General features: G+C 38.4%; 1 protein-coding gene across 2 annotated transcripts; it reads right to left on the reverse strand.

Moving 5' to 3' along the window:
- Nucleotides 1–25,097: 25,097 nt before the first annotated feature.
- Nucleotides 25,098–119,304, reverse strand: LOC139478817 (neural cell adhesion molecule 2-like). 2 transcript variants are annotated; one of them, XM_071261486.1, is made up of 7 exons: nucleotides 115,744–119,304; nucleotides 44,756–44,883; nucleotides 34,480–34,693; nucleotides 30,327–30,350; nucleotides 29,593–29,883; nucleotides 28,266–28,289; nucleotides 25,098–27,648 (listed from the first exon to the last, which is right to left on the reverse strand). In XM_071261486.1, the coding sequence occupies exons 1-7, from the start codon at nucleotides 115,802–115,804 to the stop codon at nucleotides 27,542–27,544; spliced, it is 849 nt and encodes a 282-aa protein (XP_071117587.1). In that variant the 5' UTR covers nucleotides 115,805–119,304; the 3' UTR covers nucleotides 25,098–27,541. The 2 variants fall into 2 exon arrangements, with proteins under 2 accessions (XP_071117587.1, XP_071117581.1); XM_071261480.1 differs by having other exon boundaries at nucleotides 29,593–29,898.
- Nucleotides 119,305–144,179: the final 24,875 nt, after the last annotated feature.

Below are 144,179 nucleotides of genomic sequence, written 5' to 3' on the forward strand. Positions count from 1 at the left end.
AGAATTCAGTCTTTCAATTTGGACTCGGCCACATTTGTTTTTCCGTATGTATACGTTTAGAATCAGTTCGGCAATCGACACCCTTAGATTTTCTGTCATCGGGTAATATAATCCTCTACCATGGGTGACAGCAGCTACAAAAGAGTGCAAGACAGTGTCCATCACTTCAACTTTTGTCTTTACCGACAATAAAACAAGTCAACACCTCTTTTGAATGCTATTATTCAAACGCATGCTGTGTGCTGTGTTATACATGATTGTGCTGTTCATAGATTGAATTATCTGATAATATTAATTTTCAGTTATCGTCACAGGTTTGTGAATAAATGATCACAGACATCCTGAGTACATAAAAGCGTAGCATCACAACTAAACACAAAGCTATCAGTGACGTCGTAAGTGATCACAAAATACACAGTCATGCTATGAGGTCATGTTAACATACGAGACATATTTTCCAAACAAAGCTAGTGTTTAGTAAGTCCTCTAAACCAAGGTAAATGTTTGAGTTCGGCAAACAATTGTATGAACAATATCGAAGTGATCAGTCGATTTAAATCAAGCAAACATGCTATTAATATTGATATTATTCATTGCATGTACTTTCTTGTAATTCATGTTTAATCATTTCTTATAAAGGTCCGGATTATCAGTATCAGTGATAACACTGTAATAATGTTCAACTTCGGTCAAGTGCCACTCGGGGTTCGAAAAGCATGATATACATTTACATTGATTTACTAATAAGGTATTGTATCTGAAATCCATTCCAAATACTGGACTTAACTAACTGAACGAATAAGTCCCGAAAAATAGTAGTATACCCATTCAACCAACTATGTATTCACAGCAGCAGAATGACTGTAACCATATCAAATTGTACGTTTTCTTCTTAAGACTCGAATTTAAAAAAGATATGAAACATTTTATTTCTGTTTAGAACATTTACATCTGTCTGGAAAAAGCATTCAATTGTCAATAATGTTCGATGCCTTTGAAAAGCATATTCTTTACGGGAACTACAATAAACGTCTAAAAATATATTGTCTCATTACCTTCTAAAAGTATCCATACATATTATGAAAATTAGTCTTGAGAATATTCAGAACATTCAATCTGAATAAAAGGGACAAAATGCTTCCATAACCATAAGAAATCTCTACCAAAATCTGTGATATTACCGGGTGTTCGGGTACAAGTGAGCGTATCCTGCCCCACCATTAATTCTTTTACGGAGTACAAAGAACACATTGAAGGATAATGTTGATCTTGATTGTGGCTACAACAGTCAGTTCAATTTACCAATTGCCGTCTCGGGTTTTCCTGCTTGAAGCTGTTATCAGCATTCAAAGCCGAATATTTATTTTGCTTCATTAAAGAAACGTTGTTTCCTTGCAGACTTGCAACAAATCAGAATAATTATGCATTTGTGTATGTCAATTCCTGAGGCACCGAATATACACTAACAGCGAGGATCTTGGATTACAAAACTACTCCTGAAAAGATATCTGTGTCTGACGGTGCATGCGTGGCAACCATTACGGCTCCCCGTGAAAGCTGTGAAAATCGTATATTTTAATTGAAAAACACTGATGATGTTAGTGATGTTAATGCATGTTCCAGTACTTGGCAAAACGATCAACTATGAAAGATTTGAAAGACTTATGCACTGATATGTCAAGTCAATATTGCTGCCCCTGAGCGACTTACAAAGAAAATGTTACGCACTTTCACTCAATGTAATGTGTACTGTCTATATTGTATATTGATATAACGATTACGACGTGATGGAAAAATGCTAAGTTCATCATGTTCCGGAAAGAATGACAGAACGAGACATTGATGACCTTGGCGTCATAAGGTAAGCATACTTTAGGATGAAGGAAATAAAAAAAATAACATACAACATTGCCTTAGCGTTGTAGAGATGGTCGCAGACGGTGCCAATGCCACTTCACTGTACTGATAAGGTTTAAGTTCAGTGGTGAGTTAATTTGCTAGAAAAACGAAATGGTAACAATTGCCATGCATACATCCCACTAAAATCCCACACTAACGCATGGCCATGCTTAAGTGTACGTTGATGTTCTGTCTAGTTTGCAGCGACACACGTTCATGCATCGGCAATTTGCCTTTCAGCGTGAAACAATAATATGGTCTGTTTCCTTTAGCCTTTTTTTATTATGCACGTGTTGTTCTGGTTGCTGCTTGTTCACGGTGATATCCTGTCTGAAATCTTGACACTTTTATACTTCTAAAAATTCCATTTCTCTTCATTCATTTTCTTAATTTATGATGCTTCTTCTCTTTCTCAAATGAAACAATATATCGGTTAACGTACAAATGCAAAGCTTCGCAATCGATTTGATAAACCTTAGTCCCAAATCACCTTAATTCAAAGTATTGAGAAGACGTTTAAGGTTGGATATTTTTGTTTCAATGTATGCATTCTTTCACAAGAACTTTGAAACAGGGTACCACTTGAAACCTGTCAAAATACATATTTGTATCGGTTCTGTCAGATCATGTCAATCACGATAGCTTGAAGAACTCCACACAGTTATCTAATTCCCACTAACCTTCAAATCACGGAACTAGTCTTTGTCTACTAAACAATCTATTTCTTGGTATTACACTACCACTTGAATCTATAAGAATCTCTCCACCTAATTGTGTTTACATAGATCAGTAAGCCAAACCAGCTTGCCCCAATACAAATCCCTTCTGCTGAAACAGACACGCATCCACGCAGCTCCAGTCACACAGTGATATCGGTTATCGAGAGGAACTCCAGCACAGATGTTCTTTCAACTATTTAGTTTGTTGAAAGACATACGAATGGTTGAATTAAGACCTCATGTCTCTTCCAAAGTTTCTCCAGTATCAATCGACACGTCGTTACTTGTTTTTCAGATTGATGTTTTCTCTTTCATCCAGTGAGTTTCTTCTCACGTAACGTATGTGGCACGCCGTATCTGAAAGATAAAAAAAGTCTTATATATTCATTGCTGCAGCCATAAAACCATTGTTGTGTTACATTACACATCGTTCTTTTTGTTCTAAAATGTTTGTTTTTTCATTTGATTTCAACTTCAATCTGAATCCAAGTGTCGATCATATATTAGCATTTGGCTTACATTTGTACATGTGTGTTTATTTAGCAAAGTGTGTTCTCTATGGTAAGGTACACATACATGCTGATTTACGTCGATGTTAGCGTTCGGATATATGTCAACGTGTCTGATATACGTGAGTGCACGTGATCCACACTTAGGTCAAAAACAGTTTCCCTTATAATTCGCACTCTTTTGTCTCCGGACCCGTGAAGATCCGGGTTAGAATAAATCTTCAGCAACCCATGCATGCTTGTCGTAAAAGGCGACTATGCTTGTCGTAAAAGGCGACTAACGGGATCGGGTCGTCAGGCTCGCTGACTTGGTTGATGCATGTCATCGATTCAAATTGCGTGGATCGATGCTCATGATATAAATCACTGGATTGTCTGGTCCAGACTCGATTATTTACATACCGCCGTCATATAGCTGGAATATTGCTGGGTGCGGCGTAAAACAACAAACCAACCAGCCAACTTTTCTCTCCGTATATGTCTATGTAGAGCTCCATCCACAGCTGTGTTAGGCTCTTCACTCTACCCTTATTCAATATTCGTGTTCTTGATCCATGACGATGCCTCAAAACATGAGTTAGTGAGTTGGCTTTTAACAGTTTTCCAGTTATATCGAGGCGTGTCAGCTTAAAGTGGGAGGAAAGCCTGACGTGTTGCATGTCTCAGATCAGACGTTTACCATTTCGGTGAAACCAACGAGCACAGGCATTGTGCTGACAAACCTAGAAACATAATCGGGGCAAGCTTGGATTCGAACCCACAATCATAAGTTTCTGGTGTGCCCAAAGGACGGCCTCAAAACATGAGCTCACATGCCCTGATATAATGTATTAATTGCAAGTACTCAAATACTCTAAAGAAGACACCAATGAATAAAGGTATGTTCTTTTGAACCCGAATTTCATCTTCCTGAGAACTGTCATCGTGAGCTAAAGCATGCGCAATGGGAAATATGTTGAAACATGTTTCTGATTAGTCTCATGTATGTTTTCAAAACAGAACATTGACCCTTCCATAATATACATGTAGAACGAATCGCTGTGACTCCTTTTCATATTGATCAATAATAACTACTACTCGTAGCTTCGAAAATAAGACGTAACATTTCACACTTGGAATGTAAACACAATGAAAGAAATCTTGCTGTGAAATTTTAAAATAATTCTTGTCGGGAAGATGCATGGTTTTAAATATACTTTATTCAAGCTTCGTGAAAAAGCGTAATTAGATCACAAATATTGTATTCCTGTTGTAATCATATTGCACTGCTTCGATTTAAACTTCTCAACAAGACGGTACCGCGATGCTATCAGATTCAAACAGCAGCCATCCCTTGAGTTGATTTCATATTTTACGAGTTAAAAACGTAACTTCCGATCAACATTGACAAGCAATCCTTATTGACAAAGCATTTTTGAAAGAAGTAATACCCGATATGAAGTTTCCAGAAATGCAATTCAAAACTGAAATTGATTTTTTCCAGAGCTGGTTGCAGAAAAGGATGATCATGAATATGCCACATAACGTTATTTTAGGAATTGAACTTATCATGGCAACACACACTGGACAAAGTTTTTATCACCTCTACAACCCAATGTATGTTTAGGCCGATAATGTCTACATTTCTTCTATATCTGATGAATACGTTGTGCGTTCTAATTCTGTTTAATTTATCTATGCATACAAACATACACATAAACTTCAGAGAACCATTGGTTCTTTTTCGCCACTCTTACATTGCAATTCCCATCAATACTAATCCTAAGGCTTCTGAGTACATGTGTATCTGTCATTTTACGACATCAGCAAACAAAGGGATGAATGCCACCTGTCGCCAGCCTGGCACCCCTGTGTTGCCGCCAATACTTATTAGTGAGATTCCCCTTTGGCTCGCCAACAGGCGGACCAAGGTAAATCCCGGCTGTTGTGCAAATGTTTGTTGATGCTCAAGGTAAATCCATGTCCATAAGATAAAACATTGACAGTAAATTAACAATGATATTTTCCAGTTGAATGACAGTTGAAACATTCGAAGATCATATCCCGAAGTATTTAAATATATCCCTTTAATATATGATAAAATGTAGTCAAATTGTGTAGGCTCCTTTTAAGACTTTACTCCGTCTTATCTGTTGGCAATGTGGTGCAATACGACAATGACATATGTAAATAAACTGCACTCTAGATATTTCCACCTATGTTCAATCAAAAGTAAAAACTCACATATTTAGAGCCATCCAATTTATCTCAAAATATATATGTATGACCACAGTTTCATTACAAATAGCATTTGGATTCTGATTCAGTTCCAAATAAAGTGAATGCTATCTAACTGTCATCTAGGAATGACATAATTATGTGTCAACATACCGTATAATTGCTTCCATCCTTTCTTTTCTTGAAGTAGCCTTTCCCAAACTATTCAGTTGATAGGAAACCATACATTAGTATTTTCAGTCTTTCACCTTTTTCATGTATGTATTTATAGATACATGAACTCCATGTGAATAATAACCACCCATTCATTCATTGGTGGTGGCAATCATAGTTTATTATGCAAGCTAGAATGAATAAGATACTACACACGCATACTTCGTCTGCTGATCCATGTTAATTTTAATACATTATTTAAAAAGAAATCTATCAGTTTGTGGCAACCACCTTCATACAACCTGGTGACGATTTTGCACGAACAAGACACTTTTCTGACAACTATGTGACTGCTGTGATTGGGTGTGTTTGAGATAATCACGCGGCGTCGGAGATGGTTGTCATCATCTTTTTAATGGACAGGGTGATAAATTTGTTTGATGAGATAAGATGTTTTATTAAACAACATGTATCTCTTATGCATATTGTGGGTTTTTTTGTCACATGAACGAAAAGCATGATCCTTAATTGTGTTAGTAGTATTTGGTAATTGGTAATTGATGGGCTGACCTTTCGGGGGGGCAGTCCATCAGTTGATTCCTCTGGCATCCAAGAAACACCAAAGCCTTTACCTTTTCGGCTGATGGAACAAACTCTGCCTTCTTTGGATGAGGTGGCTTTGGATCATTTCACTATTTTAACTGTGGTATATTCTCTGGCTGATGGTGGTGAACCCATGAACGTCTTCCTGATCTTGAATCATCTTGGAGTCTTTCTCTTCCCCTATTGAAATCCAGTACCAACCACTTAACAGTATCACCATCACCATGCCGCATAGAGTTGACTGTTGGTCTCAGCCCTTCCAGACACATTTTGGAGATACATGACCACATCGCGGTAGCCAGGTTTGTCCATTTTCATGTACAGAGTATAACTGCAAAGATTTAATGCCTGATTGTGTATGTGGGTCAAAGGCGGGTTGTAGGCATATAATCTTAAACTGTTAAGGGTGCACTGTACAGACTCGTGCGTTGCCACTTGACGATTGTCTTACTACACACACACACACACACACACATATATATATATATATATATACTAGTATACAAAACTGTGGTGAGTGTTAAAGCGCTAACCACTTTTCCCACTAACTCTGATCTTCATTTGACTTACTAGTACCGCAGTAAATGCGACGAGAGGTTAATTTTTGTTCGGCGCCGGAAAAATAAGCGATAAGTTGTAGATGCCATGATAAAGGAAGAGAGATATGATATGTATATGGAAATACGAAGTGTTTCAGACAGTAAATCAATACAAACCCTTTGTCTAATTCTCCATTCTTCTCTAAGGACAACACATTGTGGTCAGCTCCCATATCAAAACGAATTTGTACTGGGGTCTCTGGACCAATTTGGAATTGACAATATTTTTTTCCAGAGTTGTATCGCTCATGAATATTGTGGATGATTTTTTTTTTGTTTCGTTCATCTTGTTCATCTGGTTTGAACCAGAACACGGTTAATCACTTTACAGATGTTCTGAAGTTTATTAATACATACATCCAGACATTTGGCCCATCCCCTGGACAGTAGATATATTTATAGTCCGTATATCAGAAGCAAAACTTTGAAATAGCATTTGTGAAAAGTGAACTATGGGCGTTGTGTGAATATTCGTATTGTAAGGATTTTGAAAAACAATTGTCTCAAATCAAGACTTTATCATCTCTTCGTGCCTTGCAGCAACAGTACTATATTCCGGGGCGTTCTCAAGAATAATCTGAATAAAAAAATCTCATAAATCAGACTACTCTTTGTTCTTTTAAGAAGTTGTATGACACGAACACAATGAGTTGCCCTGTGTGGTTTCTTTTGCCACAAGGGTATCTGAAGTCATTTTTGGGGTACCCCCTGAAATATACATCATGTAGACAGTGTAAGGCTTTGGCTGCGTTTTGAAAACATAAAAACAACCGTTTTACCAATTGTTCATATACAGTTATGGATATGAAGCATATGTGTTTTCTACTGGAAGCACATGCAACCACGATCTGAAGATCTGCTGAAACAGATTTCATAGGGCGTACAAGGTTAAACGGTAAATTAGCACAGGTGTTCGCGAAAATGATATATAGAAATGACAAAAAACATTTCGGTAATCAAATGAAATCGGTACTGACTCCACCTACCGATTCCGACTAAATCATACACATGAATTTATGAACTACTATCAGTTTGCGATGATACTGGTAAAGGTGATGTTTTTCAAATGTTTTTAACAGAATTGAACTTCCTTCTTTTCTGGGATTGAAAAGTTTCAAGCAAATTCTTGGTATCAATTCCACTTGTCTCAAATACTTTCTGTGAAATTCTTGGTCCCATTAAGGATTATGGTTAATCTTTAAGATAGGAATTTGATGTCACATTTGCTGAAATCTATAATATATTTCTCCTGTATAAATTATTATTAAACATGGCTTCGTGTTTTATGCATACCCACAACTCACACGTTGCCATCATTTGGATTTCTTTGCACATATTCAAATGGGACACTAAATATGATTCCTAGTTGTTTCTTTCTCCGGTGGATTGGTGTGGTCTAGATATTCATTATGTTTCTGATATGAGATCTGCATGAGGATTTTGAGTAAAATCAATGATAACACATTCTCAATGAGGATATTTTATACCTCTGTAAATAACAGTTTCTGTTATTACATAACAAACACATTTCATTAAAGAAGACAAATGCTATGGTGTAGTTTGAACATTACCTTTCAGAGCGTACACGTTGTTCACTTTAACTTGAAGTTTAAAATGGACCAGTATGATGGATGTTTCCAACCAAACTATAATCTCTCTACAGGAGAAACAGGAACGTGTCGCATGCACTTCATTGATAAATTTGTTATTTTCAAAATGATATGAAAAGGAAAGAGTAAATAAATACATTATGCCATTTGCACCATACATACTGGTGTCACTCAACGATTCGAACAAAACTGCTCAGATTGAAATTTGCAACAACGTATTTATGCAAATATACATGTCTGCTTAACCAAATATTTGCTAAACACTGGACACCAAAATAGAAGCCGTAACTTTAAATGAAAGATCTGTTATCAGATGCAGTCGTTGATAATTTTCGGATACCAGTCAGACCAATTACACATTATCACCCATCACAAATTACCATGTAATTGTCAGATTTGGGATATTTAAAATTGACAGGGAGACGTCGGCTCTCTCTTAATTTAGTTGTCAATCAAACACGAAATGTCATGAAATTAAGACAAAGCAGTTCTTACGATGAAATTGAAAGAAACACACATGGACAACTTTGCTGGAATATATCTATTTTCTTCACCTCTTTGTGTAGCCAACAACATTCGTAACTGTCATCTGGAACATTCCAAAGACCAGTTTCAAAGTTGCAAACATTCATGTAGTATTGTAAAATCCTTTTCCCTTGAGTAAACAGGTTGATTCAAGCTGACATAACAAAGAACGCTAATGTCGAAGAGTCTGATAAAATTCCATTCAACTTGAGCTCATCTACCCACGAGGAGTTGCAACCGTGAACAGCAAGGAAACGTAGTTCCATCCTGGTTTGTGATCTGGCCTTGAGACTCCCAAGGGCTCTGGAAATGACGGATCGATGAGCGTTTGCCTTACTCTGGAGACGTATAGACGTCTTTAATGATAGGACTAGTTAGGTTTTCCCAAGATTGGAAAGCAATGCGATATGCCATACATCTAGGTGTGCCGCGTTACTAGTGTATTACTCACATCAATCATCCGTGTCAGTTTCGGGACCAATAGGCCCAAACTTTTGGACTTGCAGCTTTTCGTTTATAACCTAATTTCGTCACAAAATGCATGAATGGTATCCCAAATGTGCACATACTGGAAGATGAATATCCCAAAATGTGGATGTAATCTTTGCCATAATTGAAGCAATTTGTGCAGTTGACCAAAAAGGCTTGGAATCGATGACAAGTACTTTTGAGTGCTTTCACGTCGTTGCATGTTACCTCACAACTGAGCATGAGGTCTTCAGACTAAGTCTCATTTTCTAGTGTTAGCAGGGCTTGTGGATGTTAATAGGGGTTTAACTGGAAATCGATCAAACCCATTTATCACTGGGATCACATTCAATAAACAACAAGAAGTTGAATGCCCTCGACTGAAACGTGATATTTCTATGGTATAGTTGACAGGTCATAAGACGACTGTGTGAAGAAAACAAAATTCTAGTCATCTTCTAGTTAAGATGCATTTCTCTGTAATAGTTTAAATTCCAATGGGCCTTTCATATCTACTACATGAGGATTTATCTAAAGTTAATGCTTGTTACGGTACAGTTGAAACTGGTACACTTTAACGGTATGAACAGCATACATTGCATAAATGCTGTATTCCATACCGTTAGCGTAAACAAGAGAATCAAGCATTTGAGTCAGTTGCTTTATCTTTGTCATTGTTAAAATATAAACATTTTTTTTATTCTCCGTGATTACTTTGTATAAAATAAAAAGTTTAACAGCAAATGTACATATTTCCGATGTGGTGAAGAGAACCATCATTAACTCGCAATAAACTGCCTCTGATCATGAATACATTTTCAAAGATGGTTGGCTGGTGATCTGACGTCGATTTCCCCTGATATGTGCATCTATAATCCTAATAAAGTTACGATGGCCATGTATGAGGTTCCATATCCAAAGCGCGAGATAACGAATTCACTGGTTTGTTCACTTGAACATACAGATAATCTCTCAAATATTTGATTTGATAATCCTTGGTCAAGCCCCGGTTGTCGTTTACCATTCGGTATGAGTCGAGATTCTTGGGAAGCCTTGAGACATTTTATCATAGAAAATGCTGTTATAAAATGTGCCATGTTTATAGACGGGCCTGTGTGCTCGGCATAACGTGAAACCGACAAGATTATGATAATACCGCCTTTCCATTTTCGAGCATCTGTTGATCATAGTGCGCCAACAATCAGTTACATATTATATGCATCATCATTTCACATTATGTCATAAAGGAACATTGTTGCATGTACTTTTGAAGAACACATGTGGATCATGTAGGGTTTGAGTTTCAACACACAAGTATATGCCTGAGGTATCTTAACAAATTGATATCATTATCAATCTGTAAATGTCCACGTACCTGTTTTATCCAAGTTTAAAAAGAAATCATTAATATGACAACGCATATCCAAAATGTTACAATATTACAAAATTCCAATCTTTAAGGAACGTGTGACAACCAAACGTGAATAAGACATGTATAATACAAATAACTGTCTCAAATGTACTTTCTATGAATATACATGTAGCTGTTAAGAGAAAGAAAATCTGTTTAGTATGTATCTGACTGCCAAATGTGGCAATGGATTATTGATGCTTCAATTATACTCTCCTCAAAACAAGTCATCAATAAATGATGTTTACATAGACATTACAAAGATCATATATATTATGGAATAACCAACAAATCCGAAAACGATTATCATGCGATGCAAACGTGTCACTACTGTTATCCTTCATTAAAATATATAATAAGAAAGGTGAAGACCCTCTTTAAAGCTAGCCTTCACATACATGTAGATGGTGCATGGTTGTCATGTTTTCACGTTAGCTCTGGCTGAATATTGTGTGGCAGGCACAACCGGAATTATTTCTATCGACATAATTTATATATTCAGCTTGTTTTGTTTTAGCAGATCCTTACGAGTACACATATGGATGCAGTTTACACGAGTCATGATCAAGAATTCTTCCAGGTAGACAATGTGCTGAATTAATATTTCATGTGTAGTGCTGATTGTTCTCCCCAAAGTCCTGCATAGCATTTCTGACCCTTTAATGTGTATGTGCTGAGAAGATAAAGGTGAGTTTCATCATATGGCAGCGAAACAAGTGCAATTTGTAAAACTAGACCGTATTTACCTTAACCGAACTTGATTATCGTTCATATTCAAAAAGGTGACTGGCTATGCTGTTATGTTGATTCTGTCTATGATTTCAGATTTGAAAAGTGCTAGTATACATTCATTCGATAATCGTATACGTTACAGTGTTTCTGGTGGCTTGTAGTTATAGATAAGGACCGACGGTGATATTTTCCACGGTGGCGTGACCTTCCTGTCATGCGTTGCATATGCTTGAAATAACATCCTGACACAGGAAACCAGGGATTTGTTGACTTATATTATACTTATTTTGTTTCGACATAACCAGCTTTAAAAAGAAACACATAACTTGATTTCGTGTGGAAAGTAACATGCAGGTTTTGCAAATCACAACGGAGTGCAGACATGTATTTAAGAAATAGAGGTTGCTCTTCCCAAAGTTGAGTGTAATAAAACACAAGCTTGCCCTTGTACAGTTAAAGCACAAGGGTGCTTAGGTTAAACAAACTTTGTTCATTTTCTAAGATGCCTAATTTAAGACGAAATAAGTGGCGCAGAAAATTAAAATAATGCTTACTGGCTGTTTTCCCACCTAAGTGCCTGAACCCTTACGTTAGGGACAAGCAAGTTTTAAAGAAAATAATAATCAATAATATACACTCCAAGTGCATTGTGGCAACGAGCTAACATATGTAACATACCCGAAGTGTTGTTGATTATTTTTGTGAGTTGAGGTGTTTTCCGTCGTAAAAGTTGGCACATATGTGTCCATTTTAGCAGACTGCAAGCGATTAAATGGAGTGCTTTCCGAGTTGGAGTCACTTTAGGATATTGTACACGTCAGTCGCAAATGGCGAGGTGGTGATCTGACGTGAAATGGCGTCCCCTTGAGACGAAGATGACGGAAGAATAACAAAAGCGGTCGTGTTGTTTGACTGCAGTAGGTCGCTAAATGTCCTACGCTGAGCAAGAGAAGTTGTTGTTATGTAACTTTGCTCATTCCTATGACTTATATCCATACATAATTTCTAGGGCATAATTTCTAGGGCACAAACACTCGCCTCAAACAACAAGTCGCTAATGTGATTTGGGTGTGTTTGAGATAATTCCGCGGCGTCAAAGACATCATCTTTTGAATGGACAAGGTGATAGTTTTGTTTGATGAGATGAGATGTTTTGTTAAACAACATGTATCTCTCCTGAATTTTTTTTATTAAACAAAACATGCCATGACGGATTAACTGTAGGTAGTCCACCACTGGAATTCCTTTGCAATCCGAGAAACACCGAAGCCATGACCTTGTCGGCTCATGGAACAAACTTTGCCTTCTTTGGAATCGAAGGCGTTAGATGTTTCCACGGGTTTTGTGGCAAACGCAGAATTCCCCCAGTATTTTGAATCATCTACGAGGAACTCTCTTTCCTCTTAAACCCCGGTGCCAACCACTTAACAGTGGCTACGGAAGTATCATCCGCACCATGTCGCATGGATGGGTGTTGGATTTGCCCTTTCAGATCCACGAGTTGGAGATACTTGACCACAGCGCGGTATCCAATTTTTTCCATTTTCATGAACAGAGAATACCCACTATCTTTGATGCCTGCTCAGATTTGCTGCCTGATTATGTATTGTTGGTTCAAATGCAGACTGTAGACATAGATCGTACTGTATTTAATACATGCAAATTCTTAAGTGTGTACTGTACATCTTTCCCAGTACGACTCAGAATTGTTTGCCACCTCGTATGTTGCCATTTATATTACTTTATATATGACAAAACTGTGGTGAGTGCTATAGTGCTAACCACTTTTCCCACTTCACTAACTCTGATCTTCATTTGACTTACTAGTACCCCAGGAAATGCTGACCAAAGGTTAATTTTCGTTCGGCGCCGGAAAAATAAGTGATAAGTTGTAGATGCCATGATAAAAGAAGAGAGATATGATATGTATATGGAAATCCGAAGTGTGTCAGACAGTAAATCAATACAAACTCTTTGTCTAATTCTCCATTCTTCTCTGTGGATAGCACATTGTGGTTAACATTCAAAACGAATGTGAACTAAGATCTGTGGACTAATTTAAAATTGAGTGTCTCTTTTATTAGAGTTGTATATCTCATGAATATTGTGAATGTTTTTTTGTTCTGTTTTGTTTTTGTTTCGGTCATCTTGTTTGCATTTTACATAGGCAAGAACACGAAATGAACGTCCAATTACGAAGTTCTGGAGTTTATTAATACATACATCCAGACATTTGGCCCACCCCTCTGGACGGTAGATAGCTTTATAGTCCGTATATCAGTGGCAATACTTTGAAATAGCATTGGTGAAAAATGATCGGAAACAAAGATGCAGATGACTGATATAGAGAATCAATTTTATCCAATCGAGATTTTAGCAAATATTATTGCTTTGCAGCAACAGTGCTATATTCCAAGGCAATCTCAAGAAATATCCGGATGTATATATCTCATAAATCAGACCATGATTTGTCTTTTCGAAGAACACAATGAGCACCCTCTGGTGCCTCATGTGGTCTCTTTTGCGACATAGTTATTTACATACATGTTTCACACATGTGAAATATGCTCCATGTAGACAAAATAGTGAGTGAGTGAGTTTGGTTTTACGCAACTTTTAGCAATATTACAGCAATATCACAGCGGGAGACACCAGAAATGGGCTTCACACATTGTACCCATGTCGGGAATCAGACCCGGGTCTTCGGCGTGACGAGCGAACGCTTAAACCACTAGGCTACCCGACCGCCCCTGTAGACAGAATACATGCTTCCGTGAATTGATCATCAGTGGGTGCCAACATCTAGTTAAAAAAATATTCGTCAAGAAATAACAATTTTATTTGCTGCCTCTCTCCGTCTTGAAATGTACAAAATTGTTTCACTTTGGCTGCTTTATGAAAACGTGAAAACAACCGTTTTGCCAATCGTTTATATACAGTTATGCATGTGAAGCACATGCATACATGATCTGAAGATCTGCTGAAACAGACGCTATACTGCGTACAAGGTAAAATAATGAATTATATGCATGGATCACTAACATACAGTGATCTAACCAGGTGTTCGCGAAAATGGTAAATAGAAGTGACAAAACTATTTCCGCAATCAAAAGAAATCAGTACAGAATCGGCTGTACCGTTCCGACTACATCATAAGCATGTGTTTATGAATCACTATTAATTTGCGATGATACCAGGTGTTTGAGAAAAGGTGAGCATATCCTGCTCCAACGGTGGCACCTGCCACGAAAACGCGCAAAGGCAGGTCAATTATGCTCCTAAATAAATCCCGGGAAAAACAGGGAATTGCATCTGACAGCACTCCGGTCACCAATGAGTCAAATTTGGAAAACTCTTCCACATGTCCATCATAAAACTTTTTGAAAGCTGTACTAAGACCTTGAAATCTGTAACTTTCCTCAAACAACGTTTACGCAAGAGTCGCATAACGCTCAAAGATATGTACATAGAAAGGGTATGCTTGATTATACCTCGAAAGTTAATGTAGATACCATGGACTGTAGTTGTATTGCTCGACGTGCATGAATGGAAAGTTGAGTATTGAAAAGTCGAAGTTCTCCACAGTCTAGTGGATGCTTATTTTCAGTGAAACGTATTAAGCGGTTGCAATTGTCACTTTTAGTTCTTGTTCACATGGGTAAATCAGCGCTAGGAAATTGGTCACGTGACCATTATATTGAACGAAAACGGATCATTGATATAACCGAAGCTTAAGATACGAGGGGTGTTCATTAAAGATTTCCACTGACCCACTTCCGATGGACCTAGTGGAGTGAAAATTGGCATAGGTATTAGTCTTTCTCCACATAGGAACCACAAAGAGTTACACACTTCTCCTATCGTTTTATGCAGCTTTGGAGACCTCGCTTTAAAAGCCCTCATTTTGCGTCTCAAACCAGGACTTGACTTCAAAAATCAGTGTTTCATCATCTGTGAAACGTTTTCCCTTAAAAAATAACTTCATGGTTGGAAAGAGATGGAAGTCAGATGGTGCAAGGTCAGGAGAGTAAGGAGGATGTAGAATGATTTCATAGCCACAGGACCGCGCTACTGTCTGGGCAACATGAGAGTTGTGTGCTGGATCATTGTCTTGCAGGAGACGAACACCCTTGGTCAGCATGCCACGCCTCTTAAGCTTGATAGAGTCCCGCAATTTCCCCAGCAGTGAAGCATAATAAGCTCCTGTAATTGTGGTACCCTTTGCCAAGAAATCCATCATCACTACTCCGTGCTGGTCCCAAAACACCGAGAGCATGACCTTGCCTGCAGAGGGTTGGACACGTGCCTTCTTTGGGGGTGGTGACTCCACATGCTTCCATTGCATCGACTGAACTTTAGTCTCAGGATCATAGTGATGGACCCATGTTTCATCCTGTGTGATAAGTCTGTCAAAAAAAAATGTTTGCCTGGGTTTTTTTTGGCACATGTCCAAAAGATCCTTTGAGCAATTGACTCGTTCCTGCTTTTGGAAAGGTGTGAGCAGCCTTGGAATCCATCGTGAAGACACCTTATGCATGTTCAAATTGTCATGGATGATTTTTTTTCCACAGACCCTACACTGATCTTTACATCTTGTGCTAACTGGCGACCAGTTATACGTCTGTCTGCCAAAATGGCGGTCTCCACTTGATGGATAGTGTCCTCATCAATGGCTGAATGGGTACGATCAGGAATGGCAGCTGTTTCCACAGATGTCAGACCACACTTGAACTGGCGATGCCAGTGTTTAACAACGTCATATGATGGGGCATCTTCCCCATAAGTTGCTTTCATTTCATCGAAAGTTTCTTTTGGTGTGCGACCTTTCAAATATATAAACCTAATCACTGCTCGGTATTCTAGTGGCTTCATTGTCACACCCTACTCGTCAATAAACACCTGTAAAAGTGGTAAGATTAATAGTTCGGTGCTGCAAATTCAGACATAACCCAAAGATACACGTATCATCACACATGTGAAATTTCAATCAAATATGATAACCCTAAGTGGTTTGGGGGAAATCTTTAATGAACACCCCTCGTAATCTTCGTGTGTATTTTTTGCGAGTTGAGCGAAACTCTGATTGATATTGATATAGCAACATATTAGCAAGGTAAGGAGAACAATTGTTGCCCAAAGGGATGTACTATTCCCAAATGTCGCATGTTATCTGCGATTGTTTTCTCAGTAAACGTAAGATGACATTTGCTTTCATGTTCGGCAAAATAGATTTTATAGTGATGTAAGTATAGATATTGTTCCAACGCCTTGTTTTTCCCATAGATCGAGGATGGATTATTTTCTTTCGTTGGTCGTGTGGGATAGTGGTGTACAAAGTTAAAAACTCAACTTTTTTTAAAGAATTGAACTTCCTTCTTTTCTGAGATTGCAAACTTTCAAGCAAATCCTTTGAATTTTTTAGGCTTCACATGGTATCAATTCCACTTGTCTCGAATACTGTCCTAGGTCGCTTAAAGAATTATGGTTAATCTTTGAGACAGGGATCTGATGGCATATGTCCTGAACTATATTATGTATCTCTCCTTGTTCGGATTTTTAGGGAGCCTAGGAAGCCAGTATAAAAGAGGAACGAACATGCAAGGCCTTTAAACAAGACCTGCTTTATCGGTCACACCCACAACTCACAAGTGAAATCTCCCTGTAAAGAAGATAGCATCGAGCATCGTGTTGACAAACGATGTCATGTTTGATATTTAATTCCTCTGAACGTCTGTCATATTTGATCTGGAATGACTGAACATGGCTTTGACGGTAAAACCTTGGTTAGTTGTAATAATAATCTGGAGATGATGGTATATTGTTCTATGTGAAAGGGACATTGACGATTGGGAAATCGAAATCATCACTTTTGTCAAACATCTTGGTACAGAGGCTGCAATCATTTGGATTTCTTTGAACAGATTTGGGAACAAATTATCTGGAACATTCCAAAGACCGGTTTCAATGTTGCAAACCCTCATGTAGTGTTGTAAAATCCTTTTCTCTTGAGTAAACAGGCTGATTCAAGCTGACATAACAGAACACTCATGCCAAAGAACCTTAATATTCCATTCAATTTGACCTCATATCCCCACGAGGAGTTGCAACCGCGAACAGCAAGGAAACGTAGTTCCATCCTGGTTTGTGATCTGGCCTTGAGACTCCCAAGGGCTCTGGAAATTGCGGATCGATTAGCGTTTGCCTTACTCTGGAGACGTATAGACGTCTTTAATGATATGACTAGTTAAGTTTTCCCAAGATTGGAAAGCAATACGATATGCCATACATCTAGGTGTGCCGCGTTACTAGTGTATTACTCACATCAATCATCCGTGTCAGTTTTGGGACCAATAGGCCCAAACTTTTGGACTTAAAAACCTAATTTCGTCACAAAATGCCTAAAAGGTATTCCAAATGTGCACATACTGGAAGATGAATATCCCAAAATGTGGATGTAATCTTTGCCATAATTGAAGCAATTTGTGCAGTTGACCAAAAAGGCTTGGAATCGATGACAAGTACTTTTGAGTGCTTTCACGTCGTTGCATGTTACCTCACAACTGAGCATGAGGTCTTCAGACTAAGTCTCATTTTCTAGTGTTAGCAGGGCTTGTGGATGTTAATAGGGGTTTAACTGGAAATCGATCATACCCATTTATCACTGGGATCACATTCAATAAACAACAAGAAGTTGAATGCCCTCGACTGAAACGTGATATTTCTTTAGTACAGTGAACAGGTCATACGACTGTGTTAAGAAAACAAAATTGTCCAGTCATCTTCTTGTAACGATGCATTTCTCTATAGTAGTTTAAATTCCATTGGACCTAGTATTTTTTAACGTACCAATTGAGGATTTGTGTAAAGTTAATACTTTTTCCGGTAAAATTGAAACTAGTACACTGGTGTCATGACATGCATTACATAAATGCTGCATTCCATACCTTTAGAGTAAAGAAAAGAATCAAGTATTTACTCTGACAAGAAAAATATAGCTGCATCCAATGTATCTTTTAACACTTGCCAGTGATTGCTTTGTGTGAACAGTTTAATCCTAATAAAGTTACGATGGCCATGTATAAATTTCCATGTCACTAGCGCGAGATAATACATTCCCTGGTTTGTTCACTTAGAAATACAGACATTCTCTTAAACGTTACATTTGATTTGGTTTAACATTAGCAACGTTGCATGACATCTTTGATTAGTGTATATTACTGGAATACATGTTGCTTTACAATCGCTTCCATAAACAGTTTACGAATTCAGGAAAAGCTCACCAATGATTGATAGATGCTTTGAAACGTACAAACAAAAACCTGAGGGTGATAATTCAATATTACCTATAGCGGCACGGATATCGGTGAATTATGTTCTCTTAGTTTTCCCTGCACGGGCTATCAATGCCTATTTATATCATTAAAAATAAAGTCATCTGCTATTCATCCCGCCACAGAAGCGTCCATGTGATATCATTCCAAAAATATATTGACTTGTCATTTTCTTGTCAGTGACTATGAATATCAAATAGGATATAATTGTAGCTGTAAGGGTCAGTGTTTACAAAACTAATTCTAATAATTCAAATAACCTGTTATTCCTCGCATCACGTCTTAATCTCCATGCTATTTTATATACGAATATATAATGTTTTCAATATCAATCAAGAGCTAAGAATCTATCATATAGGACACTAGCATGAGACTGCCATGGTGACATGCACATATCATGAGCACCAGTCTATTCTGTCGGGGTAAATTGCCACACCATTATTCAGGTCGAATATTGATCCTCATTTCACTTGGGTTCAGTGACAAGCATGGGGATCTGGAGACTCAAGTTGTGCAGATCAGATCAAAGATTGTGCCCAATGTTTACAGCATTACTATCAACATGGACTATGAAATCATGATGGAAACTCTTCACCAATAGGTCCGACAAAACCCATTTTCTCTCACATGCAGCACACTTGAAAAAATCTAGATTTGACATCAGTCGAGATTTTGGAGTATCCTCGATATTTTGATAATTCTTCCTGTTGCAGACAGGGCAAGTCCCTTTTGCATCTGTATATGTAGATCATGGTGCGCCTACAATCAGTTATATATCATATGCATCATTATCTCACATTCTGTCACAACGGAACATTGTTGCGTATACAATTGAAGAACACATTTGGATCAAGTATGATCAGATCTACCATATACATGTATGTGATTGATGTAACTTAACGAAATGATATGTCCACGTCCCTAAAAGATCCCAGGTTAACCATAAATGATTAACATAACAATGCACATCAAAATTACAATATTATAACATGGAATTATTTTCATAAACAGAATTTATTCAGCTTTCTTTGTATTAGCACATCCTTACGACCACAAACATGGATGCATGTTGCACTGGTTAAGATTTCGTTCAGGTAGACCTCCTGCTGAATTACTATTTCCTGTGTGGTGTTGATGTTGTTCAATGAAACATTTGCCCTTTCATGTGTACGTACTGAGAAGCTGACGACTACTCACATAATCAAATGTCGCGTTGTCGCGCATTTTAACGCCTTTTTTACACATTTTTGATAGGGCGACAATGCGTCAACGCGACATATTTTGACCTTGAAAAATTTCGCATTGTCGCGCTTTGATAAAATAACGCGACAATGCGATAAATGGCTAAAATGTCGCGTTGTCGCCATGTCGCGCTTTGGTTAATTTTGACACTTTTTGTTTGTTTTTGGAAGGGCGACAATGTCCCTTGTAGTATTCCATAGGCTTTGCCGTCCTGAAAGACAAAACATAGACCCACACGCCCTGCAAACGGGACCACAAAGGGGTTCAGTATGTTGTCCCGAAAGAGCCGTCCAGGGGCCCTTCCTTGCACTATATGGAGTAGGGTTCGGGCAGTCATCGGGATGCCATCCCAAACCATAACCGTTCAACCGTTAAATCTGTCATGAGGTCTTAGGTTGACATTGGCTCGACTAAGTGATTAGGGGCTCATCTGAAAACATGACCCGTGACCAGCGAGAATTACCTGAGTTTCAACAAATAAGAGGGACATAGAAGGGACATAACTCGTAATGGTCACTGGTGGCGCTACGATCGAGCCCAGAAATTCTTAGCCTTGTTCGGCAAGGGTGGAAACTGGACTTATTCGGTCAGTTAATGCCCCTGCCTCGGGAAACTAATATCTTTATTAAATTTGGAAATTCTGACTTATAACTTTTGTCTTTGACCTGGAACGTCCGAATGTCGATCATCCACATTTTGTGTTTGTTGGTACCTGTTCCATAGTCCGTTAATCACAGACTGTGAAACATTGAACGTATGGGCCACTGCACGCTGACTTCTGTCAGTTTCCAGCATGCAAATATCAGACGCCGCATAGCTATTTCAAACACAAACAATGAATGAAATACAAGACAACTGTATGATAAGCAGAATCAATAAGATTGACGGAAATACTGGTCCACTATCGACCTTCCTCGAAACTGTAAAAAGCAGGAATGGCCCCCTACACACGTATGTGACACTACTGTGTGAGGCACGTGGAAACTATAGGGTGTGTTTTGGGGTTAGTTTTACAAACATAAAACGTTCTTTTCGTCAACACTTGTCTAAGTTCTAATACTTTGTATTGACAATTATATTTCATGATCCCCTATTTTGTTAAGTGCATTTAATCATTCATTGAACTTATGTAGTTATTATGTACTGATTTTACAATTTAGTTATGTTGGCACTGATTCTGGGTTAACCTCTGCATTTTGATTTATAGACGACCTCGCAACAATAATGCATTGGTTATTAATGTTGGAGAATTGCAATCTAACGTTAAAGGACACTACCGCAGTTAATTTAATAAATATACATCACAATTAACATGAGCATGTATCAGTGTCGAGCTGACTCATTTTAGATTTGGTCACATCTCGACATAGCTGTCCACACGTATTCCTTGTATACAGCCGATATAAAACTACATTGTATTTATCAATAGGGTTGTGACTATGTATAAAACTTATCGTTTTTCCCATATCCAGTAACAGACGTGATAAAGTTGTTCCAATGGCCAGTATAAATATTGAAACACCTAGACATTTTTGATAACAGACAAATGATAATAATCATCATGCATACATTGAAATAAATAGATGACATATCCTTAGTTGGCACTCACTTATCCTTAAATGAAAATATTGTTTTGTCGCTTTTACTTAGATATATTTGTTCAATATATATTTGTTCAATATGATGCACATCAACAACCAAATCTACGTTTTACAAGCATTAGCAGTTATAATAAGACATCACATAGACATGTATAAGAAGGCATTAGAACGGAAACAGGGAAAATTCAAAGTTCACATCAAAGGTATGCGTCATTGGGCAAGTCTCAACAGTCTGGTAAAGATACCGTCAACTTCAGACATTTATCCAAACGAAATGCAAACTTTGTCAACCATGTCTCAAAATTAGCTTTTATTCGGTCTGGCTGACACCCCGAAGAAGCTGGTTTTATCAACACCAGTGCAATAAACCTCATCAACAACTCCCTCTGGGCGCCTTTAACCGTCACAATCGACAATAACACAGTTCATCCATGGCACAGGAAATCTAAACTCCTTTAACATAGTTTAGCTAGATTTGCATTCAATTTGTATCTCGAGGGTGATTTGTGGTATTCATATAAACACTCCAATTATCTCAAAGGCAATATAACATAAGGATGAATTGCACCTTTGACCATATTATCAGTCTATGCCTAAACAAGGAGAGCCGTTACTCTGATTTACAAATGCCGATGTACTTAGTACATCTGACGTTACCATAGTGCATAACCACACAATTCCGATTAACAAAACATTAATTTGCTTCAGTACACCACATTTTATTTTTTATCATTGTTTGATATTGATATTGATAAAGTAAATGTTAATGGTATTTATTTTGATAATACGTGTATAATATAATATGGTGGTGTATAAAGTCTACCCATGAAAGGTAATGAAATATAGCATTGTACTATCACATGCACCATGACATTCAAATTTGTAAAAAGAATTTGTGTGTAACACTTCGAATTCTTGAGGCAGCGCATTACTTCAAATTCAGAGTTGCACTCTGAAACCTTTACAGTCAGTATCAGTAGCAATCGTTTCATATCTCGTACGTACGCGCTATAAGAGAATCACAAATTGGATTCATACCTAACGCGAAGAGACATGTCCATAACTCTGGAAATATTCAGATTACCCTAAGCTGAACCATATGAAAAATATTAACCGGGCATATTTACTGCCCTTGTGGGAAAGTGGTATGTCTTCAGCTTTGGTTCGTTTCTGAGTGATCACCTTTCTTACTTTGGTTGAACTGTAATAGGCCTCGTTCTTGTGCCGGAATTATATAGTGACAGGATTTGTGTCTTTATTATATGGTTGGAAAATAACCTAATTTCGGAGAAATTGATTGACGCAATATTCCCCCGACACAGATTATGTGCATTCCAGAGCGTACTGTCAATGACATTATACAACGATGAGAGCATACGTTTTCCAGTAAGTGCAATATAACAAATGTCTTTGTGGCATATCATTGGTCCGTTTATTTGTATTTTTTTGTAGTAAAAGAAATGACTGACCACATGCTTATTAACATTTTTTCAATCTAATTAACGTATATTTGCCAATATCAACCTGCACTAAATTAAATACATAAAACGTCAATGCCAGAGAATTGCCGGTCTCGATCATCCGCCGACTCCATTGGGCGTAATAGACAACCCAAATAGGCACAAACACATAGCCCAAACACATCGGGAGACCATCGGTCACTCCGCCACAGGAAGACCGGTATCTGCGAACGTTGCACCTCACCAACCTCTTCCTCACAGTGACGTCATCGGCAGTGAATGCTTTGGGTCGGCGGGTGAGCACAGTGACCAGAAGACTTCGGTTAGCAGGTATCAGGGCCTACCGACCGTTCAGAGGACATATGTTGACCGCTGAACATCGATGGGCTGGTACACTGCGACTGTGGCAGCGTCTGGATTGGCAACGCATGATCTTTACGGACGAAAGCAGGTTCTGATTGTTTACAGTTGATGGCAGACAGCGTGTTAACTGTGGCAGTGGTGAACGGAAAGCTGATTGCTGCGTCCAAGAAGTCGTTCCTTACGGTAGAGGTGGCGTTATGGTGTGGGATGGAATTTGTGGAGACCAGACAAATCGTCGTCAATGGAAACGTCAATGCGCAACACTATAGAGATGACATCCTCCGCCCAGTCGTGTTCTGTACCAACACGACAACGCCTGCTCCCACACAGCTCGTGTCGTAGTGGACTTCCTTGCCAACAACAAAGTCAATGTCTTACCTTGGCCGGCATGTTCTCCGGACTTATCACCCATAGAACACCTCTGGGACGTATTGGACAGGCGAGTCCGACCTCACCATCCCGCCATTAGACAAGCGTTGATAAAAGTTCTACGAGATGAATGGAACCGCTTGCCATGTGAGTTTGACGTTTTCCGTCCGTCATGTCTTGTATGGAGGCACGGGTGCCCACATTTGGTATTAAAGTGACAAAGTCTGTCTGTGACCACTTTCCGTGTTTGAATGCACTGCAGTGACAATCTGGACAACTGATTTTGTTTTTCTGGTGTGCAATATTTAACCTCAAAATGTCAGTTTGAGTTGTTCAATGTTTTGTGGAGTTGTTGGTATATTAAATATACTTCACCTCGAACTTTTGTTTTTTTTAGCTTATCAAGTACAATCACAATCTGGTGCAAAGTTTCTTTTGCCGTTCAGTATAAATATGGATCATGGAAACCAGCGGTAACACCAGGTGTTCACAAAAAGGGTATGCATGTTCTCCCCTACCGAAAGCGACCGCCACTCGCACAATTTTCATTAAAAGAAAGTGTTTGTTTGATAAAAAAGGACAAGAAATTAAGACCTCACTAATAAGGAAAATTATAACAAAAACAAAACAAATATACTGGGGTTTTCAGGTGCTTGTTATTTTGTTTCGTTTTTAGGGGGTCTAGAATGTAATAATATGTGTGTGCTGTACTTTTGTGGCATAAATGGAATAAAAAATGTATCAAGCATGTTTTTCTACAGAAACGGCAGTGATACGATAATAAGCTTGACTTCAATGTTTCATCATTTCCTAACAGACGTCTGAATCAACCTATTGGTATGGAGGACGTGACGATCTGACGTAGAAGTACTGGAGTCGGGTCCGAATTTGATTCAAGTCTCTCAAACACGACTGCTAGTGTCTGCGAGCTATAGATGTGTTGTGTGTGCTAATTATTTACCTTTGTGTTGACAATGTAAGTTTCACCCAGATATGTTTCACCAAATCTAGAACGAGGCAGAACGTTGGCATCAGACGTGGGAGCATATGCATTGCTCCCCTTTAATGCTCCGTCGGTCCCATTAAGAAGCTGTTGACAAACGACCTCGATAGGCAAAGACCAGTCCACCAACTAAGCCTGCCAAGAACTCTAACCCAGTAAAAATTAAGGAATCGAGAGAAGCGAGAAAAGATGACAAATGTAGGCGTTCATATAGAAATGGGTTTTATTCTCTAAAATATTCAATCTATTAAGTTTGATTGTTTGACAAGTTTAATGACCACATTCGAAAGGTTTTAGATAATGCATTTGATTACATCGACACACAACCGTCAGTCCCAGAATATTTAAAGGAAAATATTGAGATACATTTTCAAGAACACTTTTACATTAATCCAAGTGATGTTTCGCTTACTACACCTCTTTATACATAATTACTTGAAATGGAACTACCAATATTTTATTAAACTAAATCTCAAATATATCTGTTAATCATGAGTATCCATGTCAGGTCATGGTCTAAACAATGGATAAAACAATCCCTGGGTTCTTTCGGATTTGATGTTTGATGCTGTAACCGGCATTGTGACTCGTACCTGCAATTGTTCGTAATGATGTAAGAAATTTGATTTTGCATGTTTGTTACTGAATTAAAACGTCGGTGTATAGGTTCTGATATCGGCTTCATATTTAGAACCTGGATGCACAACTCAGTTTAAAAACGGAATCATTAGTAGATATTGCACTGCTTATCAGTTTTAAATTGTCAAAAATACAACTATTGACTTTTTGTCAAATGCAAACCAAGATAATAATGGATGATTCCGAATATCAATAATAATAGTACTTTCTATTCAGTATAGAGAGTGCAACAACGAAACTGCTGAGGATAGAGTTTTGTTTATTAATACTTCAGTTCGTACTTCATCGACCATTGGAATACATACACATACAGACATCAGTTACTATATAAATGACATCAATTGTAGTAGTAACCAAATCTAAAATTTTGAAAATAAGTTAAAATGACAAACAGCTGCAGGTTGCAATAACGTACGGGCTTTCGGAGAATACATGTACACACATGTAGTGAACTGCAGGTGGATAACAAAGAAAAGAAAACGAGATATCTTGTTTAGGCATCATCGTCCTCTTCCTGTTTGATCATATTAATACAACCAATGTGTTCAGGCAACGTTTTATAACATTATGATGATCGAGTTGACACTGGGTGGTGAATTTTCATTTCATAATGACGATAGGTGCATTATCGTCCATATTGAAGATTATGACAATGAATCTGACGGAAATGATGTAAAATGGCATGAAATGATTCCTGTATAACAGATGAGTATCATTTATGTACAATGTATATACCCAATATAAACATGTTATCTCAATGTTGAATACACACAAAATTGACAAATGTATATCAAAACTCATCATCTCGGAAATGTTTTTCATAATGAATAGTATAGCAGTACTGACTGATGTCATGGAAAATATATGAGAGGCCGTTTGTATGAAATATTCAACACTCATAAAAGTTCACACAAATGTGCCTAAATAGGCAAACGTCCTCTTCAAGCACGTCTTGGCGTCATGCCATTGTTTGAAGGGTGACCAACGCATGACTCTCTGGCCCCTAACGATTCCTCGGAGCACTATAATGTAAATAACAGTGACCCTGCATTAAAGCAAAAGGTCATTAGAAACATCAACGAAAAACCTTCCATGTCAGAAATTCCGAATATGAACAGAGGGTTCTGTTCCAGCCCTTCGTCCTTGTGTTTCGATGCAAATTCAGACAAAGACCTGACACTCTGCGTAGTAACTATGTTCTTGGATCAATAAAAGCAATTTGTATCACCAGTTTACATGTAAATGCATAGATGTGGTTCCATGGTAATCTCAATAAGGCCCTCCCGGCGGTGTCCCACTGTACAAGTACAATCAATGGTTGGGGACCCTAGAGTTTTACTTTTCGCTGTCTGGCTCTGTTCATTTATTCTTTGATCCACTACCGCGAGTAGTTATTACAACTACTCTAACGTCAGTCATATGATCAAATGACATTTTTTTAATGCAATATATACTGATACCCTTCTTCAGCATTGATTACGGACACGCTTCGGATTTCAAGAAAATGTAAAAGAATATTATTTTTTTACTCTTCTGGTTTAAATTGATATCATCTGAAACAGTATTTGAATATTGTCGAAGATGGTGTATTGTTATCATTATATTACGCTGCCTCAAGATCTTGACATGATACGAAATATCAATTCGCAAAATAATATGTGGTGATTACGAATCTGGTATTTATATGAAGTCGAAAACAATATGGTTTTTTAACGTCCAATATGTCATCAATCTTTACAGACATTACGTTTCTATTCATTATCAAGAACTAGGACGTCGTTATAACGCCTCGTTTTAACTTGGAATACTTCACAATATGTTTCCATTATTTTCACTTTTCCAATACCACAAAGTCTTCACACTACACTCGAGTGATATCCGTAGGATCAAGAGGAGATCAATCAAATTCTTCATCTGCAATCGTTCGTCTTCTTCTAAGTATTACATGCACAGTGTACCATCCTGCAGTTTTGTTATTTGCATGACAGTTATCAGTAGTTTTGTATGTGTACCCGTGTTGAACCAATAATTGTTGAGGAGAATCCTCCCTGGCAAAGTGCGTCTTGCCAACGTGTGTACGAGAAAGCCTCAGGATATAAGCCAGTGGGCATTTAAAATAGTGATGAAGCTGAAGAGAAGGTAGAGATCTCGAGGAAGAAGACCGACGGCGCGACTCTCCAGTCCCATCGATCCGGCTGCAAATAAAATAAAGCAGACTTAGTCATGATTTGATGTGAGTATATCAATATCTTGATGCTTAGTTTAGCAAAGTTAAAGCTTGTCGGTTCAGCAATGTGATGTTTGCTATAGAAACTTGCTGTCAGCAGCAAAATTGAAAACATCTCTTCGAGTCGTGTCTGGGCTCGGATATTTTGTGTCTAAGAAGATTCATTGTTCGATTGATGTAGAAGGCGCATTTATTTGTAGCCTGTGATATAATAGAATGTCAGTCATGAAAGAAATGAGGTGTCAGAGAGCCTAAACTACAATTTCGAGAATAGCCATGATACTCCTAGACTGAGGTGCAATCAAAACATAAATTGGATCAGTTCAGACCTGAATTCATACAATAAAACAATCGGCACAGGCGACTATCAGCAGAATGTTGTAACTGTTATATTGTGATTGGTACTCGCACAGCGTGTTCTAAGCCAAGTAGAGGTCATTATAACGATCCGAATATCTTAATGAACATTAGCAGACAACATAAATTAACATGAAACATTAAATGGAACTATATTTAAATAGAACATCCACATATAGGGCTGTTACATTTAGATAGTTACAGATACGTATAAAGCTTCCATCTTACCTCTTTTTACGTTATTTGAGCCTGCTGAAATGAGAAATAACAATAAGAAATTAGAGATGCAAATAGTAATACAGACAACTATTTTGTTGAAGCTTACCCACTAAAGTGGACAATCTATTTTTTCATTATTTCATGGTAATAAGTTCATTTTTGACATGGAACAAATTCATGGAACACGGAGTTGTAACTGGCCAAAACTTAGCAATTCATGAACCAATAGACCAACGGCCCTTTCCTTAAAGCTGATTTGTGAAAATAACCGCCTAACAAACGCTTGCAGCTGTATCACGACGTTAAAATGCGTGTTTGAAGTTTGTCATTAGTTGTACATAAGTTCGCATCTGTACTACATTATAGGCAAAGGACTAATATATTGTTTCATATTTAACACGAGGAGATCACTGCCATTTATATCGTAAGATATTTCTCTGTTTCCTCACGGACATCAGTAGAAATAGCGCCAAGTGTCATATACTGTCAAGTAGATTGTGTAGATTGAAGCCTTAAACGTTTTACGGTTATATCCCAAGCTCCGTTTCACCAAAGAGATCAGCGGACTACGACTATCGAAAGTCATCGTTAAAGTATACAACAATCCTGTTGCTTCGGCTGCTTTATGAATGAGGCCCAGCTTGATACACTGCTAGTCGCTGTGCTTTATCTTAAAATGGTCATAAACTCACTCACTCCATTGCAGATCTATCTTTTGGTATGGATAGTTAATTGACAGAGAAGATCGTGAATAATAGGGAACGAAAGTGGCAGCAGCCAGAAGCCAATCACGTGTCTGTTTTATGAGATTTCCTTTCATGCTTGTATTTCAATGTCCCAATTTCTATCCATTTATGAAATTGCACTTGTAACGTCACATTCTACAAACAACTGCATCTAGGGATGTCTGCGCTACATTTAAGCTAGTCGTAGTTTCACCAACTAACACAAGAATTCCATCGAAGATGTATGGATTGTGTGCTATGTCTCGGTTCCACCTTTCTGTCAAACATGACGTTTTGCTTGTTGGCAACCCCACTTTAGTGGGGCTAATACTGTTTTATAATATAGTTTACCAAGTAATTTTCTTTTCTTGGGATATATGAATGTTAAGTGTACATTATGTATAAATCAGATCGACCATGCCCATGTAAATGAATAATAAATACATAAATCTGTATTGGCAGGCTGCGTTGACATATGTCTCAATTACACATTTCAACAGGTCGATAATTTTCAAAAGAATTCCTGACTAAAACATATACCTGAGATATTTAAAGACATACATAAGCAGTTTATTGAATTGATTTCGTCTGGTTTGGTGACTCACACTCACCATTCATAACGTGAACTTGGACAGATGTGGTTTTCAGCATTTCAGGCGAACGACACACGTATGTCCCCGAATCTGAAGGTCTAGAATTTCTTATTTCCAGTAAACTGCTCCTCCGTTCACTCGGAGGGCCACCAAAAGTCAACACTGATATTCGTGGTTCGTGTGAAAGAAACAGGTCACCATCCTTAAACCACTCCAAGTTATAAGTATTACTTCCAATGAAACTTGCGTTACAAAATAAACCAATATGGTCTCCTTTTTCAACGTACGATGTACCACTGATATGTATATCTGAAACATAAAAATCTAAATAAACGTTAACCATTAGCCAGTCAGTAACATCTTCAAAAACATACACACAAAAACATCGTGATATTTACGTTGTTTTAAAGAAAGTTAATATTTCTTAATTTCCGATCAGTGTATCAACTTTCATATTTATCATAAATAGGAGAATAAAAATAAGACATGTTGTGAAGAAATCCACCTTGATTAACTTGTGCCATTAAGGAAGTGTATGCCTCGGGTTACGGAATAGCACACTTCATGGTGCCGAACTTTAAATCAAAGAACTAACGTATAATTGACGTTTGCCCAGGTTTCAAAACTAGATGCACTCTATATATCCGATGTACACGGCATTGTAAAAAATAAAATTGTGATTGATTTTCGAGGTGAGTTTTTTTTGTAGTTTTAGACAAACATCTACGTTTCAAGATGATGATTAAGCATACCTGGATGTCTTTTAACTGGAACATCTGGAAGAAAATCAACAGTGAGTTTAATACGTATTATCGTTTGTAAAGAACAGTTTACTTCAGCTTTCAGCGACTTTAAAGATCATAGTTATGCTACTTATTATGCGCACTTTTGTAAATATCTGAATGAACATTATTACATGTACGAAGGACACTGTCATTGTTTCTTTCCCAGGATCAACAGTTGAATAGCAGGATGAAATGTTTCTCTACATCCTTCATGTCATTACCAGATAATGGATGACCTGTTTCACTCCTATGATGGCCGTCCGTCAAAAGCAATAAATAGCAAGTAGAGGTTTGGGAGAGGATGTAAAGAAACACAGGCAGAGGCATCCAATATCAAAAGATTTATCACTTTTCATCTGTAACCAAATCGATTGCCGGGTCAACAAAGGACCATACAAGACAAAGCATATGAATGGCTTAGCGTTGATTTGCGTTGCTACTTTGGTGTGTTGTTATAGCTGATGAGGAAGGCATATTCACAGAGGAACAATGCAAACGGTTTGGATCGGGATAGTTCACTCGCCATCGTCCAATAATATAAGAAAAACACTTTGCTCTGCTTGACAGATTTGACAATAACAGTATCATAATGTTGCATATATTATCAACTGATGGCAGAGCTGGATCCATAATCAGACACGAATTCGGGATGAGTGGATTCTGGCAGGGCTACAGGACACACCACAGTCACCTAAATCTCCCCCCCCCCCCCCCCCCCCCCCTCCCCAACTCCAGCCACCCCACCATCAACGTCATATCGTAACATGTTTCAATCGTTCTGTGTGCAACATATCATACGAGGGCTGGTCTAAACGTTCTAGGCCTAACAAACCATACCAACAATGGTGAAAGTGTTTTTAATTTTAATTTTTAACATAATCTCACTGCTTTAAATACACTTCTCATATCGATAGTGGAGCTTTTCAAATCCAGTCAGCAAAACGTATTCTGATGCCACCTTGAAAAACCCATTCAAGGCAGTGTTCAGATCATCGTTGTCGTCATAGCGCTTACAACGAAGGTGTTCTTTCAGTTTTACGAAACAGGTGGTAATCACTTGGTGCCAGGTCTGGCGAGCATGGAGGGCGAGGAAGCTCTTCGAACCCACATTGTCGCACAGCAGCCTCCAATAGAGAGATGCGAGAAGAGGCATTGTCATGAAGTAGTAGAACTCCAGCAGTCAGCATTCGTCGCCACTTTTCTTTGATAGAATCTCTCAGGCGATGAAGCAAATCAGCACACCGTTTGCATCCTAGAATACAGTGGCCATTACTTTCTTCACTGACCTTGAAGACCTGAATTTCTTTGGTGCCGGAGAAGTGGGATGATGTCATTCCATGGATTGACGTTTTGACTCGGAATCATAGTGGTAGACCCATGTTTCATCAGCCTTTACTAATTTCCTTTTTGAACATTACGACATTCTTCTCACTTAGCTCTAAATGTTCTCAGGCAATGACAATTCTTTTTACCTTAACATCAGAATTTAGAAACTTTGGCGAGCAGATATCTTATTCATCTGTAAATGTTCATGAATAACAGTTTCAATGGATCCATGGCTTAGACCTGTGTTTTGCTCAAGTTCAGCAATTGTAGCACTTCTACCTGACAGTATAACATTTTCTAGCTCCATGATTCAATCTCCATTAATTGACGTCCATCAAGGCTTGTCCTCCCAGTCTTAAACCTATCTGCCCAACGTTTAACAGCGGAATAGCCTAGTCACTTATCCCCATACACTTGTGACATACGGTCATGAATCTCTTGGCGAGTACATTTCTCTAATGAAGCCCATTTCTGGTGTCCCCCGCCGTGATATTGCTGAAATATTGCTAAAAGCGGCGTAAAACCATACTCACTCACTCACTCACTCATTTCTCTTAAGTTAAAAAACTTGATGACTGCTCAGTAGTCGTCCTTCAGGACCCCTGTCACGTTCAACTGACTGTCATTATTATACAAACGACCTCAACATACCAAACATACTTGCAATGGACTACTCAAACAATGTACTTCATTGACCAGTCCACTTTGTTACGGCCCGTAGTTGAACACTAGTCAGATTTAGAACTTTTTGACCAGCCCTCGTAGAATTTTAACACTAAATACTATCACATTTATATAGATAACAAATCCTTTTTCCTCGTCATTATCACCACATGTATGCTTATCCATCTTCGATAATCGTACGCTAGTGTTTCAAACTGAAATACAATGATTTTACTTTTGTTTTATTTGTGAAATGAATTGAATATATATATATTTGCGTTTTGTCAAATTCGTTTTCATTATAATCTGTGATTGAAGAGGTCTTTTTGTGATACTTTCCTTTGAGTCTCTTTGTAGCAATGATTATCCATCAATCATCCTTACATTTGACAATGAAATTAAATCGCAATTTCACTTTTTTTTATAATGCACACTGGAGTACAACATTCCTTGTTATGTGTACTGGCATGAAGAACGGCGGTAGTCAGCAATATTACAGATATATAACAGCGTCGATGTACGTGGACGCCTCATTCAGGGGCCGTAAATGTGAACATTTGATTCAGGGACCGTTCATTGGTGCTACATAAAACGACAACCGTAACTACTACACTCCAACTGGCTTACGAAGTCTTGGTACTGTAGGTTCTTTTCCGTTCAATATTTAAGGGTCATTTCTCGGAATTATTTGTCACATAATTTACTATATGCAGGGTTCAAATATTCATGTTTGCTAGTTGCTGTATTCATGTTGTGTTTCGGTACATGTATGTATTTGCTAATGTTTAACATGAGTCATTGAGTAACTTTGGTTCAACGCCGCTTTGAACAGTATTTTACTTGTGTCACAGCATGTCGCATAATGTAGGAGAAAGCATACCACGATGCAAGTCTTAGTCTTTTACTTCTTTGGAAAAAAACTCGCGCGAATATAGGTTATACATACATGTAGCTCATAGCATAGACCACTATGTTTTGGAGAAAACATAAACATATTTTTCTGGTGGGCTTCCACAATTACAACATTCTGGATGCAAACATGCGGCTGACATAGATCTGAACGTTTGAGATGATGGATCAATATATTCTTCAAATTAGTCCTGTCCTGTACAGGCATGTTCCTCATACTTATTCTGAAGAACCGATATGTCTATATCCCAGTGGGATTACTGTTTAGTTTTGACACACACGTGTTACACATAATATGTAAGCATCTGCTTTAAACCCGGGTTTTTGCTTATTTGAAATAATACCACTGTGTTTAAAATGTAATTTATAAGCCATCAAATACTGTTCAGACAAAAGGTATTGATCGTCGCTTAAACAAGTGAAATAAACAATCTGACAGTTTGAGATCCTTTGAGGGCCGGGTCCCATCATATGTATAATATGTTAAGCCATTTGATGGAGATAACATTGAACTGCTCGTATATGACATGTACACATAAATGTGCCTCAAAAGAACTTCCTCATCTGGATATTATTTTTTGGCTCTATTTTGAGAATAAGCGGACAGTGAAATATTGAAATTTCTTAGTTAAGAAGTTGTTCATAGCATCACTGTCACAATACAGCGGGACTTCCCGTGGGTGTAATTTGCAGAGAACATTAAACCGTTTTCTGGTACATTCATCGATACTTAGTCGAAACTATTATGTGATATAGTATTGATTTATGAACAAAATTGTATGTTGTTTTTTCACACGCCCCTCGGCATCCATGAAAGTACCAACTACCAGGCAATTGGATATTATCATGATGCATAATCAGGGGTATCAAGGTATGTGTCTGTCATTATGTCAATAAGTCCTCCTTGTAAAATGATGCATTCATCAATCTCATATTGATACACGTGATAACTGTTTCTGGTGAAAAATATTTCCCGTCCAGCTTAAAGGTGCAAGCGCTTATTTCACGTGTGGGCTTTGTGTTTCACAAACAGAGTACTACAATGTTTACTTGAATGAAGTGTTTGTTTTACCAGATACATTAAGTCAAAGTGTTGACGTATGCAGAATGGGAATTCGATTATGATGTACTTAGGCCAGGTGTTAGATACATTTTATAATGACACTATCGTCTTTACACAAATGTAAATTACAAGAAATGATCTAAAGAGCGTTCAACCTACCTTTTACTTTAAGATATATATGTTGTCTAAGTTTTTTCTTCCTCATGCTTATTTGGCACTCGTATTTTCCCGTGTCATCCGGGGTGACATTTTGTATCATTAAGTTCCACTGATTACTCAATGGTACGTGGTCAACGTGAAACCTCATATCTTCCGTCCACGTCCGTGTTCCAATTGTAACAGGGTGAGGATTTGGTACTTTCCTCCACACAATCTGAAAAAATAGAACAAACTTTGATCAATTGTAATACTTTCAAATCGGTTGATTTATCGTGAAGCTTAAGTACAGTCACATCTCTTCAGAATTGTTTTGTGCAACAGTTCAGTCTTTATTTAATCCCATTTTTCGGAATGATTTTGTTTAGATCCTTTTTCCATTTTCGTCTTTGGCAATATGGTAACTATTTAAATAAAAAATTGTCACACCAATGTTTTCAATACAAACCGTTCTAAACCTGTTCACCTAATGATGCCAACTTTTCTTGCAAACGGAGATACGAATACCAATAAGTCCCCACTCAAAGAAGCAAGTATTAAAGTTATCCATCAGAAATGTTCACACATGGATGAAAGGGAAGAAACAGCTCCTGTGATATTGGGGTCAGAAACATTTGGCATAAAGTGGAGATTGAGTGGGCAGGGTTGTTTATGTCCATCAAAGTAATGTCTCAAATGGCCTTCAAGTAGCCGAGATCAACTTTGTGCATGATTTATTATCTTTATCGTACACGGAATTAATCATCACAGACTGTAATCAAAAATCGTCTTTTGATCACGCATACATGAATTAAATGTCTCTCTTCAAGTGTAAAACATCAAGTATCATTTTAAGATACGTTGACTGTATTATACCTATTATGAAAATGGACACTGCATAAAGAAAACTGTCACACTATTGACGGACTTCCTCACGAAGAACTCTGAGTATAAAACGGTTTCGTGCAGTCAATGAAGATTGCAACTGCTACGCCAAAGTGTCCTAAAAATGTCCATGCTGAAGCTAAGTCTGATCATGACGAGAAGTTATTTATATTTTGACGTCTTGGTTATCAATAGTTTCTCCGGGAAACTTTTTCTGCGTACATGTAAATCCAATTTCAATCAATTTCCTCCAAGTCCCTAGAAACATTGCAACAACACGGATTTATTTGAGGTGAATAAACCAGTCTCTCTAAAACGTACAATGCAGATTTAACAAAACCCACGAGACAGGACTCTTAAAAGTTGATCATGAAAAAAAAGCCCAACAGAACTGACATGTTACCTTAATTGAATGGGGTTTTCCAGCACCCACGGTTGCTATAAGCATCAAAAGCTTACTAAGTACATCTACAAACGACGCACAATGGACCGTCACTACCCCAAATAATGTAATCTTTTAACTTGATTTTAGAAATTTCCCTCATGGTACCTTATTGCTGTAAATTGTAAAATTAAAACCATACATTTCCCTTGGAACATATATTTATTTTAAATGTCACTCAAATGAATAATAGATACATCTTAAATAAATGAGTCTGAACATCTATTCCAATTTCAAATTATGTTGGTCCTTTTGAAAGCAAACTGTAATGAAGACAAGTTGCAGCTGGCGGTCATTATGAATATATGAACGTCATGTAGAAACAAATGGTTGTCCTCTTGGGGAATTACTTCCAGACGAAATAGACCCGCTACTTGTTATAACCGAGAATTCCTTGCTGGTAAACGAAACTGCCCAAAATGGCCTTTATTATGGAAATGGCAAGAAAATATTTTCATCTCTTGTGTATTATATTTGTTCAGGGGGGTGAAAATAAGGCAAGAATTTTCAGTGATCTGATAAAGGCATCTGTTGTCTGAACGTGTACTGTGTTAGGTTTCATGTCATTTTTCTATTTAAAATGCAGTGTTGTTTGATATCTTGAAGGACGGCCAAATGATCCGACACTTGAGACGCCTTCCGGTTCTATGTTTTTAAACTGTTGCAGGGAGAACACCTTATAGGACACAAATGAGTCTCACGGTGACTGTTTTGATGTTCGGCGTTTTTTTTATATGACTCTTCCATCCGTATCAAATATTAGAAACCAAACGTCTAATCAAAAAGGCATGAATTGCAGAACGAAAGGACTCCTTTCACAAAATAATAATGTTTCGTCGCAAGTAGCGTCAATATCTTCGGTTGACCTGTGGTGTCAACAATGACATGCGTACGAATATGAATCATTCATGAAACATAGCACATGGCATATGAGTCTAACAGAAACCGGTCTCGGTTGCAACGCATCATGAATGAAATCAAGAACCAAATATAGATAAATGTGTAGGGTTAAACGTATTTAATAATTGGGTATCGTGTGTTACTTACTGAATCGTTATGTAGTTCTGCAGATACAGCACTGCCTTTGAGATCTAGTACCATACTATGTCGGTAACATAACATACAACCTTAGATCTACCCATACCTTTCTTGATTTGCGTCGTCAGGCAATAAAACCTTACTTTTTATGCAAATTGTGTGAATGGCGCGTGCTAACGGTAGGGCAGGACATGTTTACCCTTTTCGCGAACACATGCTGTCATCACTGATTTTCAGTGGTCCTTTCATATAATTTTTACAGCTATTTCGCTCTTTACACCAAATGGAATCGGTGTCTGTTGATCATCTAGACTGGTTATTCCCTTGCATCGACAATTTATATTTACGTACGATGAATAGTTCATGCAATCCTATGTTAAACTGTGAAACCTTTTCTTAATTTAAATCCAGTTTAAGCATAGCATAATCTACAGTTCCACATTATTTATCATATGATCTACATTAAACTTACACAATTGCACAGTAAAGTTCTAACTCTCAGGCTCAGTATAGTAATAATTAAATAAGTGTAGTAATTAATTAATTACAGTTTTAATTGGCTGTGTTCTATCTTACTCCACTTATTTAATTATTACTGTACATGAAACGTTGACTCCGAGCTGACCGGTCCTTGTTTTTAACCGCTTAATACCGAGCACCAGGCAGGGTGACAATAAGTACCATCTTTTAACGTCTTTTGGTATGACGTGGCCCGACCTTCCGCTCTCTGGCCAGACGTTCTTCTCACTAGACCACGGAGGCGGCCCTTGTTACAAAGAAGTGAAAAACAATATTATACTTATCCACATACATTTCTTCATCATCTATTCTATTTACAATGAAAGCATCACGCAGCCAACACATGCGAGAAATATGTAGTAATTATCAGTCGTTGCCGTTATATGGGTGTTACTTTTTGTTCTGGTGACATGTCAATATTGCTGAGAGTGAAAACAACATGGATTCATGAACACACTGTCCTGGTAATTGGTGCTGTATCAATTCATGCACTTTCTCCGAAGGCACAACGTATACTCCCATGTATTGACATGTGGTCTTAAGCATATAGTTCAGTCCAATTTATGGTGTGATGATGCAACTATTGATATACGTTACCGATTTCTGTGACACCAATGTTCAGTCTTATCTTCCTTTTTTTGTTACACAAAGCGATCTTAATTCGCAATGATGCGTTAACAATCTCACAGTCGTACTTTAACATAGCACTACAGAACATTAAGGGAATAAAACAGCAATGAACGTACCAATAATAACTGGAGACGCCTAAATGCATGTTGGACGGTGATATTTCTCTCCCGCAGTGATTTTTCCGTTCCAATAGAAACACCTCGAAAATGGGCTTTATGACTTGCCACAGCCGCATTAGGGTTTCTGACAGTATTTACCACATGGCAATATGTTCTTATCACAATATCCCATCCAGACAACTAAAGCCTGAAGCAAATTGCATCTTTCCGGTACTTTACCATTTCAAGTCTTTTCTATTGAAATTGACATAATGAATTTTATTGTAATCCTGAAAATCATGCCAGTGAATGTGCTTCCGGCATCCCTTTACGTCAATCATCGCCAATAACTGGGTAGCCAGAAAGGAATATTTGGAATGAAATAGACCCGTTAGACACATTATGTTTGTGCTTCTTATTTCCAAGTTGGCACATGTCTTGTTCCTTCCAAATATTGAGTTAAAATGGACCGATAGTTTTGTTCATTGGGCTATAAATCGGATTTCCGAATATTGCAGGAAGATAACGGGATTAGCAAAGACAAGGCGAAATGCACTGTTTCCACTTCGGAACATCATTGATTTGATTAAAACAAGATAACTTCCTCTCAGCTGACAGCAGTCTTAATCCTACTATGGAGCACCAGATTGTCCGTTTCATTCTAGAGTTGACATGTAATTTAGGGCTTTCTCACTTGCATTCAATCTGTTGATAACTTGTGAACAAATTTGTTGAAATCATTGCCAATGCGGATAAATCACGAAGAAAATGAAATAAAACGTTCACGTTCTAAATGTTACGTTTAGCATACAGCGACTGCGACCAGGCATCGGTTCAGGTCGCCTCGTTTGGGCATAACAACCTGGGCACCAGAGAAGATGGTTATTCATGGCGGCGTGTCAAGCTTTGCAGTGATATCCGGCGGTTCTTGTGAGGTGCTTCTGTATGTCTTGCCACTTCCATTTGCGTTAACTAAAGATGAAATTACGACATCCCCTAGCCAATTCAGCATGGGCGTTTGGCAGTGTGGAAATATCTTAGCTTGATATTGTACAAATCAATTCTTCTTGGACGGTATTTTATATGAGCCTAAGATAAAGTCGATTAAAGCAGATTTATCTTTTTCTGATACAAGTGCTGCATGTGAAAGATATAGTTAGAGAAGCCTTCATATTTTATTGAACCATGTGAACATTAAACATAATAACTCGTTAAGAAAAACAAGTAAGGAAATTTATTTCCCAGCGCATCCAAATTGCATGTTGTAAATTTACGCTCATGGTGTTATTCTGTGGTACATTGTAAGTTTCTATTTTTACTTGCCTACCGCAACGTAACATAGCCAAGGTCTCCTCAGTTGTATTTCGTATTTGTGGTTTACGAGTATCGACTTACGACTTGCACTCCAATGTGCAGAAAATAGAAAATATTCATGGTGTATTGTCCATGTGTGCTGACATATGATACCCTGTACTTCCCTGATCTGAAGAAACATGTCATTAAATGCGCACGTTTTTCAGTGTGCACCTGAGGTAAACCATTATACATACATCCAAACGCTATTTACTCATCAGCAGTGCATACGTCAGACTACTGCAATAATTGGTATCAAAGCGTAGCACAACGCCAATAAACTGCACAGAAGAAAATATATGATTATATGGTAAAGAGGCGAGCTGAAATATTGCTTAAACTGTAGAGGGATATCCCCGCATACATGTACCTTGAAGCCATCAAGACCATTCTTCCAAATACAATGATTGCATTTATGAATTGTTCATATTGTCCCACTTCTCAGTTCGTGTTAGAGGTAACACTATTATTCAAACAGTACTATCAAAATGCAATAAAACTACCAGATATAAAGTACCAATTACTCCTAGCAAAATCTAGTGCCTATGCTTCTATGAGAATTAAGCTGATTGATTATACGCTGCATTTAATCATATAATCATTTAACATATAATCAACATGAAGACATGATAATGGGATAATATTCTTTTTGTCATCTACTTTGGATATTATACTTTGATGTAGTTACAAACGTAGCAATTTGACTACAGCGATATATCAGGCTGGATACTTATTCACATTCGGTCGAGTGTAAGTGTAAAGTGTGAATAACTTTATCGCTTAATTACCACGTGCATGCATCACAACATGCATCTGACATTCGAAATAACTATTTACAAGTGACATAAGAGGCGAAGTACGGAAATTCATGATATATATATATAAAACAAACAACTGCAACAAATATACTCTTCAAAAAAAAGAAACTTGACACTGACTTTCAAATTGTAATATAATGCGATTGTTTCAAAATAGGACACAGAAAACATAATTGAAACACTGTTTGGAGATCAATGTACACAATGTTCAAAATATTAATCGTGTCACCTAGACAGACACACGTACATGATACAGTTAATGTTACAGGGGTACAGAAAATGTCAGTATCGGTTGAGCCCACCACGCGCATCAATCCCCGCTTGACACCGACGACCCATAGATGCAATCAAGTTGTCAATAACACGCTGTTGGATGTGCTGCCATTCATGCTGAAGTGCATCAAGGAGCGCCGGAAGTATTTGGGGCGGTAGATTCCTTCTGCGAACGCGTCGATCCAACTCGTCCCCACAGATGCTTAATCGGGGACAAATCTGGTTACCGGGCTGGCCAAGGTAATGTCTGGATGTTGTTGTGCTGTAAGAAGTCCCGACAAACACGTGCAATGTGCGGTCGAGCGTTGTCCTGCTGGAACTGTCCGCAGTGAACGTTGACGTGAGGAAGAACGTAAGGCTGTAGGATCAAGTCTCTGTAACGCACACCTGTCAATGCACCTGCCACATGCACGAGAGGCGTCCTACCACCGTGATGATTTCCGGCCCAGACCATGACACTCCCGCCGCCAAATGGGACAACCTGCTGCACACAGTTGGGGGCGTAACGTTCATCCCGACGTCTGTAGACACGTGCTCGCCCATCAGCACGTGTGGAAAGGAAACGAGACTCGTCAGTAAATTCTCCACCTCGCACGTGCACATCTAACCCTCTGTTGGCACCAAAGCAGACGGTCCGCCAGATGACGTCTTCGTGCAAAAAGTCCAGCCTCCCTCAGTCTGTTGAGTACCGTTTGATCTGATATTCTGCGTACCCCAGGGATCTGTGAGGTTGTAGACGTGGCTGTGGTAGTACGGTCTTGGAGGTGTCGCAGCCGGATGTATCGATCTTGTGCTTGGGTTGTCGCCCTTGGTCTTCCTGACCTTGGTCTGTCGTCAACTCTGTTGGTGTTGTTGTATCGGGTCCACAGTGCGGAGATTGTCTGTCTGGATACGCCAAAGTTTGTGCCTGGCCACCTCTTACTGAGTTGCTCCAGCTTGAAATCTCCCAATGGCGTTGTTCCGTTGAGCTGCATTCAGTCTTGGCATTCTGTCACCGCCCCTACTGCCGGTATAAGGACTGTATGAACAGCCGTTGATGTGGATTTTTATACCCATTCCGCAGGGGGGCCTGCATGCCTAAATGCAGGATCCTGTGCTGCACGTTTTTTACATTTTGTAAAAAAATTCATAATTGGTATCAACTCAAAAACACTGTTTGGAAGGATATTTGCAAAGCCATAATTTCATTCATACTCCCATTGAATGAAGTTTCACCTGCTACAATTTACTTAACAAAATTGAGCCAACGTTCTGCTACAAATGTGGATAGGCAGAAGAGTTTACCCTAACAATCACACTATAGGCACTCGACTTGATTGGAAGCACATGAACATTAAAATTGTAAGTGACTAGTACATGCATCACAGGAACATAATTATGAGAAGACACAATACGCTGCAGACAGCTATGACAACAGTCTGTGGAGAGTGATACACAACACACAGGTCTGCAAACATTTGATCTTTTATCAAGATACATAATATAGAATTATGTCGGTACAATAATTCGTGTAATGGTTTTATTGACGCATATTAGCATGTAGGTCAGGGTGGACATAACGGGCCTCATAATTAGGTCCTCTTATCTTGAATTATGAAGCATCCGTCGTAACAATTGACAGTTGGGTATCATTTTCTGGCGTAGCCTTCTTTCATGTTTGAAAAATACACCCATAAATCAGCAATTGAATGGGGGAAGCTATTTATTTTGCCACGAATGGCACGGGGGGTTGTAAGTTATTGGAAATAGAATTGGGTTATTAACAATATGAACTGAAGGTACATTATTGATCAGCAAACAGTGTATGAATTAGGAGATAAACCTACTGTGTTTTGAAATTTGATGTAGTCCCACTGTAGAATAGTTACCTCTTTATTATAATTTTGAATTTTGAACGCTTTGAAAACGGCGCTGTTTTGCAACGTGTAATAACACAGGTGCACAGGTCTGCAATCTTAGAACATTCCGAAAAGTGGTCATAGGTAGTTATATATGTAACAATTATTACTAAAGTTCAAGATTAAAAACACCATAGTCGTGAGTAGTTCATAATAAGTGTTCAAAATACATAGTTTTTCAAAAGAAGTTGACAAATTACACTCCAAACTAAGTCCAAAGAAAGATATTTTAATTTCTACCAAACTGTTGTACACTGTGGACTGACTGTCATTTCTCGGAATTTTGTGAGAGAGTGTCATTTCTTGGAAATCGAACATGCCATCATTTCTATTGTAGGGGTGACGGGTAATAGAAAAGGGTTTTAAAATGCAAAACAAATATATTTCTACAGCAAACTTTATCAATTAACATTCTATTATACATTTAACATGTGTTATTAGTAGTAGTTAGCTATTACCCCCAGTAAACAATAATAAAATCAAAATAAATGCCTCTCCACCCCTAACTTGGATGTGGCAGAATTTGACCTACATCACGGTAACTCACACCTCACAGCTGTCAATGGTTGACAATCTGTGTTTTCATTCTCCGTAACGAGTTATAGAATGAAGTAGGATGACAACCCGGATCTATATGTGGTTCAACATTAACAGGTAGATTATCTGGGATTGATCGAGCCTGCTGGTACATCCATATGATTAGTGAGTGAGTTTAAATTTTTCATCGCATCGGCAATATGGCAGCCATATCGCGATGAGCCATATGATTACCAATGTGACTGAGTGTGACTGAACAGCCGCTTTTTAAGCTGCAGACGAGCCGGATATTTTGAAACGAGGAATCTGCTCAGTGTGACCTGTTAATTTAAAGATTTCACGGATCCAAAGCCAAATAGTGACAGAACTTAGACATTTGTGTCCCAGAAATAGTGGATCTGTATGATTTTCTTAATTGTGCGTGTTCTGAAATGAATTTCATCAAGTTTGATAAGCTGTGGACTTTCGAAAGGGTGTGTTTTCTAAAGGACTTTCAAATCCACTCCTGCCAAATTCTAACGGTGGTGGTTGACGGAGATGGCAACGAATATCGATTAGAAAAGAGGTTTGTAAACAAAGTGTGGTCATGAATAAAGTTTTTTCAAGCAATTTTTATAATGTTATATTTTACTTTCACTGTTGTATCAATGAGGAAATGAGGAAATAGCTTGAATTGTTCCGATTCTGGTCACCATAGAACATTTCTCTAACAGTTTCATAAACATTTCATTTGAATGCAAAATGTCATCTTTAATGTCATCATCGAAGCAGTCAGGGTTGCGGCCTAGAACGCCCAAAACATTCGATATCAAACCAACTTATTTCCTCTATTTGACGCTACGCCGTCTATTAATTTCGCGAGAGCCCTTGACCCGGCGTGTATTAGGGACCTGGCTGGTATTAGAGACCCAGCGTGTATTAGAGGAAATATAGATATGTTTTACAGTTCATATGGGGGTGATCGATTGGCAGCCATTTTCTATGAATCGATATGTAGGCTATCTATGTATTCATACCCACGTTTTTTTGTGAAAAGGCTTAATATATTCGAAAGGGGTTTCCGTAGCAAAATGGAAACCCCTTTTTAACCAATCAGAATCAAGCATTCATCAATGTCATTGTAGAATTATGCTTTTTTACTATTCACGATGCGAGTACGTATTGTAACCCAACTGTTTCCTGCTCATTCTAAGTGAGCGTATCTTGGCCATCTGATCTGGATGCAACTTCCATCAAGAAAATGATGCACAAAATACAAATGCACTTATTTGTATGTCAGGACTCACTGTCAGACTGCCTGCATGGTCCAGTGGACAGAGCGTCTGTCCAGATAACGGAAAGTCAGAGGTTTGTTCCAACCAAAAGACGTTAAAAGATGGTACTTGTTGTTACTCTGCCTGACGTTCGGCATTAAGGGTCTAAAACAAGCACAGGTCGGCTCGGAGTCCGTTTACTATATCTGAGTTGGGTATTCATGTTAAACTGTGGCATGGTATCTCAGTAGGCTAGCACTATAAAAATCGACATTAGTCCGGACTAATACTAACATACACATACACCCCCACGCCTTCATGCACGTCGCTATATATGTGGAATAATCTTGAACGCGACGTAAGATCCCACTTCACCTCATCTCATGATCACCAAAGTGTGTCAACGTGACCTTTTGTAACTGTTGTGTCCCCGCCTAGTTTGAGAACATAATTCATCATATGGGAAGCTTCATATTTAGAAAATTCCTATAACTCAGGACAAGCACAGTTCAACATGTATGTTATGCAACGTCAGCTAAATACAAGTAGCACATACCGTTCGTTCTCCAAGATTGCTTACAGAGCAAAATAATCTGGCTGTTTCTCCTTTACTATATGTTAGACTCTCCGGAACATCATTAAACTCAGGCTCGATGATTCGGATTTCAGGATCCGTCCTCCCAACTGAAAAGATAAAACACAATTCGCTGACACAGTGACTTTTGATACATAACAGAAGTATGTGATTCAATGCTGCGTTATCCCAACGCGTAAAATATTCACTACATTGTAGTACGTTTAGTCTGGCGTTGCAGCAGTAAACACATCATTGACTGAATCCTCTGATAGCTAATAACCAGGATGACTGTCTAGACTTTGCCTGGTGTAAATTCAGGTTGTGGACACTCTTTCGTTATTTGTGTACATTAGCACTGGTGGGTTCTGTCAGTAGCCACAAAGTCAAGTCAATTCCAGCCTCACGAAACATTAAAGATTTGTCGCAACTCTATTCCTTCTGTGTCTGAGACTGACCATTCATAATGGCCTTTATTTACTTCCGACACGAGAAAGTCGCCCTACGCGTAAGAAGCAATAACCTAATCCTTCATTGCCAGGTACATGCACGCCACAACCGAGAGTAGTTTAAACTGCAAACTGCTGATACAGTGTCAACAAGATCATTCACCGAAGTCGATACCTGAAAATGATTCTTTTAATCTGAAGCATTGAAAAATGTCTTCTTGCAGTGCATGTTCCCCCGCATCATTTCTAATGTTAGTATTGACCGGTAACGTGCCTAGCGAAAGGACCACTTATGAAACATATTGATTGCCGAAATTCCTTTTCCAATATCCATACAGTTATTGTCGCAATTGATTGAATTACGTCGGAGAACACAATGTTGATTGCAATTGCTGCGATCTAAGTCTTAAACAGGACAGTATCGGCAATGTGTGAATTCTTGAATGCATTGTCTCACACATCGATTAGGAGCTCGCCTAAACACCAAACACCAACCAATAGTACTGAAAGTAAATACGATTCATCAATCAATCTTTAACACTTTAAACAATTAACATGGTGTGTTGCAAGGCTTATTTTCCTTAATAATATTTATCTACCATCCATTTCAATTTACACAGACCAGAACACAAATGTCGATATTGAGCTAAACGATTAAGGCCACATTTGATACAACTGTGTGGGAAGCTTTGCGAAAGTAAAAAGAAACTGCGATAGTTACCGATATTTAATTCAAGTCACTATATGAGAACATATCATTCAACGTTTGTGAAACCAGATATTAAAAAAAGAATATTAAAGAAATATGCACAAAATACAGTCATGTATTATTCCTCTTCATTAAATAAAGGTCAATGGCCTTTTCGTGTTAATAATCTAAAATAGATGCGTAGGGTAAGATATAAAGGTAAACCCAATCTTTGCACAAAAATAGTATTATTTACATCAGTTTACTGGTACGTTTTTATGCAAGCATGTATCGCAAAATATATAACGCAGTTTAAGATTTCTTTTGTTTTGAAAATGTTTGGAACCATCATGGAATTAATCACAATAGTTATTTGTACTAATTCGAACTCTCCAACTGAGAACCAAGATGAATAATTATAGAATACACTCGTTCATAGGTTCAACATTAACCAAACTAATTTGACCTAACGTGACGTCATTAATGTAATCATGGTAGTTGTCTCCCTTGTACTGACGTCTCTGAACATCATACCCAAGGTGCCGTACGTGATTACACCTATCCTCTTTTCCTCAGCAGGAGCCTTTAAGGAGATATTGGCCATCAAAGAAAACTAGCCACGTCGGACAAGTCAAGGACGTAAAGGTTATAAAATACGCAGTGACAGTGTTATAACTAGCGGCATCAGTATGACATTGTTAACGCCGATAACAGTGCAACCACAGGGATCCGTCTGATTTGGGTCAGCCGGTACTTTCCATATGGTTCTTTGATATAAAGAATGTGGAGACCTAAAGGTTCGGCGTTCCCAATAACTGTATGTAGGACAGAAGAGTTATTCTAGTCTACTATCACCGGAATACTCGAACCCGCGTGTGTATGAATGAGCCTGTGTATGAATGAGCCCATGTTTTATCCTGTCGGTTGTTTCAAATTTCAGAACAATATTCAATTTCAAAGTCGTTGTCAAGCATCTTTTTTATTGTTTGTACCGATATTTCACCTGACGAAGGGGACAGAAGTAGAAGTCGCTGAGACAATAACGAAGTTGGTATCTTTAAAAATGTTATAGTGTATGCGCTGGTACGCTTCATCATCACAGCGTTAATAACTAGCGGTAACGTGTAGGAAGTGCGTTAACTGGTCAGTCGTAACTTTAGTTCAGTGTTTGAGTCTCCATATTGGCTGAATGAATTCTATCCAGTCTTTTCTTGTTTTGACAGAAACATTATTATTCAACCTGATTCTGGAGATCAAACAAGGCATAACATGTTTAGGATGAAGACATTTAACGTTTACCTTATGGAGTAGTACTAGTATCTGGATAACTCCATGGAATTGGGGGAAATAGGTTCAAATTACACTATGGGTGTCTTAAGAGACGACTAAAATCGGATGCGTGTCATTGTAAATCGACGGCGTGTCACATTGCTAATAATGTCAAACACAAGTTTGACTGGCTCAGTCTCGATTAATTAATTCCCATTGAGATATAGCTGGTACACTTCCCAAAAGCATCGTAGGAGTACGACTGTCGAAAGTGTATGGTTTAGTATTGGTCTTGCGGCCACGTTTATAAAAGGTCGCTTTGTGGAAGAAACACTGAATATACTACATTTTCTGTTTTGGAGAAAATACTGACGCAGTACTACCGGTTATACTGAAAAGAAATGCTGTGGACCCATTCTAAGAAATACATTTCAAAAATGAAGATTTTCCCTGAGTTTCCTGAATAAGTTGTTTTCATAACAATTACAGGATCGCTGTAAATATTACCTCTGAACTTGATGAAAATAGTTAATAACCTGTCTCCATCTATCAAACTAACATGAGATTATACATGTAGTAAAATAGCAAACACGAAATATTACCAAAAAAAAACATTATAATGTCATTCATACGAAGATTTACATTTTCAAACATATCAAATCCTCTTCAAACTACACACACAGTCGGTTATCTCACTAAATATTCGCTATCTAGTACGGGGTACCATGGACCCAAATGTTGCAGTCGACTTAAGTCCTTCAATGTGAATTTCCCTAATAGATACAAGACACGATTTGAGCGAAGATTGTCCCAAGAGAACAATAGAGAGGAAGGATATCTCGGAAGGGATATCCACCAGACCAAGGTTAATAAATGGACCACTGGGAAATGGGGCAGGTTGGGCTTTATGGCAAAAGTTTCGTGCCAAGACTAATGGCAATAGTAAAGATAGGATGACACTACATATATTATCTCACACAATATACAGCTCTCCTGTGGATCAGTATACTGTCTGCACTTCATTGTGCATATTATCCCAAGTTACACTTGAACATAGGATACGTGGGCATGGCCATGCATGCCAATGTGACCCACAAGACTACTATACACCTGTACGTCCATGATAGCAATGAGGTTGTGAAACCTTTCTTGGAAGGACTATAAATACAATAATACAAGTTAGATACTGTTCTTCCAAAGCATAATGCAGAAGAGTCATATCTTTCAAAGAAACCAAACCATTTCACGTATGTAAACATTAACAGTGACTTGGATGCAACAACGTTCAGAGTTCGGTGTTTCGGAGACGAGATAGGCTCTTACTTTCTTGTAGTGTAACGGCAATGGAAGAAAGCCTACCTGTAAGCTGTTGCGCTGTGGCTAAACAGTACATCAACAAACAGCCACACTGATGGGCATTTAACTTGCAGCAATTCTATATTCGTGTTTTCATATGTCGAGGATAGGCATTTACAAGTACTAAAGCCTGACGGGTTTATTTGTAGAGTGATCATCTCGTTTCACTCTAAAAACTATTTTCCAGGTATTTGGGTTGTTTGACCTGATACAGACTATATTAAGGGCCCGGATTTGATGGCTGTATGCAAAACAATATTCTTCTACTTATATGACGGAAAAAAACGAACAAAATCCTGTAAAATATATATCAACTGTCTTATGCTTGTGACTATTTTGTAGAAGATGCTTTTCCATTTCAATGACCGTTTTTCGCAAACATAAGGATATGTACTCCCCTACCGGTGACGATTGTCTCGTTCACATGACTGTATCGTTCTGGAGTAAGTGTAATCATTGTTTCTTGCAGCTTGCCACTCAAGTAATGTGTAAACAGACAATGCTAGCTGGAAATAACTACTCTCGGCCGACAGATGAAACGCACCATCTGTGCAATGCGTGGTGATCTTTTGGTTGCATCACGACACGCCATGTTTGAACGTTAAGAAAGGCCAGCGATCACATATCACATATACATTTTGTCACATGAATACAACAGATATAACAGCCATGTCACCTGAGAACTATGTTTCAATCTATATGTAACTACTCGATCGCTGCTTACGAGATATCACTGTTTAACGTGGGCGAAGAAAAGATAAGTATAGTGTGGTTCATTTTTCATACCGTTGGCAGGGACAATGAAGTCTTTTTTCGATTGTTCATGATTATGAACACACAGTGAAAAAGCAATCCCCGGCGTACTCCTGTAATTACATGCCATGCATTTTTCCACGAATTGTCTACTCATCTTTTCATGGTGTCCCCACAAGTCAACTTTATGGCTATAAGCTATAATAACGATCATGGCGGCCTCATTTGGTCGTCAACCAATGGCGTTCCATATGGATACATGTATATGTCATTTCTTGTCACTTTTTGACGTCACCTGTCTGCTATCGTCCCCACTTTGTCTCCCTTTCAAAACATCCTCTCTTGGTCTCAATACATCATCAGTATAGGATCCTCATATCATAGCATCCCGTGTCAGATCGTCGGTCATAGCATCCAAACTTCTGTGAAGTTTGTTCGCGACTAGTGTACATTCAACTGCCAATCTCATCTAACATATCCCTCGAATGAATCTAAATGAAGGTTTAACTGGTATCTCTAAATCCAGTTTTAATATGCATACAATGGACTTTGACACGACCGACGTTTCGCAATTTGGGAATATTATGATCACAAAGGCGCAGTTGGGGCAGTGGGATATCTCGATATGACGGAATGCATCTCATTACACTCACAGCGCTTGGCGAGTGAATGTTACTTAGAGAGCTGGGATTAACACAGCTTTCAACATCATTTGAGATTTATCATGGCGTTTCAACATAATGCGGGATGAAAGTGATGCAGGTATCAGACGTTTGTCACATGGCCAAACCCATGATCACAAATATGGTGCTGACGAGAAGAAAAGAAACATCATCGGGGAGAACCGGGATTTGAACCCAAGATGATAGATTTCTAGCCTCGATGGTCTATTTCTATTGTCTGGATAAGTTGGAATATTGTAACCCCGAGCGCAGTCGCAGCGACTTTATTATCCATTTATGATGCAATAGGTGTTAAAATGTGAAACAAATGTTTGTTTGTGCTGTACTAAGATAAATTAGATGTTTTACATAAATGTTCGAATTTCACTAATCACAAAATGAGATGTAGATAATATGAGGCAATCATCATGGATTATTTATTCAATATGAAATCCATAATAACTCTAGTAGATCTTCCTCATAACATATTAACCAATATTATGGTCATTTGACGTACGCTTCTGACAAAGAAGATTAATGAATTGCATTGAACTGACTTGAAATATGATAAATATGGCAAATCAAGATCATTATTTTTTGTCGTTCGCAGCTGTAAGTATAGACGCATAAGTGAGTGATACCACGATAACGCAACGGAACATTTTGATTCAGTCACATATTGAACAGTTTATGTGTGATTTGTAGAAGATAATACAACACTTTTGTTTGCGTTGACATGAAAGCATTCAGAATGTGACTTACATTCTCCACGAAGTTCATATGGACATTTGATAGAAAACACAAATCGATCTGAGCTGAATGTTCCACCAAAATGCACTCGTGAGTCTCGAATCACAATCAAATGATGCCTATCATCAAACTAGTCTTCTACAACCTTGAAACAGCGCCCACTTCATTTATATGCACGGGCCTTCATACTTAGTAATATGAAAACGTTACATGCATTTGCATTTGTCAGTACGAGAATTTATCACTTTACGTTAACGTGAAACCATTTGTGGATATTAGCTCGTCCTAGAGACAAAATATCAATATCCTATACTCCCAACGTAACAGCGTCGAAAATATGTCGGAGGAAAAGTGTGTAATAATGATTTAAATTTTACATGTTCGGATAAAAACTTAATCTTCAAGAGAATAATCAATACCGTATTTCCGCAGCATAAATGAAAAGACGAAGTTAAGATAACAATTTCACTTCAAATGTGGAACATGCCTGGATCTGTTCTTGAACGTTTTAATCTCGTATCTGAATGCAGGATCAAATTGTGCAAACTTTCTAGACGCCTTTCAGCAGGAGATTCATTTTATAGAATAAAAAACATGTGCTCAAAAAGATTTTTTGAGAGAAATCCGAAACGTCATGAACCGTCTTCTAGGGTTAAGAAGTTACGAAGTGACTACAGTATCAAGCTCAGTATGTCTCAGGAAGAAATTGATCTTTTGAACTCTGCCAATTCTTGTAATGGAAAGTTAGACCTTGGGTTTCAGTTTCTATGAACACTGGCAGCAGGTGAAACCCAAAGTCGGAGAAACAAGGATAAAAAATTGAAAGATTCCGAAACGTGAAATCAGTTTGACTTGTCATGTAGGAAGTGACTCGCTTTAGATGCAAAGAATTATTGCAGCACTGAAACTCAGTAAAGAGTAGCATAAAACGATTAACTGGCAAGACCAAATTCCATTGAATTACGCTATTATATTCCATGTTTGATCTCGAAGCCGAGCCCAAGATCAATGGTCTTGTTATGCGAAGAAATGAACGCTTTTAAGATGTACGATAAAGCAAAGTAAATAATCTCCCAATTACAAAAAAGTCAATGGATCAGATAGGTCAATACTCTAAACACTGGACTATATATTTGATGAAGAAATTACAAGCCTACATAATGCACATGGCCGTATGAAGCTATATAGCTTGGGCCTCAATATGAATATAAAAGTTCAACAATAATGAAGTATTTGAATGACCATGGTATAGTCAAACACACTCTTGAGCAAAGTTCGATGCATAAATACCATTAGTATATTTGTGGAATTTGTACCATTGCAAACATTCTCGTGCAAAAGATACTGCTAATAGTACCTTCACCTACCAACAACAACATTTCATTAGATATTTTCTTGAAGCAAAGTGGTATAATTTAATATATCTCATGCACTAACAACTTTGTGCGTGTGACGGTGCCTAATATTCATATGAAATACGTATTCTTAGCAACGTTGCAGTAGTTCCAAAATATGTAACCTAGCCTCCAAGATGGAACGCAATACACCATAACCCCTGACCCGTAATCCTTTCATTATATGGGAATTCCCCCTATATAAAACAGGAACAATTCATCATAGTCACTCTACCGATCGATGATAAACGCGCTACCAGTAACGATGTGTACACTCGTGTTACAAGAATAGATAGGAAAGCCGAAGTGCATAGAAAACAAGGAACACATCACCTACACGCTTTAACAAGAGAAGCAGAATTATCTGTTTCTTCAGCCTTTCCGAATCATATGAGATGGATGGGTTGTCATATTATATCATTTAATAAATTCCTCTCCATTTCGTTTCAATGTACTGTACATTTTGTCTGCTTGATGGAATTAACAGCGAACACACTTAACGGCAGCTATAAAGTATCAAACTCACATGGATGTTGTTAGATACATAACTACAGTGCTTCCTGTCGCGGCTTACTGCCTCGGAAAGTGCCTCAACAGGTGTTTCGAGGGCGATATCTGTAAATACTGCTTGATTAGCGCTATTGTGTAATCCATGTGGTCTGTGGAATGATAAATATCCTCATGTGGCAGTTATCGCTCGTGGGGAAAACAGAGATTGTCGACATTTGGTACAAGAGGAAGCAAGCTTGCATCTTTACTGCAATCCTGTATTCTAGCTGCTGATCTCAACATATTATCAATATCAGCATAATGTTTCATTATTTTCTTCAAAAGCTTACTTATTGTAATGATAACGTTTTTAAGTTCTCTTACATTGTAAACGCTACACGCAATATATCTTGATTTATTCAAATACAAGTAAAGAACCCATATGCTTCTCTGACTAATATCATATTTTTGTTATAATAAACTTATCACTGACACTATTAATCGATGAATATGCGATTACAGTGGTTCTACCTTCAAATACAATGAAAATGGTAATGCGTTGATTGTGAGATGTCCGTGTAAATCAATCAAACTCGGAAGCAAGATTCTATTGAATTGATCTCCAATATTCAGAATATCTTTGCTCCTTTACTTTACGTTGCTTGCGTTTGTACAATTGATATCAATGAATACCAGAGCTAGCATCGGCGGACTTCTTCCACGACAGTGCCCGTGTTTTTGTAATTAAAATGTCAAAAATGTGCTAACGACTTCTTCCCTCACGCGTCAGCCTGACAGCAAATCTATGAAGAAATGACCTGTTGACGTCATGTCAAGCAGCATCATGGTACAGTTATGCTAGAATGTGATGTCTGTATCCCTCCTGGTATGCGAGCGGTAAAGAACTCTATCGGTATTGTCAAGCCCACGAGTTAGACATACATGGAGTGTTCACAGAACACAAAAAATGCAAATTTTAAGGAAATACAAATCTTGCTACATAGTCTTATTCTATATATAGAGTGCAATATTCACGATTTACCTCCTATGCAACGAGGTTTGATGATTACATGATTAAATGTCCTAATGCATAACGCATACGAGAACAATGTACGTCACCGTATTCATAATCTCTGGCCATAGCTTGACAATTATTTGGTAAAAACTATTTGTCTGCGTGACAAATTGTAGTATTATGTGTCGGTCAGTTTACTTGCAATCCAGTAATTTTGTTTGTCAGAAGCGTATGTCAATGTCCAATGTTAATGGCCATAAGATACGGCTTGTTCTCGTCGTTGCTTGAGGGCGTGATCTGAAAACATATTACATGATACGTCCAGCCTGACCAGACTATTAATGATACTGTCTTTATTCTCCAGACATAGATTTCATATTATAATGGTAATAAGACAATAACAAATCATGTGTTTGGCACATTTAATTTACAAATACCTTCACTTCATCATCCTATTTCCAAAGCTTGCATTCAGTTTGATGGAGAGTGATTTATGCACATTTCCCATCATGCGCTACATAACTTATATTAACTTGAAAGGCAAATATGCATTATACCTTCCGACAATTTGGTAAGGGATGTGCACGAATTTTATTCCTTTGTAACGGCTGGGGTAGGGGCTTAGAATCAATTTCTACGTGTTGATTATCCCTGCTTGAAGATTTAAGGTTGTTTCCTCATAGCATGATTGTGTTTGCTATAATCGATTTCGGGATAGTCGATCCTTCCTATAAATGTATAGCCATCTCGAAAGATAGTCACATGACTTAGCGTTATAATGTCGTTGATTGATCTTTGTTGTCTGCAACATGATTCATCTAAATTACTAGCTGCTCATACCAGTTGCATAGATGCTGATAATGCTGGTCTGATTCGCGTATAATGTACGAAAAGGCGTAATATGTAACTAAACATTTTTTAATAAAGGTATTCCACATGAAGTATGAAATGCCAGGTGGGCCAACCATTATTCTGGCATTGAACGGAAACATATTTTAAAATGCTGTCAGCGTATCCCACAGCAGCAGTGCTACGCGGAACAAACATCAAAGCATGAATGCTGTAATTTGCACTCTAAACATATATTAACATCAGAATGTGATAAAGTGAACAGTCCTTAAATGATTAGACTCTGAACGTTGAAAGTTTTGGGATGTTGACATCCACCTGCTATCAAGACCCATTACTGTTTTCGTGTCAGTGCGATGCACACATCCTTTACAAGTGTTGTTCTGGGGCGGATAAATGAGAGATCAAGTAGAGGAAAATGGATGCGTTTGACACGTAAATAACAGGTAGTATGCTGTTTCTGAAATGTTTATGATTAAAATTAGATATATATCATATCTCTTGATAATAAAGAACACCTCACTTGAAATTTTATTTTATGGAGTCTTCTCTAAGGGAAAAATCTCTCAATATCCGCTTTAATTATGGTGGATTTTTAGGTATCGCATAGTGTTTACAGACGCATGTTACCAGATTTCGTTGAATGTAAAACGATGATAAAGTAATCTGCACACAATTAGGCAAGACTGCCCTCCTACCATTAAACACTATTGTATTTTTCTAAGGCTCATTGGTCTTACAGAATCATTATTTGTATTTTTCATAGTTATCAAACTGTTCATTTGTTAAGGTTCTAATGTACGTATCCAAGAATTAATTGATTTCCAACGATTTTATAGGGTTTGTCAATGACAAAGATCAGAAACTTTCGGAAAAAAGATTCATCTTATCAAAATCGATTTCATTAATACTGTTGACATTAAACAAAGTTGATTCTTGCAACCGGATCGTCTAGTAAGAGCGTTTTTAAGTTATTTGCCATTGTATCTTTATGTTCAAAACGTTTGTATAGGTAATTTGCAATAACAAGTTATATTGATCCCGAGTTTTCTGTGTCACGTCCACCATATCAAAAGTGCTTGGTTTCTTCGATATGACATATCAATACTGACAGTGGATTATATTCTACGCTATGAAGTTGAGCAAGGGCGCCACAGTGAGTCGATTTTGAATCTCATTGGTGATATTGTGATTTCTTCGTGTGGAGGTCCTTCAAGGAAACGTGATATTTAATATGACACAGAAACATAAACATATTATAAGTACAATCCAATACCATTTATCTATTGTTACAACCAATTTCCAACTCACATTACACATATATATATATATATATATATATATATCTTGTAAGTGAACCTATATATCGTATATCTGACAGGGACTTTCAGTATCGGCAATTATCATGCAATGTAGAATATATAGGATCATTATTGCATACTGAGTCAAATTAAAAACTTCACATTTTTAAAAGTAATCCCATATATGATAGTATACAACGGACAAATGTATCAGAGAAGGTAATTTTTAATCATTAATGTCCAAAGAAGGATTTTAATTAACGATGGTAACCATAATTTGTTCCAAGCACCTACGGTATTCGGTAATAACATCAACAGTTTAAATCATAAGTCCCAAGCACCAGAATCTGATGGCACACAAGTTGAGTAGCGTGTATGGCCACCATCTGCGTTGACAACTGCCACACAACGCCTCCGCATGGACCTTGTGATGCTTGTGAACACATGATTGGGAAGACGACGCCATTGCTGCTGCAAAATGGTGCCAAGATCTTGCAAATTCTGTGGTTGGTTCTGGAGAGTGCGCAGACTTCTTCCAAGAGCATTCCAGACGTGTTTGATGGGATTGAGGTCGGGAGACCTTGACGGCCAGTCCATGACGTTGACTCCCGCAATCTCAAGAAAATTCCTTGTCAAAAGTGCTGTGTGGGGTCTGGCATTGTCGTGTTGGAAGATTAAACTGGGTTCATGTGCTGCCATAAAAGGCAGAAGTTCTGGTGCCAGTACCTGGTCGCGGTAAGCAGCAGCGTTGAGGTTGCCACGGATGACAAGAAGCCTGGAACGTGCATTGCCACAGAAAGCACCCCACACCATGACACTTCCGCCTCGAAATCTGTCAACTTCCTGTATACAACACTCGGCTTTACGTTCATGACGGCGCCTCCACACCCTCGCCCTTCCATCAGCAAATAGAAGATTAAAGCGGGATTCATCACTGAAGACGACTTGATTCCAATTCATCTGAGTCCATCGTAAGTGTCGCTGTGCCCACAATTGACGTTGACGTCTGTGTAATTAAGTCAGAATCGGCCCGCAGTATGGCCGTCGTGCTTGAAGGTGAGCAGTTCTCAGACGGTTTCGAACAGTTTGCGCAGTCAGTCTGCCCCTAAACAGTTCATTTCTGGTTGATGTAGCCTTCAAAAATCGGTTACAGAGGTGACGTAAGACAATCTGACGATCCTCTGCATGTGACGTCACACGTGGTCGACCTGGCCGAGCGCGATCAGCGGTGGTACCCGTTTGCTGTAGACGCGTCTGTAAATCATAAACAGTCCGTCGACTACAACCAATCGTCCGTGCGACTTCAGCTACGGACGTTCCCGTCTGCAACATGCCGATGGCACGTTCACGTTGCACATTTGAAAGGCGTGGCATGACAAATGGCCGTAAAGACTTTTGTTTTCTTGTGTTTTTCTTTTTTTTGTTAATGACTAGTACTGCTTACAAGTATGGCTGAAAACACGTGCGGTATTATGGCTACGCGACCAGTTGCACGTGAAAAACACTTTTGCCACTATAGTGCTGTGCACATGATTTTGATCGATTCACCTTCACAAAACGGGTGTTATCTGAAGGCAATACGTGGCCATTACTGTTTAAATACACAATAAGGGCCCACAATTATATATGGTCAAAATGTTAAAAAATTTAGGATTGAGAAGTTTTTGATTTGGTTCAGTATACGTTATATCACTGTTAGCTTCAGATGACTCAAGGGACATGCGAGTATACCTTGCATTGTAATTTAGCATAGCTTCAAGGACATGTGTATATGGTAGGAGAACATTATACGGGCGCTATGCTTATTTCAGACACTCCCATGCATGAAATTGATATAAATGACGGCGATTAGTTCATCATTTATTCCCAGGATCCCCTGTATATGTACGTGTAAAGAATATCGGAATCGAGAACGTTATATTGAGATCCCAGTTCACCAATCGCATCTGCTAGGCCAGCTTCATACTGTTATAGCTAGCTAAATGAAAGGAAATAAATATCATTCAGGAATAGTTATGTGTGAATTAGTGTATCAAAACAAGGCGTAAGATTTTGTGTATCTGTGGTAACTACCATAGTAATAGAAAAGGTGAAACTTGCTGGAACACGACAGATACACATTAATTAAAGAGTCCTAAAAGCAAAAAACTCAACATCTTGACTGAGCTAGTGGTGTTCGGTACGTCACATTCACCATTAGGACCGTGCATGTCTGGGTAGACATCGAATGGCTCGCATTAAAGTTGACGCAAAGGTGAATCGTAAAAGTATATGACAGTTTTTTTAATAATACTCTTGCGTGTCTATGAGACTTTTTGGAATGCATCCAGACATTCCGACAAAAACGGTAGCAGATCGGTTTTGCTATTCCATGAGCCAGGTATCACTGAGAGTGTTTGACAGGATTAGTCCCATGTATATAACATCCACAGAGAAGTATCTGGACGTCCGCAATTTAATGTCGACTAAATGTTCCAGCGGATCCTACAAATACTGCTGTGCCTTTGGGAGCTGAGGATGGATAGGGCGGTTGAAGTGAGCGTCTTTCGCTTTGCCTATGTAAATCATTTAAACCACCACGACAACAGTTGTACACAGAGAACACAATCACAGATATGCAAATATCGTAATAAAGATTATTTCCACCCATGTTTAAATAGCAAATCTATATTAGTATAAAGGGTGTTGGGTTCCTCCGTTGTATTCTGGACAATCCCAGAGAACGTCTAGACCTGAAATCTCTTGAACTTGCCTTGATCGTTTTAGGTAGACATGTAAACAGGCGGATTCACTCGAACAACAACTTTCGCGACTGAGTATTATAGCTGATCAATAGAGCGGTAATGTTAAAGTATCAGTGATGTTCTTGAAGAATATCTTGGCATTAAAGTTTCATGTCCTACAATGGATAATGATAGAGGAATATCTTGGATCGATTCTTTCATGTTTCATTACTGATCATAACAATCACCTCTCAAAGGGAAAATAACTTTTATTTTGTGACTTAATAAGTTAATAACATTCTATATTTGGTGTATGTGCTGTAACAATCAGCAACCTTCTGGGCAAAAGTAATTGTTGTTTGAGGTATATGTGTATTGTAACAGTTGTAAAAGTGAATGTATTAACATGGTGAAAATATAAAAAGAAAGCCTCCAATTGACATTGAAAGTAAAACACATATTCAACGTCACACAAAACGTTTCGTTGCGTTTACATCGGATTATAATGTACAAGGAATATTGCAAGTGGAACACGTGACCAGAGAGCGCCCAATAAGCCACTTGAAACCTAGTTGTATATCGAATGGAGCAAATACGTTAGTGAATTATTATGGCCTTGATTGCTGTGCCGTTGATGTAGTTATTGTTGCAAAATCAATGGTTTTGCATGAACGATTACAGAAACAATACTTCACAAGCATACGTACTTCTAAATGTGCACCCTAATTGGTAAATAACGAGTGAGTCGTTCTTGGCATACAGTGTCGATATTTATTTTTAAAACGCTGTAAATATATGATTCAAAAACCCAGAAAGTATTTAAAGTCACATCGCAAGACCATTACTTTACACAAAGAGTTTTTATTTGTCCATTGAAATCTACTCATTTCTCTCGAAATCGAAATGTACATGTCTTGGAAAAAGTTACCAGTGGAAGCTGAAGAGTCATATTTGAACATGAGTGGAATAAGTCCAGACAGAAAAGGCACTTATCAAAGACAATTTGCACCTATAGGTCAAAACTCAGAGTCAGTGATATAAAGTAGCGCTTTTATTGAATAATACTAATGATATTTTATGATTTTCCCTGCCGACTAAAAGTCCTAAAACTTGATTAAGTATGAAATAGAAATTTTGACCACTCATCGGAAAATGGTTTACCAATAATATGGACCAGTTGTTCGATATTTGTTTCATAACTGCTTTCATGTCCGATTAGCCCGAGGAACCAAGTCATTATATGTAAGCACTGTCTCGCTTCCTGAAGATGTTCAATACACTACCTCGGATAACATTGCAGACATACAGCTTTATCTCAATTAGGACATATGTGAATTCTCAACAGGCTTTGAAGCTGACTTGGGTCGATCATGGTCACTAAAGAGAGTGTTATTTGTAACCAGGGCACGCCATCTCCGTTGCCTTTGCCAATTTCCTTCTATTTGATATGTATCTAAGCTAATACCAGATGTTAACTATGCGAAAGCACCGGCTTTGTCGCGATGGCGGTCAACGTGATTTTTTAGCGATTGTGAAATAACTTTTTTGAGAGATTACGATCACAACACCGTGCGTTCTTCCTGTAAGATAGATTGGTAAAAACACCTCAAATGTTGAACATGCTCTTTTTGTGTAAATGGGGGCAACGGGGGCGATTCGCTGTGCACAGTTGCGTCCCTTGGGCACGTCAGAAACCTATGATTGTGGGTTCGAATCCCGGTTCGCCCCGATTATGTTTCTAGGTTTGTCAGCACCATACCCGTGCTCGTGGGTTTCAACGAAGTGGTAAATGTCTGAGACCTGCATCACTTTCCTCCCACATTAAGCTGACACGCCTTGATATAACTGGAATACTGTTAAAAGCGGCGTTAATCCCAACTCACTCACTCACTCACTCACTCACTCACTCATTGTGTAAATATGAAAATATGAGACAGAAAGGTTTATTTGCATTAAAGGCCACGTGACCAAAAGTACAACATGTTTACATCATAATTTGAGTTACCCTAAGAAGATATACAGACTCAAATATTGTTTGTTTGTTTGTTTGTTTGTTGTCGCACTCACCAATATTCCAGACGACGGTCCGTAAAATAATCGAGTCTGGACCAGACCATCCAGTGATTGATATCATGAGCATCGATCCACGCAATTGAGATTCGATGACATGTATCAACCAAGTCAGCGAGCCTGACCACCCGATCCCGTTAGTCGCCTTTTTACGACAAGCATAGTCGCCTTTTACGGCTAGCATGGGTTGCTGAAGACCTATTCTAACCCGGATCTTCACGGGTCCTGACTCAAATTAACAAAATTACTCATTGAGAGGAACCGTTCTTAAAAGATATGTTAAGAACTTGGTAATTATCATTCATTAATATCTATTGAAGTACATAGGCTTTTAAGTGAATAATACTGCTTAATTGACAATTTAGGCAATAACAGTTTACGCTCATATGCATAATGATAACAGACATATACAACATTTATTTCATCTTCAATTGCGTTGCAATGTGCACACAGAACATTATCATCGGTGCTGCACCCCTAAGAATTACAGCCAATTCTAAACTTTGTTAATAGACGTTTGCACCCCCAGGGTATTTGAAGAGATAAATATTTTTCACAATCAAAAAATGATTTCAGGGAGTAATAAAAAGTTAATACATTTGAGTCTCAGGAGGCATGCCATTCTTGCAAAGAACAGTTGTACACTCTTTCTTTAAACTGGTTAATAAATAGCTTTGGATCACCAACATCCTTTGAAATCTAAGCGATATCAAAGCCGTAGGAAAATAATAAATATCTAACATGTGTGGCCCAGTTGGGGCGTTTCCTATCAACAGTAGCTTATAAAAAGAGATAGCAATTATATCGATATCTATTAAAATTCATATGAAGCAATCTTAACCAATATTTAACACATCTTACAAAATAGGTAGTGTACAATGGAACTCTGCCGCATTCACCATGGACAGCAGCGTTAGGTGATCTATATCCAATGTGTAACATAAACTTACAAAACTTTCAGTGGGCAATTTCTATGCTTTCCTTTCTTTGGTAGCCCCAGATTTCGCAACCATATAACAAAATGGGTACAAATTTCTTATCAAAGGTAAAACGAATCTTCAGGAGTAAATTCAAGTCTCCTAATAAGGGATTTTACTGGCCACAGTGCTTGAGAAGCCTGTTCAGAAAGTGCTTTACGTGCTCTGGTCCAAATGGTCTGGCGTTATAATTAAGCCTAAATATTTATAAATACTCCATTTGTTTATCATCAAAATAACATTTTTCATATTTTGATAAATGGCCCCTTTAAAGACGATAATATTACTCTTTTCAGTATTAATTTCCATTCCCTAGTTTTGGGAGTAAAAATATAAAGCATCAAGACGCCTCTGGAGCTAAATAACACTAACAGAAGCAAGAAAAATAATAAAAAGCGAAAATAACACGGGGCATAAATTTCACCCTTGTTTCACACCACAAGCACTCACAAAATAGTCTGTTAATCTCTTACCGTAGTTATATGTTACAGTAGCTTTTACATTTTCATACATACTTTTGATGACTGTGAGAAATTTACCATGAATACCACTTTGAAGCATAACACACAAAAACTTTGATCTGTTCACCATATCAAATGCCTTACGAAAGTCAATGAAGGCACAATATACTTTACCATTTTTACGTGAAATATACTTAACGATATATGAAAATATCAAATCTACAGTATTACTACTTCTACTCTTCTCCTATTCACTCTCGCATGTATCTCAAACTATGCATAGAAAATATGTGTTGATATTATTAGTTTTGGCATTTTAAAAGCGCTCAAACCAGAGAACCATTCAAGGGCGCAAGGAATGTACATACAGCTTCTTTGCAAAGTGTGTTTTGATTTTATAATCTGAAACATTTTATGTTGTCATCGGGATGGCCATAAGTGTGCGACACTTTACAGCACCGGAGAATAACAAGATGTTGTAGTGCGTGTAACTACTGCACCAGAATACAACCTAACTATACCTCGGTGTTCGCATTGGATGGCAACTTTTGGACGCACACTGGGCCTTGAAAGTCATTCAATACAAGCAGCTCACTGGTGATTCCTTCCTTAAACGGAAGCAAGAGTAAATATTTCCGGAAATGTATAAATATTCCAGTGTTTTGGTGTTATCTGCATTGCTCTTGCAACGTGAAGACAAAGGTTTTAACCACTGTCTTGATTAAACTGTACAACCGAGTGTGGCCCTGTGGCTCCCCATATGTGATTCCTGATTGTTGTCCTGCCAGATAAGGGAATCCAACACAGAGTGTAACTAACATTATCTTTGAGTTTTGATTGAGCAAAAGTAATTCCCCAATCAGGATTGAAATATTGAAATTTTAAAGATGACCTGTTACCTAGTATTAAAATTATACCTATACAACATTCTTGCATTTATGAAAAAACCCCAAGCTCACCCCTCTAAAAATGACATGTTTCGTGCCTCACGTGTTTGCATGTTGCAATGTTTAAAGCGGATTTTAAACCGGGAAATATAACATATTAACGGGCATTTTTGAGAAGTGCTATTAGCGTTTGGTGGTTGGAGACTACTCAATGAGCATTATTTGGAAGCATTGTGTAGAGTTGAGTCTTGGTGACCTCTTAATGTCAAGTACTTGGGAACAATCTGTGGAGTCGTGGGTGACCTCTCAATGTCAAGTACTTGGGAACAATATCGGAGGCCTTGGTAACCACTCAATATCAAGTACTTGGGAACAACCTGTGGAGATTTGGGTGACCACACATGTCTCCACAGGTTGTTCCCAAGTACTTGATATTACTTTGGAATAATATATTGAGCATTGGGTGACCTCTCAATGACAAGTACTTGGGAACAATATGTGGAGTCTTGGGTGACCTCTCAATGTCAAGCACTTGGGAACAATATGTGGAGTCTTGGGTGTCCTCTCAATGTCAACTGCTTGGGAATAGCATAGGGAGCATTGGGTGACATCTCAATGTCAACTACCTGAGAATAACATATAGAGCATTGGGTGACATCTCAATGTCAACTACCTGAGAATAACATATGGAGCATTGGGTGACATCTCAATGTCAACTACCTGAGAATAACATATAGAGCATTGTGTGACATCTCAATGTCAACTACCTGAGAATAACATATTGAGCATTGGGTGACATCTCAATGTCAACTACCTGAGAATAACATATGGAGCATTGGGTGACATGTCAATGTCAACTACTTGGTGGGTGGCCATGTCAAAGTACGTTGGAGCAATACACGTATGTGATGTCGAGTCTCCGGTGACCCCCCAAAGTCGGCTAGTTGGAAACAAATACGTGGGGCAAGGTGTGGAGTCGAGTCTTAGGTTACAACTAAAGTTTAGCTACTTGGGAAAAGTCTGTGGAAACGAGCTTTGGGTGATTTGTCAATGTCCAGCATTTAGGAACAATACGTGAAGTTGAGTCTTTGGTGACATCTCAACGAAGGGAATAACAAATAAAGTAACGACATGCTGTTCCTGACTGTGAAGTTACTGCCATCTTGTTTAAACCATTTAAATTTTTACAAACTTTAAAAACATTTACAACTTATGAACATAATCTAGATGGATTATAATTAATTTAGCGTCACTCCTGCGTATCCCTGGAGCAAAACTCATAACCAGCTGAAGGATTACGATATCAGAGAAAAGGAAATTAGACTGTTATAGGTGGATATCAATGTATAAACATTGCAACTGATGACGACGGAATGTTGAACATGTCTCGGTTTGGAATGAACATTCGAAACGGAATCTAAGCATTGCGCCTGTAGAGTTTGACTTCGTCAGTTCAAACCTTCAGACTCTTTGGCTTCCAAGTAGTTTAAGATTGTCCTTTATGTGAGGACAGATCCCGCCTCGTGTGACCGACTACCGCGGAAAAATAAACAATGTGCACGTTCTTAAATCCGTTGAGGAAAAAGGGATACATTGAAATTGATTACGTTGTAAGGGAATTTCATCAGTAGTCGAACATTACATTTGTATTGGTTGTGTGAAAAACCTGCCATATATTTCACCTTGATTAGACACATCATTTATCACCATTCAGAGTTAGCCTGACATCGCCTTCATTGGCCTGGGCACGTTTCTGCAATATTTTGATGCTACACTCAAGTGTGCTGGCATAAATAATCCGTCTCAACTGACAAAAACCCGACAAACAACCAGCCATCATATACGTATAGTATACATGTGCTACTATCATTATGCCAGTTCTTTTTCTTGTTTTAACAGTGATTGACATGATCATCGATCGATAAGATTACATGCATTCAACCACGTCATCGAGTGAGTCAGTGAGTCAGTCAGTCAGTGAATATGGTTTTACGCCGCTTTTGTGGACGAATTCAATAAAAAAAATTATTAGTATTATATAGTCTTGCGCAAATATTACTGTCCTGAGTGTTTCTGGACTCGCGAATAAGGATAACATATCACTTATCTCATTTGACAATGTTTTGCATTGTTATTCATTTCAAGATCTTTTTTATGTAGATTGCGCTCAACAAGCTTTAAACAAATAAATATACGCATATTTTACGGAATAAATCGCAATCATCTCAGGGCGATATTTTCTTATCTTGATATGTCAGCAGAATATGAATACTTCACTGACAATGATTTCAAACATATACTACACAATAGGGGCTTACATACAAAACCATTACTATCGATAAGCTCTGACTACTGTGCATTTTCACTGACACTGTAGCTCATATTATCATCCGCTTATAATACTCAGTTGACTGATAAGCGCGTCCATCAGGAGACATATTGTACTTGTGATATGTCCATGTGTTACATCAAACATGGTCGCTGCAATCTGCAATGACCTTATCCTGTGTTTCTTTCATACATTTCACACTACGACAGCTCCATGGGTCTACGTTATCGGGAATGTGAGATTCTGAATTCTCCTCTGACCAGACAGATGCTATCTCCACATTCTACTGACACTATAATAAGAGTCCAAAACGTGCTGGGCATTGACGATCTGGTTAGCCTTTGTTGTGTGTGTCCAGGATGGAATATGGTTAAACTATACCCTTCGTGCCATTGATTACAGTGATATAGGATAATACATAGACATATATGTTTTGAACATTAAAATAAGATGAGTGGATAAAGCAAACGATAGTATTGAATATTTATGACACAGTACACAATTATTTCATGGTAAATAAAGTGCATAGTATGCGCTTTTTATTTTTTTGCTAATGCATTATCCCCGTAGCTGGCTCAGTATGTGAATAGAGTTTGGCTTGGGGACAAAAACATTGTCTTTCTTTCCTCTGATGAGTCAATCAATTGACTTGGCATTTGAAGTCTAACGGTCCCATGGGTGTACGCAATGCTTTTCTTTTATGACGTTAACCGTCTCTGTTTGTCATCGTGGGTATCGGCTATCGTCGCTCCAGACAATAGAAGGCACTGAATATGTCAAAATGTCACTTAACGAAGATATTGCTCAACAAATATGTTACCTTGGCAATTGGTTGTGATGACAAACACCAAGACAATCGCATCCTTTTACATCCCTTTGATCGGGAAGTGTTTATCTATATTTGGTGAACTTGTCTTTTTATATTGCCTGTACATGTCCACTAATTGGCATAGTGTATCTAAGGGGGTTGACAGATGTATATTGGAATCGACAAAGAATTTTTTTTCAAAATGTAATCGTATCCCGAGTGCGAAATCGGGTCCTCAGGAAGCGCTCGTTAAATCATCATCATCATCATCATCATCATCATCATCATCATCATCATCATTAATTAATAAACCGTAAACAGTTGAACATAGGATGCATATTGAATCATTGGAGAATGTCAAGATGACAATGTACAAAGTCTATTGTCTTATCCGCTAACCCGTTTAATCAGAACCTGTCTGATGACAATATAATCCCTCGAGTGGTTCCAAGGTAAAAATAATATTAATGTTATATGTCCTACTTGAATTTGATAACATGTTTGTCAAAGATTGCAATCAATACATAAAGGGAAACAAATAGATAATACTGTTTGCATTAGACATATGTAAAGATGTGTCTTGTCAACCTTACTTCGCCTGCTGCAAATGATCGGGTTCACAGTAGGGGAACGTACTGGTGGAAAATGAATGTATCATGTGCGCAAAACAAAGAGGAATTATACCAGTAATCTACAAGAATGAATGCTTTTTCAAATGCTACATCCAAAACGTTGAGAACTCAACTATAAATGTTAATGTCTCTGTAATGTTATTCTTATAAGAATATAAAACATCAATACAAGAGACAAAAAACTGTCTGGATTGTCCGCAGATTCCATTTGGCGCAAAGGGCAAAATAGCTGTGAAAATTAGTGATGACACCAGGTGTTCATCAAATGGGTAAGCATAAGGAAGTGTATGTTGTAATGATGTTCTTACATGAGGACGTGAATGGTGTATCGGTATTAAAGTTTCATGGGAGTGATATATTCGGAATCGTACAACGGACTCTAGCTCTACATTGAAAACACAGTCTGTTTATCTCCATTCTATCAGGACTAAATAAAAGGCGAACTCTTTGGTGTTAGCAAATATACTGAGTGAAGCGGCATATATTGAGACCAGTGTTTTGAGTGGGTTATCGATCTGAATTACGGGATCACCGAACAAAATATAGAGCTGTATATACTCAAGCAGATTGTTCACACCGTCATACTTCACTCGAACATATGACAGGCATTGAAAGCATATAAGCACGGCAACTTTGTAAGCTAACATGAGGTGGGCATCCCTAAAGAAAACAAAGCAAGCTTTGCAAGGCTAAAGTAAATTCGAGTAAATTCCAAATTCATGGTAGAATATTAACCAATTTGGACTTTGGGTGTAATTTTATGATATTGTTGTATGCTGACGCAATGATAATCTTAGTAACGCCAACTATAAATATCCCACGTTAGCTGTTGGTTCGAATCCTAGATTAGACCCTGTCATGATAAATGATCTGCCAGCATCGTCACTGCGCCAATGGTTTGCACCAAATAGGTAAAAATGTGGGGCTTGCATACGTTTACATTCTTCAGCAAACTGACGCCCAATGTTATCTCTGAAATACTGTTCAAATGGCGTCAAAAATCTCCCCCACATGGTCATTATGTAGATACCTAGTCTCGATTGTACCTTTTTTTCAGTTATTCATGGTACACTAAATTTCCTTTTATTATCATCATGTCTTCTTTGAGTTTCTTTGAACCGTGGGGTGGCCAAGTGTTTAAAGGCTAGATCGTTACGCCGAAGAGCTGGGTTTGATCCTCCAATTCGGGTACAATATGTGAAGCCCATTTCTGGTGTCCCCCGATGTGGTATTGGTGGAATATTGATAAAAGCGGCGTAAAACCATACTCACTTATACACGCTCACTCACTGTTTGAGTATCTCAATATTGACTTATGTGGGTGACTTTTGAACATTTCACATGTTTCTATACTGTATGCGGCATGGTCACACACTATAGTTGGTTCAAAGTCGTAAAAAATTCGACCAAGCGGCAAGATGAATGCTAATGAATTGGTTATCAATCAATATGTGTCGAAGTTATTCAAATCCATTATTTTGTCACCTGGTTAAGTTATAACCCGGAAACCAAATTTCACGTATTATCTGGCCTGTTCACGTCACATCGGACCTAATTACTATTGATCGATGTGACGGGCGACCACATGTGACCTGTCAACAATGAGCGATTGTACATGAACCTCATTTGCTCATAGCACATCAATGTTTATCCAAGTATTTAAAATGTTAACAAGACGACCTGGTGGACGGTGTACATGCATAAGGTCTATAGACGCCTGACGAATCGAGCTAAGTCGGTCAATAATTAAGTGTGTTTGTTGGGACATGGTGACATGGACGTTCAATGAAACAACGTCTTCATCAGTTCTAGATGATGTTTAAGATTGTATGGTTTTCTTTCGACAAGGGTCCCCATGAACATCCGGGGTAGAATAGGTCTTCAGGAACCCATGCTTGCCGTTAAAGGTGACTATGCTTGTCGTAAGAAGCGACTAATGGGTTCGGGTGATCAGACTTGCTGACTTGGTTGATGCATGTCATCGTATCTCAATTGCGTGGATCGATGCTCATGATGTCAATCACTTGATTATTTGGTCTAGACTCGACTATTTACCGACCTCCGTCTTATAGCTGGAATATTGTTGAGTGCGGCGTTAAAAAACAAACAACAAACACACTTTCAACAAGGCAGTGCTTGAATATGTTTATACTTACCGGTCAATGTGAGGTATGATGACTAATAAGAAAAAAGTAATGAGTTCAATGCTACAAAAGTAACGTAAAATCCCGTGGCATGGCACGGTTGGTGAGGGAAGCTGATGGTGGTTGGGGTGTGTTTGAAAGGGTAGTGTAGTATATTTTGATCAAGATGAGCCTAAATGATTTCACTACATCAGATTGTCAGAGAATTGTCAGCGAATGTTTGATGGTCAGTACTTCCCTGTTAAACATTTACGTTGATGCCGTAACCTTTTGCATAACATGTTTTGCGTCCATTGCTCAAGTCTCTCCCTCTATTACCCCACCACCCCTGCTGTGTGAAGACAACATCAATTATTTTTATCCTTCTCTTCTATAAATGATTCTTCGGTGTCCATATCCGCTTCTTCCTTTCTATCTGTTTGATGGCATTTAAAACAAGAACTTGAAAGATGTCAGAAATGGTATTAATGTAACATTATATGAGAAATTGTGCACCTGATATTTCATTTTGGTAGAAACTTATTCATCCATCTAATTGTCTTGTCTAGCAGCGTCAGTATAGTGATTGTTATTAATCTTATATTTCTACAATAATAGAGGCCAAAGGGAAAAAAAACAACCGACACAAATTAAGCAGCAAAGTGGGTGTAGCTAGATACAAAGAATTATTTGAGCTGCTACAAGGTAATATAAGAGACGCACATTATATACATGATTACAAGTTAAGATTTGAGGACAAGTATAAATTTCAAAGAAACTGCGGGTATTGTTATGACGTTGAAATATAACCAAGCCGCATTGTCATCAGAATACAGAATACAGTTTCTCTCTAGGGATGAAACAAATTTTTCTTTAGTTGATGTATGTGATAGAGTACAAATGTTCATGGTAATACTAATACTTTTGTTCGAGAAAGCTCCAATCACATTCACCTACCCAACTTTATAAGCACCACAATGCACATTGCAGTAAGTTGTGTCATTCGGAGACATTGGCTGGTGAGTTTTCTTAACTCTGCAGTAAGCAACATAACAAACACACCAGTGACTGAATACATAACCACATACTCATACACATACGATGACACGCAATCAGCCAAGCTAGCTACAGTGTTGGGGATCTATTCCTGTTTTGGCCGTTCACCATCCCAGCACAATAATAATGTAGAGTGAATGAGTGATTATTAAATTACTTCGTTTAAGCAATATTCCAGCAATATCAGACAGGGGACATCATGAGTGGGATTCACAAATTGTACCCATGTGGGGAATCGAACCCGCGTTTACAGCTTAGAGCATTTACACTGTGGCATGTCTATGATGCTTTCAAACTAGGTATCAGGAATTATAGAATTAAAACAAATCCAATCGTAATCGTGGCGCTTTCAATTACCAAGTGAGCATAGAACCCAAGTTATAACATGCGACATTCTTACTGATGCCTATACATTGGGGTGTGCAATGATATGCAGGCATATATCACTAAAGAAATGTAGTCACAAAGTCTGAATGCCGTGCACCATTATTACAATATATTTCATTTATTGCATGTACAGCGAGGTAGTCGTGAGCAGCAGTCAGGTCGTTGATCCCATCACCTCATTACAATAGGTATCTATTCCAATATTTATCTATTCTTCTTCGCACCGCCTAACACTACCCCTGATTGGCATCAACAGTACTAATAACTAATAACCTACAAAGCATAATGACATAATACTCAGGCTTGACTATACACCATCTCAGCTGGTTCAGTTATTTATAAATAGTACGGTGTTTACAGGACCTTGTCTTGACAAATAGCTCTTTCATACGAAAACAACAGAATCGTGTTACAAAACATGTATACACTTTGCAGTGTCTGAGTTAAGGAAACACAGTATGAATAAGGAATTTGTAAACTGTCGACAAGGGACATTATGTATGTTAAACAAAGACGTTAGAGTGGTGCCACGGAGAGGCGATTTCCATAGCAAGCACATGCTACAATGTATCAAAGGTATGCACCATGCAGGTTACGCTTACACTTTCCTATCATTCTCCTAACTGCAAGGCCTTATGCATGGCCCGTGACAATATATAGTAGTCAATTACATATTTTTCTCTTTTAGGCGAATATACCAGCTTGGTTTTCGAATTACAGATTGACGTATATTATGAAACTATCATTCAAAAAGAAGGGGAACGAGCTGCAACAAGTATTACTGTTGGCGCCTGTATAACGCTCTACAACAGCTGACATTTAACATTTTCCCTTGGTCGCAAAAGCATGATTTACTCCGGGTGAGTGAGCGAATTGGGTTTTAAGCCGCCTTAAGCATACTTCATGAATGTGGCGGCAGGGATCTCCAGAAATGTTTTTTTTTACACAAGGCACCCACTTGTTGATGGAACACGAGCCTTCGGCGTGAGTGACTTTTGTTTTACGCCGCTTTAGGCAATATTCCAGCAATATGGCAACAGCTATCAAAGAAATGGGTTCCATACATTATAACTATGACCTGAATCGAACCCAGGCCTTCGACTCATGCTTTAACCACGAAGCTAACCCGAAACCCCTATTGTGTCTAAGCATTAAGTGGCAATATGGTAAAATCGTGTACTGAGAGTGAACTGGTGACCGTATCAGTAGCGGTATATTTGTACATACATGTGTTTGAAATTTACAAATTTATATATCTATCCACGTCTTTGTGAGTGAGCGTCATAAAGCAGATCACCAAGAACTTCTATTCTCTATTTGCAGATATAATGGCATTAGTATTGATTTGTGCGCCTCCAGATAGTAGACGAGCGCTCGTCCAAGTATGTATTACTTTACTTTTAAGCGTAATATGCATGTATTCATGACAAAAAATACTCATCTATGAAGGTTCATATGTGCAGAATTGCAAGAAGAAAAAGCAGCCTTTATCCTCCAAATCCGATCAGTCACAAAAAATGAAAATTAATTGTGCATATCTGACATGGGTTACTCCAGCAATAACAAAAGCTATCAAGGGAGGAACTGAGAGAGAAGAAACAGTCGACATGTCTCCGTGATGGATCAAAGACCAAGACGTCATAAAATATGTAGCATGCAGAGTGACAATTCAGAATTAAATGGCCACAAACCACTCGCATTTCCTAAGAAAACCTAGTAAACGCTGAACAAATGAGGAGGTTTGGATCCGGATATTGGTTTATTCAGTGGCACTGAACGCAATATTGGTTGATTCCAAGCCTGTTATCGATTTATATGGCAATAACCAGTCCGGGATAGCAGTGCAGAGAGTAACTACACTAAACCAGGGAATAAGTGGAATCAGCATTAAAAGGCACGCATTGGTGGTCAAGGGAAAAGTTAACGTTTAACAATTCGAATTGTAGCCGTTTCTTTATATGTATATAACGTCAGTAAAGTATCCATGTTTCCGAAAAGGAAATAATTTAAAGACTGATACACTGACATGTGTGTAGTATCTCTTACTTATTAAATTGAATTACATAGCATTTCGATCTTCAGATATTAACAGATTTGAAGCTTCGGTTACAACATACACAGTTCTTCGTGTTCTGTTCCAATAAACATATAGGAGTGAACTTTTCATCACTGATATAGTATCAAGAGAGTTTCCTCATGTCCATGAATGAGGAGATAATTAACAACAATTTCGCACATGTTAATTGATCATCTGTTTTGGTATAATGACACAATAACAATATCTCTCTTTGGAGTAGGAATTCAGTACCATTTACAAGCTGAACAAATAATCATTTGATTTGATTATTTTGGTAAGCCATGGCGCCATTTGAATATCAAAGACATCACAAACCTAAGCGTTATCAAAATAAGACCAAATCTGCTCTCTGCACGCAAGTATATTCTCATGTTATGCTTCAATTATATCACTCAACATGTCACCTTCACTGCAGCTGATACTATGCTGTCAAATAGAACGTTAAGTGTTTATTTTCAAAGTGATATCTAGATTTGCAGACATATCGTCGGCAATCATTCCGGTTTGTTATAGATAAGGAGCAATAAGGCTTTGCATTTTGAACTATAATAGATGTGTTTTAGCACGTGAAACACTAAGAGCCAGAAACTATTGGGGTGCTTCAAATGATTTGTGATTAACTCAAACTTAGAAGTAGAAATGTAGGTGAAGGTCACTTAGAACTTCCTTATTTTATTCTATGATTGGAGTTGTGTTCAGTTGAGGTGAGGTGAAATGGGTTTAACGCCGCGTTCAAGAATATTTCACTTGCATTACGACGTAGACATGCATGCACGTGTATGAACTTCATTATTTCTTCAATACTTCCGGACATGTGCCGGTTTTATAGTGCTAGCCCACTGTTTTCTTACATTGATCCTCAACTCAGACACATAATACTGACACCGAGACGACCACGCCTTGTTTTATCACTTTTTTTGTAAATAACAGTCGCCAGTTAGGGTAGCAACAAGTACTATCTATGAAAATGACATCCATAAGATAGACAATCTCATTAAAATCAGATCTTTGTTCCCGCTACCGTTAAACGGATCTGAGGAGATTCCATTAGGGATCACGTCCGAACGACCTTCCATCCGACAAATCAGAGCTTCTCTTACCAGATCATGAAAGTGACAGTCCGAATGTGATTTCTAATCATACAACCTCGAAAACGTTAACAGGGGGTATTCCGAGCGATAGTTAAGGGTTAAATGACTGAATCCATACAATCTAGACCATCTATTAGCCATTCCAGAATGTTTTTTTGTTAAGGTTTCACATTTTCTATCGAGAATTTGTCAAAACAATTCGAAGCGTAATCGCCTATTAGTGCCGAAAGCACGAAGAAAGCTGCCTTCTGATTGGCTAATGTCGACTTCTTGTCAGTCATTTCCTTGGTCGGTCAAAGTTCGCGCAAGGTTGGTCTGACGTGACCCGTAATGGGATGTCCTCAGATCTTTGTTTAGCGGTAGCTAGAACTAAGATCTGATTTGAATGAGTTTGTAAGATGGACCGTTTGATATCAAACAAAGGTAACTACCTGATATTTGAATTCGAGTAAAACAATCGTGATGGTTGCTCAGATACAACCGTACATATTATGTATGTACCTTTATGATTACTTGGTTTATATGTATGAACCATATAACTGAAGGACCATTCACTCGGAAAAACGCAGGTGTCTTATCTTAGCGAGAGAATGAACTTCAAACATTTAACGACAGCCTGTACGACAGTGTAAACATGCTATATGTCCCCGGTATTACATGCTTATCGTAAGACGCACCAAGAAAGAGAGTCGGATGGACAGGATCAGTGATTTGGTTGATTGCGTGTCATCGTATCCCAATCGTTTCTCAAACTTTAGGCAAAACTTCATTCCTTCACACATGGGGCATTTGTCACTAACACAAAGTTGCACTGTCACATCACTATCTTCCAAGGTCCGAGACGATTTGTCCAAAATTAAAGCAGATTTCCTCTGCGGCATACTGAGTAAACAGTATGTGACATGCTGGAAATTATCATAGATACATCTATTATGACATCTAGGGATAGGATATTTACACATGGAGTAGGCATCCTGACCGGCACCATTTCGGCTCCCCGGCCCTCCTCGCTGAACTATTTCTTCATGCATACGAGTCAGAATTCTTCTCGGATTGGCAAAATGAAAACAAGGGTAATTTGTGGTTTTGTGGAAGCCTAAGTAAACCTTTGTTAACGTTTTATGGCAGCCATTTGGAGGACATTTCAAAATTTGAAGCATCAGTGACAAAATTTATGTCCGACTCAATTTCCAATTTTGACTTATGCCATATGTTCCCATGTTTGTTCAGGTGAACATTTGACTTGCCTTTGAATGTGCTTGTGACGTGTGTCACCAGTGAGTCAGGAGACGCTCACCTTTTCGTTAACACCTGGTATCGTCACTAGCTGATAATGATTCATTAACACATGCTTATAATATAGTCGGAATCCTTACAATGGGCCTTTCTTCTGATTATGGAAAGAGTTTTGTGGCATTAATTTCAGTGACCGGTTTGCCTGGTCCAGAAATATTAGTTACACGCCGCTATATTGCCGAGTGCGTCATAAAATAACATTCACTCACTCACATTGTGGTGTGTTTGAATGCAGATATAATAATGAGCAATAATCACCACTGAGATGCCACTGTTCATGATACAGCATCCGTTGTGACACTCCGGTCCACATTTCGGTCAGCGCTTATCCAGGATCCCAACTGTGGAAACTTGAAATGAACCCAGATAGTAGGAGGGACATGGGATTGGTCCATTTACACCAGCTCATTGGAAAAGTGTTGTGTCTCAGTGTAAGGTGAAATAAGAGCATGTCTGTCTCTGTAGAAGTATGTTCTAAACCCAAACATACATTGTGATGGAAGTACATAGTGAATATACAGAGATTATTAGATGAGTGTGTTGCCTTTTATATTTATGACACGGAAACATTCGGGGGCAAAACATCTCTTTATCATAATGTTATTTTTAAATATCGTGTTTGAATGAACCGCCTCATTTATCATATAACGTCAACTGAGGGGTAGCCATGTTTGCCTGCAGAATCACCCACACAATTTGAAACCCCTATCAGTACACTATTTCATTGAGCAAGCAAACATTCTACAGATGTATGGATCTTAAAAATAGTTCCTGATAGGTGACCCATTTGCATATTTATCGGATCGTGATACCATGTTTACCGGATTAGGTTATCACACTATTCATTTATGGTAATTGCATTTTCTTTTCAAATAACAGGTTTACCTTATCGACTGACCAGATGAAGTGAAAGCCTTGAGTGAAAGTGTCAAATTTGATCAGAAAAGACAAAGGGAATTTATAATATATTGTTCACGATCTTTCTCTGAACTATGTTGTCAAGGAGGCAGACTGAACGTAGTTCCAGCATAATGTCTTGTTTTACTCGAGAGAGCATACTCCAGCGCAGTTGTGACTTAGCATCACACCACTGCCACAGAGTAATTTGCATATCACGCGACCGAACTTTTCTCTTTTTTGTAAACCAACGCGCTTATTCTGAAATCAGAACAGACTGGCTTCATGCAATCCTTTCGATGTGCCTTACTCATTGTTTTGCATAATTATATTGATATGCTATTACAACTACAGTAGTGGGGTGCATGACAGTATGCATTTATTCATCACAATCACCGTATCGCTAGCTCTCCGTTGGGTTTCGATGAAAGCACATGGAACCGTACAACCATTAACGAAGGATAACTATGCACATGGAAACAGTTTTTCACGTTTTATATTTTCTTCATGAAAGTTAACAATTCTATGACATATGTTTATCTAAATGTGTAGATTTGTCGAACGATAAAAAACAACATGTGCACTATCTTGAATGGACTCTGTAAGATGTGACGAAAAGTCACATGAAGTTTGCCTATGGCAGAGGTACTATGCTGGCCGCATGGAACTCTGAGAAGGAGAGTGTCGAGAGAGATGTCTAATTTCTATTTTCATTTAAATACAGTATTCCATCACAAAATAATTAATGTATATTCTTATACCTACTAAAACGCTAAAAATATATATATTTACAGTCTTCAATGGTCCTAACATAAATGCTTTTATGTAATATTTCTAATCACATTGACCGCCTTTGTGGTCTAGTGGCTAGAGCGTTTCCCCGGAGAGCAGAAGGTCGAGGGTTCGATCCCTGGCCACGTCATCACAAAAGACGTTAAAACATGGGTTTTTACCCTGCCGGGCGCTATGCATAAAAAGGCTAAAACAAAGACCGGTCAGCTCGAAGTCAGTGTGCCTTATCTTATTGGGATATCCATGTTAAAACGGTGAAATGGTTTCTCAGTGGGCTAGCACTATAAAACTGGCATTAGCTGGTACAAGCAGCCACAATGAAGGACACTTGCTACAACATCTAGAATGAACACGGACAATAGATGGTTGAGAAGTCTTGCACCATGCCCCTCGAATATGCTTATTTGATTTGACCGAGTCTAGCAAGGTACATGTATACCACATGAAATCAACATCGGAATATATGTTATTAAACATAATTTAATTGTGCTTTAATCGATCATATGGACGTATGAGTGGTGTATTCATGTTAAACTGCAGTGTGATTTCTCAGTAGGCTAGTACTATGAAATCGGCATTAGTCAGGACTTGTACAAGCAGCCACACACACGCACATGCATGCACGTCGCTATAGAAATGCAGTAATCTTAAACGCGACATGAAACCTCATTTCACCTTACCTCACCTCTACTCTTATCTTACATAGGCTGCCATAGGTTAGTCCATAGGTGCCTTTAACCAGTAGAAAATGTTAATGTAATGATCAATTTACAATAATAATAATAATGATAATAATAAGACCCTGATGATGTACGCCTCTCCATGGTGGGCCTAAATAGGGAGGATTTATTCCCCTGGACTAAACGTACAGCACCCAGGGCTAACCCCCCCGAAACTGGTTCAAATCTGGGTTACAGAAAGCCAAGAAAACATTTAATTTACAACTGCGTATCCCAGTCAGCCTCCCTCCGGTATACAAACCAACCAAACTGGAGATGGGACTTGCCCCAAAGGGAGGCACAGAACCCGCCCAAGAATATCTTGGACGCAACAACTTAAGTCCACACTTCTTGAGTGTTCGAAAGGAACAGGGTGGCCAGAAATACCCCGAGTAAATGGCAACTTGTTGAAGCAACATTGGGAAAAAGCCATGCCAGTGTATGCACATCTCACAGAACAGAACAACCCGCTGCGCTAATAGTCAACAGTCGTCAGGCGCCTTTGCATGAACCTTCAGTTCCAACAGTAGCAGACCCGAAATTACAAATGAACGTTCGCATTATTCTTCCTAAATTGCCTGATGAAATTGTCACAATATGAAATTCCTGTCGGTTGCCCCGAAGATTTTGTGTTTGCTCCCTCTTCCGACCCCTCCTTTGTCAATGATCTTACTAATGATCCTTTGTAGATTTTGTTTATGCCATTCTATAAACAAATCTGTGATTTACTGATTGAGAAACGGAGGCCAAGTAAACATCTTAATAAATTATTTCCACAGAATGAAATTGATAAATTAAATGAATGCGGACTGTTCCTCGCATGACATCAACTGCTGCGTGAATGATGCTGCTAGAACATTGGAGGAACTCCATACAGTTTCCAAAGACAATGAAGCACAAAAGGGTAATAAACAAAATCTTCCAAAGAAAAACCGGTTCTAAACTAAATGAAACAAGGAAAGACATATCCTGGATAGAATTTTGCCTAAAATTACGTTCCTCGGGGCAAACAATGTCAAAACGGCAAAGATCAATTTTAAAAAACTTTTAAAATAAAATACAAGACAACAAAAGAGAAGATTCTTAATCAAATTTTTGATTCTCTGAAAGCAAAAATAAAGGTTTGGACAGAAAGAAAAAGAAAGCGGGACAAGAAAAATAATTTCATCAGACAAAACAATTTGTTTAAATCTATTGAAAAACACATTTACAGGCAATTAGCTACATCCAATGGGATGAGAAAAGACCCACCATGGATTCCAGTGAACGGTTTTGGAAACAGTTGTGGTCTATACCCGGCAAATGTAACCTCGAGGAACTATGGGTAGAGGAATATAATGATTGTGTACGCGAAAAAATAAAATCACCATTGTTGTGTTTCATTACTTGATTCATGATTGTCTGAAAGATGTAATTAAAAAGTCCAAATCTAATACGGCGCCAGGACCTGATGGTATTCGAAAACTGTTTTGGAAACTGTTTCCTTGTGTCCAAATGCAATTACTTCACTGTTTTAATTCTCTTGTGGATACAGGGGATGTTCCGCCTTGATTGTGCAAGGGTCAAACAATACTTCTCCCAAAGAAAGGTGATTTGACTGATCCCATAAACTTCCGCCCTATTACTTGTCTGAATACACAATACAAAATATTTACAGGATGTCTTACAGATATTGTGTCATCATATTGCGCATCCAATGACATTATTAATATGGAGCAGAAAGCAGCCAGAAAAGGTTGTTAGGGTTGTAAGAATCAACTACTAGTTCAGAAAATGATCCTTGAAGAGGCTAAAATATACCACCGTAACCTCTCAATTGTTGGATAGACTACAGAAAAGTTTATGATTCTGTACCTCACGAATGGATTTTGAAGTCACTGGGATTGACCTCCCCGAGCGACTACTTTTTTTACTCACGTCTTTACTGAACTGATGGTCAACTCAACTTGAGATGTATTCGCAGGGGCAGGTGGTGACTTCGGAACCCATTTCTACCAGAAGAAGAATATTTCAGGGCGATTTTTTTAGCCCTTGGCTTTTCTGTTTGTCACTAAATCCTTTAAGCTTATTACTCAGCAAAGAGGAAGGTTATCGCCCGGGACCTACTAAGCATAGATCCCCAACACCCCTTACTCACCTCCTTTACTTGGATGACCTTAAAGATATTGCAAATGGAGTATCTCCACTGAAAAAAAGAGATTCTACTTGTTGAGTCCTTTTCTAATGATATCGGCATGTTCTTTGGACTCGACAAATTCAACAGTCTTCATTTGAAACGTGGCAAGGTAGAAGAGGGAGTATCAGTCAGTTTACTTGGAGGTCAGACCTATGCGTACTAAGGGTTGCAGATTAGGGACAAACACCAGAATGCTTATATCAAGGGCAAACTTCGGGCAGAGGGCAAATGTAGACTAAAGACAATCTGGTGTTCAGAGCTGAACGCTCCTTATAAAGTCAATGCAACAAGTACTTATGCTGTGCCCGTCCTTCCGTTTTCTTCTGGTGTTGTTGATTGGACGAAATAAGAAATTCAGGGTATTGACGCCCTCACACGAAGTATCATGTCAGACAATAGATCCCAACACCCTCGCTCTTTACTCAATCGCTTATATACTGAGTCAAATTAAAAACTTCACATTTTCAAAAGTAATCCCATATATGATATACAACGTACAAATGTATCAGAGAAGGTAATTTTTAATCATTAATGTCCAAAGAAGGATTTTAATTAACGATGGTAACCATAATTTGTTCCAAGCACCTACGGTATTCGGTAATAACATCAACAGTTTAAATCATAAGTCCCAAGCACCAGAATCGGATGGCACACAAGTTCAGTAGCGTGTATGGTCACCATCTGCGTTGACAACTGCCACACAACGCCTCCGCATGGACCTTGTGATGCTTGTGAACTCATGATTTAGATCTTGCAAATTCTGTGGTTGGTTCTGGAGAGTCCGCAGACTTCTTCCAAGAGCATTCCAGACGTGTTTGATGGGATTGAGGTCGGGAGACCTTGACGGCCAGTCCATGACGTTGACTCCCGCTATCTGAAGAAAATTCCTTGTCAAAAGTGTTGTGTGGGGTCTGGCATTGTCGTGTTGGAAGATCAAACCGGGTCCATGTGCTGCCATAAAAGGCAGAAGTTCTGGTGCCAGTACCTGGTCGCGGTAAGCAGCAGCGTGAGGTTGCTACGGATGACAAGAAGCCTGAAACGTGCATTGCCACAGAAAGCACCCCACACCATGACACTTCCGCCTCGAAATGTCAACTTCCTGTACACAACACTGGGCGTAACGTTCATGACGGCACCTCCACAACCTCGCCCTTCCATCAGCAAACAGAAGGTTAAATCGGGATTCATCACTGACGACGACTTGATTCCAATTCCCCCAAGTCCATCTTAAGTGTCGATGTGCCCACAATTGACGTTGACGTCTGTGTAATTGAGTCAGAATCGGCCCGCAGTATGGCCGTCGTACTTGAAGGTGAGCCGTTCTCAGACGGTTTCGAACAGTTTGCGCAGTCAGTCTGCCCCTAAACAGTTCATTTCTGGTAGATGTAGCCGTCAAAAATCGGTTACGGAGGTGACGTAAGACAATCTGACGATCCTCTGCATGTGACGTCACACGTGGTCGACCTGGCCGAGCGCGATCAGCGGTGGTACCCATTTGCTGTAGACGCGTCTGTAAATCATAAACAGTCCGTCGACTACAACCCATCGTCCTTGCGACTTCAGCATTTGAAAGGCGTGGCATGAAAAATGGCCGTAAAGTCTTTTGATTTCTTGTTTTTCTTCGTTTTTTTGTTAATGAGTGCTAACAAGTATGGCTGAATACACGTGCGGTATTATGGCCACGTGACCAGTTGAACGTGAAAAAACACTTTTGCCACTATAGTGCTGTGCACATGATTTTGATCGATTCACCTGCACAAAAACGGATTTTATCGGAAGCCAATACTTGGCCATTACTGTTTAAAATACACAATAAGGGCCCACAATGATAACTGGTCAAACTGTTAAAATTTTAGGATTGTGAAGTTTTTAATTTGGTTCAGTATATTAACCAATTATGATGTGGGAGGGCGTGGTTTGATTAATGTGGGGGCTCTTCATGAAAGAATTGTTTTGTGCACTTCTGCACACATTTACTTGTCTGATGATCCTCTTGTGAAGCTTGTGAAGCTTGTGAAGATTCAGTTTTCTAAAACGAGCCCAGGATATGGGACATAATCTCAATGTCGGTGTTGTGTTTGTTGATGGTCCTGTACTGCTGGACGGTACAGAAATGAGTGTCAACCAAACGAAGTGCCATATCAAATCGGCCCAGACTCAGTTTCTTTTCTAGGAGAGGCTTTCTGAACGACCACTACATCGAGTTTAATTATGTGCAGTGTGTTAAGAAGATCAGCAATCCAGCAGAGTCCTTCATTTGGATGAAGTCGTCTGGCCTGAACTCGAAATCAAAATGTGAATATGAAATGTAGATTATGTAATGACTTTAATGAGACTGCCCTACACATTGCCACTGGATGCCCAACTTTGGCACAGACACAGTATCTTAAGCGACATGATGGGGTGGCTCGATCATTCTATTACCGTCTTCGCCGTGCTTGTGGTTTTGACACAGAGGTCCATCCATGGTATTACCCAGAATATGTAGTGGGCGTCATGGAAAATTATATATACAAAATCCTTTGGAATAGGCCCGTATACAACCTCAGACAAACCTGATCTTCTCCTTTTTGATAAATCCAATGAAATCATTTTATCATTGAATTTTCTGTCCCCTTTGACACTATTGTGATTGACAAGATTGAGGAAAAACATGGCAAATATGCGGACCTCGCTTTTGAAATGTCACGCTTGCATCCCAAGTACCAAGTTGTCCGACTCCCCATTGTTCTCGGTGCCTTAGGTTTGGTACCTCCCAATCCGTTGACTGACATTGGGAGTGTACCCGGGTTTGTTACCAGGAATGCAGCCCTTCTGACAATCTCCTCAATGCAGAAGTCTGCAGTGTTGGGAAGTCTTCACCTTTTCAGAAAGTTTCTGAGTGGGTTCGACCAGGCAGCGGTTCCTGGGAGAAGTCCCATTCGCTGTCTGGGCTGCGTGTAGAGGAGGCAAGGGCCCTGAGCTGATAATGGGCCTTGCCAGCCTGACTGTGCCAGGATCACCCAAACCCTCTTTGCTGCATTGTGTGATATTAATCTGTAATAATAGTAAAAATTTCGAATAATATTTCAACCAGTCAGCTTTTATAAGGGGCCAAACATTCGAACGCACGTGCCTCGGACCCTGGTACACCTTGGGTACATAACTATGTACAGTGAACTGTGTCTTATTATACGCACTCTTATTAACAGAAACGTACAAAATTTGTATTTAAGGCCCTTGAGACATCATGATCACATCTTATCTATGTTGGTAAAAACCTGATGTGAAGGCCTACTTGTGTGTGTAAAATGAAATGTGATATTGGGATGGAATTAGTAACTCTGACAACCTGTCATTTCAAGCCTTATCTGAATACAGAACGTACAGAAAGGTTCATGTATAAAGAATTATTGACTACTCAACACTCGATAGCCACGGAATGTTTGTATTCAACAGGTCAAGGGTATTGTTACAGATATTGGCACCGCATCTATAATGCATGTAACTACAACATGCATTGGAATATATACTTTGATTTCGACGCTTTTTCTTGGGCTTGAGTTTTTGGGAGCGATTTGAATATGAATACCCGTAAACCATGTCGCGCTTTTAAGTGAAATTGAATAATTTTTTATATTGTTTTCCTTTGTATATAAATGTTTATGATTTATTAGTATGATCCATATTCCACAATGCTCTTTGAATCAAAGATACGCTGTACGGAAGTATCCGATTAGGTCAGGAAAATGTGAGTGAAAGAGTTGATTTCGTTACAGCACTAAATCAATAACTGTCAGTTGGAAGCCGCACAGGATGTATAGAGATCCTTGGCAGAACTCAACGTCTAGTTGTCGCGAAGAGCTACTACAGAGCTTTTCGTTTAAGTAACCTTCACGTATCCTTAAACTCTTTTACGCGACATTGACGCTACTGTTTGGTGTATATTGAAGTATTGGAAATTGGTTAGACGACAGTTGTAAGCGCATGGGAGAAAAATCATGCCGTAAGAAATGCGTAAGTACAATATGAGAGGATTTATTTAAAAAATATTTCGTGGTCTTTTTATGGACTAATCACATGAAAGCTCGCATATGACCAAGAGCAATTCCTAAAAGTATATATTTTAAGCAAAAAAGGCTGTAGATGTATTTATATCCGTGGCGCACTGAAATGTTATTAAGTCATCCAAAAGAATGATACCCTTTTAACCTCGTTTACAGTTACCTTCGACGAAGAGACTACACACGTAATTCAGTATTTATTACATTACCTCTCCCGAGACCTGGGCTTTCAAGGATAAACGTCTTCATCATTTCCATGGATTTGCAGATTTTGGCTCGTTTTCCAGAAGCATTATTCTACAATTATAAGCTCTTCAGCAACTCGATGACAGATATGATTGTCGATCTTGTAAGTACATTCTTGCTACCTGCTCTGTTAACAGAGGAACGTGGTTTCCTCAAATAAAGTGTATATATCAGTGCTAAAATTGATAAGTGTACAGTAATTAGTGCCCCAGAAACATTTCAAATAAATATATAATTATTCTAACGGACGCATGTTTTAATTAACCAAAACAGTAACAGAACGAATGTTGTGAACCTAAATAGTCCTTTTCATTTTTTTTTCCTTCTCAATTTCTTATTTTGGAGGGAAAGAATTTTTTATGGAAACAAATGTTACAGATCATTAAAAAAACTTATGTACTGATTACCAATTACCATCAAACAGATGTGCTCCAGTAAAGATGAAACTATAAAAGAGAGCAATTTATAACCTAATAGGGCAGTGATACATGACAAAAGTACCAGACACAGCAACCCAAACCATGAAACAGTTCTGGAAATCGTTATTTTGACATAAACGCAAAACTAATGGATACAGATTGTCAATTAACAAGAACAGAATTACACAATTACACGCAGTTCGGGATATTACAGAATACAAGAGTACTACTTAGGGAGACAAAGACTGACACAGGGCAAACAAAAAAACTCCACTAGGTTTACAACAACTAGTCCTCGTCCGTTTGGGTATCGCTTGGAGTAAACGCAATTGATAATGAACGTTCTTTTAGTGGCTTGAAAGGCACCATGGAGCCAATCGGCTGCAACAGAAACATATGATGAATGCAGTGCATATAACGGGATAATGATTCGGCAAATTAGTTACATATCTGAAATGCCCTTGTCCCTAAGTTATGTTTCTAAACACTGAAATAGCATTCATCTTTTACTCTTTGATTGGTACAGCCGCATACCACACAACTGTATGACACGGGCACAGAGAAACATGGATTAAACATTCATAAAACTGGTCATATGTACGAGGAAAGTGTTACATTATAGTCGATGACACACTCTACGAAAATGCTGTCCGGTCGTTCTTAATGTTCCCAAAGCAACCTTATGTTGTGTTTAACTGCAACATTAGAGTTACGTTGTTTACGTTCTAATCTGTACAAACCACATGAACAAATATTCCACTGGAAAACCTTTCCTTTTGAAGACTTTTTTTCTTACAACGCATCAAAAGCATATTAGTTTCCTGATGTTTATACTTGCATTATTAGGTTTCCATGAAGCACATTTTCCCATAAAAACACAATGCAGTGTAAATCATATTTAATCTAGGATCCGAACTGTATATCCTCAGTATATGTGATTTAAATTGTCTCCATGATGCACAATTACACACAGTGGTGTATTGTTCCACATTTTAATTGCCAAAGGAAAACATGATTCACATAGTTTTCAATTCTCGGTTTTGGCAGTGAAACATTTTAAGCGTTCTTAAATCATAGTGAGTGTGCACAATACACATTGAGGGACAAGATTCTTGGCTTTGTTTTGCTTTGTTGTCTTTTTGTGTGGGGGATTTGTTTTGACTTTTTTGTGTTTTGTGTATGTGTTTTTTGTTGTTGTTTTGTTGTTTTTTTGTGTTGATTTCATTTTTTGCGCGTGGGTGGGGGGCTTGGGGGTTCTTTGAGGGATAAGTTCCTTCAAATATGAAAGGGCTTTTTCATTGCAAAATAAAGTAAAATTTTGAAAGTGTTTCCTCTTTCGTCTGCGTTATCCTGACGATTCTAGTCATGTTTAAAGTAGAGAGACTGTTAACAACTGTAACTATTCGTGCTGCCTCAATCTGAAGTCTTTCCAGCTGTAGACGTAACTACATGTTACTTGTTGGGTTCCATGTATCATGTAACTTACAAATGGTAAGCACCGGACAGGTATACATTTAGTTTCCAGGACGTTTTCTTTAGGAATAAACTATAGTCTTTCTCGTGGGTTTTTATTATGTTTGCATAAGTCTTTCTTAATATTTATCATTGATTATTATCAACCAAATACATAATTCTATCTTTATAAACGTCCATATCAACACTCTTGTATGGTACAATAATGCCTTACTAAAATGAGGATCGGATGTCTCTGGGTAACATCATTATCGCTATGGTACAGAGCGATCACAACCGGACAGGTGTCTTGAATAGCCACATTATCAACAGGTATTATTGACATGCTATAACTATAATATGAGAAAGTATTGTATAATAGAACATTCAACCCCCTTGATTTTCAGCTGAACTATTTTCCCTTTTTTTTCAAAGCAACAAGGGTTTTTTAAATCAAAGATTCTTAAAAACTCCAATATCATTTTGTCCATCACGCTGAGTAAAATAGTTAATGTGTTGAAGATTAAGATGATCGTTTCCTTGACATTGTGAACATATTTTGAATAAGTACAATTAAGTCCATTTCCTGAACATGTAACTCTGTCCCCCGTCAACTCATAATGTATTCGTAATTTTGTACATAGCACAAACAAATTTGAGTCAAAATTTTAATGTTATAAAGAAGCGTTCACAGCACACAAATTGAGGGCCCCACCAAAATGCTCAAGCAAAGACAATTCGAATGAAATGCATGGTAGAACTCGTCTTAATTAACACAATACAAACTTCACCAAGTGTCCCTTCACTTGTCTATACTCTTCTTCAGACGAAATACTAGATATGTGTTCAGACGCACTCTTCATTTAAGTAAAAATATTCTCCCCTTTCAGGATAAGGTGTGAGCCAAATTATAATAAAATAACTAGAAAGGGGAATGTTCTAATTAACATTTAGCTGAAATTGATTAAAAAAAAATTCAAAAAGTTACAAAACAAAGTATTCAAGTTGTAATTGATAAAAACGCGACAAAACCATTTATCTGCTGTATCCGACTGTATCATGAGCATGCGTTTAATAAGAGATAACACACACGGTATCAATTATCAGATGGTAGAGTCACATACTGAAAATAAGCGCAAATACATTCCCCTAACCATATACAACACACTGCCATCCTTTATATGGATATTCAAAGCTAAAATGAATTATACCCTCTGGTATAATTATCCACAAAAGACAATCGATACTAGAACAGTTTGATAATAATGTATGTATTTTATTTGCCTGATTGCTAATTGATGGGTGGATTACGATGGTGGCTGAAACTGTTCTGAGCCTAAACATGATGGACTGTGTTGATCGCGTTGGCTGCTGACTATTTTCTACATAATTCTCTCCGGGGTTCACACAGACTGGAGTGCCTGGATCCCACTGGTGAAAAAGGCTTGCTCCTGGTGGCGCCAAAAGTCATGCAATGCAGCCAAGGCGACAACATACTAAGGCAGGTGCACCTGTTAAGTTGATGGACTTTGTCCTGATACTTTAGATGTTTCCTCTGCTTTGACGGTTGTTTAGTGTTTTAGTGAAAAAGGCTTCCTCCTGGTGGCGCCAAAAGTCATGCAATGCAGCCAAGGCGACAACATACTAAGGCAGGTGCACCTGTTAAGTTGATGGACTTTGTCCTGATACTTTAGATGTTTCCTCTGCTTTGACGGTTGTTTAGTCCCTAGCTGATAGTGGTGAATCCACGACCCATCCAGGGTTACAAATCATGGAACAAAATCAGCTGGATCTGCTTCAAAACGAGAGATAATGTGTCTGGAGTTTTTGTGATCAGGGGTCAGAAACCTTGGTATTGAAACCTTTGTCATGCCCAGTTTATTCCTCATGTACGACAACAGTATAAACTGGGTGGCATGTGTTGAGTCATCGATCATCCATAATCATATGATGTTGTTTTTGTATCAACACTTTCAATGTTTACACAACAAGGCTGATTAAAACCTATTTTTATCTTTCTTTCTAGTCTTCGTGCGCATGTGTTCTTTCTCCTTCTCGTCATATTCAGGAATTGTTTTATTAAGTTGTTTGTCAAAGAAACAGAAGTTTCAATATTCATTTTGAGACATTATTATTTAAACATCCTAAATCACTCCTATGTCTAGGTTTAAAATAGTGCTAACAGATTACCATGTTAACAAACGACGGTCTTTTGTACTCTAATAAATGTCTTTTGACAGGCCCTCTACACAAAACAGCTCTTATAAGTGGAATATGCCAATTACCATTCCATGCTGGTAAATTGAAATATTTGACATCATAAGATCACTGAGAAGAGAAGTTAAGCAACTCATACATCCCGACTTTAGGAGTGCAATGTGAAAGAGAAAAACTAAATTACATGGTGTAGACAAAGATTGAAGCAGTAAATGGAGGTTTTGTACATGGACCTTATGCCCTGATTTGTTTTGGATTTTTAATTTAGAAAGGTAGTTAACCACTTAATGTTTATCTATCGATCACTAGTTGGTTTATCCATGTAGTTAATTTGAATAAGTGGGAAAGTAGTCCGACATATGAATGAAACAAAAACAAGAACGAAATATATAAACATGCACATAGAAACTTAGCCTAACCTTTTGAAATTGAGTGGTGTATTTTCTTGCAAGCTTTGGTGGTTTCATATTAGGTTAAGTTACAGTTGAGTTTCAAACCTGCAACTTCTGGCTTATACTGATGGGATGGGGAAGTTGATAAAACGGAATGAAATTTAGAACAAACTTTATCAACATTTAGCGTTTTAAATAGAGCGACGACTCTTAGGAAATTGCGATCAGTTGTTAAATGAACATTTTACATAAATGCAATCGTGTATCTCTCTGACAAATGTGTGAAGATATTTCAATCCAACGAAACACATGTTTGTGTTCAAATGCTTGTCTCTTATTTCGTTCTGCAACAAACAATGTCTGACATCTGATAATGGGCAATGCAAACCTTCCCTAATTGTTATCACGTGCTTTAACTGAAGCGTTTTAATACATAACGTGATCCAAATGCAGTGACCAAATATCATGATGTAAATTATAAGTGTTGCAACATTCATTCCTGATATATCACTGATCTTCATTATATCGCATTTTCAAATGGTTTGGTTTAGCTCCCACATTATAGTAACATCTGACGCCAATCTGTTTCCAGTTAATTTCTTCCCATTCATTGCAACTATTTTAAATAGGACAAGTATATTTACGTCCCCATCATGCTGATACCAATGCAACACTATTACAATGAAGGCAATGCAACCAATAGTGTTTTGTAACTCTGATTCTAACGTTTATAATAAGAGTTGAATGTATCTTGCACCAGCAAACACCTCTGTCTAAAGTATAAAGAATCTTCTTTGATGTCAAGTCAAGCGTGCTTTTTACCTCGCAAACAGAGACGCTGCTACTGAGCATTGTTAAACACAACGCTTTTAGTGCTTATTAAAGGAACAGTTTTATCAAACTAGGCTCATCTTCGGGTAAGGAATAAAAACGTGTTCAGAGCAATGAATGCAATGAGTTTCGAATGATAACGGTGTTTCTTCCATGAAGTTGCGAACTGTGTGTCATGGTTTGTCAATGAGAAATTGGATGAGATGCTTTTTAGAAACCCGAGGGAAATCATTAAGACCATATACTTTAGATTCTACAATAAACCTTTCTATTAAAATTAATTTTGCAAGAACCCTTTAATGTAAAACGTTTGAAGCCAAGTTATGTCAACTATGTATATCTCTTTTGTCAGATTTGATACAACACCCCACTAACCAGTATGGAATGTTATATACGAACTCCACTGGGAATATAATTATCCTTTGTGTTATCACAGATCTCGGACAGATGAGGTAATAATGCCTGGTGGGATAAGGTGAAGTAATGCCCAGAGCCTCATAAAGACTCATCGTTACTACGACGTGATGGGTCAAAGAGCTGATTCACGCACATTGGCTTTATCCCACCGTTTTTCAACTACAACGTGTTTCATTATAATATATATATATATATATATATATATATATATATATATATATATATATATATATATATATATATATACTTTTATGTATACTTTTATGTATACTTTTATGTATACCATGATCCATCTCACCCAAAATAGCGTCCTGGTTTAGTTCTCTTCGATGGTCAATGGTACCAAGTGCATAAAAGCGGTATATTTACTTTCAATCATGAGATCATTTCTTGTCAGGTACAAATAGATTTGTGGTATTGTCATATTTTCAGCAAAAGGAGTAAAGATAAGGTGTATAAGTGTTCAGTGTTTTAATGGTAGGATGACTTATTTATTTATACTTCGGAAACAAAATTAAGGGTCAACACTCTAATATTTATTCTCTAGGGGTTACCGAGTGGGTGGGTGGTCGCAGTGCACAGGCTATATGGCTTCTTTGGTTATTGTGAAACAACGTACTTCACAAATATTACACTTATATGATAGCGGCATGGAAATAATCGAGTCTGGACCAGACAATCAAGTGATTGACATTATGAGCAATGCTCCATGTCGTCAGGATACGAAGTCACCGAGCCTGACCACCCAATCCAGTAGGTCCGCTGGGGACCAACATAGGTCGATGCAGACCTATTCTATCAGGAATCCCAACAGGGCTCTATATAGCGAGTGAGTAAGTGAGTGAGTATGGTTTTACGCCCTTTTTAGCAATATTCCAGCAATATCACTGTGGGAAACGGGTTTCACACAATATCCCCATGTGGAGAATCGAACCCTGGATTTCGGCGTGACAAGCGGACGTTTTTGCCACTAGGCTACCCCAGGGCCTATGTAGCAGAAAATGGGATCGAAATGTTGGTTTGCAGCTTAACAATGCATCTACCCACTATTCCCGCGACAAACGCACATCCAGTGGTGGTTCTGATGCTACATACTGCAGAGAATCAAAGATGGTGCATCCAGTGATCGCATGTTATTTTGTTCACAACGAAGTGGCGGCTCTCTAGTGCTTTACAACGAGGAAGTCTCCCAGGATCTCTTCAAATCAAATGGTGAAGCTTATCAATCGATAATAACAGTGAACATGTATTCAGCGGTGAGTAATCAAACATTACATGACACATATTTTCTTTTCAAAAAGTGAACTTGTAGAAGAGTTCAGTGATATAACGAGGACAAGAGGTATATCTTAACACCTCCAACAGAACATATAATCGTTCTTTATGAGGTTTCATGGTAATGCATATAAATGTTCCTAGTATAATTAAAACAATTATACCTCAGTGCTGTAAAATCGTGGCATTTTGCACAAAACTCGAACAAATCTTGGAATTTCCGTGAATGCTGGCACCGTTGACGTAATAATCAAAGAAATCTATGATCGTGGATTCGAATCCCGGTTCGCCCCGATTATGTTCCTAGGTATGTCAGCGCCATACCCGTACTCGTGGGTTTCACGATTAGGTAAACGTCTAAGACCTGCATTACTTTTGACTGTGATATAACTGGAATACTGTTCAAAGCGGCGTGAACCCAAATCACTCACTGTATAAAGGACAGTATTCCTGATTCGTTAAACGGAACGTGCTGATCCGCCTTTTCAACAGAACCGCTCTGATTAACGAGAATGTATGACGTAACGATACCTAGATGTCACAGGTTTTAAATGTTTAAGTGTAAATTTGATTTTTTAGCTCGTTGTTCCTTTAGTGTGAAGCATACGAATACGAACTAACAAGGGATATCAAGCCTGGTTTCTGGACATCTGCGCTGCATATTTATGAACGACTGAAGCTAACACCTGGCTGTGCTGAGGACATCCAAAATGCGCCAGTTCCAAAGCAGTTAATCATATAATATGTCTATTGATATCGCTTCCGCCCTCTTTGGGAACTTTGCGATAAGCTCTAAATCTGACCTGACTCAAATTATTCATGACCTGCTGAAAAAAAAAACGACTTTGGGTAAGCCAACTGTGTGACAAAAACGTGATCACTGCCTAAACGATAACAGCCCTAGTTGGTTTACTAAGTGGAATCATTATGGCTTCTGTGAATTTGGTTGAAGCACATATAATTGTCAAGACATACTGAGTAAAATACTTTGTTTCAGACAAGGGAGCAACACAATCAATAATGACGAGACAGAAGGGCTCTTCAAAACCTAGTATGGGCTTCAAAGGGGCAGGGTTTTTTCCTGATTAAGTTTTCCTACCACCTGACACAAATTTTACAAAACTGTGGCCAATGTGACGCAAAAACATAAACTTAAATAGAAGATTTATTAACACCCAAATGACCAACCATAGGAGTATCGTGGGACAAACTCATCACTTGAAATCACATACTGCAATATCCGTGAAACTAAGATCTGGTGTCAAACTTTCCACTTATCTTCAGCAGAATAAAACAGGTACATGTACCTTTGCAGCAGCATTGGAAGAAAGTGCTTTTCCAGTAAGCACTTTAATTTCAGGATCGTCACCCTGCATTCGAGAGAATACAGGATCAGCCCGCTCTAGCAGTATTGCTAAAAAACATTCTCACATTTGAAAAAGGTAGCCTGAAGGGAATGATCCATGCAAGTACCATCGAGATCATCAGTGGTATCATTTTCTTTTGGAATCCCCAGGGAGGTCGTGATAAAACGAGTCTCAGCACAAGAAGGAAATATACCTGGAATCGCTTCCTGAAGTGATTCAGCGTTGTCATAAGTGCTTGGCTCAATGATCAGTCAAAGTATTGGATCCTGCTCAATCACTACCAACAAGCAAGGAACTGTGCATTCTTTCGGACCAACCTACTAAACGAGACACCGATTATGTCTGTGCACCTGTAATACCACCAGCACTCTTCAATACAAAATCCGAATTAGCATAAAGCCTCCATACAATAGTTGACTTTTCCTGACTTACCAGACATAACCCTGACCAGAGTGTAATCACACTGCCTAAAATTACCTTAACGATTAACAGAGTAAGCATCTGCCAATGCAGCCTGGTGTAATAGATCTACCTTCTGTTTTTCCAACCAAGTGATATCAGTATTCACACACTGCTTAAAAAAACAGGAGCTCAACTTCACAAAATTCTGACCAACAGCCATAGATAAACTCCACCATCAAACAAAGACTCCATCTCCTTAGCAAACTCCACATAAGTATCACCAGCCATTTTCTTTGACTGCCAAAAACGTTAGTCTCTGGGACCAGCTGAGAAACCTTCAAAATAACTTCTTTTTTTATTTATCATAATTTGAACTTACATCAAGTATAAGTGCTGAATAGATTTCTAGAGCTTTATCTCTTAATACATATTGAATTAACATTACCAATTGCTCTTTTGACCTTTTCTGATTGTTACTTTTTTTCAAAATGCAAGACGATAAACCTTATTTTTCTTGAAAAGAAGAAACTAATCTGTCATTTTCAAATTCAGATCAAAGAAATTATGATCATTGGAGAGGAATTATTTGTTTTTCTCTCTTCGTGTTCTTTTTGAATTTCCAAACCTTTCAATTTTAATTCTTTTTCCTTTAGAATTTCCAATTCTTTCAATTTAGTTCTCTCACTTGTTTCGTTCTTCGAAATTATATTTGTATATTTATTTTTCAGTTCAAAACGTTCCTCCTCAAGCACATATTCCACAAATTTCTTAATTTTTCATTGAAGGCATAGCAAAAGGTTCAAGCACTTAGCTACAGCTAACAATTCTGATTTCTTCGAAAAATGATTTTCTCCTCATTAAGAGACTCAACAAATGTCTCAACCTTAGACTCCATATAACAGATACCGTTTTCACGATGACCCTGTGTAAAGCTTTGGAGATTCAATGAACAGTGACAAATTTTTCACTGACATTTTTTTCACAAATGTAAAATTTTCTACAGCCTAATTCAGATACCGGACGAGCCCCGATTTCTGTAACGAGGATATTTCCAAATTGAAACGCAGATGATAACCCACAAATGACCACACAAGAGCAATGAGTTATCAATTAATTATATTGAAATACACATTTTCAGGTTTACTATCACAATACGCAATCCAGTGGGTCCAATGAATGGCATCAGTTATAAGACACCAGCCTTACAATATGTTAATGTACAAATGTCCAAGTAAAGTCTCAATTCCCATTGTAAAAGGCTTCGAAACGCCCTCATGTCGCACTTATATACATGTAGGCTTTCTAGAAACTGTCCCATCCAGAATCTTCTCGAAAAATCAACTTGTCATGCTTCTTTTTTACACAAAGATAGGTAACTCTAAATTACTCGCTGTTGCCGAGTACCGCTAACTGACGCTTCAATCGGTTGCTGCCATAAAAGGGTAACTAGATTTGTACTCAAGAAAACATGACTTCAGGTAACCGGGCCGTGGCTAGTACCCAGTTTTAAACTCAAGCATTAATGATTGAAAGTAATGAAACTGTTGATAGCGCCTAGTTTTAAACTGAAGTATATGGGACGAGACAAGTACCCCTTTTTCACACAAAAGTATCAACTCGTCAAGCTGATTGTAAAAGCTATGTTCTGTAAATCTTCTGTGACAAAATACATTTGACTGGCGTACACATGAGGGACGCCTGTCAACCCGTGTATATGTCTTAAGATTTAATAACGAAACACAAGCTGCGTGTGTTTTTCCAGTGTGGTGCATATAAACTTTAGTCATGTCAAGTCGACCTTCTTCCACGTTTATTAACTTATCGCATTTTCTACTTCTCATGAACTACAGGGGATATGAGTTTGTAAATGTGCATGGATGATTCCACTAACAGTCTCAGTTGTCCAACTAGTGTATATTCCGTTTTATATGAACAACATATGATAAAGTATGTAGAGAGAGCTCCAGTGCCATACCAATTTCATAAAACGAGTGAATAGTTCTGGTATGACGAGTGAAAAGGAAGTCATATACCAGAACTATTCACGAGTTTCATAAAATTGGTATTACACGTGGAGCGAGTTTAGTATTTTATTATAACTTGACGTTCATAAAAAATCCACTATCGTGTGTGAATAGGCACGCGATCCACAGCTTATTCCAATTGAGTTTTCAAAGACGTCAAAAGTATATACATTTTCATTTAATATCATACAACGGCCCACCTTTAGAATTCAGGGATCCGCTCCACAAACTTATCGTAGCGCTAAAGCTATCGTGCCTCCCATACTTCAACATTGACTTTCGACAGCGGTATATATCTGCACGAGTGTTTGTATGGCTGTTTGCACTAGTCCACACTTATCCGCAGATAAACATGGATATCCCACTCAGACACAGTATACCGTCTCCGAACCGACCAGTCCTTATTTTAGCCTCTTTAGGCCGAGTGCCAGGCGCAGAAGCTGAAATTTTGTATCGATGATCTCACCAATAGTCTTCATTTCTTTTATGCACATTCTCACAACTCGATTTCAATTTGGTTTCCATGGAAATTGCATGCTAAAAGCTATATTTGACCATTTCTCACCCAAGACAAAAAGGTATGTGGAGATAATTAACAGAACTGTGAGAAAAAGGACAGAGGTCTGGTTATAATTGATTAACAGATGATCCTGCTTAGACTCATGTGGACATAGGTGATGACGTACTTATAACCGGCAGAAGTTAATCGTGTTTGTGTATAAATAGCTGCTTTCTCTATGTCTAGGGCACGACTGGCTATAACACCACAATATCGTACACATGTAATATATTGCTGCAAACGGAACATAATGCATTCGCATTCTTCAGATGGCAACATCTGCATCATAATATAAGTAAACATTGTGTTTTTCTTATGAAGGGACGAATTTGCAATTCATACATAAACAACAGGCACGAGTTTTCGAAGAATATCTCCCTCAAAATACACACGCCAGATGAAGGGATAAAGGAAACTGGTACGTTGTTTGTTGTCAAAAGTCTAGACAGTAACATGTATCATGTTCGTCTTGTTGAAGGACCTATGCAAGCAGAACGCTTACAGCTTATTAAGGATCAAACGTCAAATATGGCCCCCTTGAAATCACGAAAGACATTATCAAGCTATCAACATGCAGGTGTGAACATCTTGTGTTGAGATTGTGTTACTGAAATGTCTCTAAACGTTAACGTCTAGAGACTGTCCGATTATGCAGCAAGCCGAGAAGACAGAGCAACAACGACTAAGGGGATACATTTCTTGCTATTTCTTGAGCAAACGGTTGACCACATGGCTTCTGAAGGGCGACATATGACACCTGAATGTCCCGGAACATCTGCTGAAACCGGGTTATGTGATAAGGAAGACGAATCTAAACTAACATAGGTCATGAAAATAATATATGTATATTCAATGTCATGGATTACAGAGAAACAATCGTTGGAAACGACTACACCTTGAGAGTCCAGATGACATACTGTTAGCACTGTATGAACGCTACGATCAGGTTCTTTCCATATTTTAGTGTTACGTACTGCTTTACATAATAGTCACAAAAATCTGACAAATCATAAAGAACACATACCAGAGCTACTTGAATCATGTAACCTAGACATAGGAATGCAGTACCAGACGAGTTATCAAGTACACCTTCTCTAAATATATGTGTCGTGAAACATAATGCAGAATGTTTTGATTTTATGATGAGTTAATATGACATGTGCCAACGGTTTACAACATCTGATTTTTTCCAGGATATGCTTTATAGTTTTCAAAAGAACCAGATAATTGTCGTACATCATATTTGATATATAAATGTTAAATAATGAGCATAGAACGATGCCTCTATGTGCATATGATGCTGCTGTGAAAGATGCAGCCGTCACTGTTACCTCTTGAGGCGGTTCTAGGATATACCCAGGTTCATTGTGCTGCTGAACGTCCACCGGGCCTAGAAACTCAGCCAAGATTTCAGATTATAACAACATCAGGTTTTAAACACAGCATCCCTTTGGGCAATCTTTACACCAATTCATATCTTCAACTCAATTTGTGATTATTATGAACATATTATAATCACGTTTCTGGTCATAGTGCAAATGGCTTAAAATGTCCACTTAATGATATTCCCTTTGTTTGGTTGCTTCATGCTCATACGTACAGTGCTCCCAAAAATATAAATATCATTAAAACTGTAACCAAACTTTTTCATTCATAACTATCTTTCTTTAAAAAAATTAATCATTGTACTTAGGAAGATGTATGAATAACACCGTTAAATTTCCTCTGAAAGATATACCTAGTTTGGGCCGGAATAACTGTCTTTGTGAAACGTGAGAAAGACTCTTCTAATCATCACCACTATCAAGGCTAAGAAAACTACTGAAGGATGAATGGTTGTCCAGTGATGAAGACTAGAGAGATGATGCCCTGATGGATCGGGCTTCTGTGCTCAGAACCTTCGTGTCATATATTCCAACCTCAACAAGTATATCAATAACACACACCACTATATTAATTGTTGTAGATTTCTCCAAAATTCCAATACATCATATTGCAGTTAACATCCCCATGTGTGTTTGCACTCTTTTACTCTGCCCGTGTCACAATTAATTGGATTAGCGACACGTCTCCCCATACTGTACGCTTGGGTGAACATAAATATGCTCGCGAGCGTCACTCCTTGAGCACGTCCCAAATATGCTTCATTAATTCTTCCTAGCAGCAGCACTGGCGGGAGAGGGTGGAGAATTGACTTCACATGTTCATACTCCTCACCGTCGACAGTCTCCCACACACGCTTTAGGATTACTCTAAGTGTGCCAAAATCGACACTGGCAGCTTCTTCGTCGTAGCAAGGTCTTCTCATGGTACGCCAGTAATCTGATTCTTCGGGCGTCTTCGACGTGTAGAGGGACGTTTTAGTAAAAGCTGTAGCTGATGTTCGATGGACATGATGAAATGCAAAGTTGCCTGTGCGGTTCAAAGTCAAGGAGTCAATTAAAGGAAAAACGTGTCGAAACATCATCATTTATTTACACGTTCCTCCGAGCATCATGCACGACTTTCGTGTGGGCAAGTTATGCAATCACCGAGCCTGTCATTGTAAGCAAGTGTTTTTAGATGAGTATTAAAAGATTAAATGATAGGTGGGGTATTGGAACATGTAATTAACTTGTCCTCTTGACTGACACTTCATTCGGGGGGTACCATTTCAATCCTAATGATACCATCCATGTTCGTGATAATTAACAAATGTTAGTGTTCAGTCGACAGCATTATTTCATTTTTTCAAATCTAGACATCTGAAATTCTATGGTGATGTAAATTATCCTTTGGCGCTTATGTATGCTTAACACCACATACAGTTAAATCGATATCAGTGGCTGATGTATTAAGCAGGTCCATATTACAATGCAAGGACACGTATGGCTACACAATATCACTTCCAAAATGAACTTTAGTTACATAGATAATTTGCATTTTAAACTGAAACTAATTGTATGCATTAAGTAACACAAGGCCTCAAAAGCGATGCCCGTATCTCCATGCATATCTCCATTATCTTTACTGAATTGACTAAACGTGTTTGAATGCTATTCACGACAACGTATTGCCATAAGAAGATTGTACATATTTTTAAAGGTTATACACCTTTACAGATTATCCTACGCAACGCCTGGAAGATATTCCACATTTCCACTATCTCCCAATCAATGTATATGTGATAATTGTGAAATTAATCAAACAATAAATGCTATGCATATATCCTTTTCGCATATATGATCTTACCAGACACAACACATTCCTGACATGACCGTCTCCGTGGTCTAGTGGATAGGGTGTCTGCCCGGAGAGCGGAAGCTCGTGTCCGATCCCTGGCCGCGTCATACCAAAAGAAGTTAAAGAATGGTACATGTTGCAACCCTGCCTAGCGCTCGAGATCGGCATTAATGGGCTTAAACAAGGACTGGTCGGCTTGGAGTCTGTATACTGTGGCTGAGTGGGGAGTTCACGTACATGTACTATGGAACAGGTGAGTTATGTGTCATTTTACCAGAGTGAGTGAGTGAGTTAAGATTTTAAGTCACATCGGCAATATTTCAGCCATATGGTGACTTTCCATTTTACCAGAGCGAGTGAGTTGTGTTTCAATGCCGTTTTGAACAGTATTCTAATTATATCACGGTGTATCCGCTGAATGTCGAAGGAAATTACGAAAGTGATGCAGGTCTCAGACGTCTACTATTTGGTGAAACAAATGGTGCTAACAAACCTGGAATCATAATCGGGGCGAACCGGAATTCGAACGCATGATCATAGACACTGGACAGTGAATTGCGGCGCCCTAGACAACTGGGCCATCTGTGCCCCCTATATATTTGACCAGATACGCTTGGTTGAAAAGAAAATAAAGTTAAACATTTCTATTTTGATAGTTGACAACAAAGATTTTAATCAATATTCCCGGATTCACTTCAGCTCTATTTAAACCATAATCATACAAATGTCATTACGCATGTTCAAGTTTTATATTGCAGTTATTGGGACGCAATAGCTATCACAGATGGGATGCTTATATAAAACACATCGGTCAAACTTTACTCCTACTTTCCCTCAAAAGTCATTGTTCTTGAATGAAACAAGTTCTTTGCCAGTTTGAAATGTTGCATAAAGTTTTCGACCCTAGAGAGAGTTTGATTGACATTTTGTTGGATACCAGGAACAAAGTAGGATTATTTGCAGCAATTGGTGTTTATATTGTCAGTAAGTGGTAATTGCCTCACTGTTTTATAATCCCCATTCATCATTATAACTTCATTCAGACTGAAACTCAAGCAAAAAAAAGCATCTCCATTTACGATTCCCTGACACGTTCTTAGCAATCGTATTATCATTTCCAACAATTTTACAACCATTTGAGATCCCCTTCCTTCGTCCGGATACGGCAACCCGCTGAGCAACATGGTTTTATTTTACATCCACAATCTCGATTTAAGTGGCGTTGGGAAAACATGCTTTTTGATCTGAGAAAAAACACAGGACGAAGTAGAGCGCCCTGTTAACGCAGCTCCTGGTATTTTCAAATGGCAGGAAGATCCCTGAATTGGCTTATTTCTGTATAACTTCAACTTGAGCTGTATCAATTCAATAATCTATACAAAGGAGATGATAATGTAGGATCCTTCGGAAGGCTCCCACAGTGATTATCCATTCAACATTTTAAAACTACGTCTAACTAACGAGACTCCCCAAAATGTCCCCCACATAATAGTGAAAAGGGTTTTTTAGTTCTCAATATTCCCATTGGATCATATTGATGAATCGATATATTCCTTGTTACGATATGAAGATATTCCATCTTCGCCGCGGGATATTATGGAGCTGGAATTAGGGTTCCTTGCGAAGAAAGAATTTATGTAGAAATATATATTTTGCAAAAAGTAAATTTGAAGTAACGACGCTTCTACGAGCAGGTGATCGATGAAACAATTTGAAAGTATAAGTTTGGAAGGTGATGGAGCTGAGGCCTGAGTTCATGTACGTCCGTTACTCTATATGTCTTTATTACGAGTCGACCTTTAAGAATAAGAAAAACATTTGCATTACCGATATTATCTACTGCTTTCTTGTATTGTCAACTTGCTTTTTAACTACATTCTGGAAACAGAAATCAATTATCATTCGTTCACCTTAAATCGAACGCTTACTAAAAATGATTTTTAACATCTAGTATCATCACTGGTTTTCAGTGATCCATTCATATAATTGTCACTGCTCTTTGCCTTTTACGCTCAATGGAGTCTGTTTCGTCGGATAATCCAGACTGGTTATTCTCTGGCGTTGACCTTTCATATTTAAATAAGTTGAACTCATGATATGTATGACAAATTGCCCAAAGGGCGTTAAACCAACCTCACTCTGTCAACTGGATGAAAGGGAAGCATCTGCCTCATCGTCCAGATTTATTAATAAAACCTGCTTACATGTAAATATTGTGGTCATATTCAAGTAATGAATTGTGGTCGATATTGAAATGACACCACATGGGTTTCACTGGGGAATTCATTCATACATAAATGAATTTTATTTTGCACATTCAGTAGCTTGACAATAATCGTTTAATATTTGTAGATATTATATTGCAATAGTGAGGCAAAATTGAATTTGGAGTACGTTTACGTTTTATCTCGCTGTACAATTGCAAATGTATTGGGGGCAGTGTGGTAGCCTAGTAGATACAGCGATGGTTCATCACGCCGAAGTCCGGGGTTCTTATCCGATCATGACTACCAAGTTTAAAAGACAGGCTTGGTTCCCACCGCCGTGATATGGCTAGAATAGTACCTCAAGACGGCTTAAAACCCAACTCACACACTCATTCACTCGCTATTCCTTGAATCAAACAATTTTGGCTATATTCTATTACCTTATCGTGAACCTGATCTCAGATAAACGTTAAGAAGGTTTTAAGTTCTCACAGACAGATGGTACATTTCGATATCTACTTCACAAGATCAGTATTCCAATCCACTAAATGTGGGTTATCTCCTAAGACCTGATGAAACTTTTGTAACAATGTGTTTTATTCAAAGTGAAATTACAAGTGCAAGTGTTTGTGTATATGAGGAGGAAAACGCGTTGAAAGATGATTTCTTTTAGATATTTCAATTTATTCACGTCCTTTGTGACTTATTCCATTCCCAAAACACTCTTTATAGCCAGATTCACCAACAGAAGTTATTTTGAAGATGCTATACCAGGACAGGTGTCCTAATTGAAACTGGATAAACGCATTGCCCTTCCATATTTTGTGCGTATTATAAGAAATGGATACTGACTTGGAATATTTATTTAGTGGGAATGAGCCAATGTATATATTGGTCTGAATGAGCAAACGTTTAGTCTGCATCTAACCCAGATGTGGGGAAAATAAACATTGATATCATAATAATGACACACGATGATGCATCGCCTAATCTTACACATACAGCGCCGGAGTATATCCTATGAACTGGGTTTATGTTTAAGAATCAATGTAAACTAGCACTTACGCCGATTACGATAACATAAGACGGATGTGAGTATTTACCTAACGTCTCAAGATCTACAGTCCATTGCCTGACGCCCATTTGCGAGTGATATAATTGATTTTTTCATACATGTATTTCATCGTGGGTTGTTGTAATCTGTTCAGGGTCGTATATACGTTAATGTACAGTGGAACTCTTTATAATCCACGTTACTAAGCACATGACAATGTGTACCATTGAAAAATCTTCAAAGAAGAATATGCCACAATTACCTTTGTGGTAGATTCAGAACACCATATCAAATAGCCACGGACTCATGACGTACCAACGGTACTAGTTCTTCCTACACGAAACAAACCAGCTACAGCCAGCGATTTATGGATTTCTACACCATGCACATAATTCGTAAATGCAATAGTCCAAATGATTTCACTTGAACGACAATGACCGGATCAACAGGGTTTTATACGAGGGCTGGTCAAAAAGTTCTAAACCAGCAATTGTAAAAGTGTTTTTAATTTTATTTTTCAATAAAATTTCACTGTTTTTCAAAACACTTCGCATATCGATAGTGAAGCTTTCCAATTCCAGTCAGGAAGTCTTCTGAAGCCACCCTGAAAAAGACTTTTCACGACAGATTTGAGGTCAACCTTGTCGTCAAAGCGCTTTCTACGAAGGTGTTCATACCGGGTACGAGAAGGTAGTATTCATATATCAAGTATGAAATAAATCAAACCTCTGCAATTAATTACCCCCCTGTGTATATCACTGCAACTTGCAAGGTTTACACGTCTTGAGAAAATAAGCAAGTGGCATGACACAATAGTCTCCCAGTCTAAGATGTGATTTGACTTTCCCAGTGCTGGGGCAATTGTCAGCTCTTCGGCGTCTCTTGTTCTAATTTGATCACATATTGATAACAGAGGTGTGCAATTTGAATCAACTGTGCTCCTGTGCACTGACGGGCTCACCCACGAAGAACTCACTGATGATTCTGATTTCCTCGACATATGGGCTATTTGTATTTAGATCCTTGTTATGTTATTAATAGTAATACATGTAAAAGCACATCAAACCTACCATTGGTTCAACTAATGCATCAACATCTACTTTGATCATATAATATAGGAGTTAGGTACAGAAACCTCAGTTCGAGATACTAAAAACCATATACTAATATTGTTTCTGTTTCACCCTAATCTTAGAAATAGAAACAATATCAGTATTCCACACTCTTGAACTGTTACTTACCAGCACACTTTTATACCAGACACAATCAAAATATGGAATAACCTTAATCGGGAATGTAGACTTCCTCCGTCACTTTCAGGCGTTAAATGTAGTGTTACTTCTTATCTGGGCATAGAAAAACAAATATACTTCAAACTCGTTTAAGACACCACTGTAGTTCCCTCAATGCATTTTTATTTACGGTCACTTTGTCAGAAAGCTTAAGATGCCTGTGTGGAAATCCATGTGAAAATGTCTATCAGTTTTTTCTCAAATATCCCAATAATAATGCCATAAGAACTTTATTAACTAACAATATTTTATCAGTTGGAGCTCAATGCTCGATCCAAACAATTCTGCACGGTGATATTGCATGCTTATATAATATGTACTCAACAACAAAAGTTCCTGTGACACCAATATTTTGGTGTATTTTTAAACAAGTAAAGTTTGGTTTTCAATATTGTAGTACATGTATGGAATCAAGTCACAAAAACACAACTGCTACAGAAAAGCATGCATTCCATGCAAAAGTTGACTTTTATACATGCCCCATGCATTTCACTACCCAAGAATGGGTATAAAGACATGTGCGTTAACGGGATTCCATATGCATTGTTTAGCATCGTGCTGACAACAACCACTCAGAAAAACAACAAACAAACGCAATTATTCAACATTACGAAATGCCACGCCTGTCCGAAAATGAGCGTCTGCGAGCCATTGGTATGCTTGAAGCAGGATCGAGTCAACGTGATGTTGCAAAATAAGTTAACGTCCACAGAAATACCATTTGGTGTTTACGGCAACGTTTGCAACAGACGAATACAGTCAGAGACCATCCTCGGAGTGGCAGGCCACGCGTAACTAATAATCGACAAGACAACTGGATTCGAACAACACACCTACGAAATTGATTCTAGCCAGCAACAGTGACTGCAAGAAGCATCCCTGACCTTATCTTTACCAATATCTTTAAAAACCGTACGTCGTCGCCTCATATGTGCAGGGATTGTCGCCAGAAGACCCGCCAGACGTCCCATTTTGACAGGAAACCACCGTCAAGCACGTCTACAGTGGTGCAGACAGTGTTCTATTCACTGACGAGTCTCGTTTTCACCTCAGCCACAGCGATGGACGGATTCGAGAGTACCGACGTCGAGGTGAACGTTACGTCAATCATTGTGTCATGGAGGAAGATTGGAGGACCCGTTTGATAGTGGTAGAGGGAAATCTCAATGGACAGCGCTACCGCGACGACATCATCGGCCCTGTTGTTCTACCGTTTTTTGCGTCGTCATGGCCCAGGCATCACCTTTCAACATGGAAACGCCCGGCCTCATATTGCTCGACTTATCTAGGATTCTCTTCAACAAAACAACGTGCACGTGTCATTACCTGGCCGGCTCGCTCCCCTGATCTCCCACCAATCGAGCACATGTGGGATGAGATGGATCTGCGCCTTCGACGTCAACCACGTGTTCCACAGACACTCCAGGAACTTCGACACATGCTCCAGCAGATATGGACAGATACCCCACAGGACTTTGTGCGACGCCTGGTCCATTCCATGAGACGAAGATGTGTTGCTTGCATCGCAACCAGAGGTGGACATACACGCTATTTATTTGTAAATTGACATTTTGGCATGTTTATGTTTATTTTATGAAATCACGCATTTTCTGAAGTCAGTATGGCAAATTAAACCATTTGATCACTCACAGGAGTCTTTTATCTGTTGCAAACCGAAATTGTTTCAGATTTGGTGGAAAAAACATAACTTTGCATTAAATCTTATTCAATGTCACAGGAACCTTTGTTGTTCAGTACATTTATATTCAAAAGTGTACAGAAATATATTATGTCAACAAAGAGATGTGATTAACATATCTGTTTACTAAAATTTCTACTAAAATATCACGTATTTTACATTTGACCTCTGACATATAAGTCACTTCTCAAGATTTTTTACACTTGAAGAATGTGCTAGCTTAGTTTCATATTGCGTTTTGTGATGAAGTGCCCTGTCAAACATTTTACCTTACTGGGCAGCTGCATCCGTAGGGCAGGAGACCACAATATTCAGCACTTATGTTTCTACCCCCTTTTAATTGGTATATGAAGCCATGGATACATTTCTTGCAATTTCTTTGCCTCACATACAACGAAGATAATAGGTTTACGTGCCGATTTGCCAATGTCTAGTAGTCCACCATTGATTGGAAGTACAAGAGTCAGTGTGTCATGAAGACGCATTATGTGGAAAGCTCAGACAAATAGATGGACGAGTGCCCGCAGAAGGACGATTCTGTTGGTATTTAAGACAGGCTTGTAAGTGGACGAATTAGACCCCGGTCTGAGAAGTGATGGATGGACCATGTGACTGTTGCCACTGGAAGATCCAGGAACATGTCCCAGTTTGTCCTACACGATTCCTAAGCTCGTAATATCTCCTCAAGACCTAGCTTACGCAGTATTCGGAACAATCTACAGACCAATTTGCCCTCATGAAAACGTCCGGACGACTATGCGCCTATCGGAGTGTGTAATTGTCTAAAACATTTGTCTGCAAATAAATCCGTGTTTGATAAGTGCGTAATAACTACAGGCTGACTGCAATGAGACGGTGTGTCTTCAGTGAGATGACATTATACAACCGAAAGCGCCATGGACTTACACCGTATTTCAATTTCCACGTCTCCGACATCCTATCGCTGGAACAACCTGCAGTTTCTGCCTGTTCGTGTAGCATCCTTTATATACACTCAACCCAGCATGGAATCGCATAGCACTGGTCTTCTTTGGGATTATGTAAACGTCTCATGAAAGGATTAAACTGACACCCTGGTTTTGAGCGGTGGCGAAAAAAACCATTCATTACACGAACTACATGTCATTGCTTTCAGATTATAATATTCAACAAGGCAATTCACAACAAACCCGAAGACTCGGCTAATAGGGCTGAATATATCAACCCTATTGTTCGTGTTTAAGTGTTTAAGAACTGGCAAATGCTCTTTGGACAACATACCTCTATTCATCACATGAATTCTGATTTAATGGATCTCGGATTTCGGACATTCGATATTTCTAAACCACCATTATTTTATTCCATTTATGCATTATACGTGAGGTTTTTCAGCACTACCTTTAAAGTATCCGCTTATGTCTGATGGGGCCAGGTCAATTTTAACCTGCCGATATGTGCAGTATTCAATAAATTTTGTGTTCAATCGTTTAGACTTATTATTCAGGCTGCATGTGATTCTCATCACATTAATGGAAAATGATTAAAGCATATCAAGTTACTTTCACTAAAGCCTTCAAGCATAATGACAAATTGTGTAAAGCTCGTTTACAATGATTACAAGGGAACGTCTACAAGCAGAAAATTGCAATTCTACTCGACACATTGGATATGAATTCTTTTGAAACATTGTACAGGGCACAAAGCAGGAGATGGAAATGCCACGCATTCCCCGTGTTCCATGTCAAACAATTGTATTGGTTAATTAACAGTCGGAGTTTGGCCGAGGACCATTGTTGCATGTTGTTCTGGTGTGTAATGGGGAGCTGGTATATTCTGAGTGGTTCAATGACCAGGATGCAGACTCTGGGGAAAACATTAGCCACTCCAGCTTGTCAGGGTATTAATAAATCATGTCTAATACAGCCCAACGGTTCAGGGCAGGGTGCCTATATCACAGAATACAGAGAGAGAGAGAGAGAGAGAGAGAGGGAGAGAGAGAGAGAGAGAGAGAGAGAGAGAGAGAGAGAGGGAGGGAAAGTGATTTGAGGGAAATATTCATTGAGAAATACAATTTGAATAGAGAGACAGAAAGGAAAAGAGAGACAGAAAAAGGGAGTGAAGGTGATAGAGAGATTAGGACAGAGTGAGTGAGTGTGGAGTATGGTTTTATGCCACTTATAGCAATATTCCAGCAATATCAAGGCTTCACATATTTTGCCCATGTGGGGAATCGACCCCGGGTCTTCGGCGTGACGAGAAAACACTGTAACCATTTGGCTACCCCATCACGCCAGGAGGGACAGAGGGGGAAAGGTATAGAGAGAGATAGGAAGAGGGAAAGAGAGAGAGAGAGGGGGGGGATGTTTTATGTAACAGTTTCATTGAGAAATACAATTTGAAAAGTATTTCTAATTTATGACATTTTAAACCTTGAGATTATGAACCAAAGAGGAATTCACTGAGTTTGTGGCGGTTATATCGGACAATACCTCAGACACAAACGCCTCTCAACCTCAGTTGTGTTTTATGACCTCATTCAGCGTATATCAGGATCTGTTTCTGTCTTTTTATGTTCATGACCCTGTATACTTTTAAGAATAATAGATTCACTGTAAGCGACTTTCCTTGCTGACGTGACAAAAGCTCACAAAGAAGCATGCAGATAACGGAATATCAATAGTTTAAGTTTTGTGTAGCTTGTATACATATTACTGTTTGTAGTTATAGATTACCTGATATGTTAAATTGTAATTTGCAACGGAAAAAAACAAACTAAAATAAATAAATTTAAAAAAATATCAATAGCTGTCATCACCCTGTCGAAACCCCTCGGACGCTTTACTCAACGATGGAACGGATAACCTTAAATATAACAGGGGTGATGCCATAGAAAAAAAACTTATACAACGTGATCACGCACACTGTTTCTATTTCGTGCACACCTATCTTTTTACTACTTATGTAACTCTGTAATATAAGTGTTTGCTTGTATTCCCATAAGGCCTTATGTTATTAAACATTATCTGACTCATTTAGATATATAGTGTTACGCAACTGAGCAACTGAAAACAGCATAACATGTCATCGTATTTGGTAGAGCAATACGAGGATTTTGTTTTAATGGCGCTTTATTCATATACACACGGAAATCCTACATAAATTCTGAGAAGGAGACATAAATGCACCTATAAAATTCAAATCTGCAGCATATCGGTGATTGATAATGATCGGTAACAGAAACTATGGGCCATTTGGGATTGATATATATCAAAACGACCTGGAGGGTTCCGGAAACTAAGACAAATACACGAAATTTAAATATCAATCTGCTTTGGCACTAATCGAGTCAATCTAAAGATACTTTAAGCATATCACTTTGACATTTCGAAAGTCCACATTGCAGACAGAGATTTCCATCTACCAATATACAATATCTAAACGATATATCTCCCATAGTTAACGTATATAATAAATATACATATAAGTGTAAAAGGACCCCGAGCACCAGAATGCACAAAGGAGATGAAAGGTCCACCTCCACGTTTTTTAAGTAGATTCAGACTGTCATCTCAGAAATAATTTACGGGTAATTTCTTTGTGTCTTCACATTGCTAATAACAACCTCAGTTCTTGATTACCGGAAACAGATTTCTAGCAACTCACGAATTTGTAGGCGTACATTGGTGTCATCATTTCATGAATATCTGTCTCTATGAATTTGTCCCATCTGTTTACACCAGTCTTATATGTATCAATAGCCCTTAGATTTGGACGTTTTGATGTTTATGTACGTGTGACTGTTTGCACTCGTGTAGTATTTGCATTGAAGTAAATGTGAGAAATGTGTTACAGTGAACCTGGAATGAATGCTATTTTATTACTTTGCATGGGGCGTTTCAATAATTGTGCAATATTTGCCTACATTCAGCATGTGTATACTTGACATGCAACTTGATTATTCAGATGACGAAAAATATCCCACCTAGCACCCTAATGAAGCACTGAAGTAGTTTAATCACGGCATCCTTTTACTATGAACCTGTTTGAAGCATGATGTAAAGGTGGGTGAGTTGGGTTTAACAGCTTTTAACAGCATTCTAGTTATATCGCGGCGTGTCAGCTTAATATTGGAGGAAATCCCGAAGTGATGCAGGTCTCAGACGTTAACCACTTCGATATGCAGCTTACAAACCTAGAAACATAATCGGGGCGAACCGGGATTCGAACCAACAATCATAGGTTTCTGGTGTGTCAAAGGGACGCAACTCTGCACAGCGAATCGCGGCGCCTTAGACGACTGGGCCCACCCGTGGCCCCCCCCCCCCCCCCCCCCTTCCCCCCATGACGTAAAGGGGTTCAGTATCAATGCATACATTTAGCTGAACCTCTATGTCTTTACAGAGTGTGTTAGGAATATGTCGATCAAACGGATGAGCTTCTATGTATTCCTAACGGTATGGGCTGGGAGTGTCAAGTCTTATAGCTTGTAACAAACACTGTGTGTCCCGATGGCAAATGCCTGCCAAAATAAATTTCCCCTGTATGTCGCAAAAGCCGACCAAAATCGAGTTGTTCGAAATATTTCATGTCAAGTTGTGTGTCATTGTACGCTGACGGGGTGAGTTGTTGTTCATTCTATCAACCACTGGTTTGTCTGTAAGTATTTACAGAATATCGTAAAATAGATTATTGATGCTGATGGAAACCTAAACTATTAACTCAGCGAATACGCAGATTGTTCACTACTCAATAAATAAAAGCGACAAAACCCTTTCCATAACAATAGGAAATATCTGCGGAAAGCCGATTACGATTATGTGTATATATGTGTCTAAGAATCACTACCATAATGTTGATCGAATCCTGCCCCCCTTGTGGCACCTTTCACAAATACATGCAAAAGCAAGATTGTTGTTCACATGAACAAACTCAGGAACATTTGGTACACGTCAAAATAGGAAAATTCCTGTCACTGATGTGTCAAATTTGGAAATGTCCTCCAAATGTCGAAGCATGAAGCAGTTTGAAAAGAAAACAGAACCAATCTGTTCCCGATTAACACATGTAACATGGTTCTCTTATTTGAATATTCCAAGGTTTTAAATGTCTCCGTCCCAACTGGGCTGATGGTGACATGATGTCCAGCAGTGTCGCTTTTAGATACGATTCGGGATCATCAAGGGAGATAATTCATGCAATTTACGCTTATTTCACAAATTGAAGTCATCAAACGGATGTTGGGGTAATTTTTAATCTGATAGTATTTTAAACTATACCGACCGGAGGGCATGAAGCACACTTGCTTGTCACTTTCACTTATTTACAATTTCCATAAAATGTCCCCAAAACATTCTTATGGGTTTCTTTGGTTCATCTGGCGTCATCAAAGTCTTACCAATGTTGTACATACGTCGGCATGTCACTATTCTATCTTTCTAGCAACACTACTGCAATGGGTTATATCGCTGTGGCATTGGCGCGTACAATCTATCACTGTGCATTGCAATGCGTCCATCAAACGTGTGCACGTGGTGACATGGTGTCTGTCTAATTTTTTCTTTATATATCCAATTTGATGAATTAAATCTCAAATTTACGCTTATTTCACAAAATGGAGTCAACAGCTTAGCGGGAGCTCGGTTTTGAACTTTTTACCTATTCCTAATGCTATCAACATGTCGGGAGTGATGGGCAGGTTTTTCAATGCAAGATCAAATTCTTTGGACTAAATCTATATTCTATGTATTAGTTCCCCAGTGTCCCTTGCCTGCAAACAGGGATGTAAAATGTTGCCGACTGCAATGAGCTCCAGCAACAGCAGCGGCCTTGCTTAAAAACTTACCGTGACTCGAAGAATTTTGTGTTGGCCAATGCCATAGTCTCCAAAGACATAGTTTCACCATTGCCAATAGTATATGAAGGTCGTAAAAGGTCGTTGCAGTGATATAGTCTAGACATTATTTAAGATACAATTACATTGGCTGTATTGTCAAACTCTTACTTTTAAATATACATGTAGATTGTCAAATTCAACCATTGAATGAATGAATGAATGAATGAATGGATGAATGTCTATATTTCTACCAGATAAATCCGAAGATACTCAAAACATCAAGATTATGCAATTAAATAACTAAATTACAAAATAATCAAACATAAAATATATATACTGAACCGCAAAAGAAACGTCACCGTGGACAGATATGTGAGAAACCTTATTTGTCCAAAAACTGTAAACATAGAGACATATTGAAGAGATGAAACTTGGCACAACTGATCATCAGGGTTGAAATTAAAGTGTCAAATGTTCTTAAAGTGAAACACAACAGTAGTCTCTGATAAAATGGCATCACAAGTCAGTATCTCGCGCATCCGCCATGTGTATTGATGACTGCCGTGCAACGTCGATACATGGAATGGATGAGGCGATTGATAGGCACGCCATAGGCACTTGAGCCCACACTCTGAGGAACGCCTGATGCAGTTCAGCTGCAGTTGTCGGCTTTGGTCGGACGTCATTTAGCCGTCTTTAAATCTCGTCCCAGAGGTTTTAATCGGATTTAATGGGATTTAAATCGGGACCGAGGGCAGGCCACTGTATGGTTCTGATGCCATTCAGCTGGAGGAAGTCTCTTGTAGCTCTCACAATATGGGCACGGGCGTTATCATGCTGAAACACGTGGTTGCTGCGACGTGCCAAATGAGGTATGGCGCGTGATCTCATGACATGATCAATGTACCGAGCTGCTGTGACACCATTGCCTCTCCCTGGACCGATGTTTTGGAAGACCACAGGGCCGACCCTCTGTGCAAGACCGATTCCACCCCGTACCATGATGCTCGGACCACCCCACGAGTCTCTCTCAACAACACAAGCATCCGAATAACGTTCTATACGGCGTCCCAGACTCTCTCTCTCTCTCTCTCTCTCTCTCTCTCTCTCTCTGAAAGACATTCATAGTTTAAGATGAAATGTGAGGGTTTCAGCCCCATAGGTACTGGTGCATGGTGAAAGCGGAACTAGTATTCATAAATTCCAAAATCAGAAGTTAGAAACATTGGCATAACATATCCTCCATGCAAGGCTGCCTTTGATACTTCAGTGTATTTCGACACGGGTCACACACATGTTGACTACTCATTAAGCTGTAGACCTCATGGAGGCATTTACTCATGGTTTTGCTTTTTTGAGGCAATATGCATATGACGACGACGGGGGACACCAAAATTGGGCCTCACACATTGTACGCATGTAGGGAATCGAACCCGAGTCTTCTGCGTGACGAGTGTACACTTTCTTCACTAGGCTACCTCACCGCCCGCAATCATCCAGGGACAGGGAGCATCGGAAGAGGGAAAGACGTCGCTGGAGCAATACAGACATGTTCAAGCAAGATGGTCCTCCTTTACTACAAGCTTGTACAGGGAATTATACCCACATGGCCTTAACTATTTCTTCTTGTCTCGCTTTTTTTTATTTAGAATAGTTATCTTAAAGTTGAATGTACATGAAGGAAGATTCATGACCATTAAAAGGTCACCACATGTAAGAGTACATATATGTATTATATGTATTTTTTCTAAACGAATCACGGTCTCTGGGGGACATTTCCAAAATTGTCGCATCTGTGAGCAAAATACGTCCGATAGCAATTCCCTATTTTGATTTGTACTTTATAATTATGTCCTTGTGTTTGTTCAGGCGAACACATGCCTTGCCTTTGCAATGATTTGTGACGCGTGCAACCGGCGGGGCAGGATAATCTCACCTTTTCGCGAACACCTGATATCATCACTAATTGATAGTGATTTATACGCATATGACATAAATAGAATCCCATAAGGGACTCTGTTTGAAGCAGATATTTCTTATGATCCTGGAAATGCTTTATGTCTATTATTTCTGTGTGCATATTATATTGATTTAAGAACGAATAATACCTCGATACCGATATTCGATTGTAAACTGCGTGTTTGTAATTATCTTAAGTTTACAAATTTCTTGCAAGAAATATATCGACTTGACTTTGGCCCAGCGGTGTTTCAAAGATATTGGCGTGTTCCGCACATGTAGTTACTTGACACATTTACGTAAATATCTATTTTTGTAAAACTATTCACAAGAAATATTATGTATTGCATTATATAATGAACACCTGATGCAGGTTGCTGCGCGTTTTTAAAACATATCTGCTATTTGACCTAGGCACAAGTATGCCTTAATGCTTGATTCGCACGAGAATACCACATACGACATTGGGCACAATACAAGACACGCTGCAAATCGACATATAGATACTTACAACTGAAATAGACATAGATTAATTTCGATCTATTGCACATCTGGCGGTGAATGTACATTGTGTCTAGACTACGTGGAGGACTGTGACAGCCAGGTGATATTTATCACATATTATTCAGAGTTAATTCCAACTTGATTACTATTGGATCCTATTACATGGATTATTCTTTCACAAAGATACCGCATCAGCAAAGTGTGACGTGTTCATTTAATAAAGGCATTCATCCAGAACACCCATCTCATTGTCTGGTAAATTTCCAATGATGGTGGTAGTGTAGCAAGCTTCATTATGGCAATGACTGAAGGAGACGGTTCCTCGCAGATTTAGTTTATAAAGTCATTCGCTCTGAAAGAAGAACATCGGTGATGAGATAGTTCTTGAAGGTTCCTTTCTATTTACAGGGAGCAGGGAGCATTAATCGTAAGACTGAAACCTACAACCAAGTAGCGACAACCAGTCCTACCATCTTGGTAGATCTAACTAAGTCAATTTCAACATTCAGCTGTCAGTTTCAAAGGGAAGTTGAATGAGTGATTGATCGTGTACTCAGAAACCAAGGAAAAAACGTTTTAATTGTTTACTCATTTTCAACGAATGAGTGGTTTAAGTGTAACATGAATTCACTACTACGGTACACATGGTAATGCCCTGTCAGCGAGTGAATGAGTTGGGTTCAACACTGTTGAAGAGTATTTCAGTTGTGCCAGCTTAATGTGGGAGGAAAGTCAAATGAGGCGCGTGTTTGTTTATTGCTTTGCGCCGCACACAGATATATTCAAGCTGTATGACGTCTGTTTGTAAATCTTTGAGCTTGGACCACACAATCCAGTGATAGATATTGAGACCAACATTCTACACCGTCGGGGTATAATGACACCCAATCAACCAAGTCACGAGCCTGACCACCCGATCCAATACGACCAACTTAGGTTGCCCTATTATAATGGGGGAGTTACTAATTCTTCTCGAGCATTGGATATTATTCTGACAAACCAAGATATATAATAGGTACGAATCTGGGATTATAATTCCCGAACAACGGATTCTTACATATATAAAAGACGCAACTGTTCACAAACCATTTGTAGACATTGTACCATGAACACTTGTTCAAATCATATATGTTACTGTACATAATGAAAAGGGTGGACTGAGGTTATTAAGTTTTGTTACATTTAACAATAGCGCATACCATTACGACATATTTCTGACATTTCATTGAACAATGAACAAGCGTTCCATTTACAATCGTTACTGTACAATATGGAAATGGTGGACTGATGTTATTACGAAAGTAGCGTTGTTGTCCACTTTTTGTGCTAAAGCCCAAAAGAAGATTCAGTTCACGTCCCTATTCAACTAAAGCATGACCGAGCCTTGACATCCCCCTTGCCTTAAGTGATAAAATCCCCGTGGCACTCATTGCTTTATCCAACTGTCTCGTATTTCGGTCTTATTTTGCATTCTATTATTTTCTTCATCTGCAGTGTAACTTGACCCGCGATTTGGCTTTTATACAGCAAACCGCAATGGATTATTGTCTGTGCCAAATAACTGTCAACGTATTTCTACTTCTCAAAGGATTTGACAACACAATATAGGAAACCTCACACTGGTGTTCATTTCATGTATAGTCGATACTCCTAAACTGCTCTTTGACATACCTATAGAAAATAATGTGCAGTCCTTGGCTGATGCTGAATTTCCAGATCTTAAAACCTTTTTGGGCAAACCAGAAAAACGATTAACTGAATTCTGAGAAAAGTGTCAGACCGCGTACGATCATTGTACGTAGACATAGAGCATTGCAGTTCATTACACATGCGAGAGGATCAATAGTAAATCTGATCAGTCGTGGCGCACAACTCGCATAGAGTTTAAAGAACTGCTTCAGGAGGGTATTATGCTGCTGTAGGGACACTCCTCAAGGTACAGTTACGAATATCAATTAGTTCATCAACGTACTCCAGGCTGCGACTCGTCTGAAGGTAGTGGGTGGTTTCTTAATCAGGACACACTTCCCCTAATGCTAACCATTTACATCTGAACGTCCATAACAGTAAACTATAATGACCACACGTTTGGCACTTGGCCAAGTACTTCACTACAAATCAAAGGAGAAAAAGACACGTGTTTGATCCACGTCCGTGTTTTATTGATATCCTAAGGGAAGCATGACAGAATCTTGAGATAGCCAAACAGGGGGAGTTTTAAAGAAACCCCGGTCAAAAGTCAGAGTTATCTTTAGGAGTGTTGTACTTACCCTTCCATGAGTGTCTTCAAATACCACGATGGGTTTTGTAATTTGTGAACAATCTGATTCATCATGCTACGATCCATCACTCTCTATCAGTTCTATCAATGATATGATGACATTGTGAAAACTTTCCTTGTGTGTTAAACCCTTTGCCTACCATGGTAACCAATAAGAGGCCTGTTCACAACGTGACGACGAGTACAACCGACTATCCGAATTGTTACTATAACGCGACCCATGGAGGAAGGCCGACAAATACGTTTACTGATCCAGGGGATCAATGTTCGTTATGGGATCAAACTCTACATGCTTTCATACAACAAAATGTATTTTATGACATGCTGCATCAATTCCTTCCATAATTAGGTTCATCACTTCTAACTGTGACATAGACGAAAAAATGATGTGAAATTATTATAAATGTATGTTTACATTATTTATCTAAGTATGTTTGTAGTTACTACACGTACTTTTCTTGATACACATAAGTGTGAAACCATCACATTGCAATATTACAAAAAGTTCACATAAACATAATTTTAAAATTAACATATATATATATGCCGAAGATTTCGGTCCATCAACTGCTGGTTATAAGTACAATTGTGTGTGCCTTATAAACACACCTGATTATCATAGGTATCTAATTGGGCATTAAAACTGTCAATGCCTCTACAAATCATACTCGTCCCCCTTTCACAAGAAAACAGAGATGAATATGAATTACAAGGGGCAGTTTAATAAACTCGACAACAGCTCCTGAAAATAAACAATAAATGTACATAGATTAATTTGGATCTACTGCACATGTGGTGTAGAAAGAACATAGCCACTTACCTGCCCAGAGACATACGGTCATGAAGAGGGTAGCGGACGCTTGAGAGACAGAATCTAACATTGTAATCCAAAGACGGCACTTTTATAAACAGAAATGAAATCATCCAAGAAATCAGGTTGGCTGTTTAAAACACATCACTGGCAAGCCTTCATTACATTTTCCTCGATTTCCTGAATGCATAGACAGTAGCGTAATTAGTTGCAAGGCAAGGGTGAAGAGTGTTGATTCACTGCCTAGTCGTCCCCTGCGGTACAATGATCCGTGATGATAATGGCAGAACGGTGTAACACACAAACTCAAAGATCACTGGGGGTTTGGTATGGCCACAGACACACGTAATGAAGATCAGCTCCTTTGACATCTGTACAAGTACACAGGGGTAGACTAGCACAAACTAAGTAGAGCACTGGCTATAAAATCTTTTAGGTACGATATTAAATACCAGTTTGAAGATTTCCGATAATGGATAATGCTTGCTTAACGGATGTCCATTTTAAATTATCGATACGATAGGTGATTATTCCTCCTGCTGCTTTACACTTGATTCACATTTGGCTGCAACGAAGCTGTCCACTGCCTCGCATCTACCATTTAGTTGTATGCAATTATCCCCTGCCGGTAATGTGGCACATGATAGAAGGGACAATATACACCCATTTACATATAATTGACGACTGTTGATGAGGCATATGTAGAATAGCTGGTACTCGGAATGGTTTTCCGGAGTGGTCAAGCGGTCACCTTAGAGTCCTCATGTATCACTGTTGTGACAAGTCTTTTTTCTTAGGTACCAAACAGCTTCTATGACACATGAAGATCATCATGGAGTGATTAAACCACCATCGATAATACAAACTGTACCAGCGTATATAAAACCGGCCGCCTGAATCCTTATACCACTTTTAAGTGTATGTGTTGGTAATATATATACTTCTTTTATTGAGATAGAACGTGTACAGTATCCTCACACATCCTTTCGCAAGTGTCCCTTAGGAGGGGAATCCTATTAGGAAAACGTGAAAATCCATCTTCGTGCCAAATCCATTTCCTTTAACAAGACCTACTTGTTTTTATAGCAAATAAGAAAAGAGGAAAAGCAAAACTGCAAACAAATATCACACACGCCACGAGATCCAGTCGTAAACGACAAAGTCCTGCAATACACTATCCTGTAAACTTGGCAACAATCGACTGATGTAATTTAGGGGACTGTTGTCAATTGATGTGTGGTATTCTGCAGTATATCAACGTGCTTAGCGGATGGTGTTTTTATTGCACTAAAACTATAAATACCCGAATGGGTTTCCTCAATATAGAATACTAAGCATTGCATCCAGCATTTTATGTTCACATTTGTTGTACCGTAAATGAAACACGAATAATCACAAAATGCCTGTTTTCAGAGATCAGGGTTCCGATCACATTTAGTATGCAGAAACTCTACACAAAAGCTATGTGAAATACATTAATCTGTGGCTTATATTTCAAGCTGACATGCCTTCTCAGTGAGGAAGATTTATATCTAATTAAAATCCAGTTCATTTAATATCAGTTGTGATGATAGTAATTTAGCATTTATATGACCTTTATGTAATTCAGCTTCGAGACACCAAATGTTTTCAGTAATAACTAAACCCAAGCATGAACGATTAATTAAATTCAAAACAACCACAATGGGCAGACAAGTAGTCCTCTGATACGATAAATCACAATTGCGCTGGTAAACTGCGAGCAAAGATTTTGATCGTGTCAGTAACTCATTGACTCCTGCCCCAGCTCACAAATTTATAGGACCCTGCACTTCACCAGCAAATGTCGATCGACAAATTCACCCGTTCTATTGGTTCGTAATATCCTGCTACCAGGATTCAAAGAACTGGCGCATGTATACAACTGCAGTGACAAACCCGTCTCGATTGTAGATTATTGATCTACTCACAACATACTAAGGCGTCCATGCTTTCCATGAAAAGCTTCCACAGGGGATGTGTGTAAAATAGCGTTCCGCTCTGGACGTTTGCGCCTGTAAATGAACTACTTCCTTGCAAAGAAGCCACTTGATATAACAATACCAGCGTATTCCTTTAGATACGGGCACAGTTTATAGAACAGAGCCGTGCTTCCCGTTTGTTTTCAAACATACATTTAGCACCGTCGTTTTATCTAGCGCCGTCTTTTTGTTCTGCCTTTGCAAATAGTGGAATATCATTCCGTTATGTTTCTCATCGAGAAAATGCGGAGTCACGCATAGTGTAATTCCAAAGCATCTGTAATCCGATGGTTTAGTATGGGCTTCTCTTGGTGCACATCTCCTATCGCACTTCCATCAATTTAAAGGGAGTAGTACACACCACAGAATCCTGGCGATCAATTCCTCCTGGACCCTTGTTATATGTTTTCCAAAATACAAGGAAGTTTTATTCTTGGTGATTTGCCAAATGCAATAAAAGGAGTAAGAACTCAATCGAAATCAGCCAGATTTTTCATCAATTACCTAAGACAAAAGTCTGCTCTTCCAATGATAGAATGAAATAAGACACAGTTGCAAACAATGAAAAACTGTTTCTGCAGCTTGGAAAAATCCAAACAGGTCAATATAGGATTTTGATTTTCTCCACGACTGACTCTTTGATTGTAACTGTCTCCTCCACTGCTTTACCAGGGAATAATGAGACAGAAAAACACTTAGAGGATATTTAATTTGAAAACTTGAAAACGCTTTGAGTAAAAGGAATCGAAGAAATTAAGCAACTCCTAGGGTGCCTTTTTTCGATTTTCCAGTCCAATAACCTAGTGCTCCATACACACGCTCCAGCGCCTTTGAATTTATAATTAAGTAATAAGAAAGAAGTGTATCCTATTCACGAATGTAATCCCGTTTGATCAACCTCCCGAACAAAAAGCACAATCACAGCTGTTGAAGAAGAGTATCCATACAAGATCAATTTATAGCAGCGCCGATTGATTCCCAATAGCAAGATTGGCATTCGAGGATTCACACATGAACTCTCAATGCTTTAAACATTATTAAGAGGCAAAATCACAAGTACCTCACTTAATGAAGACATTCCACTCAAGATAACCTTAGTCCACAGGTAATCCAGAAAAGGTATTTACACCCTGTAGGGGAGAATGATAATTCCTCACATGAGTTGTCCCATCTGTAACCAGGGGTGAAACCATTTATCCCGCATCCTACGTCCACTCCTTAGGGGTATCTCTACTCAAGGAGCAGAGGAAAGAGACGCCGTCTCCATTGACCGGAATCGGAAAAAAATATCCGTTGATTCCCGTCACTTTTTTCCGCTTTGATGTGTATCTTGGACCACTCGCAGCAAATTCGTCCGCCACTTTTTTCCCGTTTTACATCTGCGCACTGTGATTCATTTGCCGCTTCGAGCTATATGATATATTACTTAATGTTTACCGCCCCCCTCCTCAGCTGCAATGCCACCAAACATTAACTCCCCGCCCAGTAATCACATGCTGGCATCAAGACTGCGGCAGTGTGACTTGCACCAACTGGCAGCGTGTGGCTACTACTACAGCAGCAGCACCGCTAATCGAGTCCCCTGCCTCCTTCCTTCCCGTGTTCAGCGCCTGCCGAACTGCTAGCATGCATACCACCTCCGCTGTGTCCGAACTGTATCCTATTGCGACAAGCTCATCCTCTAACAACCCGTCCCGAACTCATACCGTAATTTCTGCCACGTGGATTTATCACAATATCAGACAGCAAGTGCCAGTGTCGAAGCGCAACGTGAGGAAGATGTAATACACGGTTTATGGGTATATATACATTCAAGGGATCTGTGATGTTCTCCTCAATTATGTTCTGGTGGTATTTTAACTGTCAAATGTACATTGCGGTTTATCCTCACATATTGACAGACACACATTACAACTGAAACTATTCTTTAGCTCTTATTGTTGGCTTAACAATGTTTATGTTTTGTCTGACTGCGCAACGCTCATGCGAGTCTATGTTTTAAACATCTATCCTTCTATCTTGCTGCAAGTCGATCGACAGCCGTTTGCGTACAGAGGAATTCTACCTTGATATATGTTTTGAGAACTAAGTACTACCGGCGTATATAGCCGTAACGTTTGGAGTTGTAATAACTAGGTGGATGAAAGATCTTTTGATATGAATAAGCTCATCCATAAACATTAAATGCCTGTATTAACACCAGATGAGATTTGTAATGATGTATGCATAAAAAACAAAGGCCTTCCCGCTCGCTATAACGTTGGGATCAGATGCAGTTTAATGTTCAGTTTAAATCAATACTGCTTACCATCCATCACTTGGTCTGAAAGCTATGAGTGATCACAGATAATATGTTCCTGTATTCAGCAGGACAAGTAGACAAGTAGCAGGAATGTACAGTTTAGATTTATCTTAGTAGGTGCTGTCAAAGGACATTTATCCTAAGATACCCTGGCGACAATCATCATTCGAAGTCAATAAAAGCACACACGGCAATCATTAACAGGAATAAAAGTAAACTTGTCCTTCATATTATTATAGGAGCGGTCGACCACTGGATCGTCTTTAGAGTAAGTGCTTATTTTGTGTGTATTTCTGTTACGTTATGTTGGTATAAAAAATATAGAAAACTCAAAAAGATAATGTAAAAAATCACATTATATGATAATATTCCAAGATTATAAGGATAATTTGTGAGATGCCTCATCCCTAGATTGCACGTAACACATGTACATTACCAATCCATGACGGTTTAGTCCGGGGCTTTACAACTAGCACTTTACAACTAGCACACGCATTCTTCAGATGAGACGTATACCCTCAGAACGTTTCAACGGACTTCACTAGTGTGTTATCTCCACTAGTGTGTTATCTACTGCAATAAACCAAAAATGCAAGCGTTGTTTCTGACACAAATTCCACGCACGACTGAACTGATGCTATCAGAGAATACTAATTGTGAGGTGGGGGTGATAAAGAGGAAAAAAGTAAGTCGATGATGCAGAAAATATAATCCAAATATGAACATGAAAATGATAAAAGTGAAGTTTGCATTATCAAAAATGAACCAGATAATGAATGATGACTGCAAAGAATTCAAGATGACGGCTCTCGAATTCCTTTAGGCAGCTGCAATGACTCCGCACGTGTAGTGGATTCAGTTAAAAACGCGTTGAACACAGACTTTCAGTATAGGCTGAACGAGAGAAAATCGCCTTCACCATATGCTATGCGTTGCTATGCGTTGCTATGCTATGCGTTGCTATGCTAAGGTATAAAAGACATAAATCTCTATACGCATAATTTCGACGCAAATAATGTCGATCGTGTTCATCAGGATATGGCAACAGTTCATCTTTGTGAGAATTATACTGTCTAGAGTGAATAATTGGTACTACTGTTACAAAGTTCAGGATTGTATATTTAAATGTCAAAATATGGAATTATAGGTATGGTTGGATTTCAACAGGTAAGATCTAATCGACATCCTCACGTGAAGCAGATGATAATGTTTCTGATTCTGACATTCTGTAAGTGACTGTTGGTGTTCGTAACAGCAACATGACAGCTATATCAAATACTCATTCTTTTTTCAACAAACATTCCAGTCTTGGTCACCATAAACAAGGACCCGTATCAGAAACGAAGCCATGGCCGATACACTGTGTCCCCCTTTAGTCGATGTTGGCAAGCATACAATTTATGCACTCAGCATTTATATGCACTTACATGGATTTTAATCCAGGATAATTCTGAAATTCTGCCTGTGTAAATAAACAGGCGTTTATGCCCAAATTATTCATGTTTATGTTTGAGGGGTGGGGAGTAAATAGCAACTGATAAGGTCATCTTTGGACACATACACATTACCAACATACAACTGTTCAAGTTGGTTAATATTTCAATTTACGTCAGATAGTTTTCTTTTTGTGAAATATATGAAAGAATTATTATCATGGAATATTCAGGGCTTTACATGATTGTATAGCTTTCGGTTCAGACACAATGTGTACACAGTTGTGTCATGTGGTTGTGTTTTCATGATTAATAATAATGATTTATTTGTAGCATAACAATGATCATTTTTGTGAAGGAGTATCCAACGCATGCAGCTTTCACTGTAAACATCTGTAATCATAACCGTTCTTTTGAACACTCAGCATGCAGGACAACACATTAAGCATGCCACAAATCCATTTGACGAAGCAACGTACATCACTTACTACCATGCGACAATACAGACATATATAAATGACCTCAAATGTAATATTTTCATTAATGCACACCGGTATCGATTTGTGTTTATTTATAGAAGTGAACACTTTTTTTTTGAAGTATGCACCGAAAATCCCCAACTGACTGTCGTCAGACATAATATAGTGTCATATACAAGGACACATATCTTTTCCGATCTGAGATCCATTGTTCCTATTCCTAGTCCTAATTAGCCCATCCATTCCTCTCATGTTGTGCGGAAAGCATTTATCTTATCACCTGATCAGATACATAAACAGGAGACCAATTACACGAGTGCCACACAAATAACACGCCAACCTATACAGAAAATAGTGTGGTCAACCAAGCAAGTAATAACCTTTGTCTGAACGTAAGTCTCCTTATTGATTCCTCTTGTTCTCGCTCAGACAGAACCGAGCCATCTCTAGCACCGACACACACATGATATGGGCATGATATGAACGTGCTAATGATTCAAGCATCACTGGCCGGGATGGTGTTTGTGCGTTGTATCATATATAGGGTATAGTTTTACTGTACTCGCAGTGGGGATCCCGGTTAGAATTGTCCACAGCGACCTACAATTGTAAGTGTCGACTTAATAGACTGGACTAGGTTACTTGCGTGTCATCGTACACCGACGGCGTAGATCATTGTTCATATTAATCATTATTTGTTTGTCACCATGCGCTATTTCGCATGATGTCAGTAAAATCCAACTGGAATTTAAATTGCTTATGAGGATACCAGGTTCACGAGCGTAGTTGGGTTTTTTTTTAAATCATTTGGAAATTGAATAATAACGTTTCATAGCGTTGGTGGCAACTCGACATGTGAATAGCTGAATTTTTTTTTTATTTGTAACATGTTTTAGCTTGATAGGCATTGTAGTTTCAGAGACGGGGGTAAAGGACGGTCGGACAGACGACGAACTTCAAAATATAAGAATACTAAATAAGAATATTCAAAAATATATTCAGTTGTGTAAACGTGGTCAGCCTAGGACATGACCTGTCTTTACATAATCGTGCACTGGCAATATGTATAAAAATTATTGACGACTTTGCAAAACTGTCGATACCGCAAAGAGTTTCTAAGATGACCAGAGCAAATATAACTATTTCTTGAGATTTCAATATTTTGAAAAGGATTAAAGGGCACTGTCTTACGTACCTAACATTTTGCAAGTGTATAAGTGATCTGTTATAAACATTACACATTCATGTTCATCATGTAAAAGTAGTGATGATACAAAACTAGCTAATAGTTTCTGTTGTGTCAGTAAATGGCACATGGAAAGGTAAACAACACACAGCACGCATTTGTACTAAAACCTAATTTTCAGTCTTTACCGTACAATCACATAAATACTGAAGAAACGACTATTACAAAGAACGATGGCTCCAGCTGAAGATTAACCTAACAGAATGGCTACAAGCATTGGTCACTGAAGCGAAAAGTGCTCGATTTAGGGGGTGTTTTAGTTTCAAAATCGAAGACAAAGCTTGGAAGCAGATGTTTGAAATCAATAACTGCTGAAGAAAATGTGCTCCTACGAGATTTTTTCAAATTAGATCCAAAAGAATTACAGCTGTAATACAATTCCACAAGAAATTAAACGTAATATGCTCTCGTTTACTAAATAGCACTTACTAAGAATTACCAGTCATGCTATCATATTTTCAAGGAGGGGGATAAAGGATTATTTCATCAACAGTTGGCAATATGTCTAAGTCGTTGGTACCAATGTGCGCACGTTGCAAGTGCATTCAGTCGTCACGTAATAGTCATGGTGCTGGTGACAAATAACAATAGTCATGGTTAGCAGACTATTGACATGTCGAGGACTCATTTATTATTTACAGAGTGTTCTATGTTGGTACTTAAAGGGGCGTGCCCCAATACGTACCTTTTACAGGATGAAAACACAACAACTTGGACGCTACATGTTGAGCAGGATTAAAAATAAATCTATGTTTGAATACACCTAAATACAAAGGTGTTCATTGCATTGTGCCGTGCAAGTTGAACCTACATGAAAATATATCTACAGATGTGCAAATATAATGTTTGTACATGCAATTTTGATGTGTTCCACAATGTTTGAATGTTTACTTGTTTAAATGGTGTGTATTATTTTACCTCAATTTAAACAGGGTACAGGTTGATCTAGTGTTGTGTCCCCAATACTTCGTGGTTGTCAGGTCACATGTTACAATGAGGACAGGTCCCTTTGTGTAACGTACTTGGTTAAACTTCAGTTCGCAGATGTATTTGCAAAGGGTACAATGACATGCCTGTTTTGCGATCAGCTAAATCTATTTCTTTTGTGACAGATTTATCACTCATTGGGATGTGAGGCAGAAACAGACACAGGAAAGCGTCAGCAGTTTCGAAATCACCATCAATACAAATTGAGATTTTATGTTATAAAACGTCCTTCTTGGCATTAGTTATCGAACATTCTGACTAAGAAATACGGGTTTATTGACCGATGGTGCTTGACGGGTTTTTTTAGCAAACAGTAGCTACATGTTTTGCACGACTTTGAGACGACATTAGATTCTTCCATACGTCTTCTTAATGTCGCTTATTTCAGAATGATCCCTCAGCAACTCTACTTTGGTGTGTAATGACATATCGTCCCCTTTTGTTAACCGCAACAGTGATATCTTTTTAGATGAATATTCCAATGACGATCACCGGCCATGATGAGATTGTTTTGCTAAAACTGTAAAATAAAAAGCTCAATGGCAACATAATCATCATTGAGCATATAAGAGCCGGTCCAAAAGTTAAGCATCACCCGCTTTTCTAACATTCTTTATGAAGCGTTATACGTGTTTATGTGAAAAAGTGACACCAAGTTTAAATATTGTCCTCAGTGGTATCTCAGACGTGGAATTAAAGGTTACAAAACTGAACGGAAATAAACATTATGATAAACGGTGTCTGATATAGTTGGGTATCCACCTCTGAAACGACGCGCCTCCACATACGTCCTGTAACTAGCTACACCTAGTAGAGTCTGTCAACACCTGCTGGTCGCTGAGCTCATAGGTTTCCTGGTGGCATAGATTTCTCCTTGATCACTCCTTCCTTTCTTCATAATAATAACATAAACATGTACCTTGATACAACTTGAACACTGAGTACTATTTGGTTCCCCGCCGTATTTTGGCTGAAAAATACTGCCAAATAGTGCATAAAACCAGACACACTCAAACACGTAAAACAAGGTTACTCACACAAACATACAGTCATCTGATCTTGAACATTAGAAATCGTTACTATTCCACATGGATTGTCTGTGGCAGTTCTTTCAGCATTAGTGAGGTGACGATGACACAGAAATGGTTAATCATTGTGCCATGTTATCCATGGATACTGGGCGATCTGCAAAGGCCATGGTTGTCAAATGAGTCAAAATGCCTTCACAAACACGCCTGCTCTCAAGTTTCCAGGTGTTATTCATAATATCAGAACCACAACGGACGTCGACCTTTCAACAAATTGAAGTATTTACATTCCAAATATGTATCGCCAAATTCAGACTCACCATCTCACCCTATCACTCAACCTCCAAGTTGACACAAGTTTATGCCCTCAGTTTGTCACGTACTACAAAACTGTTCGTTTCGTCGTCGAGTACTAACATGTGTTTGCTTCGTTATTGCACTTGGCATGCTGCATCAAGTACGCAAATCAATCTACTGATGGAGATTATAATTCAGGTAAGCAACAATAGCACCCATGATCTGGCTTTGTTATGCGTGCAGAGTATTTGCAATCTCCGATTGCTAGGGCCCGACCAGCACAATCCAACTCGAATATTGCAGTAAAATAACTTGGATCACATTTGGTAACATAACCTATATCCAAGAACCCATCAGCTCTAGTTCACGTGTATAACGCGCAAGACGTGAAAGAATACAGTTATTTTAAATACAATAATACATGGACAGGTCTAAGAACGTTTCATAGGTGCTTTTAACATTACTTTCATTTATCAGCCAAACATATTATGAAGAAATGAACCTTTATGGTACAAGTTTTTCATTGTCCTCATGTTCATCCGACTTCTAAATGCTGATCAAAGACTACAATCCGAACACGGAAACATGGAAAATTGACTAAAGGACAAGGAAGGACCTCAGCTGTTTGAAACCTAACCATATTTCAAGAAGATATTTTGAGTGAAGATTTGCTCAAGGGAATATAGTGAGGGGGCTTATGGGTGGACAAAAGCTACATTTATATACCCCTTCATTCTATATGCTGGGAGGAGAGGGGGATGGGTGGATAAAATAAGCATCCCGACGTCTTAACTATCTAACGTTCTTAGCGCCTGTAACGAACCACAAAATTGGATTTTCTTGACTGTGCATGAACGCTTGCCTGTTACAGGCTCCTTCTTTTGGAAAAAGTACTTTTGATTGGTTTCTTACTTTCTCGAGAACTTTTCTTTTTTCTTTCAGAAATCAATTGCAAAAATCATTTTTTGAAAATGTTTATCACTTCTATGACACATACCCGATATAGCCTGCAAGGGAAATTACTCGCGATATTGAACATTGTAATCAAATAAACATTTTCTTGGCAGTCATGGGAACGGAGGATTTTGCAATTTTTCATAATCTTGTAATATGCATTTTCGTTAAACGGTCAATAATCAGATGACATGTCAACGTCAAATCATGCGATGAACTACAGTTAATTTGTATATTATTATAGTTTTATTACACCTAGTAACTTGTGACACATCGACTATTGTTTATGATGATAGTTTACTCATAAAAGAAATGATCAGTTTATACATATGATGTACCTATTACATATATTACTAGATGCTCAATGTGCCTCATATCAGAGCGTTCTATTTAATGCTATGATTTGTATTATGTTCAAACGGTAACGCAAACCCGTCTTTCAACACGAAACTGTAGTAGTAAACAGATGTAAATAAAAAGTATTAATATCATAAAAGTTTTTATCTTCTTCGAATTAAATTCATGTTACCACAAGCAAAATTTCCTTCTGTCAATGTTTTTGATCGGAAAGAGTTTTTTGCTAATCTCCTTTTTGGCTATTTTAAAAATTCACTTTGAATTTCATTGTTTAGAAAAAAACTGAACGCATGTCTTCCATGGGGATAGAGCAGCTATTGTACATCTCCTCATTCCAACTAGCAATTTTGAAATTATACGAAGATTTAACAACCTGTAATAAGCGAATTTCATATCAAACGATATTTCTGACAATATTAATTCCACGGCCACGTCATGAGTTGTCATAAGGGAATTAGACGCACATGTTTGTTTCATGGAGCTGAAAAGGACCATGACTCATTAGAAATAAGGCCTTGATCATGATGATGAAATGGATGCAGTGTGTGTGATACTAATCTCATTATCAAGCTAAATATCGTAACGTGTCAGAAGGATGTTTGATGCCATTGTTAGTCATCGTGGATGTCAGATATGGCCATAACAAGCTGGATAAATCTCATAGAAGTACATGTTCATGTATGGATGCCAACATGAATTAAATGAAACTACTTTTACCCTTACAAGGAGCAAGAAGTAGCTCTGCAACGTCGTGACAAACAATAAAAGAAGTTGCTCTCTATAAAAAGTATTCATATCCCATATACCACAGGCTAATATTCAGAGAAGAGATTCTAAATAACACTGCTCCGAACATATTTATCACAAGAAAATTGAATATTATCGCGTCATGTGAAATCGTCACCTTCGACTGATGACGTACTTTGTATTTTTCCACAGCTTATTAAGAGGGTCATTCTGAGAAAACATTCATTTGTATACGTTATCACACACACGCACGCACGCACGCACGCACGCACGCACGCACGCACGCACGCACGCACGCACGCACGCACGCGCGCGCACACACACACACACACAAACACACACACACACTAGGGAGTCCTATCCGTGCCCTTCCTGTATGATGATTATTCTGTCAATACTCCAAACACAGAAAGTGTACTGAAACAGATCTGGCGTATTTCTATGTATATAATAATTATAGCAGTGGATAGTTGAGCTCTGTATCACGCTGGCTATATTTCCGTTGAACACGAGGGATGATAATGAGCTATGTCTTTTTGTAGTATCGATCAAACTGTCCAATCTCTCTACTTTAAATCTCTTTGATCCTCTTTATCAAAATCTACGTTTTAGTCATTGCTTTTCCTTAATCACGTGCTTTCCTTTGTCAGCTCAATTAGAGATGTTATGCCCAAAGAGTCTCGTGTCTATGGCTTGACTAAAATCAGGGAACATCTGGTTTAAATAACGCCTTCCTATCGTTTACATCTTCAATGCCTATCACTCCATAATGTACATGGAAACCTAAATGTACTTGGTCCTTACAATTCAGATAATATCGATTTTAAATGAAGCTGTATGCGGGTTATATATAAGGTTACTTCCTTCGAAACTCGTGTGCTAGCGCCTGAGGAAACACTTTTTTGCTTGTTTAAATTATTTGTTGCAATCTTCATAATCTATTGACAGTACATTATTGCTTTCCTCAGTATTGATCATATTACAATTCATGATGACAAAACACATGATACTGAGGTCAACAGCTTCATTTTCATTGCAATGAAGTTACATGTGGCGATTCGAGTAAGACTTGGTTTACATAACCAATGCTTGTCGAAAGAGGCGGCTAACGGGATCGGGTGATCAAACTTGCTCACTTGGTTCATGCATGTCATCGTATCCCAATTGGGTAGACGGATGCTTATGATGTCAATCACCGGATTGTCTTGTCCATTATTTACAGACCACCCTCATATAGCTGGAATATTGCTGAGTGCGGCGCTAAAACAACAAACCAACAAACACTCTGAAATGCAGACGTCATGTGCAAACCGACAGCAATTAACATAGCAGCTGGTATACATTGGTGATGCATCACCGCTTTTCAGTTGCATATTCAATTAAACTAGTTTAACTGTAGGTAAATGGTATATTACCTCTATTTATAGATAACTGAGTGTGTTTATCTATGAGATGTGTCTGTCTATTTCAGTACTGCAATTAGTACATCTATGCTTCACATCTCAAGTTAATTATATAAATCGATACAAATGTTATGAAACGTACCAAAGCAATCATCACATGCATCGACTTGAGTGTTTGGTTGAAAGAACATATTGAATAAACAAGTGATATGTTAGCATTTGAAGTTGTGAATATTGGTGCACGTCGGAACCAATATGATCCATTGCAATGTGATATGTTCTGACCATTGGACAGAAAGGCGTGAAATGTTGATAGTCAACCTTGAGAACTGTTTATCAAATAAAGGTCTGGAGTTTCTACCCTTCAAGAGTTTCATGAATAAATGATACCAGGTTAAAGTGTGATTGGTCTGACAGAAATATTTCAGATAAACGTCGATAGAAGACATAAATATTTTATTTGTCTCGTTGTAATTATTTGCTTTTATTGTAAACAAAGTTATGTCCAAATGCAAGATTACGTTCCTAAAAACGTGTCTTATATGTTTAAACACGATCGAAGTTACCGTCATCAGTGTTATCCTCATATGTTAAACTATAACAGGGGTATCAAGGATTACAATCGGAAAGAATCAAAGATTCAAGTCCGACTACAGGACGTACGATGGGACCTGGGTCAACCGTTTAGGCATCTCCGACATAGGGTGTTCTTGTTATTACTTTCTCTTAAAGCCCAATGATAATTTGTCACAGAATGTGTATGTTTCGCAATACCGTTTTCAATCGACTTTACATAATTGAATCGGTGTTGAATAGCCTTACGAACAATATGCTTTGTATTTCATCTATTGACGAAAATATACCACCTCATACACTATTAACATGATCGTTACATCTATAATGATGGTGATGGATGGGAATTCTTCTATGGATCAGTGCATATCATGATATGTTATACCGTACATGACTATATTTATCTAGTCCAGGAAGGTATGTTTCCATGATTAGTTACATGTGAAATTTTCATGAGGCCCACTTTTAGAGCTATTTACAGATTTAAGTGACGAAACCCTTTCCTTAATCATAATATCGCTATCAAATAGTGATGATACCAGGAGTTCGCGATGACTCCAGGTGAACGTAAAAATGTATTAAAACTGGAACAACTGGTGCATCATTTCACCAATATGCAGCAATTTGTAATCATTAAAGCCGCTGTGTTCATCCTGTTGATACAGTACCATGAAACTGGTGTACTGAAGGATAAACATGAGACAAGGATGTTCATAAACTATGTAATATTACCGTTTATCAACAGCAATATCTACCCTGTGTTTATTGCAGTATTGCCCCGTACAGATGAATCCCACCAATACTATTACTGGATCGTTTTCTTTCATAACCACCCAACTCGGTTTTTCCAAAACATGGCTGGATCGAGCGATCAAGAAAACATGAATAATTGTACAGGGATGGCGAATACATGTATCATCTTTAGATGATTGATTTGGTTTTTTTTACATCTTCCAAAGACACTGATGTCAAACTGTCAGTACGAATATGAAGCAGGTTTGGGTTATTATTTCTGCCAGGGAATTCCCCCTTGTATGTCCAGGAATCAGGAAGTAGTCTGGCAGTGATTACGTCATTTGTGAGATCCAATCTATTGAACAGCTATTCGGATATGGCAAGAAGTAAACATATTCTTGCACTTTATAGAATTCCATATGACATTGAAAGCTTCAGTCGAGATTATACTGTTCTATTGTTAGCGGCAGTCCAAAGTGCGCTGTTGTAGTGTCAGTCCATAGTGAGCTGTTGTAGTGTCAGTCCATAGTGTGCTGTTGTAGTGTCAGTCCACAGTATGTTGTTCTAGTGTCAGCCCATAGTGTAATGTTGTAGTGTCAGACTATAGTTTGCTGTTGTAGTGTCAGTCCAAAGTGAGCTGTTGTAGTGTCAGTCCATAGTGTGCTGTTGTAGTGTCACCTTATGTACAAGGCAGTGGAATATTTGCCCAATATTTGGTTATATAGGTGTAGTCGCGGCACCTTTTATTGTAAAGGTGTCATAACATGTAATTAGGCTTACGCTAAGTGTATATGTGCGTGATCTACACACCCAAGTGATTTCCTTTTGCATCATAGACATTTTGTTGCGTGATAAAAAGTGACTTTTAGCAGTCAGTATATTACCACGGCCTGTGGATAAAAATATATGAAGAAACCAATAATGGCAATTTCAATTGAGTTTTAAATAATTCATTGTAAAGTGTCAATGTGATTTCAACTCAATTTCATTCTGTCCTCAATAATGCATCGGTACGTGATGGGAGGTCTTTTTACTGTATCACAATCTTAATCCATCTAACAAAAACATGTTAACTTGTATCTTTGCCATTAATATTAGAAGTTCCGGATCTATGATTAATGGTTAATTTGAGGCTTGAGCAAACCCCTTTCATTCAAGCCACTCCATCATAAGTCAGGTAAGCTTCATGAATAAAATATACTTTTTTTGCTTTGAAACGAACCATTGCATGTGAGGAATTCCATGAGGATTTTTTTGATCGTCGGTGGCGTGTGTATCAGTGGGATTGTCTGGTCGTGTAAAGTGGTCAACTAATTACGATGACATGCGTGGGTCATTGAGGTGAGGCTGTCAAGCTAATTACAAAGGTTGGAATAGAGTCATTAATGCGTCTAGCTTTACTACCTAAATGGATGGAACTAGTATAACGCGTCCATACATCAATAAACATTGATCAAAATTGTGTCTCAGATAGAAAAGCTGCTGTGATAATCTGTAGTGAAGACCCAATTTAGATTGTCTAGTAATGAACTAAGTACGATTGTTTTCAATTTAATAAAACCGTTGCACTTGCATTAATATATTAGGTGCAATGTGTGATGCATGGCACATGTAATCGTAGTTGATATTTTGATTTTGTATATGTTAACACAGCAGCATCTGGCATTTATCGTGCGTCGTCTTTAGACTTTTGACGTCCTGGATTCAGCTTGTGTTTTCAAGCATAACACAACTTCTTACAAGAAGATCTCGGGTTTAGTATTTCCGAAGCAGATCACCATTAAGAGGGAAATAAAAAAAAAATGATAAAGACTACGTTATAAAATACTATTTGGATGATATCAGCGTATGTTCCGGGGAAATAGCTGTCCTACAAATATAGCAAGTTTGATTCAAGTCGTCAAAGACTGCCTTTATTTGTCGACCAACACGTTTACAATGAAGATCATTCCAGCAGTTAATGATTACACGACTTACACCGACACAGTGTCACATGTGATACTTATTTCAACGTCCGGGCCCGCCTCCGTGGTCTATTGGATAGACCGTCTGCCCTGGCCCATACCGAAAGACGTTAAAAGATGGTACTTGTTGTTACCCTGGCTAGCGTACGGAATTGATATCAAGAAGCGGTCAGCTCGGGGTCAGTATACTGGAGGGGTATCCATGTAAAACTGCGGCATGGTATCTCAGTGAGCTAGCACCATTAAACCGAATTAGCATGAGCAGCAACGTCGCCATAATGATGGCAAAGCGTTAAACCCCTTGTCAACGCCATGAAATTGACTGGAACTAGACACAAGACAGTGGAGCATAGCTATTAATATTAAAGCCATTTGGGCGGAAATCTGTAACACTTTTGTGACTGGAAGTATTAGTATTTGAGTCCAACCTGCTTATCTTTGATATTCTGCTTTTACGTTTCATTAATGGAAATCAAATATGTCGCAAATATATCATCTTAATCAACTTTCAAAGTCGAGTTAATAGTTTCAGGAGTAATGTAAACATATTTTATTTATCGACTTACATTTCAGAAAGGTCTCACTGCAGTGAATGTCACTACATAATGGCTCTTCAACTTTCCAAATCTCTATGATTCCATAGCTATTACCATAGCTACAATGCCATAGAAATCACACACACCAAAGAAGTTTAAAAAAATGTGTATACAGAAACCATGTCAATATGAAAAAAGATTACTACATAAGAAAACAAACCGTGATATGCAATGCAGCCTATTCATAAAACGGCTCTTGAAGAACCCCAGAAGAACCACCAGATCAGACCAATGTGATTATTGGGCAGGATTAACTTTCATCTGTCATAATGGAATTGTCGAAACTCCGATTGATGTAGCATAACAATGACAACTGAGGCTGTGATTTCAAAGACCGGTGGCAAGTTGTGCGTTTGTTAGAACTTCAAAGATCGACGTATAGCAATTTGTTTTGACAGGAATTGATAGGAAATATTTTCTTGTTGATCTGGACAATGTAAAGGAATATAACTCAAAATATGATTGATGCCTATGCAGTCAAGTCTTAGCTATGCATAAGGTTTGAATAGATGACGTGTAATTAAAAATGTTGACGTTATATGTTATTGATGTTATGAATTACATTCTAATCTATGCATATAAATACTTGCTTTCTTTAAATGTCAGACACAGTTTAAATAATCTATTGTACCATCTTTAATTACAAAGTACATGACGTTTTTAAGAAACATTTTGGCGGACTTTCAAGATCATATAATGCCTACTTCACGTTTTGGAAATGTCGATGCAATTCAAAAGACAAAACACTGATTTCAAAACAATACAGGTACAAATATTTGGAAAAAAATATGTTTATGTTTTCCACATTCATGTGTGCAAACGTCAACACATCTACTAAATTCTTTAGTGAGTGAGCTGGGTTTCATGTCGTCTTGATCACTATTTCATCTAATAAAACTTCGTGTATGCTTAATGCTGGAGACTCGTCGGTGATGATGCGAATTTTACGTTTACCACGTAACACCACCTGACAAAGGATCATATTCGGAACAAGTTTAGGATTCGACCCTATGATCAACTGATCATGGTATTACTAAGGGACGCAACTCAACAATGTGTCTACTCCAAATATTGAACTGATTGTTGCTTTAACTGTTTTATTAATCAGAGCAAAACTGCACAGATGTTTATATGTACATGTATGTTTAGTTTTAGACTTGCGCGCGGGTACCACATTTTCCTTGTCTGCCTCTACCTCTCTCCCCGTTTGTGCTAGCTGACCAGGGGAGGGGATATTTTTGCCATTACTATTATTAGTTTAATGTAACAAGGCTAAGTGAGACGTAATGAACGCAAATAACACACTGGTGATGAGAACTACTTTTCAATATCCTCGTAACCTCTTACTTCATAAGGGCAGAAGCCATAGATCAATATTTAGACCCATCTTATTGACTCGGAAGTCATTACAAATCCTCCGGTTCTGGACTTACTGAGCAGAGCAATTGAGACAAAATGATTTGCACTATTTCTCAGCCGTATTTGATCAATTTAACCTCATCCAGATTTCTATATATCTAAGTCTGAGGCCTTCACACCATGGAATGAAATCCACGATAGGTTTCTACTGCTGGACTTCTCCAGCAAATATTCTGATTAAGTCCCACTGACTGTTTTGAACTTCAGGGCAGCCTCGGTCATTCAAATAAGCTGGAAAGGATTGATAAGGAGAACACTCCCGCCAGACAGACAGATATAACGGTTACTTCAGTACATTATTTTCTCGTCATCACTATTTCCGGGATTGCATGACCTAGTTAGAAATACTGACATTCTTACTGCCAACATTGTCTGCTCTGACGTGATAAGGTAGTACCTTTCATTAACCGACTCTCCGACCTTCAGTTTTGTCCAAAGATCTACAATTGTAATGATTCATTTCTCGGATTTGGAAATAGAAATGTGTGCATTATTCTTGGAGTCTTTTGGGGTGTTTTAGATTTAGACATGTAGATATATTACACACAAGTATTCAAAATGCCCGGCTTTGCATTGAATTAGAGAGGTGATTCAAACAACTGTACTGATAAAGTAAGTACGAGTTTTAGACGTGCGGTACATTCATGTATATTTTTTAATGATACGACATTTAGGTAAACTCGGTTTATCATTTCCAATTTACGCGATTAGCCGTGGGGAGAACGAAGATTTGGTCCTGCATCACAAGTGTAATTGATGCTGAAGCACCTCTGGTTTTCTTTTGTGCAATATATATTGAATTTTATCCCCATCTATTCCTCTTATCTCTAACCACATACCTCATAATTCCTAACAAGGCTGTACCTCATCTCACCTTTTGTAAGATATCCCTGGAGAGCCATATAATACTCGGATCCCATAAAGTGCTTTCATAGTCACGGACACGCATACATTTATCACAGGGAGATATAAAACTAGATATCCCTCAGAAGTTCCCGCGGTTCAATTAAATCAGCATTGGATTTCCTCATTATTTGTAATTCTAACAAAACGACGCCGTTCATTATTTTGGCCCCAAAAATGTTGTTCCCAAGTGAATAGCCAGACGATTCTAATTTCAATAGTGTCGGAGCTCATCGGTTCACAATCTAGCAGAATGTATCTGTGATGTGACCGTGGACTCAACCAACAGCACATCCTTACTGACGCCAGAAAATACTTGCAGCTCGCAGTTTGGAAATAATTCATAACAGCTTTTTATCCTTCCTTTTTTTGCAATCATGAATAAAGATGTCCCTTAAATAATTGCCATGGAGCACGAATATTTGTTACTGAGCTGTCTATGATATAGAGTGTGATTCCTCAGTCTTGATCGTTATAATTATGGCGGATAAATGTTTAAGAACTATATTGAAAATATTTGATCATCAACTTTATCAAAAAGCATTATCAAACAGACTCCATATACACGTCCTGCAAAAACCTCATTAACTTCGGAACGTTACTGGAACTCTACCAGGCACTATACGCTCACGCGCCTCTCCTGCATTTTAACTTGCGACGAATATAAAACTTCTAATCGCAGTGTAATGAAAACATTCATAACAAGGTTGCTGTGTTTACTCACTCGATTTTAACTCGACACCAATCAACACCTGGTATTGAAAAAAAATCCAAATATTCTACAAGCGAAATATTCCTCAATGCAGCCATCACCATGATTGGCTCTTCCGCATTTTTTACGTCTATGAAATGTGACATAATTCCAACGCACATTTCATCAGGTGCCCAGCAGATTGGAAGAAATAAAAACGTAAGTAGCTCGTTAGTCCGAGAAGGATTAGAGACCATCAATAATCGCTACACAAATGTTATTCGTTTTCGGATCAAGGTATGATAGGCACGGACTTCAAAAGCACGCCTTGAGTTGAATTAGTAGCTGTCTGGACAACGTACAACGAATTAATGCATCAATGTATGCCCTTGTGTGTAATGAGGTAATGGACGACCACACAGCATGATGGAGTATCGTCTGTTTGTACCCAGGTCAGCAGGCGACACATACAACTGGCGTGTTCTTAATAACGCGTCATCGACAAACTGGCACAAATCTGGGGGGTGGGAGGTACATGAAGATGCATTGGATTACGGTTCAGTGTTACTCACTGATGATGATGATGATGATGACACATCATAACTGTACTAATATATCATTGATGTGTAGAAGTGATAATGTGAAAGATACACTACATGAAAATGTGTAGTTAAGAAGCTGGAAAGAGGTTTTAACTTTACGATAAAAATGGGCACTTGTTTTCGTTCCTGCTTATCTGGCTTTACTGGGGTTATGGCATAAGGTAGAGAATGCCAAGTGAGAAAATAATATTGCACATACATGTATTATCTGTGTCATGACCCACCCGGAAGCGAAGGGTATGCTGTTTTCACCCTCGTGCGCTATTGTCGCAATTACATTGTGCGAGAGGATTTGGGAATATATATAATGCGCCATTTCACACTAGTGTATGTTCAAACCGCGAAACAATTATTAACCGGGTTAATGGATTAGAGTGCTTTCGAGTATCATTCTCATGATCAGTTCCCTGGAGAGATACAAATCCAACTGCCTATTATGTACTAGAATGTTAATAGTTACCTTCTCATTCTACCGGTCACCCATTCGCTGCTGGGTGAACAAAGGCATATTTCGAACCAACTTTCTTGCTTAAGGAGACACCATGTGAAACATGTGTTTCTGTATGGACAAGGGCCGAACCCCAAGAAACTCAGGCTTACCCATCGTTGCCTATCCAACTACCCGAGATCAGCGTTGCTTAACTTCGCCTGATTTGTGACCTCTGCGTTTTCATGTGACCACGTGCCATAAAAAAAAGGTAAACGTTCTCGTATTAGCCAATCAAATTCCATCCAATTTTTGTGACAAAGTTTGTTATGATAGCTGATTTCGTAGTACCACGTGGGAAATAGAAAGTTACATAGTCCTACTTGTTGGCATAAGAATGTTCAAATATCATTTATATGAAAACACGTTTAGACACGTATGATAGCAGTACAGGTTTCGTGCCGAGCCCAATTAAAGAGCCATTCAAGATACACACGGATAGTGACTGTGAGTGACTTTGTGACATGTAAAGCTTGTGAAGAAGATCAAGTTATACTGATATAGGCATCTAACGAAGGCAAATCGACCATTTGACTCGGAAAACATTATCTCAATAATATGGTCTCAGTCGGATTATACACCAAGGTCAAGATTACAAGAGATACACCAATTGTCAATAAGTAATGATGAATTTTAACAGTTCATACCTAAGCTCAATGTTCTTAAAGTAAACTGTAAAGAACCCGGTATATGTGTATTGCCTGAACTGTTTGTTGGTTTGATATACACTCAAAGATTATAATATTAATTCCCTTCACTGTGACTGCTTTGACATGTACATGCGACAACATTAGTACTGCTTCGGTAACAAACAGTATTGCTTATCAGTTACTGCAAGGCATGAATTATTAAAAAGTTTTCAGAGCAAATATAACCATATCGTTGATGTTAAAGTGGCATTCTAATGTGGCAGCTACGCGTGACCTGATGACACCTACGAGCGGTTGATCAAGATGAGAACAACTGTGAGAATTGTTTTCGAAAATCACACACTGTTTGTCCGCTCGTCTTGAATCACATTGTGTATGCTGTTATCCTCTGTACTAGTCTTCTTGTACTTCCGATATGTGTTGGGTTTTTTTTAGAAATAAAAAATCTGAATATGTCTAATCATCTCCATGATGCTTGTGGGTGTGAACAGCAGGTTGAATACATGTAAATCGTTGTGAAATATTCAAGTAACAAACAAGTGTTGAGAAAACATAAACCTAATCAGAATTGGATTTAAACAACATTAGTTGATGTACTGATTTCCAACAAAACATCTCTCCTTGTGTGTAAGTCCAGAATTATTGTAATTAGCTTTTACCATTTGCATGGAAACGTCGAAATAGTGAAAATACAGGGTTGGGCATCCACATAATTGCAAGATGCATATGTGTCAGGAGAGCAGACATTTTTCTCGAACTACTATGTGTTTTCCAGAAAAGGATATTAACATTCCATATATGCATTTTTGCGCATTGGTTAATTCTGATGTAATGTAATTCTGGGATGGGTACTCACTGATGTTACCTTCTTCATTGACCTTCATTATATTCAGTTGATCGGTCATCTGGCTTATCGACATGGACGAATGATATATTTTTATGTGACACTGAGATGAGCCATGGGAACAGGTCCATGTGCATCATCTGTCAACAGTATAAAGTCTTTCTCAATACCGACGTTTAGAGGTTAGTGTACATATGTCGTAAAGACTTGCCAAGTACATGCCATTTGGCCAGGGTGAATGACTGATAGTTAAACATAGTTTATTGGTCGAATTTATAGAAGAGGAACAAAGACTTGCAGACCTACTTCTACGTGTAGAATGAACAGAGTGTATATTATTCTGTGCGTTCTGATGCGATTGTATTGCTGGTCTGATTTCGATCAAGGAAAGTGTTTGGGTCAACTGTTAGTCATAGACAGCACTGTTGCAAAATGCTATACTAGTCCAAACGTAGTTGTTAACGTCTGTGTATGGTGACGCACTAATTCGAGTGTAAAGCTTCCCAGAGTCCCCCCAGCCAAACACAAGGCTCATTTCATTCCCCGAATACTTTCATAATTAGGCCCTATTGTTGAACCACAAATTGAAGATGACTGTGAGGTCTACATGTGAAGTCAACAGAGCTCAATTTGTCTTGCTGATCTTGGGTCTTGTGCTTTGTATGTCATCTAATCTATTTTTCATCCACAAACATTCAACCTCCTCTCTATAGGTGAAGGGATAAACGTGATACTTTGGATGGGCTCTGTTAAGGAACAACAATTAAATTCGATTTGGTCGTGACAATGTAGACCACAAACCCACATAAAAGACTTTAGTACTCGGATGCAGAGGAGTATTGTGTTCATATGTGACAAAACAGTAGGTGTTTAGGATTTTGTCTTGAATTGCCTTTCAAAATAATATTGTGTCAATAACTATAGCATTTATATATATGTTAAGGCTATAACATTTTTTTGAAATGTTTTGAAATATACTGATGGGGACAATGCGTACGTTTTAGATAGAAAAAATAAGAATGTGTATTCTGATTGATAAATCAAAACAGTTCCTATAGCAACCATACTTAAATCTACATATGTAGCCATAAGTCAACTTTTATGGTTTAATTAGTGATGAAATACACAACAAAGACAAATATACTCTATATGTTTAATTGACTCTGATCAAGACTTTTTGTTTGAACATATTGCTTTCATACAGCTACCTGGGTTTTCTTTATCATAGTTTGTACAAGGGGAAGGTCAAACAGGGGTAAGTATGTTCACTATACTCAAATCCTAATATATACAACCTGTTTACGTAACATCCATATACGACTTCATTCAACCAAATCTATATTGGGTGACAACGATGCTGTTACGGTTTGTTTCAATACGTGGAGACAAACTAATGCTTGGTCCTCTGCCAAAACTATGATGTTGTTTGGGTTGTGGACAAGATTTCGTATCTAAGTAACTTAAGGATTAGATAGCGTGTGGTACCAGTAATCAATCTTGCATGTTCTTCGCAAACTGATGAAACAACTTCTTTGATAGGCTTTCAGAAGTTGGAGTACTAAGTAAAGATGGGAATTATGGATGTACAACTTCTTTATTACAATTAAGAGCGACGTTTCGGTGTAGGTTATGACACCGTTATCAAGTTGTATACATGTAGGAGGCAATGTTTATACAGAAGAGTAGATATTAGATGTAGTTATACTGGAGTGGAGAATTCTTTCACTATGCCTCCAACCATCCCCCTCAAGTCAAGAAAGGAATTATTTCAACCCTAGCGAGACGAGCTCACAACATCTGTTCTACGAAGCAGCATCTAACCACTGAATTAAGCCATCTCAAACAAGTATTTTCTCAGTATAACTTCTACCCTGAGCAACTAGTACAACAGACGATACAGAAAATCACCAAGAAATCTCAGAGCTTAAAAGCTTAAAAATGATGGTTTACGCAATTGACATGTGTTAATGGTTTCAGAGTTAAACACGCATGTTGGCACGGTTAGAAACAGATTCATGGCTGTGTTGATGTTTCAAACTGAAAACATGACACTTCTTTGTAGAAATATATAACATAGCGTTTAAATATATCTGTAGTGTTTACATTATAGGCATTAAGTCGAACACACTCTAACACGCACGCACGCTAAGGCGCTGACAGATTATGGATGGATGCCTGTGGTTGTAAAATCGTTTTTCCTCCCTTCCTCTCACATAAATCCTACTGGTACAATTAGTAATCAACACATTTCTTCATTTCGAGGATTTTTATTCCTACTGGTACAATTAGTAATCAACACATTTCTTCAGTTCGAGGATTTTATACACAGACTCAATGTGCGGTCTTATGTGTGATACTCCTATAACCAACCAAACACATAACCAAAACCAACTAAACACAAAAAAACTATTCACATTTGAACATCTGTATTGCGAAAACTTAATTCCTTTAAGCCCCGAAGACTACGTTACGTGAACACCAAAGATCTCCAAAGTTTTCTTTCTTTTAACCAGCAAGTTAAGAGGTTCAACATGATATGTCAATGTTTAGGAGCACGATTTGGCCCAAAACGCATTAAATCTTAACTTGTCTAATACAATCTGCCAGTTCTATCATATTTGATGAAGATACCATGATAAAGTTATTGTATTGATTACAAAAACTATTTCAAATCACCCATGTAATGGATAAAAAAAAGTATCAACACCAATAGAACAAACCAACGTAATACTGAATCGTGATAAACTCAAATGGGAGTTGAGTTCACTGAGTCTAGCTACGCTCTGTGACTGTAACTTGTGTCTTAAAAGTTCGTGAGATTTATATGAACACATTGTTTAGCCATTCGAATTATATACAAGTGGGTTCTTATTGATTTTTGTCTGAGGCAAAACGAGTAATACAAGTATTGAGGTAAGTGCACATGATACATCGATCGGCTAAAAAGCGACAAGAAGCCTTTTTCGGACCTGCAGTATATGTTTTAAATGATAGCGGTGGGGTGATGCTTTTAATTTGATTAAACAGCTACCCAGAGGTTGCTTTTTCCCAAGTGTCAAGCCAAGACAACAAAGAAAGAAATACGAGTGATATATGACTTTTTAGACATGCAATAGCCACCTTCACTTCTTTCTTTACTACTCAATAAACGACACTGAAACACTGGGATCATTTGTTAGGATGGTTTCCGTGGGGCGTTTTGATCTATCGTCTTAATGGGATAATGAAGTATTGAATGATACGTTTTGGCCATGAGCTGAATTAACAATTCGTAACTACAGTTTGTGAAAAAAATATATTGATGAAAAATAGGAGCGATTCATTATTATTATTAAGTTAGGTCGACTGCTTACAAGGACCTGAGCTGAGAGACTGCAACGACCTTGACTACATCTGGATGAGCCAGACACTGGTTGGCAGTATGCACGTTACACAGGTGTTGTATCAACCAAAACATAACACACAAGATTAATTCTACAATGTGTACAATGGTTTTATTCTGATATTTCTTGTATAACTCTATTTGAAATAATTTCTAGGTCTCCTAACAACACGAACAATGTATGCATGGTTTATACAATATATATAGGTAGATAGATAGATAGATAGATAGATAGATAGATAGATAGATAGATAGATAGATAGATATTATTTTCTAATTTCAACAATAGTGTTGGAATTCATCGGTGTACAATCTAGCACAATATACAGACATGATGTAACCGTGGACTCAACCATCATATCCTTATCAGTGCCAGAAAATACTTGCAGCTTGCAGTTTGAAAATAATTCATAACAATTTGTAACCCTTCCTTTGTTGCAGTCATGAATAAAGATGTCCCTAATTGGATTGCCATGGAGCACGAAGATTTGTTAGGAAGCTGGCTTGATGTAGAGTGTGATTCTTCAGCCCTGATCGTTATAATTATAGCGGATAAATGTTTTAGTACCTATTGAAAATATTTGATCATCAACTTTATTAGATGTATGCATTTTCGCAACAATGAGGGGACTGTTTACATGTCCTTCAAAAACCTCGTAAACTTCAGAACGTTGTTGGGGAACCCTTAATTAAACACACACATCTCCTGCATTTCAACTTGCGACGAATATAAAACTTCTAATCGCAGTGTAATGAAAACATTCATAACAAGGTTGCTGTGTTTACTCACTCGATGATAACTCTGCCACCAATCAACTTTTGTATTGAAAAAAATCAAAATATTCTACAAGCGAAATATTCCTCAATGCAGCCATCACCATGATTGGCTCTTCCGCATGTTGTTGTCTATGAAATGTGACATAATTCCAACGCACATTTCATCAGGTGCCCAGCAGATTGGAAGAAATAAAAAAATAAGTAGCTCGTTAGTCGAAGAAAGGATTACAGACCATCAATAATCGCTACACAAATGTTATTCTTTTTCGGATCAAGGTATGATAGGCCCGGACCTCAAAAGCATGCCAAGTGAGAAAATACAATTGCAGATATTATCTGTATCATGCCCCACCCGGGAGCGAAGTGTATGCTCTTTTCACTTTCGTGTGCTATTGTCGTAATTACGTAGTACTAGAGCATGTGGAAAAATGTATACACCCTGCACTGTATCCATATCACACTTGTGTATGCTCTTAGAGCGAAACCATTATTACCGCGGTTAATGAATCATTTGTGTGATCTCGAATATCAGTCTCAGCTCCCTGGGGGTAACAACCTAAATCTGCCTATTAGGCAATAGAACGTTAACAGTTAGCATCTCATTCTACCGGGTGCCCAAACGCTGCCACATGAACGGAGGCCTATTTCGAACAAAATCACTCCTTAAGCTATCATCTCATGTGACGTGTTTTTCAAAATAGAGCAGACCCGAACCTCCAGAATCCATAAGGAATGCCCACGGTCCTGATCCAACTACTCCCTGAGACTAACGTTGCGTAAATTCGCCTGATTTGTTTACACATGATCACATGCCACCAAAAGTAAAACCAAGTTCGTGTATCAAATTCCATGGAATTTTATGATAAGGTTTGTTATGATAGCAGTTTACGTAAGTAATAGTAAGTTATATAGTCCTGCATGTTGGCAGAAGAATGTTCAAATATCATGTAATAGGATATCGTGGAAACAGGGTTAGATATGTATGAGTTTGCAGAATAGAGTTCGTGCCCCGGCTCACTTGAAGAGCCATTTAAGACACCCACGGATACAAGAGCAAAGTTTACAAAATCTCCAAATTTCATTCACAAATGTCATGTGAGTGACTGAGTCTCCTTCAGACATTCAAAGCTTGTGAAGAAGACCAAGTTGTACTGATAAATAATTGAATTTAACTGAAAAGAACAACATTTGATTGAAGCAAATCGACCATTTAACCAGGAAAAAAATGTCTGATTATATATGTGGCAATTTCCAGAAAGGTCAAGATCACAAGTGATAAACCAATTGTCAATCGGTTATGATAAACCAGTACAGTACTTATTGTCTTGGAGAAATCGGACATGATACATGGTCTATGATCACTATATCACGTTATTAAATTGGTTCGATGCAAAAACGAACATACTGCTATGTTGTTATGTTGTGGGAACCGACGCTCATGAACGCATCACCTGTGACGTCATAGATCCTTGTCTCGTGCAGGATTAGAGTGTAAAGTTTGGAAATCACCTCCAACATATCGTGATGAGATTAAAAACACTCTGTGGTAACACGTGACTGATTGTTAGTTTTGTCATTAAGTGGTACAT

Source organism: Haliotis cracherodii, unplaced genomic scaffold (genome assembly GCF_022045235.1).
Source record: "Haliotis cracherodii isolate W230 unplaced genomic scaffold, xgHalCrac1.p SCAF_1, whole genome shotgun sequence".
NCBI classification, from domain to species: domain Eukaryota; kingdom Metazoa; phylum Mollusca; class Gastropoda; order Lepetellida; family Haliotidae; genus Haliotis; species Haliotis cracherodii.

Excerpts from the sequence above, each read along its gene's own strand:
- LOC139478817 (XM_071261480.1), bottom strand. The coding sequence starts at position 115,804 with ATGTTAGATTCTGTCTCTCAAGCGTCCGCTACCCTCTTCATGACCGTA. Across the intron at positions 44,884-115,743 it reads GACCGTATGTCTCTGGGCAG|TTGGGAGGACGGATCCTGAA; the intron begins GTAAGTGGCTAT and ends TTATCTTTTCAG. Across the intron at positions 27,649-28,265 it reads CTCAAATAACGTAAAAAGAG|CCGGATCGATGGGACTGGAG; the intron begins GTAAGATGGAAG and ends TTTTATTTGCAG.